A 144179-nucleotide genomic window follows, 5' to 3' on the forward strand; every position below is an offset into this window, starting at 1 on the left:
GCAAACACTAATAACAAAACATAACTAATAAGCCAAATGCAACAAGAAAAAAAAGAATTACAACAAATAATCATTCATCCCAAAAATAGGACAAAAAAGAGACCAATAAAAAACAATAAGAAAAATGAACTAAAATTAACCGTATCAATAATCACATTAAGTATAAAGGATCTAAACACACACAAAAAAGCACTTAAACTGTAAAGACAGACAGGTTAAAAGTAAAATGATACCAGTTTTCAAGAAGAAGAGTGTTTATGGACATGGTTGCACAACAATATAAAAGTACTCAAGACTCTGAACTGCACACTTTAAAATAATTACAACAATAGGGGCACCTGGGCGGCTTAGTCAGTTAAGCATCCAACTCTTGATTTTAGCTCAGGTCATGATCTCACGGTTCATGAATTCAAGCCCTACCTACATTGGGCTCTGCACTGTCGGCACAGAGGTTCTCTCTCTCTGCTTTCTCTCTCTGTCTCTATTCTGCTTGCTCTCTCTCAAATAAACTTAAGATAATTTTTTAAATAATAATAATTAAAAAATAAGTTACAATGATAAATTTTATGTTTTTTTACATCTTTTTGAAAAGGAAAAGGAAAAAAAGATTTACTATGCTATCATAAGCCAAAAGAAAGCTGGAGAAGTGTCTAGGTGAATTATAAGAAAAAGTAAAATTTTTCAACAAAAAATGCTGCTAAGGATAAAAGTCACTCTACAATAAGAAGATTCATTCATCAAGAGAACATAACCCTTGGGGCACCTGGATGGCTCAGTCAGTTAAGCGTCCAATTTCTGCTCAGGGCATGATCTCACGGTTCGTGGGTTCAAGCCCTGCACTGTGCTGACAGCTAGCTCAGAGCCTGCAGCCTGCTTCAGATTCTGTGTCTTCCTCTCTCTCTGACCCTCCCCTGCTCATGCTGTGTGTCTCTCTCTCAGAAATAAATAAAACATTAAAAAAAAAAAACCATAACCCTAAACATTTACACCTAGTAACAGAGCTTCAAAGTAGTCAGAGAACAAAAATCTGACAGAAATGCAAGAGAAAAGTAGACAAATCCACAGCCAAAGATTTCAATAATTCTATCTCAATAATGATACAAGTAAGACAGAAAATAAGGTATAGAAGACTTCACTGACACTACCTACAAAGTTGACCTTTCTGACCATTGCCAGACACTCCAAAATTAACAGGAGAATACACATTCTTTTCAAGTGCCTACAGAAAAGACCTTATTTGGGGCCAAAAACCAAGTTTTAATACTTATCAAAGAATTCAAAATCATATAAGTACAACCATACTTTGGAATAGATTGGAAATAAGTAACAAAGATCTCTAGAAACCCCAACCATTTGGAAACTAACTCACTTATAAACAAACCATGAGTCTAAGAAATCACAAGGGAGATGAGAAATTCTGAGCTGAATGAAAATGAAAACACAACATACCAAAATATGAGATGCCATTAAAGCAGTACTTACAGTGGAAGCTGAGGTTACTGATTTCCCTCTAAGAAACTATAAAAAATAGAGCATATTAAAACCAGAGTAACCAAAACAAAGTAAATCATAAAGAACAGAGCAGAAACTGAAGAATGAAAAAGGAAGGAAAAAAAAAACTAAAGAGGAAAATCCCAGTCTGGTTCTTTGAAAAGATCAATAAAATGAATCAATTTTGGCCAGACAATACGAAAACTAACAGAAACACACAATTGCTAATATCAAGGAATGAAAGAAGGGACATCACTACAGGTCCTAAACATCAGATAAGGACATTATGAACAACATTACGCCAATAAATTGGACAATGTAGATGAAATGGACAAATTCTTTCAAAGAAACATTCAAAGGGGAGAGAGAAAAAAGAGAGGACTAGAATAGACCTATTAACTATTAAACTGAAGATATAGTTGAAAATTTTATGTGAAATACGTAAAAATAAGTAAAACTATACTACAGATTACTTCACTAATAAATTTTCCCAAATGCAGGAAGAAATAATACTAATTCTAGGGACGCTTGGGTGGCTCAGTCAGTTAAGAAATAACTAATTCTAAACAAACTTTTCCAGAAAACTGAAGAAAAGGAAATACTTTGCAACTCATTCTGAGCTGGATTATCTTGATAGGAATTACCTTGATTAAGAAACAAGACAAAGACATCATAAGAAAACTACATGAACATAGGTACAAAATTTCTATATAAATTTTTAATAGTTCAATAATATATAAAAAGAATACATCATAGTCATGGTAAGCAACTATTGAAATGTTATTAACAATATCCACCTCTTGGGATTCACACCCATGTGTTATCCCCTTCCTATGTGTATGTGTGGGCTAAACCTTGCTTCTAACAATTAGAATGCTGTACAAATAACAGGGTGTCCCTCTCAAGATTTGACTACAAAAATTTTCTATCTTGCTTAACAGCTCTCCTGCACTCTTACTTGCTCACTCTGATGAAGCAAGACGTAATACTATGAAATGTTCCATGGAGAGACCAAATGTGGCAAAGAACCAAGAGAGTCCACTAGACTAACAACCTGTAAGGAACTAAATTCTGCCAACAACCACATGAGTGTGCTTGGAAGTATATCTTTCTATCAAGCCTATACATGAGAACACAATCCTGGTCAACACCTTAATTGCAACATTGTGAAAGGCCCTAAAGCAGAGTCATTCCAAGATTCCTGACCCACAAAAACTATAAGATAATAAATGTGTTTTGTGGGGCGCTTGGGTGGCTCAGTCAGTTAAACATCTGCCTCTTGGTTTCAGCTCAAGTCATGATCCCATGGTTCGTGGGTCAGAGCCCCACATCGGCTCCATGTTGACAGTGCAGGGCCTGCTTGGGATCTCTCTCTCTCCCTCCCCCTGCTCCCTGCTCACTCACTCTCATAATAAACTTTAAAAATAAATAAATAAATGTGTGCTGTTTAAGCCACTATGTTTCAGATTAATCTGTTATGCAGCAAGATAAGCAATAAAATAATGAAGTAGAAGGATGCCTGGGTGGCACAGTTGGTTAAGTGCCTGACTCTAGATCTCGGCTCAGGTAATGATCTCAGTTAGTGAGTTCAAGCCCCACCCCGGCTCTGTGCTGATGCTGCCACAGAGCCTGCTTGGGATTCTGTCTCTCCTCTCTGCCCCTCCTCCACTTGTTCTCCCTCTCAAAATACATAAACTTGAAAAAAAATTTTTTTAAATAATGAAGTAGGGTTTATCCATGAAAATGCAAACATCAAAACATTAATTTACCATATTAACAAAAAAGAAAAACTATATATCAATTCAATAGAATCAGAAAAAGCATGTGACAATAGCTAACATTTCTTTCTGATAAACTTTTGGCAAACTAGAAATAAAAAGATACTTCCTCAACCTGTTGAAGGGTATCTAACAAAAAAACCTAAGCAACGCTTAATGGTGAAAGACTGCTTTCCCCTAAGATGAGGAACAAAACAAGAATACCTAACCTCAATGCTTCTTCAACAGATTAGTGAGCAATTAGTGAGTCTAGCCAATGCAAAAGTATGTAGACAACATGATTATCTAGATAGAAAAACTAATGATAGCTATAAAAAAAGTTACAAGAACTAATCAATGAGTTTAACATGACTGCAGGAAACAAGATCCATACCCACAAATCAACTGTATTTCTATACTAGCAGTATACTAGCAGTATAGAAAATCATGAAACATTAAAATAAAGGTCTAAATATCTCTCCATTAATAGATGGGGAAATAAATATATCTTGTTCAAAAGTCAGAAGACTCAATATTTTTTAGATATCAATTTTCCCCAAACTGGTCTACAGATTTAATGCAGTCCCAATCAAATCCCAGTAAGCTTTTTTTTTTTTTTTGGTAGGAACCCAAAACTCATGTATAAATGCAAAGAACCTAAAAGAGCAAAAACATCCTTGAAACAGAAAAACAAAGTTGGAAAGCTAACACCATCTGATTTCAAAACTTATAAAGAAACAGTTTGTCACTGGCAAAAAGACAAACAGTACACAATGGGTCCAGAAACAAACCTACATAGGAACAACTAATTTTTTACAAAAGTGCAAACAATTCACTGGATACCACTAGTGCTGAAACTATTAGGACAACTGGCACAAAACCGAATTTTAATACCTATATCATAAAAAATAAATGAACTTTGAGCCATACTGTGTACTCCATACAAAAAATTAACTAAAGTAGATCACAGACTTAAATGTAAAACCTAGAGGCATCTGGGTGGCTCAGTCGGTTAAACTTCCGACTTCAGCTCAGGTCATGATCTCACAGTTCGTGAGTTCAAGCCCTGCATCAGGCTCTGTGCTGACAGCTCAGAGCCTGGAGCCTGCTTCAGATTCTGGGTCTCCCTCTCTCTCTCTGCCCCGCTCCCACTCCCTCACTCTCTCTGTCAAAAATAAGCATTAAAAAAAATAAAATAATGATAAATGAAAATAAATAAATGTTGGGGCGCCTGGGTGGCTTAGTCGGTTAAGCGTCCGACTTTCGCTTAGGTCATGATCTCACGGTTCGTGGGTTCGAGCCCCACGTCGGGCTCTGTGCTGACTGCCAGCTCAGAGCCTGGAGCCTGTTTCAGTCTGTGACTCCCTCTCTCTCTGACCCTCCCCTGCTCACTCTCTCTCTCTAGAAATAAATAAAAAAAAAAACTTAAAAAAAAAAAAAGAAAAGAAATAAATGAATGTAAAACCTAAAATTAAAAATTTATACAACAACAACAAAAATTGTACAAGAAAATACAAGATAGTCTTAGGTGACTTTGCTCAAAGATTTCTTAGATACAGCACCAAAAGACTATTTACAAAAGAATACACTGATAAATGAGCTGTCGTAAAAATTCAAACAAGCTGCTCTTCAAAAGGTAGCTAGAGAATGTAAAGACAGTCACAGACTGGTAAAAACACCTGCAAAGCCCATGTCTGAAAAAGGACTTCTATCCAGAACATACAACAAACTTTCAAAACCCAATAATAAGAAAACAATCCAATCCAGTAAAAAAATGGACAAAAGTTTGAACACCCTTCACCAAACATGATAAAAGATGGCAAATAAGCACACAAATAGATACTCATAATTTCATTAGTCATGAGATAAGATACCATCTCATATCTTTTAGCATGACTAAATTTAAAAAGCCTGACCACACCAAGTGTTAGCAAGGCTCTGAAGAAAAGTAAGACTCATATATTCATGGTAGAAATGTGAAATGGTACAATCACTCTGAACAGTTCGGTGATTTCCTAAAAAGAAAATTTATAACATTACATGATTCAATCATTCCTCCCCTAGGTATTTACTCAGTAAAACTGAAAACATATGTCCATTAAAAACTTGTACACAAATGATCATAGCTTTAGCTGTAATAGCCAAAAAACAGCAACATGTAAAATGTCCGTAAACAGTTGCCTAGGAAAACAAACTGTTATGCCTATCCACTGGAAAAGAATGAACTACTCAGCAATAAAAAAGAATGAACTATTGACACATCAGCAACATGATGAATCTCAAAATAATTATGCTAAATAAAAGAGGCCAGACCTCCAAAGGAGTATATACTTTATAACTCCATTTATATTTAACTCCATAAAAAACCAATCAGCAGATCACTGGTAGCCTGGAGAGGGAAGGATGCAGGGATAGGTAAAGTGTGGAATCATAAAGGTACAGAAAAAATGTATAGCAGTGATGTTACATTCATGATCTGGATTATGATGGTTTCACAGATGTATATGTATGTAAAAGCTTATCAACTCTTACACTTCAAATATGTGCAGCTTACTGTTAAGCCAATCATCCTCAATAAAGCGTTTAAAGATCCACATTGAACTTTTTCATTTGGATAGAACTTCCAAAGCATTATATTGTGCCAAGGAAAAACTATGAAGGGATTCTAATTATACTAAAAATCAGGGATCAACAAAATAATACCACAGGCCATATCTAGCCATGCTAATTCTTTTATGAATGAAAGCAATCACAGATTGCTTTCCCTACCACAAGTATTAAATAGTTACCAAAAAACTCCACATTACCTTCAAAGCCGAAAGTATTTAATTTGTGTCATGCACAAAAAAAGTTTGCTGACCTCTGCTATAAGTCAACAAAAGATCACAAAATAAATGAGTGGCTTGCTTATGGAGTAATTTTAAGAAGGAAAGATCAATATGGTAATAGAACCAAGAAGTCTTTCCAGAAAGCATCATTAGGTTTCAATCTCTCCTACCATAAAATAGGCCCACACATCTTTTAAACTTAGGACACAGAAACACATAATAAATGCAGTAAGTAAAGGTAAATGTAGATTGCATATTATCTCCTTTTCCATATACACTTACATAACACTTTCTACTAAAGAAAATCTTACCTAATCTGTTCAGTCTGTACAATCCCTTCTTTGTGACCCTCCAAACGAGCAGCCAATCTCTCTTTATCAAGGCGCACACACTCTTCATCCTGAAAATAATCACTGGTTAGTGAATATTTTAAATTTTTATTTAACTTTTATTTATTTTGAGAGAGACTGTGTACAAGTGGGGAGGGCAGAAAGAGAGAGGGACAGAGGATTTGAAGCAGGCTCTGTGCTGACAGTCTGACAGCAGTGTGCCCGATGTGGGGCTCAAAATCATGAACTGCAAGATCATGACCTGAGCCCGTTAGATTTTCAACTGACTGAACCACCCAGGTGCCCCTTTATTCAACTTTTAGAATAGCAACAAAAAATTACATGTAACTTTTCCTTACATAAGTTCCTGCCTAGAACTTTCCACTTATCACTGGCCTTGAATCAACTCAATTTTAAGATTACTTTTAGTTACATAAGGACAACAATAATAAGTAACAGTTGTGGGGTGCCTAGGTGGCTCAGTTGGTTGACTACTGGATTTTGGTTGAACAGGTCATGATCCCAAGGTCGTGGGATCAAGCCCTGCACCAGGCTCTGTGATGAGTGCGGAGCCTACTTAAGATACCCAGTCTCTCTCCCACTGCCCCCTCCCCTGTTCACAAACTCACTCTCACACTCTCTCTTTCTCAAATAAAATAAAAAATTAGTAAGTAAGTAAATGTTGGATCACACAAGAGTAGAAGAGATTAAAGGCTTACCAAAGAACTTCAGCAACTCTTTTCAATATTTATTTATTTTGAGGGAGAGATGGAGAGAAGGTGTAAAGGAGGGCAGAGAGACAAGAGAGAATCCAAGCAGACAGCACTATCAGCCTGTCAGATGGAGCCCAACATGGGGTGGGGATCAATATCACCAAGCCTGAGATCACGACCTGAGCCAAAACCAAGAGTCAGACGCTTAAAGGGCGTCTGTGTGGCTCAGTCAGTTAAGCATCGGACTTTTGCTTTCGGCTCAGGTCATGACTTCACAGTGCAGGAGTCTGAGCCCCAGTCAGGCTCCCGTGCTGTGGATGCGGGGCCTGCTTGGGATTCTGCCTCTCCTTCCCTCTCTACCCCTTCACCACTGTGTTCTCTCTTTCAAAATAAATAAACTTTAACGAGTCGGATGCTTAACTGATTGAGCCACCTGGGCATTCCACAGCAACTTTTTTCCATGATTAAATGTTCGTCTCATAATGTATCACAGCTACTTTTACTCACAAAGATACACCACAAATAAATTCCTTCTCTTCAGGAAAATTTATTAGTAAATTTTATGAAAAGCTTTCACTACAGTCAAAAATTTTGTTTTGGAGCTAGTTTTTTGCATCTGTTGCCTCAGGTCATGAGTCTATTAGCATTTCTGATTACCACAAGTGAAACTTTAATGGTTTTCAAAGTATGTTCCTTGGACCATTAGACATTTCCTACAGAGTGACCCATGGGCCACTTCTCTGAATTTAACCTTGGTAGCTTAGCTTTTTTCTAACCTGCATGTTAGAATTTCAGGTAAAATTTAATCTGAAATATGTTCATTTAAAAACAAAACTTGGGGCGCCTGGGTGGCTTAGTCGGTTAAGCGTCCGACTTTCGCTTAGGTCATGATCTCGCGGTTCGTGGGTTCGAGCCCCGCGTCGGGCACTGTGCTGACTGCCAGCTCAGAGCCTGGAGCCTGTTTCAGTCTGTGACTCCCTCTCTCTCTGACCTTCCCCTGCTCACGCTCTCTCTCTCTCTCTCCTAGAAATAAATAAAACATTAAAAAAACAACAACAACAACAAAAAACTTCATCAGGGCACCTGGGTGGCTCAGTCAGTTAAGAGTCCAACTTTGGCTCAGGTCATGATCTCACGGTTTATGACTTCGACCCCTGCATCCGGCCGGCTCTGTACTGACAGCTCAGAGCGAGGAGCCTGCATCAGATTCTGTGTCTCCTGTCTCTGCCCCCTCCCCCACTCAACCTTGCTCTCACACCAAGTGCTCTCTCTCTCAAAAATAAAAAAATTAGGGGCGCCTGGGTGGTTCAGTCGACTGAGTGTCCAACTTCAGCTCAGGTCATGATATCGCGGTTCATGGATTGGAGCTCCTCATCAGGCTCTGTGCTGACAGCTCAGATCCTAGAGCCTGTCTTTGGATTCTATATCTCCCTCTCTCTCTGACCCTCCCCTGCTCGCTCTGTCTCTACCTCTCTCTCAAAAATAAATAAAACATTGGAGCACCTGGGTGGCTCAGTTGGTTAAGCATCCAACTTTGGCTCAGGTCATGATCTCATGGTTCGCAGGTTTGAGCCCCGTGTCGGGCTCTGTGCTGACGGCTAGCTCAGAGTCTGGAGCCTGCTTCCGGTTCTGTGTCTCCCTTTCTCTCTCTGACCCTCCCCTGTTCATGCTGTCTCTCTCTCTCTCAGAAATAAATAAAACATTAAAAAAAATTTTTTAATAATAAATCATTAAAAACATTTTAATAAAAAAATAAAATAAAAATAAAAACATTAAAAACAAAACTTGATCTAGTTCAATGCCCACATTCAACAAATGAGACAAGTGAGGAAAAGAGCCAGTGTTTATGGCTAACAAAATATGATACTATATAAAAGGCATCAGCATACTCAAGAGATCTAAAAACATGTTCTGCTTCAATTCATGCTCTTATATTAACCTATCATTTAAAACAGACATATTACTAATATGAACACAAAGAGAGTATTTTAGCAAACTGCATTAATTTTAGACATCTGTAATGAAGGAATAGCACAAATTACTCAAGTTCCTTAGGAAACTATTGATTTTAAAGACAACTGTAGTCTAGATTTTAAACAGATCAGAATCTTTGCCCTCAAGGTTTCTCTCTAAGCATAGTGCCTTGCAGGTTCCCAATATTTTATGTGCTGAACTAAACACAATTAATGTAACATAACTATTTATGTAACTCTTTTAACTTGATAAATACTCTGGAAAGAATTTTATTACGCTATTTCTTGCTGATTTTTCAAGTTAACAGTATCCTAGCAAATCAGCATTTCTGGTATGTTCAATTGCTTTTCAAATAATTAAACTCTAAATTTCAGGTTTTTCCAAGTAATTAGTATGTCTAAATTCACTCGTTTTGTTCATAATGGATTACAACCTTCTTTCATAAAGAGAGAACAGGTAGAAATTTTCATTTTACTGCTGCAAAATTTGTAGTCAGTATATACAGTGTGATGGCTGGGAGCCAGGTTGTCTGGGCTCTATTCCTGGTTCTATGAACCTCAGGAAGTAACTTGTTCTGAGGTGTTTGCTCATTGATAACATGCACCATACTGACAACTTCAGGAGTTTTTGGTAGTGGATTACATGAGTTAATATACAGAAAGTGTACAAAACATTACCCAGAGCAGAGTAGGAAAAATGAGCTAATTAACATTACTATCATTAACTAAAACATCAAGTCCATGTCTCAGAGTTTGCTTAATTAAAATCACATTGTTTTAAAATTAATTGATTAAAATTACACTGTTTTAGCACGAAATTTCGTCAATGTTTATACAAAGCATACACATCAACAACCCTGTCCCTTTAACAGTCACATTTTTATTCTTACCTGTGGATGCTTTGCTGTTTATGTAGTAGGCAAAAGGTACAACTATTTGCTTTTTATGCAAGTGTGAAAAGGAGATTTACGGTTTTCTAGTAATGTTAAATTAGTGATGACTACAAGTATTATTTCCTATATTGTTAACTGATATTGTTACTCATTTCTCAGATTTTAAATGTATCTCTCGTACATAATCTTCCATTTGCATGGGGTTTTATATGTAACTGATCTGGGACTTGTTAAATAATGTAAATACAAGTCTCATACTTGTATACTTAAAATTTCTAAGGCTTAATTATCTTATACAGTATGGTAGCTGTTCAACTCTTCTTTCTAAAGATAACTGCATTTCTTATACAGTTTCTATTTCATGTGAACTATCTTTATTTACCAATATTAGCATTCTACTGCTGGCTGTAAAATACTACAAGGTGCCTGGGTGGCTCAGTCAGTTAGTTAGGCATCTGACTTCAGCTCAGGTCATGATCTCGAGGTTAATGAGTTCTGTGCTGACAGCTCAGAGTCTGGAGCCTGCTTTGGATTTCGTGTCTCCCTCTCTTTCTGCCCCTCTCCCACTCACACTGTCTCTCTAAAAATTAATCGTTTTTTAAAAAAGTGTTTTTAATACTACAAAAAATAAGCAACCTCATACATAGCTATTTTAAGAAGTAACTATAAGCACTTCTTGTTCATAGTTCTTAAAAAAAAAAAAAAGGCATCTTCTAGGGGAACCTGGTTGGCTCAGTTGGTTAAGAGTCCGACTTCGGCTCAGGCCATGATCTCACAGTTTGTGACTTCAAGCCCCACATCTGGATCTGTGCTGACAGCTCAGAGTCTGGAGCCTGCTTCGGATTCTGTGTCTCCCTCTTTGTGCCCTTCCCTGCTCACACCTGGTCTCTCTCCCACTCAAAAATAAACAAACATTAAAAAAAAAAAAAAAGAGTACAGCAAATTCTCACAATCATCTTATTTCAGGGATAGGCAAACTACAACCCAAAGGTAGACTCACCATCTGTTTTATAAAATTTTATTGGAATACAGCCCTGTCAGTTCATTTATGTATTGCTTATGCCTGCTTTCACACTATGATAGCAGGCTGGAATAGTTGGACAGAAACTAAATGGCCCAAAAAGCCTAAAATATTTACTATCTGGACTTTCACAGAAGAAATCTCCCAACTCCTGATGAAGCCGAATACTTGCGTCAATAAACAAAGAAAAATAAAGTGATCTGTCCATCACATAGTATGTAAAAGACCTTAAACTGTAACTCAAACTACTATTAATCAAACATTCATAATACTACAATAATTTTTCCAGATAAAAACTCTTAGGACTATTATGAAAAAGACTTTTTATTCAAATACAATGTATTTTGTACACTCCAATTCACATTTAAAATAAAGTTCCATTACCTCAATTCGTGGTTTCTTTGCTTCTGCTAAAACTTCGTCTGCAGCTCGTTTGACTTTAAGGGGGAAAAAAAAAAAGTAACTGTATAGTTTTGGAATAAGTTTTTTAAAGTTCAATATAAATACACAGCAAAACATACCTTGGGTAGATCGCTGAAGACCTATTTCTAGAGGGGCACTTCTGTCTATGCTTGCCGACGTTGCTGAAGATTTAAAAAGATTTAGATGAGAAGCTCAATATTTGAACACATATACTAGACACTACTACAAATAAAATGTTCAATATTTGTTATTTCTTACTTTACATACGGTAATTTCCTGAGGGGAAAAAAGTTTTAAAGCAGCTCTGTAAAACATTTTATTATAAAAGATCAATCTATGTTTAAAAGTCTTTAAAAGACAAATTATTTTTAACAACTCAGCTGACAAATTACTGTGATAATAACTGAAATTAACTGGTCACTTCAAAGAACATATACTCCAGTACTACACATGCACATAAAATGTATCTGAATGTAAATACATACACATATACGTAAAAGAAAAGGCTTTTAAGTTAGTATTCACTTTAAAAACGTAAATTTTAGTTATTCACAATTGGTAAAAAACAAAAAACTGCATATACCTTTTTTAAATTAATTTTTAAATTAACATTTGTTTATTTTTGAGAGACAGATAAAGTGTGAGCAAGGAAGTGGCAGAGAGAGAGGGAGACACAGAATCCAAAGCAGGCTCCAGGCTCCAAGCTGTCAGTACAGAGCCCAATGTGGGACTTGAACTCAGGAACTGTGAGATCTTGACCTGAGCTGAAGTCAGACGTTTAACCAAATGAGCCACCCAGGCGCCCCTACAATTACTTTTTAAATTAAGTCATTTAAATTGTGAATGGTTGGGGCGCCTGGGTGGCTTAGTCGGTTAAGCGTCCGACTTTCGCTTAGGTCGTGATCTCGCGGTTCGTGGGTTCGAGCCCCGTGTCGGGCTCTGTGCTGACTGCCAGCTCAGATCCTGGAGCCTGTTGCAGTCTGTGACTCCCTCTCTCTCTGACCCTCCCCTGCTCACGCTGTCTCTCTCTCTCTCCTAGAAATAAAAATAAAAAATATTAAAATAAATAAATAAATTGTAAATGGTTGAAAATAATGAAACTAACAAAAGGGTGTACCACTCCCATCCACTTAGTTCCCACCACCCTACATGACTATTTACTATCAAGATACTCTTGAGTATCTTTCTAGAAGTTCTTACTGTAGATTCAAGAAATACAATCTTAGACTTTTATTTGCCCCTCTTTTTAAAATTTTTAAATGTTTATTTATTTACTGGGCCGGGGCGGGGGGGATGCGGCAAGAGAGAAAGGAGAGAATCCCAAGCAGGTTCTGTGCTATCAGGGCAGAGCCCAATATGGGACTCAATCCCAGAAACTGTGAGATCACAATCTTAGCCAAAACCATGAGTTAGATGCTTAACTAACTGAGCCACCTATGTGTCCCCTTCCTCTGTTTTAACAGAAAGGATAGCATATTATATACACTATCCTGACCTTTTCCTTTTTATCCTAACAAAAGAGCTCTAACATACTGATACGTGGTGCATTCTTTCTTTTTAAAGCTACATAGCATTATCAACATAATAGGAACTGGTTCTTTCAAAGAATTAACAAAACTGAAAACCCCAACCAGATTTATCAAAAAAAAGAGGACTCAAATAAACAAAATCATGAATGAAAGAGGAGAGATCACAACCACCACTGCAGAAATACAAGCAATTATAAGAAAATATTATGAACAATTATATGCCAACAAATAGGACAATCTGGAAGAAATGGATAAATTCCTAGAAACATATAAACTACCAAGACTGAAAAAGAAATAGAAAATTTGAATAGACAAGGCGCCTGGGTGGCTCAGTTGGTGGAGTGTCTGACCTCGGCTCAGGTCATGATCTCCCTGTTCGTGAGTCCGAGACTTAGTTTGGGCTCTCCACTGTAAGCACAGAGCCCCCACTTCAGATCTTCTGTCTCCTCCTCTTTCTGTCTCTCCCCCCGCTGGCACTCTCTCAATAATAAAAAAAAATTTTTTAATTAAAAAAAAGGGGTGCCTGGATAGCTCAGTCGGTTAAGTGGCCGTCTTCGGCTCAGGTCATGATCTTGCAGTTCATGGGTTTGGGCCCTGCATTGGGCTCTGTGCTAACAACTCGGAGCTTGGAGCCTGCTTCAGACTGTTTCTCCCTCTCTCTCTGTCCCTCCCGTGCTCACACTCTGTGTATGTCTCTCTCAAAAATAAGTAAATTAAAAAAAAATTTTTTTAATAAAAATTAAGAAAAAATAAATTAAAACAAATTTTGAACAGACCCATAACCAGCAAAGAAACTGAATCTGTAATCAAAAATCTTCCAACAAACAAGAGTCCAGAATAGGATGGCCTCCCAGGGGAATTCTACCAAACATTTAAAGAGTTAATACCTATTCTTTCAAAAAATAGAAATGGAAGGAAAATCTCCAAACTCATTCTATGAGGCCACCATTATCTTGATTCTAAAACCAGACAAAGACCTCACTAAAAGAATGACAGACCAATATCCCTGATGAACATGGATGCAAAAATTCTCAACAAGATACCACCAAATCAAATCCAACAGTACATTAGAAAAAGTATTCACTGTGATTAAGTGGGATTTATTACTGGGCTGCAAGACTGGCTCAATATTCACAAATCAAACTACATGATACACCACATTAATGAAAGAAAGGATAAAAACCACATGATCCTCTCAATAGATGCAGAAAAAGCATTTGACAAAATACAGCATCCTTTCTTAATAAAAACCCTCAAGAAAGTAGGGACAGAAGGAACACACTTCAATATCATAAAGGCCATACACAAAAAAGACCCATAGCTAACATCATTCTCGATGAGAAAAACCTGAGAGCTTTTCCCCAAAGGTCAGGAACACGACAGAAATGTCCATTCTCACAACTGTTGTTGAACATAGTACTAGAAGTCCTACCCTAAGCAATCAGACAACCAAAAAAAAATTAAAGGCACCCAAACCAGCAAGGAAGAAGTCAAACTTCACAGTTCATAGAAGGACATGATACTTTATACAGAAAACCCGAAAGACTCCATCAAAAATTTGCTAGAACTGATAAATGAATTCAGCAAAGTAACGGGATATAAATTCAACATACAGCAATCTATTACATTTCTATGCACCAACAATGGATCAGCAGAAAGAGAAATCAAGGAATTGACCCCGTGTACGATTGCATCAAAAACCAGAAAATAACTAGGAATAAACCTAACCAAAGATGTAAAAGACTGGTACTCTGAAAACTACAAAACACTTATGAAAAACTGAAGAAAATACAGAGAAACGAAAAAAATATTCCATGCTCATGGATTGGAAAAACAGGTAAATGTTAAAATGTCTATACCACCCAAAGCAATCTACATATTCAATGCAATGCCTATCAAAATAGCACCAGAATTCTGAACTAGAACAAACAATCCTAAAATGTGTATGGAACCAGAAAACATCCCAAGTAGACAAACTAATGAGGAAGAAATATAAAAGCAAAGTGGAAAGTGTCACAATTCCAGACTTAAGCTGTATTACAAAGCTGTAATCATCAAGACAGTATGGTACTAGCACAAAAACACACAGATCGATGGAACAGAATAGAGAACCCAGAACTGTACCCACAACTCTATGGTCAACTAATCTTCAACAAAGCAGGAAAGAATAACCAATGGAAAAAAGTCTCAACAAATGGTGTTGGAAAACGAGATCATAATGAAACTGGACCACTTTCTTACACCGTACACAAAAATACACTCAAAATGGATGAAAGACCTAAATGTGAGACAGGAAAACATCAAAATCCTAGAGGAGAACACAGGCAGCAATTTCTTTGACCTTGGCCATAGCAACTTCTTACTAGACACATCTCAGGAGGCAAGGGAAACAAAAGCAAACATCAACTACTGGGACCTCATCAAGATAAAAAGCTTCTGCACAGCAAAGGAATCAAAAAAACTTTTTAAAAGGCAGCCTACAGAATGGGAGAAGATATTTGCAAATGAAATATTGTATAAAGTGCTAGTATCCCAAATCTATAAAAAGAACTTCTCAAACTCAACACCCAAAAACTAAATAATCCAGTTAAGAAATGGGCAGAAGACATGAACAAACTTTTCTCCAAAAAAGACATACAAATGGGTAACAGACATACGAAAAAGTTCAACATCACTTATCATCAGGAAAATGCAAACCTAAACCACAATGAGATACCACCTCACACCTGTCAGAATGGTGAAAATTAACAACTCAGGAAACAACAGATATTGGAGAGGACGCAGAGAAAGGGGAACCCTCTTGCACTGGTGGTGGAAATGCAAGCTGGTGCAACCACTCTGGAAAACTGCATAAGTTCCTCAAAAAGTTAAAAAGAGAACCACCCTATGACCCAGCAATTGCACTACTTTAAGAATAACCACTCAATAAGTGCTTACTGAATGTTCAGAGGACAGTACAGAAAGATAATACTCTTGCTCATGGTCTTCCCATTATGCAAGAGATTCTATGCAAATCAGTATTACTGTTAAAGTCATGGAATGCAGTAAGTGACAAGACAGGTGTTAATGACTTAAAGGTAGTAAACACCCCAAAGGAAGGTTAAAACCAAACAGTCTCCTGTTGATTTATTCATACTATCATGTGATTATATCAATTAATTCATACTCACCAATTTATATTCTACCAATTGTACCAACTTATACCAATTTGTTCATATTCTTTAAGACAGCAAATTAACGATTACTCATTTATACCGGTAACCACCTACTATTAACCACTGTTCTAAATGCTGGGTATTTAACAACTACCTGCCCCCTTAGAGTTTACCCTCTAATAGAGTAGACAAATATATTAATAAGCCAATATATAATTTCAAGTCAATGTAAGGGATTTGACAAATATAAATTAGGAAGATACTATACACATTAGATGTATGTGGAAAAACAATGCTATTTTCTTTTTTAGAGTGGTAAGTTCTTTCTGACAGAACGTTAAAGCACAGATTAAGGTGGTAAGAAGACCTGTGACAAGGTAGAGAAACAACTGAACACAGAGAAAATACCAAGTACAAAGGCTTGAAAAGTTGGGATAGTTAAAAGAATCAATAAGACTGGACTGTGAGCAAAGGAAGGCTGGAAGCAGATGAGGCCACAGACATTGAGGCAGAAGCAAAATCACACAGGTCAGGATGAGGAGTGTGAGCTTTATGCTAAATGTGACGGGAAGCCACAGGATGGCCTTGAGCAGGTAAGTAACACAATCAAGTTTGTATATATTTTCCAAAACAGGTCACTCTAGTGAGTAGGCGAAGACTATACTAGAAAATACAGAGTAGGCACCTGTAAAAAGGCTATTTAAGTCTAACGGGGAAGGATGGAACACAGTGAGGGTAGAATAGTTAAGAAACTCATGCTTTTAGGGGCGCCTGGGTGGCTTAGTCGGTTAAGCATCCGACTTTCGCTTAGGTCATGATCTCGCGGTTCGTGGGTTCAAGCCCCACGTCGGGCTCTGTGCTGACTGCCAGCTCAGAGCCTGGAGCCTATTTCAGAGTCTGTATCTCCCTCTCTCTCTGACCCTCCCCTGCTCATGCGGTCTCTCTCTCTCCCTCTCCTAGAAATAAATAAAAAAAATATTAAAACAAAAAAAAAGAAACTCATGCTTTTAAAGTTAAAGAAAAGGACTTGCTCACACAATGAGATGTGAGAAAAAAGTAATCAAAGATTTCCCCAGGGTTTCTGGCCTCAGCAACTACATGAATGGAACGCCATTTACTGAGATGGGAACACTGAGAAATCAGACCTATTTTGTTTGAGGGGAGGAGGGAAAAGAGGAAATCGGCATTCTATTTCAGATATGTTGAATTTCAGATGCCTATTAAATATCCAAGGAAAGATGATGTGGAGAGTGGATTTATAATTTGGAACTTAGGAACAGGATGAATATGAGGAAGCTAGCAAAAGAAAATGAGATGGACAATGAATAGAAAGAGACCAAAAGAATCTGCTGCCCCAAATGCCAAGTGAAGAAAGGTTTTCCAAAAGGAAGCATTCAACACTATCTAATTCTGTTGAGAGACCAAACAAGATATGGGTATGAGAGACCAAAGGAATAAGTAACCCTTAAGTTAGTGTTGACCTCACAACAGTGATTGTGGTGGGATATGAGCAGGATAGCCAAACTGGAGTGGATTTAAGAGGGAAGCAGTGACATCACACAACTGTCACAAAGAATTTTCCAATAAAAAGGAAAAAACAAATGGTATGGTAGATAGCAGGAATGGAGGGGGTCAAAAAACCATTTTTAAATGAGACGTCTCACAGTATGCACTTTAAAGGGAATGATGCAGAGGAAAAGAGAAAGATGATGATGCAAGACAGAAGCAATAATTTACAAAGGCAGAGACTTTGAGAGTGTGGAAGGAAATGGAAGTGGTGACGGGTCTTGGGGTGAAGACCATACCATATGGTGTTACTCACCATAACAGGAAAGAAAAGAGAGTACGTGCACATAGCTGCTAGCAGGTTAATTTTTTAGTGGAAATATAAACTCTCTTCCCATTGCTTCTTATTTCACAGGGGAGAGAGAAACGATGGCTATTTAAGAGTGGGAGCAATTTAAAAATTACTCACATGCTTCACCGTTGAGATATCCAAGTAGATCTTTTCGGTCAGGTCTTCTAACCACAGGAATATTTTCAGTCTGAAATCAAAATTTTAAATTAGTTATCAAATCAATAACAATTACAAGAAATGTAATAAAGACAAATATAATGTAATGTCTGAACTTTATTCCAACATATCTTGATAACATTTAGAATCTTACCTTTAAAGAATAACTAAGCTAAACAATCTAAGTCTTCAAAAAATTTAAGCATATTAACTTTTAGTAACTTCATTATTGAAATTCAAGTAAGATACCTAAAAGATAACCATTAGAAACAATGACCCAGCCTCTTCAAAATACCAATTCCAGTCTTTTTTGTTCCTTTGGCTTAAATATTGTATGTTACTCATGATACTTTGCATATTTGAGGCAATTATATTTTTAGCCCCATTGCTTGCTCATTATATGCAATGTTTCCAAAGTGCTTTCTTTTCTCAAACACAAAACAGACTTCCTCAAAATATTCTATTTGAACTCTAAAATACACTAACATAGCCATAAAAACTAAATTTTCATAACAATAGGTATGTTGTTTAAGCATGGGGAAAAATTTAGGAGATTATACAGCAAAACACTAATGGCAGTTGCTTACTTTCCATGCTACACATTTCTTTTTGATCTCTAAGTTCACAAATTCTGTATGGAAAGGGAAAAGTTTAAAAAATTAAATCTGGAAAATGTATCTATTTTGGTAAAATGGGTAATTTTCCTTTATTCTCCTACATTAGCAGTTTGTAAAGAGGTATGCAAATAAAGCTGTATACTTTAGTCACCAGGTCATCTTCAGGTCATGAATTCAATGAATCCTGTAATTACCACAATTTTCCATATCATTTTTATAATGTAAACAAACAACTAAGTACAAGAAAGACTGGTGGCTGCAAGATTATTTAATTAAAATCCCTCTGTCACTTTATATACGCAACAATGAAATAACCAGAATCCTTACTACCTTTGGCTAATTGTGTACTAATTACATTTCACTTCAAACATTCTGTACATACTCCATGATGACAGAGATGAACTATATTTAATCATTCAAAATTAACTTCTTTTTAAAAGGGTATACTAAATTTTAATTTCTGCTAGGAGTATAAACATTTAAGAGCCCAAAGGTTTTTGTGTGCTTGTTTTTAAAAACTAGTCTACATAGAGTATCATAAATAGTTAAAAGATTTAAATTAATTTCCTTTAAGTTACTGTTTTTAAATCTGATAACATACCTCATTATTTGGTTAATAATGAATTATCGACATAATACAGCCAACTGAAGAAGATATATAGGAGCTATGGGTCCAGAAAACTTATTTCATACATGGTGTGGTCACAAGAAAGAGCAAGTAACACAGAAGAGGCAAAAACAAAATTTGTAGAACCCTAGAAATTTACAATTCTGCCCTTTCAATCTGTCAAGTATTTTAGAAAAACAAAAGACTTAAATCTTATGTGAGCAAGAGTCCTAAGGTCCATAGTAACAATTATAACCATCAGTTACATGTTACAACCACTTCCACTTCCCAGGAACCTATCACTGTATCTAAACCAAGCATCTGGATCATCTTTATTACCACAAAAGGAATGGATACAGCCAACAAAACATTCTAATTACTGCCTAATTCAGTTTTTAAAGATTTAAGATGAAATAACATAACTTTATAGAATGCTGTTATTTTTATTCCACTATTTCCCAAATCCTAAGTAGTTTCATCCTATATGTTATTTTTTTCTGTATGTATTAGATGCTGAATATTTATTTCCTATTCAGAAAAACAGAGTTCAAATACTGAGACAATGAAGGCAGGAAAAACTGAAATCAAATGAATTTATCAATAAAGTATAAAAAAGGTTTATTAAACTGACTAAAAGGTAATTCTAACTTTTTTCCTTTTTTTTTTTTTTTTAACATTTATTTTTGAGAGACAGAGACAGACAAAGCACAAGAAGAAGGGCAGAGAGAGAATGAGACAAAAATCTGAAGCAGGCTCCAGGCTCTGAGCTGTCAGCACACAGCCCAACACAGGGCTCAATCCCACGAACTGTGAGATCATGACGTGAGCCAGATGCTTAACCAATTGAGCCACCCAGATGCCCCTGATTAAAAAATAATTTTAGGGTTGTCTGTTAGGAGGATGTAGGTGGCTCAATCAGTTAAATGTAGACACTTGATTTTGGCTCAGGTATCTCACGGTTATGAGACTGAGCCACACAATCTGCGTGAAGCCTACTTGGGATTCTCTGTCTGCCTGTCTGTCTGTCTGTCTCTCTCTCTGCTCCTCCCCTGCACATTCACATGCATTCTCTTCCTCTAATAATAACAGTAATTATAATAACAATATGTTAACCTTGATTCTGATACCCAAAAAAAGGTTGTTTTTTAAAGTTTACTTATTTATTTTGAAAGAGAGGGAGAACGAGAGGGAGAAGGGCAGAGAGACAGAGAATCTGATACAGGCCCTGAGCTGTCAGCACAGAACCCCACAGGGGGCTTTAACCCACAAATCATGAAATCATGACCTGAGGCCGAAATCAAGTCAGACCCTTAACCAACAGAGCCACCCAGGTGCTCCCCAAAAACGTATTTTTGAGATCAGAGTTCTGAATATCAGGGTCCTTCTACAGACTTATACTTTTTTTTAAATACTCCTATAAATGTCTTCAAAACTTTTCTTGTAAATAGTGCCCACATTTTACATGAAAGTCACAGATCTAAAAATATGCATAAAATCACAGTGATCTAATTTTGAACTTCCAGTAGGCTGTCATACAGACAAGCCTTTTATTCTTTTGATTTGAAACCCATGGGAAGTGATCCATGCCACATAATACCTACTATCTGAAAAAAAAAATCATTTTATAATGAATTTTACTTACGGCAGCACGTCGGACATAAACAGGATGAGAAAGGTGAACATTATTAAGTAGAAACAAGATAGAATCCAATGTGTAGTACTCTCTGGGTTGGCCTTCCTTTCCAGTCCTGAAATAATTAAAATTTTTACTCAATTTTAATATAACTCCTTAGACTTAATTATATGTACGAATTTATCTATATTCACTTTGCTACCCAAGAATGGATTTAACATGGTTAACAATAATATATATAAAGTATGAAATCTAGTAAGTGGAACTGTCATTAAAGCAAAATGACACAAAGGCAGACAATGAAAAAAAGCAAGAAAGCAAGCACACTATATCCATACTCTAAGATACTGTACACTTTTTAGAATTTGACCCAAATTTCATTCTGGTCTTTGTTAATAGAAAAACCTAGTCAGTTACAGAGTGGAAAGGATCCACAAGAGAAAAGCTGATTAGAAGAAGCACAACTTTTAACTTACAAGAAATTCATCCTTTGTCTCCTAAATAAGATACTGGTACACAACATCCTTAACAACATTCTTACAGCAAATACAATAATAAATTTCAGAGATATAATTCTTATGACATCCCTCAGATTAAACCAATGATGTAAAAAGAAATCATAACGAATTCTACCTGTGGTAAAGCAATGCTTTTTCAAGGCGCTTTTTTAATGTTTGTTTGAGAAAGAGGGGGAGGGAGAACACAAGAGGGGAAGGGGCAGAAAGAGAATCCCAAGGAGGCTCTGTGCTGTCAGCTCGGAGCCTGGTGTGGGGCCCAGATTCACGAACTGTAAATCATGACCTGAGCCAACTCAAGAGTCGGTCCCTTACCGACTGGACTACCCAGGCACCCTAATACAGTCTAGAGGTTCAAGCTTTTTAATGAAACCACATAATACTATTAGCTCAACAACAGTTGTGTCCAATTTCACCCTTCTTACTATATTTTCATCTAAAACATGTCAGTGTATTATTTGAACTCATCTGAATACAGCCCAATATATTCAGCCCTAACTGACATCTCTCTAAGCCTTCATTTCCACTTTTCCTATGAATTGACATTATTTCAAACCATACACCACTACCAATTATTGTACTATGAAATGTAACATACAAGTAACCAAGTTTTTTTTTTAACAATACATAAAAGCAAAGTAATAGAACATACTACATGCCATAAGGATAAGTATTCTTTAAAGTAATGAAGTTAGACATATGTACATGTGCATAAAGATGAATAAATGAAAATATATTTATTGGTGCAATTCACTATTGTTAAAAATTTGAAATCTATTCTAAACATCCCCTTTTCACTACTAGCTTCACTGAACCACTATCAAAACATTTCCTTTCCAGCTCTTCTGCCTTTAAGCATACAGTTCCCTGTCCTTTAAGACCTAACCCATCATGTCACCTTCAAAGCTCCTAACCTACTCTTCAAAGCTTCTCATTTGTTCATGAAAAACTGGTAGCATGTCTACGTGCCAAACATACTTCTATGAAACCTTTCCTAATATCCCAAGCTAGAAGCGATTACTCTCATAAGAGTCAGAATGCAATTCTTCCCAAGTTATGTTTTATTTCATCTACTCTGATGAAGTTAACCTCCTCTGAGTCAGGAACCAAGCTGCTAAAAATTTTCTATTTCCCAAATAGAACCACCCTGTGGCGCCTGGGTGGCTCAGTCGGTTAAGTGTCTGACTTCGGTTCAGGTCATGATCTCACAGTTTGTGGGTTCGAGCCCCACGTCGGGCTCTGTGCTGACAGCTAGCTCAGAGCCTGGAGCCTGTTTCAGATTCTGTGTCTTTCTCTCTCTCTGACCCTCCCCTGCTCATGCTGTCTCTCTCTCAGAAATAAATAAAATGTTAAAAAAAAAAGATTCATTATTTAAAAAAAAAAAAGAAGAAATAAATAGAACCACCCTACATCCTGAGTACTCCTTAACCATTTTTTAAAGAAAAAAATAAACCCGTTAAAATTCCAATCAAAGATAATTCTGTCTGTGCAAAATTTTTTGACAGGCCAAAACCAAGAAACTCAGAATGATGTCACTGCATCAACATTTCATAAAGCTAATCAAAACACAAGCCCTCAAGGCCAAAAAACTGAAACCAACAAACTAAATTTTCCCTAGCTTTTCATCAACTTTTCAGAGCTCAGTGCTTTCACTGGATCAAGCAAAATGAGTATGAACGTTCTAGCCCAAGGTTCTAATTATCCAAATGAAACACCAATGAGAGATCACCTGTAAAAAGGCCCCCAAACCATTATCAGACCTATCTCTAGATAGTTTCCTTAATGCCTTCAATTCAAAAAAAACCCCGCGTGGATCAAACGTTCCAAAATATTTACCTTTAAGCCCATTTCCTAAGATCACACAACACCATCAATACCTTGCTTAGCTCCTGAAAGCTCGCTCCATTTTACCAATAACTTTCTCCCTGCAGAAATGCCTGGCCTCGCCTCCACCACGGGTTTTGAGGACTCTTCCAAAGTGACCAAATCTTTTTTCCGTTCTCAACTTCAGAGAATTGGTTCCCTTCTCTCTTCCTTGGAGAATTATGAAAGGAAAAAGAAACAGACCAGGAGCTTGCAAGGGGCAGCAGGGATAGTTACAACACATGGTAGCCTCGAAGAGAAAGAACAAACTAAAGAACACAAAAAGACATCTGCAGGACCGGGCGGTCCGTCTGTTTCTGCACCTACACACGTTGCCAACACTCGACACACACCGGTAAAAATGAACTAGGAAAGTCACAAACTCCTGTGGTACCTCTCCCCCTTGGTGTCCCAAAGACTTAAAAGAAATGGACCACTCGGGATGCACCTCCTCCGGTTCTCTCCTCACCTAAAAGTGTAACTTCTTTTTCTTGAGAAAAACTTTTACCCAGAGACCCGTTTTTTTCTCCATCCATCCCCAAAGGGAATCGGGGGGAGGGGTTAGGAAAGAGGTCGCCTGGAGGCGCCCAACTCTGCCCGGCCACCCCCAGGCCACAGCCAGGCCAGACTTACCCCCAAACTACATAGTTGGTCTTCACATTCTTGGGCCAGGAGAACTCGCCGAAGATCACTTCGTCTCCCTTCACCACAATCTCCTTCTTCTGGATGTTGTACTGTCGCAGGACGCTGAGCACGTCCGCCATCTTCCCCCCCCCTCGCCGTCGCCGCCGCTGCCGGCCCCGGGCGAAGCCGCCGCCGCCGCGCCTGCCTCCTTCTTCCCCTGTCGCCTCGCCCTCTTCCTCCGCCGCCGCCGCCGCCGCCGCCGCCGCCGCCGCGAACCAACAGCAGCCGCACTAGCAGCCGTCCTCGCCTACGACAGCAGCAGGGGCAGTAGACACTAGGCCGCCGAGGACCCCGCGCTATGAGGCAAGGCCCCGCCGCCGGCTGCCCGCGGAGAACGCCTGACTGCGCGCCTCCAGCGCCGTAAGGCCGCCGCCAGGGGGAGCCGCGACCGCCCAGGAACACGGCCCTCCCAGACTCCCACTCGGCTCGGGGCCGAATCCCGGCCCGGAACTCGGAGCGCTGGGATACCGCGCCCACGTACGGCGCACGTACGGGGAATACTGCCGGGCGCACGCGCGGACACGGCCTTCGGCCCTCGGCCCTCGCAGCGCGCACGCGGCTAGCGACAGGTGCGCGCGCACCTGCAGACAAACCCGGTAATTCTGCCCCTAGAACGCGCGCTGGGGGATCGCCCACCCACCTTGACTGCGGCCAAAGGCTCTCCAGTCGTTCCTGTGGGAAGAGTGGAGCTTGGCGAAGGGTTTCCAGAACCCTGGGATTACCTTCCCAACTAAATGGGACCCATTAAATGGCCTCTAGGTTTTAGTGATCCGATTAAGCACCTTTAGAAGGGTGAGGTTTTGGAGGCGGGGTTTGGTTTGGGGATTGTTTTTTGTTTTTTCTGTATTCAGGTAGTGATAAAAACCTAGTCCGGAGGAGACCAATCCCGGGTACCTGTATTTGTTAGCTGCGTTTGACCTTGGACAAGATGCCAATGCCTTCTCACGGCATTATTTGGTTCTTGGAGAAAAGGACTTAGTATGAGAATAAGATGAAAGAAAGCGTCTAGCAAATCTTCAAAATATCATAAATGTTGATCTTCCACTTCAGTTTCTTAGATGATGACTGTTTCCATTCTGGCCCCTTCTCCCTGCCATCCCCAAAGCGGTACGCTTAAAATCCTCTGTTCGAAAATTCTAATGAAAACTCAGAGAACGCGAATCAAGCTGTCAGAACACTTTGGGATTACTTGATTTTTTATTGGTACTCAGAACGCTAAAGGTGTCCTTGCTGTGCTGGAAACAATGAAATAAATTCAATATACTGTGGCCTATATACCTTAAACTGAACATATTCCGTGGGAACCATAATTTTTTTTTATTCCTTCTACTACCTCAGGGAAGGGGAGGCAACTTCTTGATTGACATCCAAATATCTTGATCTGCCTCGAAAGGGATCCATTTTCATTACGTTCACTACAGAGGGATATAGAAGTGTATGGTTCATTTCCTATACTATCTATAGCCATTTTCCAAAGGAATTTGAGAAATTTTGTCAATTCTCCAAATGTTCCATCCCTGTGGTAGATTCCTGAATCTCACCATAAAAACAGGCACTATGAAGCACTTACTACTCTAATCTCCCATACTGCTTTATTCATACTTGTATGAGAGTACCCAGTATTACTTGACAGCCCACATTAGTTTCCTTGCCTGTCTCCTCCTACAAAACTGAAGGGCAATAGGCCTGTGTCATCATATCCTAGTGTCTAGCACATTATTTGGCACATTATTGGCTCCTAGAAAATGTTAATAAATGGATAGGTGAGTTCAACAAACTCTGTATTTGATGGGTAGAAGAGTCAATGATAGTCTCTCAGATGACTCTTAATTTTATTTCATACACGGAACAAATCTTAGTCCATTCAGACTCCTATAAGAGAATACCATAGGCTGGGTGGCTTATAAACAACAGAAATTTCTTTCTTGTAGTTCTAGAGGCTAGGATATCCAAGGTCAAGATGCCAGAAGATTAATTGTCTGGTCAAAGCCTGCTTTCTGGTTCATAGACTTCAGACTTCACATTGCATACTCACATAGTGTAAAGAAAAAAGGAGCTTTCTGGAATCTTTTTTTACAACGTCCTAATCACCTTCCAGAGGCCTCATTCCTAACACCATAACCTTGGGGTTAGGATTTCAACATATGAAGGGGGATGGGTGGGTGACCACAAACATTCAATCTATAAAAATGACCAGTCATTCTTTTAGGAAAAAATGTGGTTCTGAGGATAGTAATTCTTCAACTCAATGTAATGAGATATGGCATTAGTAATTTGTTGCTTGTAACAGTTCAAGAAATGGGTGGATCATTTTGTTTTTACTTAAATCCTGTGGGATTACCCCACTAATATTGTTTCGGTAATATTGGTGCCAAATTACAATCAGTAAAAGACAAGATTAGTACTAGAGCTGAAAACTTACAAAATTAACTAGAGAAAAGTTGGAAAATCAGTCTTGTTTCTTGTCTTGGGCGAAAGCTACCACTTCTCCAGCCATCAGCTTCTGAAAAATTCCTAACAATTCTCAGTTTGAATTCTCCTGATAGAATAAACAGCTAGCAATCAGGAGAAAGTGGTAAATCTTTTTAGTTAAAAACCATGGATGAGGGATGATTATCTTAGAGTTTTGCTGCTATGTCTATTCTTAACAATACCCCATGAGATCCTTTCCATCAATGTCCAAGAACGGTTGTATTATGATACCTTTTCCAGATGACTAAATCTCCAGGTTTTAAATTAGGAAGGGTTTGTTTGAGTATTTTGGAAATGCAGCTTGAACTCTCTAGTGATAATTCTGGAGGGATCATAAATCACTTGTATTTATTTATGTTAGTCTCTAATGGATAGAATCTAAGATTAGAAGTAAATGTTTCAAGGGCATCTGAGTGGCTCAGTTGGTTAAGCGTCAACTCTTGATTTTGGCTCAACTTATGATCTCATGGTTGGTGGGATCAAACCCTACATCAGTCTCTGTGCTGACAGCTCGAAGCCTACTTGGAATTCTCTATCTCCCTCTCTCTGCCCCTCCTCAGCTTGCTCAACTCACTTTCTCAAATAAATAAATAAATATTAAGGAAGGAAGGAAGGAAGGAAGGAAATGGGGCACCTGGGTGGCTCAGTGGGTTAAGCGTCTGACTCTTGATTTCTGCTCAGGTCATGACCTCATGGTTTGTGAGGTCAAGCCCCACACTGGGCTCTGTGCTAACAGTGTGGAGTCTGCTTGAGATTCTCTCTCTCTCTCTCTCTCTCTCTCTCTCTCTTTCTCCCCTCTATGCTTTCTCTTTCTCTCTCTCAAAATAAATAAACATTTTTAAAAAAGCAGATGTTTCAAATGCAAGGGACAGGGGTAAATTATTAGATAATCTATGGGTTTCAAAGAGGGTAAATCTTACTGCCACCAAGATCAATGGCAAATTTAAGGCTATCAAAGTTAAAAACTTTCTGAGAGCTTTGCTGATTTTAATTTTAGGATTCCATTAATTCTTTTTAGTTTTCCTAAGGTTTGTGGAAGATAAAGATATGGAGCCATACTTTCTCAGCAAGGAAAAACCTCTGCCCAATCCCTAAGAGTGACCAAATAACCTGAATATATTCATAGCTTATTAGTAGAGAAATTTGTGTAAAATCCACTTTGCAATGTTCAAAGAGGCCTCAAGGCTTTGGCTTCTGTCCATTTCCTTTGTTTACAGTCTTGCGTGGATTATGTCCTTAACTGATAAGAGGCACATTGGAAACATTCTCAGCAATCTCTTTAAAATTACTCTGCTAACTTTGGTTCCATATTGTTGTTAGTTTCTCTCTGCTATGTTGTTTAGTGTCATGGGGCATTCCGGTTAAAATCCACCTTTTAAATTACCTTGTCTTTAGGTAATAGTAAAGCATCTAAATGTTTTTAACTTGTCCGTTTTTAAGGGTTACTGTAGAGGTTAGGGATTCTCTTTGTTTTCAAAGCATTCCAAGGTCATGGGATAATTTATGTATTATCACACTTGATATACACACACACACACATACATTCATGCTTGAAGATTAGTATTTTATTATGAAGAAGAGCACATAGTATTTAAGCTTATCATTATTGAGATTTAGAAAACACACACAAAATATATACATGTATACATATACATATGTATGCACACACATATATATACTTTTACCTTTATAAGGCAACCCACAACTGGATTAGTTGTGAGAGTACTATGTGAGGGAAACCAAGTGCATTTTACAGGAGGTTAGCAAACTACGTGAGAAACGTCGGGTGGTTTTGTCAATGGAAAAGTCTAAGCGACTTACAGAACGATTAGGTTTAATAGAGACCCTAGAACAATTAATTGAAGCTTTCCCATGTTTTACCACCATTTCTTACAGCTCTCAGACAAGATGAGTGTACTTTGGCTACTGGATCTAATGGAAGTCTGAAATAAGTAATAAACTTACAGAGTCAGTGCCCCAGTGCTATTTCAGACTCTTCATGAACAAAAAGAAAAAAGGATTTTTGAATCTAAGATCCTAGAAACAAAATATTTTGATAGGCTTCTTTTAACTTTAAAAGTATACGGTCATAGAAAAATACTTTCATTAACACATTTTATTTATGTATAATTAACCGAAGAAGATGAATCTCATTTTGTGTTGTCAGTTTTTTCCTAACTTTTATAAACAACAGTTTCTCATAATAATTTTTTAAAACTTGAAGAATTCTAGAATACCTAATTATGTTTATTGTCCTTTCAGGTAAAGGAGCAATTATTTTTGTTTCCTAATGGCCATTTTGGGAGACCTGATGAGAGTTTAGGCATTATTCTGAATCTGGGGCCTAAACTAAGAAAAAGAAAAATTAAGAATAGTTATTAGAGTATACAAGAATTTTCTAAGTGTCTAAAGACAACAGGGGTACCTAGGTGGCTCAGTCAGTTGAGTGTTCGACTCTTGGTTTCTGCTCAGATCATGATCCCATGGTTCGTGAGATTGAGCCCCACATCAGGCTCTGTGCTGACAGAAGCAATGGGCTTCCGTCTCTCTCTTCCTCTCTCTGCCCCTACCCCATCTGTTCTCTCTCTCTCTTTCTCCCCGCCTCTCTCTCTTTCTCTCAAAACAAATAAATTAATAAACATTAAAACAATGTATAATTTAAAAAATTCTCTCTCCCTCTGCCCCTCTTCCCTCACTAGTGCACTCTCTCTCTAAAATAAAAAATAATAATGATAAAGACAAGAAATATTTATAGGCAATATTGTAAAAACATAGCATTAGACAATAATGCTATTAGGAACAGAATTTTTCAAAATTAAGAATGAGTCTTTTCAGGGCAACTGGCTGGCTCAGTTGGAAGAGCATGCAACTCTTGACCTCTGGGTCATGAGTTCAAGGCCCACATTACGTATTGAAATTAGTTAGTAAATAAAACTGTATTTTAAAAAATGGGGGCATCTTTTCAAAATGTTTTAAGAATATGTGCTAAAGCACCAAGAATTAACAATTATTTTGGTGACAAAAAGGAATCGCTACATATTTGGGCACCAAATAACTGAATAATTTTACAGAAAAAAAAAACACCGAAATTCTAGTCTTACTTTTTCTGTACGTTATTCACAATAACTTTGGCAATATAAGATTCATAAATACAACTTTACATACATGTGTGTTTAGGCACAAATGAATATATAAATATACAAATAATATATTTAAAGTTTTTAACAATAGCCTTAAATTATGTATATTAAATGAAACAACGTATATACCATATTAAATTTAACATTTTGATAAGCAGTACTACCTCTCCAGAAACAGTAATCATATCCTTTGTCTGCCATGGATTCTTGTATTTCTGTGTAATTATTGTCACCTAATGTACAACCAGTCATATTATCACACTTACTGGGGCACCTGGGTGGCTCAGTTGGTTAAGCCTCTGACTTCAGCTCAGGTCATGATCTCTGGCTTGTGAGTTGGAGCCCCATAATGGGCTGTGTGCTGACAGCTCAGAGCCTGGAACCTGCTTCAGATTCTGTGTCTCCTTCTGTCTTTGCCCCTCCCCTGCTTGCGCTTTCTCCCTCTCTTTCTCTCCCTCGCTCTCTCTCTCTCTCTCAAAAATAAATAATAAACATTAAAAAAAAGATCATACTTACCCAAGTAACTGTCTTCTTTTTTTTTTTTTAATTTTTAAAACCAGGCTTTAAATAATTTTAAAGTTAAATAAAAGTAAATAAATTTAAAGTTCTAAATTAAGTCCATAATAACCTGAGAAAGAAAACAGTGGCGCTAAAAAAAATCTATGACATTTTAAAAACCATTAGGCAGGCCTGGGTAGCTCAGTAGGTTAAGTGTCTGGCTCTCAGTTTCAGCTCAGGTCACGATCTCACGGTTTCATGAATTTGAGCCCTGCTCAGAGCCCTGGAACCTACTTTGGGTTCTGTGTCTCCCTCTCTCTCTGCCCCTCCCCCCCATGCTCTATTTCTGTCTCTCTTGCTCAAAAATAAACATTAAAAATTTAAAAAAAAACTTTCCATACTGTTAAGTAAATTTTTAGTCTCAAATATGACTACATTCACCAGTAAAGTTGAAAACATAGTTCCCCCACTCATTCTCTCTCCTTGAATTTATAAGAAAAGTAAGAATAAAAATACACGGTTAGCCTCCTTTTGACAAAAAGAAAATAAGACTGGGCAAAGCGATGTTGATCTCTCCAGAGAGATAGAAAAGACAAAACTTCAGAATGCAAAGGTTAGGAAACATCTGTCACATAATGCTATTTGTTCAACACCAGATGGCACTCTGAGTTAGTTATAAATTTGTCGAGCACAAGGCTTATAGAGATCTTTAAAAAAGTAATTTGCTCACACTTCAAAAGAAAACATATTTTCTGGTTTTATCATTCCAAGTCTATTGACCCAGAGACTTAAAAACACACATTTTATGGACATAGAAATGACATAGAAGGAAGGAAATAGTGCTTGGCAAAAAATAAAAAGCTTCTTAGATAAATATTTTTGTTACAGCGTACTAGATGCTAATTCTTCAAAGAATTGAAGTAGTGAAGTTTACCACATTCTTTAATAGAAGTCCCCCTAATACATGATGTATCTCTCATTTCCTTCATAAGTACACTTGGGACATACTTAGTTCAGGAACATCCTGTTGCCAACTCTTTGATATAATTCTATATAATAACTCATTATCTAGTTTTCCTTCTGTTCACTGGGCTCAGAGCATTTAAATATATTTCAATCTGACACTTAAAAATTCTGAATAAATCCTTAAATAATCCTTTCCATTCTTACCCTTCTGGTGGATATTCTACCTTTTTTTTCAAATTCATTTTATTCTTGAATTAGGAGCCTGAATTATGTGCTTTCTGAATATGAGAACTTCAAATAACATTTGACACTTCCATTTGTTATGGCTTTTTATCCCTGAGTTTCTATAAAAAGACAAGATAGATTTTTGTGGTGTAATAAAAATATACATACTTGTGTTTTTAAAACACTTTTAAGGTTTTAATTTTTTAAGTAATCTCTACACCCAACGTGGGGCTTGAATTCACAACCTTGAGATCAGGAGCTGTATGCTCCTCTGAATGAGTCAGCCCAGCGCCCCTGTAACTGGTTTTTGCCCTGAGTTTGGTCCTTGGCTTCTATAAAAACTTTGGAATTTCCTGAGGGATTGAAGTGTCTTTTGTTATTCATAACAAGGCTCTTTCCCTTATACCTGAGTTTTTGCTAATGAAGTGGTCGTTGGTGGACCCTTAGTTCTGAGGGAGGGGCTGGCTGTACTTAAGGGACTTTCAATTCTGCCTCCTCCCCCATCCCTTACCTTTCACTGGTCAGGGGAGGAGAGGGGGCTGGTGATTTAATTCAAGCACCTACGGCAAATGATTTAATCATTCATGCCTATCAATGACACTTTGATGAAAATTCCTGAATGACAAGGTTTTAGGGGAGCTTCTGAGTTGGTGGACACATTGATTTGCTGGGAGGCTGGTGCACCTGAAGAGAGTGTGGAAGGTCTGCACCCACCCCTGTCCGAACATCCCTTCCATTTGCCTGTTCTTGAGTTGTATCCTTCATAATAAAGCTGTAATTGTAAGTACAATATTTTCCCGAGTTTAATGAGTTTTTCTAGCAAGTTTTTGAATCTGAGGGAAGGTCATGATAACACCAAATTTTGTAGTTGGCAGGGCAGAAGTGTGGGTAGTCTGGACACCCCATTTGTGGCTGGTGTCTGCAGTGGAGGCAGTCTTGTGGGACTGAGCCCTTAATCTGTGGGTGTATACTAACTCCAAGTAGCTCTTGTCAAAATTGAATTGAATTGTAGAACAGCCAGTTGATAAGAGAGCATCCAAAAATCAGTTGTGGTTTGAAAAAGCAAACAGTCCTTCTTAAGCCTTCTTGTGAAATAACAATACATTGTAATTTTTGTACTTGTAGAATGAGAAACTCTATAATGCTAAAAAGGGTTATAACAAGTTTCAGTAATGGTTTTAAACTAATGTGGTTTTAAGTACAGCTATAGTGTATTTGGGGAAAAACATAAGGGGGAGACATTGTTTAGTCTAAAACAATGGATGGGCACACGTTTTCAAATGGGGCTCTTTACCAGTGATACCAAAGTAGAAATATGGCACATCTTTATAAACCATGAATTTTATACGATATTTAAAAAAAAACTGGAGAAAAGACAGAATTTTATCTCTTATGGGCAGGTACCTTCTCTGTATCCTGTACCTAGACCAGTGACTGATATAGTAAAGGATGAATGAATACAGTAAAACAAAAACAGAAAATGAGTAAAACATAAAATTCACAGAATTTTAACAAATTACATAAGACAATAATGAAATATCAGGCTTTATCCAGGCTGTTTGAGTATTGTCATTGTGATAAGCTAAAAAATGATCCTATATATCCAGGTCAAATCCCTGGAACTTGTGAATGTTACCTTATTTGGAAAACTGACTCCTTGCAGATACAATTAAGTTAAGGAGTTTGAGATTAGATCATCCTGGATTACCCATGTATGGCCTAAATCTAACCACAAGTGTCATTATCACAGACAGATGAGAAGGCAATGTGAATATATGGGCAAAGACTGAAGTGATGTATGGGGTGCCTGAGTGGCTCAGTTGGTTAAGTGTCCAGCTTTGGCTTGGATCATGATCTCATAGATCCTGAGTTCAAGCCCTGCCATCAGGATCTCTGCTGTCAGTACAAAGCCTGATATGGATCCTCTGTCCCCCTCTCTGCCTCTGCCCCTCCCCACTTCATAAAAAAATTAGAAAAAAAAAAAAAGATTGAGGTAATGTGGCTACAAGTCAAAGAAGCCAAGGAAACCTGGAGGTACTAGAAGGTAAAAGAGGAAGGAAATGAATTCTCCTTTATAGTAGCCTCTAGAATGAACACAGCCCTGCCCGACTTTGGATTTCTGGTTTCCAGAACTGTGAGAAAATACACTTTTGTTCTTTCAGATTTGTGATAGTTACAACAGCCTTAGGATACAAATACAATAACTGATCTTTGTGGGTTCATAATTATGGTTATTTCTAAAAAGTTTCTTTGGAGGCAGAATTTATGAAGATTTCCACGTGGCTAAGGGCCACAAGTTGGACCCAGTAGAGAGGACCTCCCGTAGGGGTCCTTTCATGTAGAAGAGCTCATAATTTACTAATCTTAGTGTAAAAAAAAGAAAATAACACGTCCCAATGGAGTCACTTGTACTAAGTCCTCATCACCAAATAGACTTAGTATCTAACCTACTTGTAGTTTCAGCCTTTCCCAGGAATATAATCTTAATAGGTCAATCAGGAATTTCCTGGTGAGCGCTTGTGACATAATCTGCCAGACCTCCTTCTTCCTCAAAGATAGGTTTATGACTTCCTTGTCCCACATCCTTTGTGCCTTTTAAAACCTTACATTTTGTACAGGATCTTAGAGTTCCTTAATATTTATTGGATGAGATGCTGCCCAATTTGTGAATTGTTGAATAAAGCCAGTTAAATCTTCAAATTTACTCAGCTGAATTTTGTTTTTCAATGGTAGCTTTCAATCCAAAGCAAGGGATAAACTTGTTTTGGGGTCACAAACAAAAGGCATGAGATTTACTTGACAATTTAAGCAATAAAAAACAAGTTTGGGGGTGCCTAGGTGACAGTTGAGTGTTCCAACTCTTGATTTTGGCTCAGGTCATGATCCCAGGTTTGTGGGATGGAGCACTGTGTCAGGCTCTATGATGAGTATGTAGCCTGCTTAAAATCTCTCTCTCTCTCTCCCCCTTTATCATTCCCCACTCTTTCTTTCTCTCCCACTGTCTCTCTCTCTCTCTCTCAAAAAAAAAATGTTTGAAAGAATATCTAAGGATATGTCAATGCTTTTAACTGATATCATATTGAGTCATGAAAACAAAGTATAGAACTCATAAGGGTGCATTTACCCATATATTCTTTTTTTAATTTTTAAAAATCTTTTATTTATTTTTGAGAGACAGAGCGCCAGTGGGGGAGGGACAAGGAGAGAGAGGGAAACACAGAATCCAAAGCAGGCTCTAGGCTCTGAACTTTCAGCACAGAGCCCAACTCAGGGCTAGAATGCACCATCACCAACGGGGACATCATGACCTGAGCTCAATTCAGATGTTTAACTGAGCCACCCAGGTGCCCCTTTACCCGTATATTCTTGATCTACCTATACTGGCCATCCCCCATTATGTTCACACCATACATTTCAGTGAACAGCCAACAGGCATACTTGTTAATGTACTATCATAGACATCACAATTATGACCAAAAACCATCACCCAGTGAAGCACAATGAAGTTGAAGATTATGAATATATTATGCTTAATTCAGACACAATACTTTTGTATTCAGACCTAAGTACTTGCATTTGAGGATCCCCTTTAAAAAAAGTCTGTCCTTTATATGGAAACCAACTTGACAATAAACTATATTAAAAAAAATATCTGTGAATTCTGTGCTTACCATAGGCTGTAATATATTAAAATTGAATTGTGACATAATTGTTTCACTTCATAATGGCCTTTATTTTGTAAAACAATTTGACACAATAAGGTAAAATTCTACTTCAAAACAAAAATAACAAAGTAAATTTCCTATACAGCTTTCTTTGATTCAAAATAAATCAAAACTCACAACACTATAGATACCATATCTTAAATTTTGGATTTATGAAGAGTGACTTCACACCTTTTGGAGTATTTGTTTTTGCAACTAACTTTCATCCTTTTATGAAGAAATGAAACAACTCACTAGAAAATAGGAAAAGCAGGTCAGAAACAGACGATCTAAATTTACAAATACCACACGAATCTTAAACTTAGCTAGTCGAATATGAAGGATCCAAAAAGGTCGGTGTTCCAATAACTGCTTAGAATTTTAAAAATACCGTATTTGCCTTTTGACCTTAAATAGACCTCAATGTCCTCAGTAAATAAATATAAAGGCCTAACCCTCTCAACTTGCATAGCAACGCGCCAAGCTCTATTATTACCACGAGTGGCACAATGTCGCCATTAACAGCACTTCCCTATTTTGAAAGCCATGGCAATACACCCCTGTAACCATGTCACGTTTTATTTTCTATTTTCATTTTTTTATAAACACAAGTTTTGTTTTCTTTGGAATGAGCGTTCTGCGTTGGGTTCCTTTTTTCTTTCAATTCTGGATGTAAACCTAAGAGTCCCACGATTTATACGGGTTCTTGATCAGTAGCCTAATTTAAAGATGACGTGGTCAGGCTCTCACTTCACGGACAGAGACACCTGTCCGACCGGAAGTTGCGAAGACGCTACCATCTTGATGTAAACATCCCGGGCATTTCGATTCTCTTTCAGTCCTTTTTCTTCTCCGTTTCGCCAGAATGTTGGCCACAGTCCCCGCGCGCTGTTTCCACCGGCCAGCGAGTCTCTTTGCGCGTCCCTAGCCCCATAGAGAAACCGGTGTGGGGCCGGGCCGAGCCCCGGCGGCCGGCAGGTGAGGCGTCGCGGCGGCCTGCGCAGCCGCTCAACTACACGTGCGCCGCACTGAGCCGGACTCCGCGCTGAGACCGGCGGCGGCGCGGGCAGCCCGGCGGGGCGGGGCGAGGCGCGCCCGGCGCACCCGGGGCCGGGCGTGCGGCGGGAGGACCCGCCGGCGGAGGCGAGCTCTCCCCGGCCGCGGTCGCCGCTCTCTCCGCTCGCCGCGGGCCGGCGCTCCGACCATGTCCTGGTGCCGCGCGGCGCTGCCGGGAACTCGGCTGATCGCGCGCGGGAGCGGCTCCGCGGGCCGGTTAGGTCGGGCACCCGGAGCTGCGGCCTCCGGGTACGGGGCGCGGCGGGCAGGAAGGGCTCGGCGTGGCGCGGAGGCCTCGCGGGGGTCTGGACCGGACGGTGGGCGCGGGCGCCTCTTCCCCTGGCGCCGGGGTGGGGGGCCCTCGAAAGTGGAGGGAGCCCAGGAAAGGTGGGGGGAGAATGGTGCCCTAAGCGGTTGTGTGGACTGTTGGATCCTGTGACCCTTAGGCTGGAAATACCCGAGTCGTGGTCACTTGGAACCCTCCCCCTCCGCCCTCATAATAAATAGGGATTTCAGATAAACAGCGAATATTTGTTTAGTCTTCGTGTATCCCACACACTGCACGGATCATACTTAGACTAAACAGTCACTTGCTTTTTACGTGAAGTGCTAAACTTAGAAGTTCTAAAATTCGAGCCTTCTGCATTTTTATTTGCTAAGCCTGACAGCGCTGCTGGAGGAAGCGAAGGAGCCCGCTTCCTGCTAAATGGCCAAGTCTTTGAGGATGGGGACTGTGACTTACGTTGATGTCGCCTCTGGCTAGACCGATGAGGATTGCGTTGCCTGTGCCTTCCCAGTGCCATGGAGTATCCACTGCCTGGGCTGATGCTGTGTCACCCTCAGGCCCCAGCAGCTGCCCCAAGGTGGTTCTGCAAGTTGGAAAATCAGTGTCTGCCACTTTGCAGCCAACCTTCTGTCTTGGAGTCTCTTCCTACTTACTTGGTTTGGTAACTCCGACCAGTTGTGCAAGACTCCACAAACTTTTTCCTTTTTTTAATGTTTGTTTATTTATTTATTTTGAGAGAGAGAGAGCTGGGGAGCGCCAGAGAAAGAGAAAGAGGGGGAGAGAGAATCCCAAGCAGGCTCCATGTGGTCAATGCAGAGCCTCAGGTGGGTCTCCATTCCATGAGCCCTGAGATCATGACTTGAGCCAAAATCAAGAGTCCCACGCTTAAGTGAGGGAGCCACACAGGCACTCCAAGACTTTCTTGGCTAAGCAGGTGACCCAGTTGGGAAGGTACTAATCACGTGGTGTTAATTATTTGACTGTCATATCCTTGAGTGTTTTTTCTAGTGATATCTATCTCTGGGGCATTTAGCATTTTGCATATTTAGTATGTAGTAGGTGCTCCATAAATGTGTTATGGCTACTGGGTACAAGAGTATTGAAGTGAAACATTGCTTGTGCACATCTCTGTTGATGTCTTTTCCTTATTGGGAAATAACTTTTTGCCAAGCTTAACCAGAATGGAAGGAGAACGTTGCTTTCCAGAAACTTATTCTTTTATTTGGGTGGGTAGAGGGTGATATTTTAGATGTACCTCCTACTTCCTCTCACTGCCCAGGGAAACATTCCTGTATAGGTTCTACTGGAATAGCTTCAGTAGTAAATATGGTAGTAGATGGTTTGGGAACAATGATTAGATGCTGGACTAGAGATGAAAGGAACTTGTCTTCTTGGTTGATAAACCAGATAGGTTGCTGATTTATTACTTTACAGCACCTTCTTAGGTCCAGGTTAGTGCTGCTTAGCCCCTTTTCCCCCTCTCTGGTTTAGGCTCCAGGAACTCAGCCTGCTTTTTTCTTAATTTGCACCCTTTGCGGTCTTCCTAAATTGGCTGCAGTCTCCCTAGCTTGCCACTCCTAACCCGTTCCCTGAGATAAGCACACAGGCCCTTTTTGTTTTAAAGATTTCCTTGTTAACCATTGGGAAGCAAGGATTAATAGATTGTGAACATTGGGGAGTTCTAATGTTACAATGTTCCTTGAATAGTTTGTCTCTGACTTTGTGATTACTGAAGGTGATGTTTGCTATAGCATCCTTATTCTAAGTGTCTAGGCATGGCTGTATAGATCAGCTGCTCTTCTTCCAAGGATAATATGTAAAAAATCTATTTTTTTTAAAGTAAGTTCTGTGCCTGATGTGGGGCTCAGACTCACAACCCCAAGATCAAGAGTTGCGTGCTCTACTGACGAAGCCAGCTAGGTGCCCCCGACATTTAAATTTTAAATACACTCCCAGTGAATGAATGAAAGGTTTGGAGGGAGAATTTTTTTCTATCAAAACTTGAGTTTTGAACATAGTCATAAGAATATTTTTTGAAATATTTGAAGCTTCAGTTCTTTATCTTATTCTCAATCTTTAGATAATTTGAGTAGTTCTCTTTTGAAATCTATTATTTTATGATTCTTTTGTAAGATTTGTAATTTTACTGTAATTAGTTTGCATCTGGATGCTGGATATGGTTTGCACAGTGCAGTAGGTGCTGGCTGATGAAGGATGGAGTGGATGGGGAAAGGTTTTAGGCATAGACAGAGATTTGGTGATACAAAACTAGTCAATTTTTAGTGGATATATTCCTATTATAATGAATGCCTCCTTTTATAAGCTCCTAACAGCTAGGTTTTAGATAATAAATATCTAGAGGGTCCCTGTAATCAGGGAATGATAGGAATAATGTTAAACATTACTGAACATATACTGTGATCAAGGCACTGTTCTACTTTTTATCAATTCATTTAATCTTCATAAAACCCTTTGAGGGAGGAGTGACTAATGTTCCCACTTTACGGATTAGGAACTTGGAGTTATGGATGGTATGGTTGAGATACGTTAGTTTCCTTAAAATCTTTGAATCTCTGTAGGTTCTCTGTTATTCATGGAGATTTGGCATGTTTTAATAAGAAAGTGGAAACCATTAAGCGAATGGTCAGGTCATAAGGTCAGTCTTTAGGACAGTCTATTTGAATTCTGTGTTCAGAAGTAAGAGTGTACCAGGCTTTAAACACAGTAAATGTGGTTTAACCAAGTAATTAAGGATATTAGGAGGCTAGTTAGAGAAACACATAGTCCTTTTTGGTTTTAGTAAACAAGTACTTGGTAAACTGCTATTTTCTAATAAGTAAAACTCTTTTTTTCTATTTCATAGATTTGGATATATATCTGCATATCAGGTTTTCATCAAATGGATCTCATCTGATATATTATCTTTAATGATACATTATCTTTAATGTTTAAAGCTGCACTGCCTTTTAAATTTCTTTTTAGGATGGGGAACAGCACATCATCATCTTTGGGGAAGTCAGCAACTGCTCCTGTGAATCAGATTCAAGTGAGTGATGTGGGAGATGTAGGAAAAAACTCTCCTCTGTGGAAAAAGAATTGTGTCTTACACATTTAAATGTACTTTTTCAGTATCCAAACTAACATAGCTCAACAAATGGATTACTAAATATATATTTTAAAATTTGCTATCAAAATGATCCATGTGGCAGGAAAGTTCTAGATCATTTTGGTAGTCAAAATTTATGAGATTTATTATTAATAGAATCTTTACTCCCTCTGAGTTCCGTCTGTGGGGTTAGCTCTTCCTTTCCATCAGACCTACTTCAGGTCTACTGTTTTTAGCCAGCAATTGTGTTTGATTTTGGCCTGAGAAGCTGTTTAACAGCTTTCTTCACTAACACAGAACTTTGTATGTTGTAGTTACTCAATGAATGGTCCCCTCAGGAACACCGTGTGCTCCTCTGTACTATTTTCCCTTCTTTCCATTGCAAAACCCAGTTAATTCTGCCTCAAAAAACTTCTCTTGTATGTATGTTTTTCTTCCCTTGCAGTCTACAACACGTACTCATGTTTTTCTTTCTCTGATCTTCACCACCAACTGCCACCACATATGTAACATTTCTGCCTTTAATTTATTTGGCTAAAGAAGTATTGACTCACAGCTGACGAATGTAACAGCAATGCTAGAAGCCTGTTGTAAGGGAATTACCTCTGAAAACAAGAATACAAAATCATGAATACTTAGCAAGGTTGAGCTTGAGAGAAGGTGAGAAGGATTGTTCGAGGAACTGTTACTGTCACCTTGAGTTTCAACTCACTTTGGAAGCTCTTCGTCACTGTTTTTACTACATATCAGCACCCAGGATGCTCAGCTCTGTGACTGACAGTTTCAGTGTGCCTACAGCCTGGTGGAGGAAAGAGCACCCTGGCTGTGGTGTTGGGACAGGTTGGGTAAAATCCTAGTATTGTTAACTTCTCAGCCTCAGTGTTTTCATCTGTAACATGGATTCATTAATACATTTCCAATGTGGCTGGCTTTCTCTGAGACAGACTTCTATACTGAATATTATGAATAAGGAGAAGAGAAAGCATAAAAGTAGACCTGCTTGCAGACAGCAAGCCTGTGCCTTAAAATCCTTCTGACATCCAAGGATGGATGTACCTTTAGAATTACTTTGCCTCAGTACTTTACCCTTTGATTTTTGGCTTTCATCTTGAAGGTGTTGCTTATGACCCACATGAGAACAACTTAGACAGATGCTTGGGTGCTAGACCTGTCTGTTCAGAATCTCTTGAAGGATCTGGACATTCAAATATTTAGAGACAAAAAAAGAAAACAAATTTCACAGGTGACGCAAATGCATAGCAAAGTCTCATGGTCTTTGTGATAAAGACCTGGAGAGTCGTTTCCAGACCAGGCTGATTGTAGAATCATCTGGGACGTTTTTTTAAATAGTTTCTTTTTTAAAATTTATTTTCTAAAGTTTATTTTGAAAGAGAGAGAGCGCACACATGCGTAAGCAGGGGATAGAATCCCAAGTAGGCTCCACACAGTCAGTGCAGAGACTGTGGGGCGTGAACTCACAAACCTTGAGATCATGACTTGAGCGGAAATCAAGAAGCTTAATCCACTGAGCCACCCAGGTGCCCCTTTTATAAGTATTTCTGACTTCTGCCTGGAACCCATTGAATCAGCATTTCTGGTAGTAGGTTTTCCAGGAAAAACAATATAAGAATGCCTTTTCAATACTGTAATACAAACACACACACACACACACAGTATCTATCTACTTATCTATCTATATTTTTACTATAAAGATACACAGGAAGGAGTAGAAGTTGAGGGGCAGGCTGTTTTTTTTTTTTAAGTTTATTTTTAAATTTATTTATTTATTTTAAGTTTATTTATTTAAGGGGCAGAGAAAGAAGGAAAGACAAAATCCCAAGCACTGTTGGTGCAGAGCCTGATGCTGGGCTTGAACTCATGAACTGTGAGGTCATCACCTGGGCCAAGATCAGGAGTTGGCTGCTTAACTGACTGAGCCACCCAGGTGCCCCAAAGCTTTACATCTTTTTTTTTTTTAATTTTTTAATGTTTTTTTATTTATTTCTGAGAGAGAGAGAGAGACAGCATGAGCAGGGGAGGGTCAGAGAGAGAGGGAGACACAGAATCTGAAACAGGCTCCAGGCTCTGAGCTAGCTGTCAGCTAGCAGGGCTCGAACCCATGAACTGTGAGATCATGACCTGAGCCGAAGTCAGACACCCAACTGACTGAGCTGCCCAGGCACGCCCCCCCCACCCCAAAGCCTTACATCTTAAAGAGAAATCATAAATCAGTCCTCATGATTAAAATTAAGGAAGGTAAGGCGTTAACTTCTGAATATCTGAGTATTTAAGAGACAGTGTAACAGAGTTTAAATGCCTGGACTGTAGAGTTATACTTGCCTAGGTTAAAATCCCATCTCTCCAGCTCTTACTAGATGAGAACCATGAGGAAGTCACTTAGCTTCCTCTGTGCCTCACTTTCCCCATCTGTAAAGCAGAGATAATAATTGGACCTTATCTCAGGATTATAGTATAGTGAGGTTTAAATGAGCTAGTAAAGGTTAGATGTTAAGAATTGTGTCTGGCACACAGAAATGTTTGCTGGATATAATGGTATGATTATTGTTACCACTTCATGTCAACTTTCCATCTGTTACATCTTTTTCCCTAAAAACATCCCTTTGAAATGAATAATATTCTCAATGTACAGATAAGAAAATAGATGATGGGACTGAATTTGAGCACTGTATCATGAGACTCCAAAATCCATACCCTTTCCATTATAATCATGATTTCTTTACAGAAGATAATGCCTAGAATTAAAATAATTATTTTCTTTGTTTGACTTCAGGAAACAATTTCTGATAATTGTGTGGTGATTTTCTCAAAAACATCTTGTTCTTACTGTACAATGGCAAAAAAACTTTTCCATGACATGAATGTTAACTATAAAGTGGTGGAACTGGACCTGCTTGAATATGGAAGTCAATTTCAAGATGCTCTGTACAAAATGACTGGTGAAAGAACTGTGAGTATCTCCTCTGTGGTGCTTTTCCCCCAAATAGGTGGTGACTTGGGTCACCTAGAGCCTAGACCCTCTTGTGAGGAAAAGTGAGCCAGGCGTTTACTCATCGTCTAAGAATTTTGTATTGATAAACAAATGGCAGACTTGGGAACAAGATTCAGAGACTGGGATACAGCAGAGTTCATTCATTTTATTTTTATTCTTGCCATGTGTGCATATGTGTGTGTTAGTGTGTGTGTGTTTTGACTGGGAGGGTGGGGTAATAGTGTTGTCATGAGTGTTTGTGAATCTTTAAGATCCTTCTGGAGCCCTTAAGGTGAAATCCCTCCCTTTACTTGAACACTACAGACCAGGGGTCAGTCTTCAAGTACAGTGCTAATAGGAGTGCTTTCGTTCTTCATGTTTTTAGATTCCTGAAATTTGTCTAATAATAAGCATTTTTTTCAGTGAAATGCATTGTCAGGAAAATATACAGTGTCGCTATTTCCCTTCTTGTTTCTGTTTCCATGGAAGATGTTTAATAGCATGATCTTCCCTTTTAGTAAACAAAGAACCACCTACGAAATAACCACCTAAACATATAAACAGTAATTACAGACTGTACTAGGTTACCTTTTATATGCCATAGCAATTAGTAGGATGGGCTTGAATGTCAGATTGCCCTTGATTTAAATCTTAGCTCTCTCATTTACTATCATTGTGACTTTGGGCAAGTTCCTGTGCTTCATTTCTTTCCAAAATAAGGCTAAAAATAGTACCTGCCTCAAGGGTTGTGAAGATTTAAGTATATACTTTGTGCAAGAGGGTAGTCTGACATCCGGCGTATAAAAGTGCCCAGAGTGTGAGCATCTATTACTATTATGTGAAATGGTCTTATACCTCTAACAATAGAGTGACACTTAATCTTTTCTTTATTCAACAGGTACCGAGAATATTTGTCAATGGAACTTTTATTGGAGGTGCAACTGACACTCACAGGCTTCACAAAGAAGGGAAATTACTTCCACTAGTTCATCAATGTTACTTAAAAAAAAAGTAAGAGGAAGGAATTTTAGTGATGTTGGTGCTCATAATGTTGCTAATAAAATGTCAGTGATTTAAAATTATCATGCCTGATAATGTCTTTTAAATGTTTGATGACATTTTAAAAATGTAAATTATCTTTATGAGAAAGTTCTAAAAGTGATGAGCAATAAATTGCTTTGGAAATCTCTTCCTACTTGCCAACTCTTGAGAAGAGGGGATGATATTTAAAACTAAATGGGTGGAGTTGTATCAAAAGATAAAGAGAGGCTGTGTTTTATTAGGAACTTAAATATGGGGGTACCTTGGTGGCTCAGTTGGTTTAGTGTCTGAGTCTTTATCTCAGCTCAGGTCTTTATCTCAGGGTCATGATTTCAAGCCCTGCATTAGGCTCCACTCCGGATGTGGAGCCTACTTAAAAAAAAAAAAGCCTTTAGGAATTTATATATGAATTTTACAACCAGAAGCCAGAAGCTAAGCATTTGGGATTCTTTATTCTGTGTAGTATTCAGAAGGAGTTAATTCCTTACCTTTCATGGCTTTCAGTGGTGAGGACTGCTTTGTAATTTCTCTTTAAAATGTAAGGTTTTCCCAGATATGGCTGTCAGCTCAGTAGGGATATCCTTGTACTATATTAAGACAAACCTTCACACTTTGTACTTCTAGGGTAAAAGAAATATATTAACTTTGTCAGATGGATGAAATTTATTTCAGAGAAACCAGATTACTCCTTTAATGACGTAGTAGTTCCAGGGAACAGAACTATACCTAAGGGGCAGAAATTATAAGGAGAAAGATTTCAACATTTTATGAAGATGAATTTTTGAAATAGTTCAGAAATGTACTTGAGATTTATTGTGAAGTGGAAAATTCTACTTTCCAAACTGTGTTGAAAGGGTGTTGGAAATGTTCCATAAGAGATCAAAGTATTGGATGGGGAGATTAAGCTGTCCCTTAAATAATTTCTGATGTAGATAGTCTTTGATTCTATGACTGATGTAATCTTATCTCAGATAAACGTAAGATTTGTCTTTTGGAAGTTTTATTTTAGAAGAATTAAAAATATTTTGAATACATTATTAATCACATCCCTATTTCAGGCTCCTCAATAAGTTAACTGAATTTTTAAAATATTTATTTATTTATTTATTTTTGAAAGAGAGCACGAGCAGGGAAGGGGCAGAGAGTGGGAGACACAGAATCTGAAGCAGAGTCCAGGCTCTGAGCTGTCAGCACAGAGCCTGGACACAGGGCTCTAACTCAGAACCTGAGCCAAAGCCAGATGCTTAAGTGACTGAGTCACCCAGGTGCCCCTCAACAAGAATTTTTTAAGTGCACTTCCTAGGAAGCATTTTCCTAGATGATCCCACAGAGTCACCACGGCAGATGCCAGATGCTGGGAAGAGAAAAATCCTTCTCAAAGGTGGGAGGACTGCATTGTAAGAGAAGAGAAGTGCTTTTGCATTCTGGTCTAGATGGACGAAGGAAGCTGGGATAGTTCTGCAGAAGGCATCTGGGAGCTTCTTTGGCTCTATGCCATCAATGGTGCTTCCTCCATGGACTTCTTAAACTGCCATTTAGGAGACCTTGAAGAATCTGGACTATTTCATTCTCATATGGTAAATTATAACACCGGAATGGAACGGAGAATGCAATGTCCTTTAGCCCTTTATTCTACATTATGTCATGAGAAGTTTTTTGTTTTTTTTTGTTTTTTGTTTTTTTTTATTTCTAGGAGAGAGAGAGACACAGCGTGAGCAGGGGAGGGTCAGAGAGAGAGGGAGTCACAGACTGAAACAAGCTCCAGGCTCCGAGCTGGCAGTCAGCACAGAGCCCGACGCGGGGCTTGAACCCACTAACCGCGAGATCATGACCTAAGCAAAAGTCAGACGCTTAACCGACTAAGCCACCCAGGCGCCCCTGTCACGAGAAGTTTTATATGTTTGCTGTGTTGTAAAATTTTTGTTAGAGAGTAGAGGAAATCTGCTACCTTGTGTTACTGTAATTTATAATAAGAAATACATATTTGGTCTTAATCCCATTCCTGGCATACAGCCTCTAAAACCCTTGGAAGTTCCTGTGATGAGAGTGATAAAGGTGTCTTTGATGAGAAGACTTTTGAGAACACCCAGAAGGATGGGAGCTGGTTGCCAGGAGAAGCAACCTTGTGACGACAGTGTAGGAACTTTCCTATACTGTAGGTGAGGAAGAGGGACTGGACATTGTTTGCCCTCATTGGCCAATGATTTAACCAATCATGACTATGCAATGAAGCCTCTATAAGAACCCAAAGGACAAGGTTTGCAGAACTTCTTTGCACACAGGGTTGGTGGACATGTGGACATTTAGGAATGAGAGTAACATTCCCAGAAAGAGGATGGAAGCTCCCACCCTTTCCTGATACCTTGCCTTATATCTCTTCCATCTGGCTATTCTTGCTATGTCCTCTTATTTATTTATTTTTCATTTTTTAAAAAATGTTTTTAAGAGCCTGTTGGGGGACTTGGACTCATGAACTATGAAATTATGATGTGAGCCGAAATTGGACTGAGACACCCAGGTGTCTCACCCCTTGCTATGTCCTTTTAAAATAAGCCAGTAAATGCGGCACCTGGGTGGCTCTGTTAGTTAAGAGTCCAGCTCTTGGTTTCAGCTCAGGTCATGATCTCACAGTTTCTGAGACTGAGCTTCAAGTTGGGCTCTGTGCTGCTGGTGCAGAGCCTGCTTGGGATTCTCTCTCCCCCTCTGTCTCCCCCTTCCCTGCTAGAACTCTCTCAGAATAAGTAGACTAACAACAGCAACCACACCAGTAATCTATTAACTAAAATGTTTCTCTGAGTTCTGTGAGCTTTCTAGCAAATCAGTGGATCCAGGGACTGGGTCCTTGGAACTCTCATCTATAGCTGGTCAGTCAGAATAACAGGTGATACCTAGTGTCGGGCAGATTGGTATCCGAAGGGGGGGTTTGAGGGACCGCCCTCTGGGACTGAACAGGTGCCCTGACATGCCAATCCTGTTTGGCCAAGACTTTGTTTTTTTTTTTAAGTTAACTTTTTCTCGAGGGAGTCAGAGACAGCACAAGTGGGAGAGGGGCAGAAAGAGTGGGGACAGAGAATCCCAAGCAGACTCTTGGCGTCAGTGCAGAGCCTGATGAGGGGATCAAACCCACAAAACTGCAAGATCACAACCTGAGGCGAAATTGAGTAGGATGCTTAACTGACAGGGCACCCCAGGTGCCCCTCGCAAGACTTTTAGTTTTAACTGAAATGGACTAGTTGCAAAGCCTAGGGTGGCGGGGGGAGGGATTCGTATAGGGGACTATAATAAACTATCAAATTCTCAGTGAAAAAAAAATCAATACTAGCAGTTAACAGTGATTATATCTATTAAAACAGATTAGTATTCACGTCACAAATCACACTTAACTGGGTGTGACCAGTAGGTAGGTGATAATTTCTTTGAACGATAAATTTTTTTTTTTTATAAAATATGGATAACATTGTCCTTAGTATTTAGAGAAATGGAAAGAACATAAATCACACAGCATGGTGCTTAGTATATAGACTTCTCAATATGTAAAATGGCTATGATTACAATGGCTCAGAGGGATGTATGGTTTTCTTGTAGACCCATCAGGGTTTTCTGAAGTCCTAGCTAAGATTTGGGGTGGAGGGGGTGGATTTCCATTTCTTCTCCCTTCTCATATGTTAGCTTGGGCTGCCATAGACTGGATGGTTTAGATAGTCCAAATATCTATTTCTCAGATTCTGGAAGCTCGGAAGTCCAAGATCTTGGTGATGGCCCCCTTCCTGGTCTCCAGATCAGAGAGAAAGCAAGCTCTCCTGTCTCTTCTTACAAAGGCACTAAGCCATCTTGAGGTCTCCACCCTCAAGACCTAATTACCTTCCTAGAGGGCCAATCATCATGTACCATCACACCAGGGATTATAGTTTCAACATACAAATTTTGTGGAGACTTCAGTCTGTAACATCGTACAGCTTGATGAAAATATAATATAAATCTCAGGCAAAACTAGGTAGAAGTTGTTTCTGCAGCTGTTTTTCCCAACCTATAGGCTAGAAAGGATGACGTTGGGTTTAAGCACAGAGCCCAACACAGGGCTTGAACCCACAAACTGTGAGATCATGACCTGAGCCAGTCGTACACTTAGCTGACTGAGCCACCCAGGCACCCCAGTCTATTTAGTTTTTAATGTTACAATTTGGAAGATAAACTATTTACTGTAGCCTACCAATATTTTAAAAATGGGCCATTTGTTTCTCATTTTATTACTAATCAATTTATTCTTGAATCAACAAAATAGCTACTAGGGAAGGTGAAAAGCTGTTAAGAAAAAAAAAGCTTTTTGTCTAAATATATCTGGATTGTTTATTAATATTATAAATATTACTACTTGAACAATATTTTTTAAAGTCACATCTTCTTGATAAGGTTTAATATTGTTAAATACTTTTTGTCTAGTTTTCGTCTGTTCAGACATGTATGTGTTCTTTCTCCATACAACTGCTGACCGTCATCTTGAAATGGAGAACTATAAAGTCAACAAAATGTTCAAATTTTTCGTAGGTACATTCTGATGTAACTTACTCTTTTGCAGAGCCTACAGCTTAGATCTGAGTTTTCAGAAGTTTTATGGGAATTCAGAGAAAAAATAAACGTCTGCATTGGCAGGCACTGAAACCAACTTTTTGCTGGCATAATTGACTTTTGGTGTTAACATCACTTTTCCCAAGTGTAACTTTGAGTAATTTTTTCACGAAAGAATACTGTTTTAAAACTCTCTTAGAATGTGCATTTTGGCTAAGTTCACAGATCCACTAGAAAAGAATCCTCAACCACATGTATTTTAAATATAGTTGTCTACAGTTAGAAGCATTTTTTTAAAGGCCAATGTTAATTTCATTTTATTCAAATATTCTAACACTTAAGTGCCTTAGATTTAATAAGACATATAACCTTAAAATTCTTAGTTTTTTAAAGAAAATAAAGACAATTATTTGATGTGCATAGTGTTTATTTGGTGTGTCTATCAATTTCTACAATAATACAGCTGACCAGAAACAGTTCCTAGTGTAAGTCTGAAACCCGATTCTAAAATGATGTATTCAGTATGGTATTTTGCAAGGCTAGAAAAGGAGAGAAAATCAAGATTTCACAGTATTGGTGAAAACTTTTATCATGAAATAAATTTAATTCTTTAGTATTTCATCCATTTTCTATCAGAAAACAGCACAATTACATTGTTAGGTATTATTTACAGTGAAAACTTGGAAGACTCAACAAAGCATCAGTAAGTTTATCAACAGAGCTAAGAAACACCACCCCACCCCCACCCCCCAGGGTCCCTTCCTTTGAAATGAAACTTGTATATATCCTTAAGCACCAGCTTGACAATTTAAAGTTTTCTTTCAGTTCTATAAAATATTCCTGCTTTGAAAGGCAAAGTGAATGTAAAAATGTGAATGTAGTTAAACAGATCACTGGCCTGGATACTCTTTATTGCAGCAATTGCAATGTTTTACAACTATATTCACTTCTTTGAATGAATTTGGTTATAGGCTTGAAACAAAGTATTTGCCTTTTGTTTTCAAAAATTCCCTCAAAAAATTAAATCATTTTTGAAACTGTACATCTGTAATTTTCATTCATTGTGTTTAAATATGCAGCTTGGTCCTGGAGATTATGTTACATAAAGTCCAGCTTCTTGGATAATTTGTTGTACCAAACAATAAAAAACCCTAAACTACCAAAAATATTACTGATGTTAACAGTCACGTATGTAGAACATATCGGTGTACCCAGATTGTCCTGTTAATAGGTGCTTACACTACTAATGTACAATCAGTTTATGAAACTTAACAGTTAAATTTCCATTCATTATGTAATGAAAGCTCTAAAAGACCCTCAGAGTTCCTGTACTTCAGAAACACTAACACTATTAAGGCATTACTTAATGAACAGACCCTACGGAATGTAACTAATATGCCTATAGGAGAGCTAGTCATATTTTAAGGCAGTCAGAAGATTCATTTTTTTTTCACTTTAAGGCTCTTGCACACTTAAATTTTATTCTATGCAGGCATTGTTCTGTGTAATTTAAATATTAAGTGTTCATTTATGGAAATCAAAGCCTTTATATAAAGCAAATAGATGGTTTAGAACTAGATTAAAACACCTCTCCCCCAACCAATTTTTTTTAAAAAAGAGGATTTCATATCCCTTTGGAGAATTTCTTCATTATCAGAAGCTGGCAATAGTGTTAGAAAATATAACTCAAGTGCATTACAAAAGCTTTGTCTAGTCATACCAAGCCACATTATATGTAGTCCATATTTAAAATAATAGAGCAACAAAAACATTTTTTTGATTACTGTTCATTCATTGTATACTTCAAACTTAATTTGGCTGAATAAAGATTCTACAGTTTACATTGCAAAAAAACCCCTAGTATTTTAAACAAAAGCTTCAATTTCTATCAGTTTTGTGGTAATAATACATAAAACAGCAAGGCTCTACCTCATTTACTACACTCAACAATCCAAGTGTTCATTAAGTGAAAACAGCAGAAATGTAGTTAATTTACTATTTGTTTTGTTCAGTTTTCTGATAACTTCTAAAAGTACAGAAATCTAAGTATATTTTAAAATTAAGTATCAATTGTGTTCATAAAATTAATATACATGGTGCTATATTAAATAGAACCAAAGGGAAAAATCTCTTTAGGCTCAGAAACAGCTTTTGTAGATTTTCATTGTATTTACAAAATTCATAATCGTTGAAAATAAACGCCTTAATTCAGTAATAGAATTTTGCAATGTAACTTCTCTAGTTTATTTCTCTATCAATTTCCAATATAATTTGCTACTTTCCGGGTTTAGGAAAATGTGTCACTTACTATAATTTTATTCAAACAGTATGCTTAATAACTATATTAGATTTCTACATGAAAAAATATTACCATGGAATTTTAAATTAACTTCCTAATGTTTCAAAAGCAAATAAACTTACCAATTAAAAAAATGTTAAGTGTGAATACAGGTTATTTACAGGATCTTTTATGCTACAAACAACGTATATACAAACGCAGTGAAGTACTTAGACAAAAGATTTGAAAGTGATCTTTATATGGAAATATGAGCCTAGAGATGTGCTATTTTCTGAAAGAGTATTCAGTTCATTATTTTTCTAAGAGCAAAGTAGATCTATAATTGCAACCAATGGCTAAATAATCTTACCCAAAGGCCACAAAATTTCTGCAAACATCTAACACAAAGGGTAACTTGATTTGGGGAGAAAATATACTAATCTAATTATTGTTCCAAGAGACCTGCCCATTATTAATTTGAAAAAATATGATCTTAAATCTATATGGAGCAAATGGAAATTTGCAAAAAGATGAATCCCAAACCCAACTATGGGTGATTTTTCTGTCATTCATTTTATTATCCAGGTAAGAGTAGGACAAGAAACAGAGGACAAAAATGTCAGAATAAAGTAATTTCAAAAGAAAAAATGAGATATAAAAGTAATCTTCCAACAAATAAGATTAGGGAGCAGATATCAGGAAAATACTAAATAAAATCTGTACAGTAAATGCAACTAAATTCATAGTGTTATCTTTTTTTTCTTCCTCATTCTTCCTTGTGCATGTTTACAATGAGCCTGTATGACATTTCTCTAGAGAGGACACTGCCTTCACCAATCACCCCAAACCTGTGGTATACACAAATAGAATTATTCACTTTTGATAGCTTACTGTAAGGGCATCACTTTTTAAGAAATTTTTATTTGTGGGTATGAAATATTTAGGTCAAATTAGGGTAGGTCCAATGAGTGATAACAATGATTTTCCTACAATTATGGTTTAGATATACTTTTTTTTTTAAAGTCAATCTTTTTTTTAACTTTTTTTATGTCTTTTTATTTTTTTGAGAGATGAGACAGAGAGCAAACGGAGGAGGGGCACAGAGAGAGGGAGACACAGAATCTGAAGCAGGCTCCAGGCTCTGAGCTAGCTGTCAGCACAGAGTCCGACGCGGGGCTTGAACCCACGGATTGTGAGATCGTGACCTGAGCTGAAGCCAGATGCTCAACCGACTGAGCCACCCAGACGCCCCTAGATGTACTTTTTAAAATGTTTTGCACTGAACTGTCAGGTCCTCCAATTCATTCAGGAATTTTGCCTTAAATTTCCAAAACAATTTTATATTATTTTGCAAAATCTCATAAAATGAGGGCAAAAGCCTGACAAAATTATATTCTATCATTTGTGGATTTACCTGTTATTTTAGAAGATTAATCAAACGGTTATTAATAGTGTTTCTTCACTTAGAGTATAAGTTTGTTTTTCTAGGTCTATCCAAGTGGATCTTAGACTTGGAATATGTTCCTTTCCTTGATCAGAGAATACTGACTTAGTCAACACTCACCTTCACTATAAACATTTTTCTTCCACATTTTCCCGTTCAGAACAGGAAGTTTGTTAAAACAACAAATTATTGAGCCTATTGAATGATATTTCTAAAAGTTTATTCAAAATACGTTAACTCCTATGAAGAATGTTTTCAATTAAAAAATTTCTAATTTGTATTGCAAGCCCTCCTAATTTAAACTTCTATATAAATATTAAATAATTGATTCTTCTAAGATCCAATCATCATCTAGGTTACATTTTAAAGATAACAAAATTGGTATGTTAAATTGGTTGACTATAGTCACACAGTAAGTTAGATAAAACAAGAGGTTCCAAAGAGGTACACTAAATTCCACTCACTAGCATCTTCCTCACTTATGTTCCCATAAAACTAAACTAAATAATATATAATGGTGTTAATGGAATTTTCAGGAGGTTTCAATTAATAAGGAAGGTTAGGATTATAAGATTAATTTTAGTTTCACTAATTACAACTATATCCTGAAAATATTTGCATATTTTCTAGGAAATAACGTTTAGTTATTTTAACTAGGATTGATTTTTAACAGCAACATTTCCCTAAATATTAATGTAGCAATAACCCTAAAAGTAATTCAGAAAATAAAACTTTTTTATCACTTGAGTACATTTTACTCATGAGGTAAAGTTTTAAAATTTTTTCTATAGGACTATGTTATATATAGCAACACAGGTCATTAAGACATTGTGCTTGAGAACTACTATGAACTATAAAAGTATACATGTTCACAATTTCTGTTTTTCTACTCCTAAATCAATCATGTATATACATTATTTCCTAAAACCTAAAAAGATAAAAGTCTTGAATAATTTTATTTCACCCATTTTGTGGGGAGATGAATTCTGGAATGGGAATGAAGAGCCCAAGATTGCTAGATTTAGTGCTCCAGAGCCATACTCTTAGACCTTGGATCCTTAAGCTACCCATAAAAATTAACTTTTAAAAATTTCTAAGGTTTCTTCCAGCTCTAAAATTTCATGATTTGAAAACAGAGTTCCCTTCAATAGTGGCCCCCTTTAGATTTTTTTTTTCTTTCCTAAATCTTACCCTAATCCATTTAATTAGATGTACCTAAAGATTTCAAAAAGGTGACATCTAATCTTACTCCTCTGATGGACTGAATATTACTATTTGTGAACACCTAAAAGCACTACAGGACCAGTACATAACTGAAGGAAATAAACTTTTATGCTATATTCCAGTTAACATTTCTATTAGGAATAAAAAGTTAGACCATGTTGTAATTTTTACAAATCTTGGTTTACTTTGAAACTTCAAGTACTATTATATACTAGGCTCCTTAAATTTTACGGTCAATCTGGACATAATATTTTAATGTATCAAATGTGGCTAACACCTTACATCCAATGCTTGACAGAGAGTTAAAAACAGAATGACATCTGAAGCAATGTGTGGAGGAGGTAGTGGTGGTGGTGGTGGTGGTGGTGGTGGTGGTGGTGGTGGTGGGTGAGCATTACTTTGCTGACAAAAAAAAAAAACCCAAAAAAACAGATAAATCACATTTATAAATTGCTACCAGCTGCCTTGAAGGAATGGCTACATAACAGAGCCAGCATTAATATGTCAAATAAGTTTGAAAGGGACATTTTCTTGTCACTTCCAGAGCCCAAATTTCTTATAAAACAGAAGGTATCTTCACAAATTCTAACACTACTAGTTTCCCCTTTGCACTCAAAATCTCTAATTCCCAAGTACACAAAAGGCCATAATTCAAATCGACTATTTTGACTTTTCACATGACAGTGAGAAGAGCTTTATAAATCCTCAATAAATCATTAATTATTATGAAAAGTACATAAAAATTGAAGTTTTATGTTATTTTAAACAACCATGATATAATTATGAGCAGAGATATTGGCATTTCAATAGGTTAAACCACCCAAGAAGGGACATTTGCTTAAGAAAATAATGCACTTTAGTGTAGTGAAAAGGAGGTTTATACACAAATAAAATAGAAAAAAAATTTTCTTACAGACTAGTTAGTGGTAATATGTTACTCAAAAGTTGACTTTCAAACCTGAAAGACCTAGCTTGCTTTATTATTTGTCTTACACTATCAAAAAAGAATGTTTTGTCATAAATGAATGGATAAAATGATATGTCACTGACATGTTTACAATTAGGAAATAACCTAAAACCAGTTTACAATTGGCTAAAAAAAATAAAGGCAATTAGAATGATATTTATTTTAAAGGAAAAAGCTAATCTGGTTATAGTTGAGAGTTTAATGGTCATACTTTCAGATTTATGAATGGGGGAGTTAAATGCTTAAAACAGTGTATGTTGTTTTCATTTAAGAGTGTGTGAGAAAAGTGTATTTACCTGTGGATATGGTGTTATATTTTAGCACAAATTGTGAAGTCATGCTCTACTCACAGCAATAAAATGCACCAAAACAAACAAAACACAAACCAAATAGACCCTCAGCTGACACAAACTTTAAAGAGTTTCTTCTCAGGGGTCTCCACCATGTTTCTGGTTAATGTTAACAATCCTACAAGTGTAAATAAAATATCAGATTCAAAGTATCTTTTTCATTGAGTATGAAAGCTATTTATGTGATCTTAGAAAACTCCAAGGAATTTTAAAACTCATTCATAATTTAATCAAATGTCTTTTTTTTTAAACCCCTTGGTATAAAAATTTACAGATGAATTTCATATTCCATCACAGTTACATGGTCCAGTGCATTTCAAAGTATTTGGACATTACCAAAGCTGTCCTTTCCCAATGCAAACATTTAAGAAAATTTTAAGCACTTCTTAAACAAGTGGCATGATATGGAACTACTTACACTTTTGGCTCTTACTTCTTTTAAGTATAAATGTGATTATTCACCACAGCAAAACTGCTTGACTATTTTACAGTATCTATCAATAAGAAGTTCTCTATTAAATAGAGGGAGCTACAGTGTATTCTGAAGCTATTTCCCAAGAGCTAGTTTAGTAGACAGAAAGAACTTTGGGCTCATCTTATTTTTCCTTCCTTTTTGTTTGTTTTCATTTTTGTTTTTTGGTAAGGTAAAATTTCCATTATGCACCTACTGCACATATACATTATGCACCTATCATCTTATCATCTTTCACTGGATTACGATTAGCTGGGAAGTAGCTACATATTTTTAGCGAGATCACTGATGGCAATGGACCTCTTAGATCATGCTGGTGCTTATGGTTAAATCACATCTAATGTGAAATTTCGAATTACATCCAGAGCTCCAGTATCAAAGCCACACATATCCAACATGCCTCTGTCATCTGGGTCTGCAATGGTAAAACCATTTGATGTCATTCCACAAACAATCAATTTAGCTGGAATGTCCATTTTCTGTAGGAAGATCAAAATACACATTTAAAAAAATGTAAGCAAAAGCAAATAACCTCCAAAATTAAAACACTTCAAATTCTATGATAACTTTTCATTACAAAGTAGATTTTTTTCCCTCTCCATAAAATCTGTTCATCTTTTAGAGTTAGTTTTTCTGTGATTTCAGAAAAACAAAAACAAAAACAAAAAAAATGTGTAAACCATCTGCCTGAAACTCCTGCTTCGGTTCTGTCGGCCAGAGTACATTCCTGAGCAGCCTAGAGAGTTTCTACTTATGAAACCTGTCAGGATATTTGGGGGCATCAGATATTTTTACCAATATATCAAACACTGGGGCCAATGTGCGTGGGTATATATAAAGAAATATTTCCCTGTGATTAATGATTTTAGGCCTATGACTTTGTTATATGTATAATATATGTATGTCACGTGTAAGAACCTGCTCTCTATAACTTATGGTTAAAATAATTGATTTTTGGAGAAAAACCAACAATCACTGAGTATGCATTATGTCAGAAACCATAATGAGCTCTTTAAGTAATTTATCTAATGTAATTGTTATAACAACTCAAAGAAGGTAAGTAGTACTATTTTTTTAAGTTTATTTATTTTGTGGGGGGAGAGGCAGAGAGAAAGATAGGGAGAGAGAGAATCCCAAGCAGGCTCTACGCTGTCAGCACAGAGCCTGATGCTGGCCTCAAACCCACGAACTGTGAGATCATGACCTGAGCTGTAGTCAAGGGTCAGATGCTTAACCAACTGAGCCACCCAGGCACTCCAGTGAGTAGTACTATTAATTACTGTGACCTATACTATAGTAGTAATATACTACTATGACATATATCAGTTAAACAATTTGTTTAGGTTTACAGTGAGTAAAAGAGACTCAAGACTGAACCCAGGCTGCCTTGACTCTAAATTCTCTTCTCTCACTTGACCTCAAACTTAAACATACATCAGCATCTCTAGCAGAGTTTAGTTAAAACACAGTCTGACTCCAGTTTCTGATACAGCAGGTCTCCTATAGGGTCCAGGAATCTGCATTTCTAACAAGAACCCAGGCTAAGCTGCTGGTAGGAAAACCACATTTTGAGAACCAGAGCTGTTCAGCAAGTTGTTTCTCTTTCCCGTCCCACTAGCCATAATTCAAGGGCTCGATAGCCGTACATGACTAGTGGCTACCACAATGGATACCGTAGATAACGCTTCCATGATTTCAGAGCTCAAATGAAGAGCACTTATTAGAACACAGAAATAGCCATAAATCTTAAAACACAGATTATAGCTTCGCTTTAATTTTATGTAATCCTTTAACAAAACTCACTAATGATATTTTATTTTGACTATTACCAAAAACAGTTTGCAGACTATATTTTTAGAATGTACAGAATTGGAATTAGTTGAAATAAATCATGTATGTATAGCCAATACTTTTTATTTCAAGTACTGCTGCATCCAGAACTGGTGCTGTATTCCTATACAAACCTACAGAACTATCTTTGGTATCACTGGAAAAACAAACATAGTGAGTATTTCAGAACTGTGTCTTATTTGGGGTGAGAAAGAATATTTAAAATTTTACCTTTCTATACTCCCTCAGAGCAACAGCAGGATGGACACTTCCAGCAAAGGTCTCATTATCGGTGAAGACAATGAAGACATCAGCAGCTGTGTTTGTTATCTGAGCCCAGATCATTGGAAGAGAGCAATCAGTTCCACCTGCTGGGATCTAATGCAAAACAAAAACATGGATTAGAATAAAAGTGCCCTAATTTCCATACTGAGATGTCTGACATAATTTAAATATTTAAAAATATTATTTTTTACATTATCACTTTGCTTAGAGCCAATACACAGACCTTCTCAAAGCATATGTGTGTATTTTTATTTTGTACTCATGAGAAAATTGAGATGAAATAATTTGTTCTCATGAATTTACTAGTACCAGTCATGACATCAATATAAGATTATTATATAACATATGTTAAGTAAACTTAATAAAACTGTTCTTTACCTGACTCATAGCCATTAAAACCTGCTGTAATGTCATATCTGTAGTCACTGGACATGGTACCATTTCATCTGAAAAAGCAACTATATGAGAATCTTTTTCTGTTCGCGTGACAACCTGAAAAATTCAAAGACGGTGATTTTTAGCAGATTAGAGTGAAATAAATACAGTATCTCAAAAGTTCTTAAAATTCATCTTTTTAAAAATATTTATTAATTATTGAGACAGAGAGAAACAGAGCATGAGTGGGGAAGGGGCAGAGAGAGGGAGACACAGGTTCCGAAGCAGGCTCCAGGCTCAGAGCTGTCAGCACAGAGCCCGATGCAGAGCTCGAACCTACGAACTGTGAGATCATGACCATGTCGGACACTTAACCAACTGAGTCACTCAGGCACCCCTTAAAATTCATCTTTAAAAGTTTTATAAATATACCTACATTACCATTTGCATACAAAATACTTAAAACCTTAGATACAAAATATATAATGAAATGAAAATGTGCCAAATAAAGTGAAATGACATAACAAATGAAAAGATAATCCTTGATGATATCTAACTTTGTAGTTTTGCCCCACATTTAACATTTTTTAGGGTGATAAAAATTCTGAAATGGTCTTAGGCGTTCTCACCATGCACATTGCTGCTGCAACTGTGCTAGCGCTGAGCACACTACCCAAAACTCTTTGGTTCATAGAAGCACTGACATCAACAGCCAGCAAGAAACGCTTTCCAGTTGGCTCCACTGTCTAAAAAAAAAAAAAACACCAAACCAAACAAAAAAAGTCATTAAAAACAATCATAGAAATTACAATTAAATTTCTTCTTTTTTAAAATGTTTTTATTTATTTCTGAGAGAGAGAGAGAGAGACAGCGTGAGCAGGGGAGGGTCAGAGAGAGAGGGAGACACAGAATCTGAAGCAGGCTCCAGGCTCTGAGCTAGCTGTCAGCACAGAGCCCAACGTGGGGCTGGAACCCATGAATTGGGAGATCATGACCTGAGCCAAAATCGGACGCTTAACCGACTGAGCCACGCAGGCGTCCCTACAATTAAATTTCTAAGACTCGCATTTACTTATCTTTCATTCAAAAGACTTCTAAGATAAAAGGGCTTATTTTTGATTTACCAGTTGACAAATATTTGAAAATGTTTAGCCTTTTTTCTTGTTTTTATTTTTGAAAGACAGCAAGAGGGAGACACAATCTGAAGCAGGATGCAGGCTCCACACTGTCAGGACAGAGCCCGCTGTAGGACTTGAACCCACAAACCATGAGATGACCTGAGCTGAGATCAAGAGTCAGATACTTAACCTACTGAGCCACCCAGGTACCCCTAGTTGCTATTATTTTGCTGAATGGCCAGAGTATTTTACAACCAAATATTTTAACTTACGGCTCTAATGTAGGATTTTCAGTCCTTAAAACAAAAAAAAATCACTTCCCATAAAGACAGAAGAGATGCCCCAATGATTAACAATGACAGAGGACCAAGTCAAAGGGAATAAAAAACTTTATATTCAGTATTTCAAAACTTACCAAAATGATCTTATAAGATAATTGGGTATTATCCAAAGATAAGGAGAAATTCTTTACTTAAGCTTACAATGTTAATTATATATCCATATTTACATGAACTACGGAAAAACAAAGGAATATCTAATAAAAATGGTTAAGCTATTAGTATCATCTTTAAAATGTGTTTTTACAAAATATATGAAGTCCAAATTGGGTCATTTGTTATGAAATAAAAAATTGAACCATTACCTTAAATGTTTTGTAAAAAGCGGTATCCAAAGCTTTCAAAATTTCTTCATCAGGGCGCCACTTCAGTTTTCCTCTGAGCCCATGACCTGTTTTATAAGTTTCTGATGCAATTAAAACGTGAAATGGATGTATACGAGCCTAGAAACAAGACAGAGACAAAAAGAAAATCAAAATTCAAATAAAAAATACTCATTATGTGTCTTTAGATTTTGTTATTGTAGCTAATAAATGTTTCATAAAGAAAAAATGAGGACATAAAAATCTTAGATTTCAAAGTCAAAACATAATTTGGTGTAAGTCTCAGAACACCTAAAAAGGCACCGACTACACTTCCAAAACTTAGGTGCTGACTTTTTCAATTAGTAGTAGTCAACAAAGGTCATTGACACTTACCTTTTTTAACAGCTTTTCGTTACATAGTTTTTCACATACTAAAGATACTTCTGAATTTCCTGGTTCAAGCACTGAGTTAGCAGTCATCTTTCCTAGATTCCTCAGTAACGCAGTGAGAGGCATCTCTTGTAACAAAGCCTTCCATACCTATTGCAGTAACACAGATTGAAATGTAAGGAAGAGGAAATGAATCAGTATAGTAACTGTATCAATAATAATAATATGTTCCTTAAGGCTTTCTTTTGGGGTTCAAGTATTTCCTAAATAAAAATTTGTCCACATTGGTCAAAGACTTACCAAATTAACTTGCTCTTTACTAGAATAAAAACATGAAGTATATTTTACGAAGGAACTGCATAGACGAATTTTATTTATTTTTAATTAACAAGGCAAATTAATCAGCCTTTCTGAAGCAGAAATAACACTTAACTGAATGCTAACTCCTTCTAGGCATTGTATTAAGTGTTTTAAATAAATATTAATTTCAAGATATATTTTATATTTTTGTTAAAAAGAACTAAATGTATAGTTATCCATATAAATCACATGGCATAAATTACTTTTATACATATTATAAATTTTAATATCTGATACATATCATAAATTACTCATGTTTAATCACATGCTATAATATACTATAATTTACTTACCTCTTTAGACTTTAAGTGATTTGTTAGAAGATGTTCCCTAACTAATCTATGCTCTTCTATCAGATGAATGACTTCCAGTTCATCTTTTGTGCGTTTCACTTTCTCTACAGCCTCCAGATACTTTAATAATTTTTCAGTCTCCACAGAAAGTGCTTTTTCTTTATACAACTCATGGACTTCTTTCCAGCCCTTTGTAATATATTTGGTCACAATAGCAAGTCCTTTAAGAAAATAAAGAATTCAAGCAGCATGAGAATACAGAATGTGATCGGCATAACTAGATACAGGAGCTTAAATTTTTAAGCTATGAGGCTGCTTTCTGTGATATATACAAACACATTTAAGCCAATGGAGTCAAATGACTTTGGTTATTCCATCATAATTATTTTAATATGAGCCTCTGGAGAAAAATCTCCTATACCATAAATCATTTTATCATAAACCTTTTTTTCGAGACACTGGCATTAGAAATTTGGGTAGACCATACCTATCTCAGGTCCACAATCTCAGAACAATTCACAAAAGGATAGCTCTGTCTCAGCTAATCTCCTTTCACTTGTCCCTTTCTGCCGCTAAATAAATAAGCATTTATAAATAGCAGAGGTAAGTGAAAGTGGACAGGTATGTAATCTGTAATTTTTTCTTTTTTTTTTTTTAAATGTTTTATTTATTTCTAGGAGAGAGAGAGACAGCGTGAGCACGGGAGGGTCAGAGAGAGAGGGAGACACAGACTCTGAAACAGGCTCCAGGCTCTGAGCTGGCTGTCAGCACTGAGCCCGACGCGGGGCTCGAACCCACGAACCGCGAGATCATGACCCAAGCGAAAGTCGGACGCTCAACCGACCAAGCCACCCAGGCGCCCCAATCTGTAATTTTTTTTAATAGATGACAAAGTATTATAGTCCAAATTAAAAAAAGGAAAACAATGTCTTCATTTCTTCTATAATTTCTTTAAAAATTTTTAAATGTTTATTTTTGAGGGGGGAGTGGCGGTGGGACGGGCAAGGACAGAGTCTGGAGACTTAGAATCTGAAGCAAACTCCAGGCTCTGAGCTGTCAGCACAGAAACTGATGCAGGGCTTGAATCCATGAGCTGTAAGATCATGACCTGAGCAGAAGTCCAACGCTTAACTGACTGAGTTACCCAGGTGCCCCATCTTCTAACTTATTTTAATAGTTGAAAGAGTTCTGGAATTGCAGTGTGAGGAAATTTGGGTTCTAGCCTATATTCTGCCAATAGATGGCCATGTGATCATTCTAGGTCTTAGTTTTTACTTCTGTAGAATGTGGAAGGAGAGATTGGAGTTTATCAGACTTAAAAAGATCTGTGGGGTAAATGTAGGCAAAATAAACAAATGGAACAGGTCAGGGAATAAAGAGTGGTTAAGACTGCAACTAGAGGGGCATCTGGGTGGCTTAGTCAGTTAAGCGTCTAACTGTTGGTTTCCACTTGGGTCACGATCTCATGGTTTTTGAGTTCGAGCCCCACACTGGGATGATAGCACGGAGCCTGCTTGGGATTTTCTCTCCCTCTTTCTCTACCCTTCCCCTGCTCATGCATGCTCTCTCTCTTAAAATTAATAAATAAACTTAAAAATAAAAATGGGACTAGAGAGTATGCCCTGCAAATGTTTTAGTAAAGTTTTGGCTTAGTGCTGCCAAAAAGGGTATTTTCAAAAGTATCTGGAATATGTGTTTTTATGTGATGTCTTCTGAGTTTTTTAAAATGATATTAGCAAATAATTCATTTTTTTCTAAAATACTGTGCAGGCCAAATAAAATCCATCTCTAAGGCAGATTGAGCCTATGTGTTATCCCTGGTCTCTAATTTATATAATTTTATCAAAAGTCAATATTAACATGTAGAAACTTCTAAAAGTACTGTGACTTGTTATTTTCCAGATTTTAGTGCAAAATCTTATATTGTCTTAAATTACTAAATGTTTCATATGTAAGCACGTCTTCTATTTTGTCTTTACAACTAAAATAAAACTTTCTTAAAGTCAGTCTTATTATTTTTATCCTACCCAAGTTCTATGATGGCAAGACACTAAGTACTCAATAAAACCTGATTAATTAAATCACATTCTGGCTTGTTTTATCTGTTTTAAATACATATTTCAGTTAAGGTATTAAAATATTACTTAATTGGGGGAGGGGCACCTGGGTGGCTCAGTTCGTTAAGTGTCCAACTCTTCTTTTCAGCTCAGGTCACAATCTTGCATTTCCTGAGTTTGAGTCCTGCATCAGGCTCTGTGCTGACAGTGAGGAACTGGCTTGGGACTCTTCTCACCCTCTCTCTCTCTGCCCTTCCCCTGTTCACTCTCTCTGTCTCTCTCAAATTGAATAAATAAACTCAAAAATATTAAAAAATAAATAAAATATTAAATACTTGGTGGCTTAGAGTTTGATTCTAAATTCTTTTCACTCTAAGAAATCTAGGGATCTCTTATGCCTGAACATCCTGCTATTATTCCAAGGTTTTAAGTATGAGTTCTGTTCTCAAGAAATTTACAATTAAAGGAGCGCCTGGGTGGCTCAGTCGGTTAAGCGTCTGACTTCGGCTCAGGTCATGATCTCACACTTCGTGGGTTCAAGCCCCGCGTCGGGCTGTGTGCTGACAACTAGCTCAGAGCCTGGAGCTGCTTCACGTTCTGTATCTTGCGTGCTCTCTCTCTGACCCTCCCCTGCTCTCTCTCTCTCAGAAAGAAATAAAAACATTAAACAAAAAAAAAGAAATTTAGAATTAAAGAACACTGTTTGTGGGAACAAGTTTAGGGAACATTTACTAATTCCTCATTTTATCGACCAGGAATTCAAAACCCAGAATAACTATTTGCACAAATTCAGAAACCAATTTTTCCAATTAGAACTAGCACTTAGGTCCACACCACCATCTAGTGTCTCAACAGACAAATAAAGGTGGATCCCTACATTCTTCTCATACTGAATCAAAAATTTAAAAGTATAAAAATAAAGCATGAGTATTTGAAGGAAAAAAAACACAGGTAAATATTTTTATGACTTTAGATTGGAAAGGGCTGTTCTAAATCTAACAAAAACCAAAAATCTATGAATAAAAACACGTAAGTTTCATTACATTAAAATTCCAAACTTCAGTGCGCCAGAAACCCCAATTGAAAAAATTGAAAGACAAAGAAAAAAGAGGGAGGAAAGTGCATGACAATAAGTTATTAATTTCCATGTATCCCAAGTTCTTAGAACAGTGCTCATCCATAGTAGGTGCTCAATAAACATTTGTTGAATGAATAGTGACAATCAATATTAAGAATAGCAACTCGGTGGATAAAAGGGCAAAGATACAATATGCTCCACAACAATGTACAAATAATCAGCAGCACATGAAAAGATGAACTTTTGCCCACAAACACAAATTCAAGGAAGGTATAATTTTTCACCTATTCTATTGGCAAAGATTAAAAAACACTGGTAATAGCCACTGTTCAAATGTCTGGAAACTGGCCACTTCTATATACTCTTTGTGGGTTTAGTCTTTATAAAAATATTTACGTTATGCAAATTTTTTCACTGTGGTATTTTTGTAATAGTTTGAAAAACCAGAAGTTACTTCACTGTCATCAATGAGACTACCTAAATAAATTATCATATATTCATTCAATGGTATACTTGCAATGATTTCCACCGACTTGAAGAAATACCAATCTGCTTTTAACTGAAACAAAGAAGGTCTAGGGGCACCTGGGTGACTCAGTCGGTTAAGTGTCCAATTCCTGATCAGCTTAGGTCATGATCTCATGGTTTGTGGGTTCAAGCCCTGCGCTGGGCTCTGTGCTGACAGTGTGGAGTCTGCTTGGAATTCTGTCTCCCTTTCTGGCCCTCCCCTCCAACTCAAAATAAATAAACATTAAAAACAAAACAAACCAAACAAACAAAAAAACCAAAAAAGGTCTATAAAAAATTTTCAATACAGCAATGTATTTTTAGGAAAAATCTGGAGTAATATAAAATATATACAGTGATTTCTTTTGAGGGGCAGATTCTACTTTCTGTATTATATTTTTATGTATTACCCAGCTATTTTAAAACAAGCATGTAATTTCTAATAAAAAACCAAAACATCCATGTGTTTGTATATATAAGTATTTGCAACAATTTACTGCTAATATTTCATTTTAAAAAGTCCACTCATAATAAAAAATGACAAATTAGGAATTCATGAGGAGCTGTCTTTTCAAGTTTCATTTCTGGTATTAAAAAAAAAGCAACTTTTGGACACGTTGATTTTTATGGATGTTCATACGTTACATTATTCATGCCCAAAAGTTTTTATTTTCCTTCCAAGAAGGACTAAGTAATTATTGCACATCCAACTAACTTCTCAAAAGTCTCTTCCCATAGACACAGAAAAACTGCCCCAAGTTACCATGTCCCCTGGCTGACTGCTTGGAGACAATTAACATCCTGAATTGTTAAGTTCAGCACTATTTCAGGTAGCCTTTAGGTTCCATGGAACATATGTCCTAGGAAGACAGGGAGGGAAAGAAAAATCATAAGGGGCTAGAGCAGGGCAGCCTGGCTATCTGCCATCTACTGGCTAGGAGCTGCTTTGCTCCCTATAGCTTTAATCATGTCCATGTTGCTGTCATTGTCCATACTCACTTGGGCAAGCATTCTAGCTAACATGGTGACAATCTGAGATCTAGAATATTAAATTAACCTGTAAATTTGTCATTTGATTCTTGATTAGTAATGTCTGGATTGCCTGTGGTAGGTGTTTAATTCCAGGGTGGCATTCAACATTTGAATTAGTTAACCAATGTGTTTTGAGAATGAAAGGCTATTTCAAATAAAATTTTTCTATTTTTCGGATATCTGCAACCTCCCCCAACCCAAAGACCTTATGCTTACCTTCACTGGAGGGTTTAAGATGTGACAATCTTAATAGATCTTTGTGAGACCAGCCATTTCTTTGTTTATACTTTGTCACAGCCAGAGCAAGGGCCATGCCCCCCTTTTCATTGTACCAGTCTGCTATAGCCTTCCGGAGGGCACGACCCCACATGCCACATTTCATGCTTTCCTTCAGATCTTTCTTAAACTGGATAAAAGTAAACAGATGCGTAGGAATGCGGCAAACTTCAGAAACAGCTTTGAATGCTGCTTGTTTTGTGCTCACGTCGGAACACTGGGAACAGATGGCAAGTGCGAAGAGCATAGGCTCTTGCTTTGCTGTTCTGCCTTCTTGACTAAATGACTTTATTTCCTGTATCACTTCACATCCTCTGCCATCTTCAATCAATCTAATTAAAGCTTCAGCATTCTCAAGGCCCAACTTTTGTTCTTTGATATAATAAGTCCCACCTTCAGAACCAAAACATAAGAACCGCTGTAGTCGATTCATATCAGTGACTTGCCATACATATCCATCTTCGGAGTTGGTTATCTGCGTCTCAGTCAGCGGCTGCATTTGGTTTACTGATTCCTCCATTGTTCTGTCTTTCAGGAAACCTATCAAAAAGCAAAATGTTATTATAGTAAGCAAGAAACAATAAAATTGTAAGAAGGGATACATTTATTTTTATTTATTATGTTTTGAAAACAGTATTTATCAATGTATGCTTTTTGAAATCTGTTACAAAGTCTTTTAACTTAAAAGCAGTTTTTAGGCTTATTAATGTGTTTTTTAAAAAATTTATTTCTGAGAGAGAGAGACAGAGAGAGACAGCGTGAGCAGGGGAGGGTTAGAGAGAGAGGGAGATACAGAATCTGAAGCAGGCGCCAGGCTCCAAGCTGGCTGTCAGTACAGAGCCTGACGCAGGGCTCAAACCCAGGAACCGTGAGATCATGACCTGAGCCGAAATCAGACGCTTAACCGACTGAGCCACCCAGGTGCTCCAGCAGTTTTTAGGCTCATTAAGTGGTAGTATGATAACCAGGAACAACAATAAAGAGGTTATATTTTGGAGGTGTAAGTCTGTTGCTTCAGGTGTAAGCATGCAGTCTGGAGGCCCAGATAGGGAATTAAAAGGGGGTAAAGAGAGCAGCTGTGGTAGCTGAGGCTAAGAAAGGTCTTACTCCCTAACTGTGTACACAGTTTTGGTTGCATATCCAACATCCATTCCTTCCCTCCCCTTTCTTCCTAGTAGTAATGTCCTTTAGGGGAGGCCAGATCTTTTTCCATCCCTACGGGATGAGTCTTGATTGCTCTAAGCCAGTGGCTCTCAAACTCTGTGCACATCCAAAGTAACTAAATTGCTAGTTAAGACGCAGAATTGTGGGTTCCACCCACCACCCCTAAAGTTTCTTCCTTAATTTACTATGTCTGGGGTGAGGCCTACACATTTGTACTTATCACAAGTTCCCAGGTGATGCACTCATTTCTTTTCCCATGTGATAAGTATAGGTAATGGGCATGTAACTGGCCAATGTGCAGTAAGTCCGCAGAGAATACTTCTCAGGTTGTCTTCACTCTGAAAAGTGGGTTTGGGCTCTTACTAAGAATGCTCCCTTTCTACCGAGACATTCATTTAAAGTGATGCTTGTGTGGCATCTATCTTCAGCCACAGGGAAGCCAGTTGAGGAAGATACATTCATTTATATGGACGGCAGAACAGAAAAAAAATTAGAAGGAATCTGGGTCCGTGATATCATCAAACAACCTGGAAATGCCTCTCTTAGAAATTTCCTAATATATCATAAATGTATCCTTATTGCTTAAGCCATTTGTAAGTTTCCTGTTACCTGTAGTTGAGAACACACTGATTAACATCCTACTAACTGTGCTCAGTTGTAATTTATGTGATCTCCAACTACCTATACTCTCTTCCTTCCCTTATCTCTAAAGCTACTAGCTGTACTGCAACAATATCATTTCGTATCCTCCTAATGGAGCAACCACAACTGTCCACTACTTTATCAGTCCACTGCTACTCTTACTATAGTACAGCTGCCTATCTAGATGCCCCAAGTCTCCGGTCTATAGCATTATAGTGCACTGGGTTTCTCCCCATGGCAAACAAAACACAACACAACCAGAAAAAGAAAGCTCAACCAGCGTTTATTGCATATTAGGTATAAGACACAAAAAAGATTCCTGTCCCACTAAAAATATTTTTTAACAATGTTTAAGAAAGTGCACATGTGTGTGTGTGCATGTGCGGGAAGGACAGAGAGAGAGAGAGAGAGAAAGAGAAAGAGAGAGGGAGGAAGAGAGGGAGAGAGAATCTCAAGCAGGCTCCATGCTCAGTGCAGAGCCCAATGAAGGGCTCAATCCCACAACCCTGAGATCAGGATCTAGGCCGATATCAAGAGTCAGAGAGCTGGGGTCTCCTGAGTGGCTCAGTCGGTTAAATGTCTGACTTTGGCTCAGGTCATGATCTCATGGTTTGTGAGTTTGAGCTCTGTGGCTGGCTCTGTGCTGACCTCAGAGCCTGAAGCCTGCTTCAGATTCTGTCTCCCTCTCTCTCTGACCTTCCCCGGTTGCACTCTTGTCTCTTGCTCTGTCTCAAAAATAAACAAACATTAGAAAGGAAAAAAAAAAGCTGGCGAGTCGGATACCACAGAGCCTGCTTGGAATTCTCTGTTTCTCTCTGCCCCTACCCTGCTCACACTGTCTCTGTCTCTCTCAAAATAATAAATGTAAGGGACAAAGGTGTCTACACCTAACTGACACCTAATGAACACCTAACTGACAAAGCCATCCAGGTGTCCCTAAAAAAGATTTTTTTAAATGTTTTTTTCCCCTGCTTTCAAAAAAGCCCACATTCTGGTAAGGTAGAAATATATATATAATACAAATAAAATGTAATTAAGTGCTCTAATAGAAATGTACCGTGGGTCAGCTGAGAATAAAATAATGCTGTCTCCATAATTTAGGAAGACTTGTGCAGAAAAGGCAAACTGAAAAACTGGTACATACAATTTGGGGGAATGTAATCCAGAAAGGGACTTCTGAAATCTTGCTGTCTTTAGACTTAAAATTTTTTTTTAATGTTTTATTTATTTCTGAGAGACAGCATGAGCAGGGGAGGGTCAGAGAGAGAGGGAGACACAGAATCCAAAGCAGGCTCCAGGCTCTGAGCTGGCTGTCAGCACAGAGTCTGGTGTGGGGCTCAAACCCACTAACTGTGAGATCATGACCTGAGCCGAAGTCGGACGCCCAACCGACTGAGCCACCCAGGCACGCCTGTCTTCAAATTTTAGAAAAAGAACTAAGTATATTGGCATAGCTATAAAGAAATGTTAACAGATATGATAGTAGGTTAAAGGGCAATACAAGGTAAAAGACATTTTGTATTGAAGAGGATACAAGCTTCAGCATGTTTATATATTGTAGTCTTCCGACTTACAAGATGGAATCTTCGTGAATATTAACAATTAAAAGCTAGTGAGAAAAGGGACCTTTAAAGGAGTAAGAGAAGGGGGGTTACATAGACTTAAAGTAAACCAGGAGCAGTGGTATCATGGACCACATGGAAGAGAATTTCAAGGAGTCAATAGCTGTGATGTCAAATGCTCAGAGATGAAGTAAAGTAAGTCTGGAAAATGACTACTGGATTTATCAAACAGGATTGTGATAACAAAGGGCAACTGTAGCAGAGTCCTGCAAGAAAGAGCCTGAGCAAAGTGAGATTAGGAGAGGCGCCTGGGTGGCTAGGAAGGTTAAGCATCTGAGTCTTGACTTTGGCTCAGGTCGTGATCTCACAGTTGTGAGATAAAGCAGAGCAATGAGCCCAGTGTTGGGCTCTGCACTGGGCAGGGAGGCTGCTCGAGATTCTCTCTCTCCCTCTACCTCTTCCCCATTCATGCTCTCTCTAAAAGAGAGATGAGAAAGAAGACTTTGAGGCTGAAGTTGAATGATTCAGTTTGGAGTGGAAGACAGTGGAGAAAGGATGTAACTGAGGGGATGAGATCACTAAAAGTGAAACAATGAGCTTTATAGCATCCAGGTTGATAGTGGCCTACTGATAGCAAGAGAGGCATCTCTTTACTGAGCGTGAAGATGATTTTGAGAAAAGAGAGGAATTAGGAGATTGAGGGAAGTCTGGCAGGTAAGGGAGCAATGAGGTTGGGTCTCAGAGAGGAGAACACATCACACTGTGGGGATAAATGCATGGAAGAATGGAGAGCCTCACATTTTGAAGGTGACTGGGGGCAGGGGACAGTAACTTGATTTGTGTTGGAAATAATCAGTGTCATTAAGAGGCCTACGCCTCAGGTGGTATCACAGTGTAATGATCATATTATATTAATCACTAGGGCCTGATTTATAGTTACTGAGTGCAGCATAGGCTAAAACTGCTGCTGCAGTAATGATGCTTCTGCATCCCTTTTCAATATGGCTTTTTAGCTGCCTTTTAATCCAAAAAACTTTGAGAAGGATATGAAGCCTCTCAAAGACTGACATCTTAACTACTAATTCCAGTAGAAAAATTTCTTATTATTTTGACCTTTACACTGCATTTAACATTGCTAGACTCACCTTTAGCTTTTACAAAAATACCCTTGGGTAGTATTTTAACCTGGATATTCCTGCTAATTAGCTATATTTTTTAAATGAATCATATTGAAATGATATTTAATACCAGATTATGCTAATACAACAGCTTTCCTGAACCAAAGCCCAAGAAGTGGGACTTAAAGGTACCAATCCAGATCTCAAAGTTCCCTCCCTTCTTATTATTTTTTGTGAGCATGTCTGGCTAATATCTTTAGTTCCACTAAGAGCAGGGACTGGGTATCCCTTCTCTGTGTATCCATTCTCCGAACGTAGGACATCACTTTTAAGTAATTAGTAATATATACCTAAGGATAACTGAGCAACATTAATCTTCTGAACCATCTAAGAATTATGTATGATTGCCTTTTTTCCCCTCTAGCACTTTTAAAAGTCTCGACATGTAATTCAAGCCTTTAAGATAAATTCTGTAGTCACACACAAAAAATGTACTGTATGCAACAAATGGATATGCAATAAAAAAAATACATGAAATAGTGATGAAAAGGAAGTAATGAACACTGAGTAAAAACGTCTTCTGAGAATAGTATTTCTTTGTAAGTCTTTCTAATGCATTTAGTATTAGGTAGAAGTATCTTGTTGAACAAGCAGCAAAATGAACTTTTAAATTTATGTAAGACGCCTAAGAAAAATCCCTAAATGTAACCCCTGTAATCCCTACTATAAGAAATGTAGTTACGCACAGCTGTGTCAATGGAATCTTGCCCTTGCAAGAACATGAATGACAACGATGAAGACAAACCCTCTCAACATTTCTACAGGAAAAAATGCTCAACTTTTCACATGGTTCTGACTGTTCTTTCCAGGATGCAACATAAAACAGTGGGACAGATAGCATGAATGGCCCCACTCTACTTGCTTGTGTAAATTTATCAGAATCATATTTTTAAAGTTAAATATGAAAAGCAGAATGGCAGTACTTCTAAGCTACTCACCCTGCACCTGAGTGCCAATATAGAAATTACTTCAAAATTGTTTAGGTGGTAACACTGGTATAACAAGGGATATCTAGTTTTTGTTCACGTTTCTTGGCAGAGCTTCAAAAATCCTTGGAATTTCCAGATTGATAAGAGCCTTTTTGTTATGCTAATGTGGTGATTCATTCTGGGCTTCCGGATGGGGGCTGGTCACCAGACAGACTAATCATTTGATTTGAGGGTTGGAATTTTGGGTCACATCAAACTCCTAGGAGGATTATAGGGCCCAATATTGGCATCAACCACAGAGTCAACCAATTATAATCAATCATGCCTAGTAATAAAATCCCATATAGAAACTCTGAATATCAAAGTTCAGTGGTGCTTCTTAACTGGTGAACAAATTGATGTGCTAGGAGGGTGAACAGCCAGGGTTCCACACAGAGGGTATTCCCCTCCTGCCTCCAGACTTTGACCTTATATGTGTCTTCCATTTGGCTGGTCCTGAGTCATATCCTTTATATTAAAACTGTAATCATTAGGATAGTGTTTTTAGTGAGTTATGTGAGTCATTCTAGTGATTTACTGACTCTGAGGGGTTTTGAGAAGCCCTGAATTCGTAGTTGGCTGGGAAGACTAGGGACCCTTCTTATAACAGGTGTCTCAAGAAAGGGCAGTCTTGCTGGGAATCTTGCCCTTTAACATGTGGTGATGCGGGAAACAAAGGCAGAAGAAAAAAATTAAATTTCCTTACAACTTACAGGCCATTGACAAGTCCTCAAGACAGGCAGATTGTCATTCCTCTGGGAGCTCAGCTGCCTCGAAGTTGACTTTGCTAAGGGCAAAAGGCAATCTTATTAGCCTGACCCCTCAGGATCCTAGAAGTCTACCTAACATAAAAATTCCTTTGGAAACTTCCTTTATCTCTGCTACCTGCTCCCCTATGATAAATATTGGCAATTATTCTCCAAGCTTATGGCCCCCTGATAGATGTCTGAAGGGTCTCATTACTGAGTTTTTACTAAACAGTAATAAATGACCTCTCCCTAACAGCAGCTGGCCTCTCAAGGTCCTGAAATCCTTGTTTCCAAAATACCTTCAAGACTAAGCCTCTCCTCCCAACCTGAAAGTATATAATCAGTTATCCTCACAACCCCAGTGCAGCTCTTTCTGCCCCCGGGGTCCAGTCCTCATGTTTTAATAAAACCACCTTTTTGCACTGAAAACATCCCAATAATTCTTTCTTGGTTGTTGGCTCTGAACCTCAAAACTTCAAACCACATCAGTGGGATCTTAAGCTAACTTTGGAACTAAACTGAATTGCAGGACACTGAGTCTGTGTCAGAGAACTGGTCTCAAAATAGACACCAAAGGCACAGGGATAGAAGAAAAAAAAAGATAAACTGGACTTCATCAAATTTAAATTTTTCACTAAGAAAATGAAGAGATCCCAGAGAATTGGAGAAAATATTTGCAAATAATACTATGAAGAACTTGTATCTACAATATATAAAAAACTCGTAAGTCATTAATAAAATAATAACCTAATTAAAAAATAGGCAAAGCATCTGAGTAGGCACTTCTTCAAAGATGTACAAATGGCTAATAAATACATAGAAAGATGCTAAATATCATTACACATCAAGAAAATGCACATGAAAACTGAAATGAGATCCCACTTTACATTCACTAGGATGGCTACAATCAGAATGACAGTAAATAGGGGTGCCTGGGTGGCTCAGTAGGTTAAGCATCTGACCTTGGCTCAGGTCATGATCTCATGGGTTCAGTGGTTCAGTTCTTGAGTTCAAGTCCCAGGTCAGGCTCCGTGCTGACAGCTCAGAGCCTGAAGCTTGCTTCAGATTTTGTGTCTCTCTCTCTGCCCCTCCCCTGCTTGTGTTCTGTCTCTCTCTCAAAAAAATAAACAAAAATAAATTTAAAAAACGACAATAATAATAAGCGTTGGTGAGGAGCTGGAGAAATTAAGACCCTTAAAGACTGTAAAATGATGGATCATATGGTAACTCTATATTTAACCTTTTGAAGAAATGCCAGACTGTTCTCCAAAGTGGTAAAGGGCTTCTTTTTGGGGTGATGAAGATGTCTGAAATTAGATAGTGGTGAACGCTCACAATGAGATAGAGTAACTAAAGCGACTCTATGAAGAACTGCATTTTTGCTCCTTTTCCTGCTTACACTTGCTTGGACCCAGCCCCCACCTTACACATAACTTTACACTTCTAGTACGAATAATGTATACCCTTTCTGTAAGGGTCAGGGAGCTAATGATTTCTTTGGAGTCTGCCAGCACCACAGATAGAAGTAAAGGGCAAGGCTGTCATATATGTTTTGCAGAACATGGACTCCAGACATTCTGCTGCCAAGAACCCTGGCTCCGGGGCACAAGTGACTTATGCAGGACTCATCCTTGTTCTGACCAGTTTCTGGATGCCTGAGAAGACACGTAGTCCAGACCACAATCCTTAATGAAAACACCAGAGCCCAAGCAAAACTGAGACTACTCTCCTTTCCTTTCCCAGTCTCTCAGATACCCTGTATCTGTCCCCTCTCCGCATCTTCAATAAACTCTGCTCTTACTTCCTCTCAGCTAGTCTATCCTTCCTAAAGCCAAGGATCTTCTTGGCTGGTCCTGCAGGACTCGCTGTGGGTCCACAGACCCAGTCTGCCTATGTCAACACAATTCTCTGAATATACTAAAATTCACTGTACTGCATACTTTAAAATAGTGAATTTCATGGGGTGTCCCACTTCAGGTCATAATCTCACAGTCCGTGGGTTTGAGCCCCAGGTTGGGTTCTGTGCTGGTGGCTCAGAGCCTGGAGCCTGCTTTGGATTCTGTGTCTCCCTATCTTTCTGCCCCTCCCCTGCTTGTGCTGTCTCTCTCTGCCTCTCAAAAATAAATAAACATTAAAAAACAATAGTGAATTTCATGACATGTGAATTCTGTCTCAAAAATCTGTCATTAAATGAAAACTAAAAATTGGCTATTTAAAAAGATATTTGGGAAGTTATTTAAATAGGCATTCAAATGATATTTAACTCTGTATTTCCTATATTTGTCTTCAGAAAGCAATTTGAGATACACACAGATGTATAAAGTATCTTAATTTCCCCTCTCCCCAACTCCCATCAGAGCTTAAGCTCCACTGTCAGTGATTTAGAAGGCAGTTGGGCAGTGAGTGAGGTCACAGCCTGGTCATCAATTAATCCACTCCTGAATAATCAAGTGTTGTAAATCCAGATTAACAGAAAAAAAAAAAAAAAAAAGTTAATTCTTTGGGTTGGCGTGTCCTATCCAGAGCTCTTAAAACACACCATTTCAAAGACTCCAACATAGCTAAAGTTCTAAACTTCCGTAAATTAAAATTTGGGGAAGAATTAACCAGATCACAGTATTTTTAAAGTTCACAGCCACAATCTGAAATTGGTTGTGGATATTTTATACATTGCCCACTCCTTTATTTCTTAATACTGACTGCAGAATCAGAGAATGCCAGCAACTATCATTCAGATTGCTGGTGTACCTGAGTTGATCACATCACATGTGACACAAGAAAACATGGTGAAGACTGTGGCAAACATGACAGCATGCCATCCTGAAGGCATGCATCTTCAGCCAACTGGTTGCCATGTAGTGTGGACTTTGTATTACCAAATCTTCTCATTTTTCTCAAAGACTCAGAAATCTGGATTTTTTTAATGCAAATTTAGGATTAAATGTGAAAATAACTGAAGTAATTTTAAACTCTCTGGTTACTTCTAGGTTGTGTAAAGGGCTAATTTTTCAGTTTGGTCTTTCTACCACAGCCACATATTCATAAATAAATGTTAGTTATGATGTATTCAGCACAGAAACCACTTTCAAGTTCATGGCAATATTATAGATTAAAAAATACCACACATTATCACAAACAGCTTTGGGCTCTAATGATACTCATTCTAGGTATAGTTTATTAAGGAAATACAGTTAGACTCCTATGCCTCACACACTTTTCCTTGGGGGTAGAGTCCCCTGGGACAAACGTCCAAAGTTTCAAATTTAAAAAAAAAAGAAAGCCAAACACTTGATACAAATTTTGATTTCTACTCCACAATATAGCCATGCTATATCTCTATGCCCGACTTGGGGCTCTAATTTAACAACCAGGAGATCTAGAGTCCGATGCTCCACCGACTGAACCACCCAGGCCCCTCATAGCCGTGCTTGCTTTAATATAAAAACTTCTGCTGATTCCCTCAGTAATATTTTGTCATGTTTATTTTGTGGCTTCACCTAATCCATAACACAATGCTCGCTAACTCCGATGCATAGGACACCTGTTTGACAAGCAAGGATTCAGTTTTGCCTACTAAAATATTTTTTTTCTGGAAGCCAAAGGTTATTCTTGGAGCTCAGAGCTTTAAGGAGCGATGCATAAACACACATACTCTTAAAGATTTATAATCTTAACACAGGTCTGCTGAATGGGGGCATTTTTGGTTTCTGGTTTCACTCATCATTTAATCTTAGAAAAATTACAAATGATTTTCGATTAATACATGACGTTTCCTCAACCTAATTTTCCGAGACATCGCATCCCCTTACACTGGTCTATCATCCCCACGGATTACAGAACAGATTTTACTCTTCTCGTCATTCCCTGGAGGATAAGTTCGCCTTCTGTCTCTCCACCAAGGTCCCTCTTCCCAAACCCCAGAGCCGGGGCAACGCCTCCCCGCGCTGGAGCCGCGGGAGGAGGAGGAGGAGGAGGAAGAGGAGGAGTAAAGCGGGCCCTCGGAACGCTGGCCTGTGGACAGCCATGGAAGCACAGCCGGAGCGGTCCGGGATTTGGGATGGGCCCACCCTCGGGAGGGTCCCAGCCCCGCCAAGCGAGGTTACGGACACAGCGATGCTGGTTCCGCTACCCAGCAAGGGCAGGACGCGGAGGCAGGGCTGTGGAGAACGATGGTTTGGCGAAGTGTTTGCTCCGGCCTCGGTCGCTGGGATGCGGGATGAGGGACATGGAGGATCAGCCAAACCCTGCGCGTCCACGGGGCCGCTCAGACCGCACAAAGGGCCCCAGCCGGCCTCCCGCAGTTTCCTCACCTGTGCTTGCCGGCCGACCCTCCGAACCCGCCCCGCCACCGAGAGAAGCCCTGCGAGGCGCGGGAAGACGACTAGAAGCGGCTTCAGCCCTTGGGGCGGCAAGTGCTCCAACTCCACCACCTCGGGGGCCTGCAGGTTGGGCTCCCGGGAACGAGCCCCGCCCCTCCTCTTTTGCCCCGCCCCCGCTCCGGACTGGCGAGGATCCCGGATGTTACCTCCTCCGGCGCACTGAAGCCCCGCCCTTTCTTCTTAGGCCCCGGCCCCTTCCGAATCCGCTACGGGTCCTGCACGGCCTAGGAAGAGTTTCACTGTCTCCTGGGTGGCTAGAGCGTCCTCCCGCGCTTAGTCGCGCTGCAGGTGACGGCGCCCGGAGGCTGTCGGGAAGTAGGCGGGGTGACGTGGGGTTGACGAGCTCAGCGGCGGGTTTGCTGAGATCAGTGGCCCGGCGGCAGCTGGCGCGGGGGGCGGCCAGAGCCTGAGGTGGAGCGGGGCGGTGTGTGGCCGGGGCCATGACGGGCAATGCCGGGGAGTGGTGCCTCATGGAAAGCGACCCCGGGGTCTTCACCGAGCTCATTAAAGGATTCGGTGAGAGCCAAGGGGACCGTCCTGGGACGGGGGTCACGGGAGGAGGCCCAAGCTGGGCATAGAGTGGTTCTCTGCGGCCACCGCCGGCCTCGCGTCTGCAGGGAGGCGACTCCAGAAACCTGGATGGCAGAGGGCTTCCGTCCCCCTCCACAGCCCTGGGCAGTCGCGTTTCCGCAGTGATTCCACATCACGAGGGCGGGGATCGTAACTGTCTTGTGCAGTGTCGTATCCTCAGGACTCGGCACTCAGCTACTTGCTTCATTGGCTTGAGCGCCCACCACCCCGCGCCCCCTCCGCCCTTACGTTCCTATCTTTCCCTTTCCACCGTCGCTGTTGTGCCTAGCGCTCCGCATGCCCGGCAGGTGTGCCCAGGTACACGTCTCGGGCCATCACTTCTGCTAGAAAACCTCGGGTGTGTCTCCTCGACGGTGGGGTGTATGGCCCACGCCGCGCAGGAAGGACCCCGAGACACTAGTTACTCAAAGCAGAACACCTTGAGTGTGTGGTTAGCTCTGCGGACGTTCCCACGCGCTCGCTGCGTGGGACTGACGAGCCACTTCGCTGCTTATTCTCCCTGGTCGTTTTTTGGCTTCCGGTAAAGTGTGGTTTCTTGAGCTAGTGCTCCAGACTAGAGGCCACATGCTTTCCGCAGCCTTTTTTCTGGCTGCGATCCTTGTCTTACATCCTAAATAGCGGATTTGACTTTTTATCCTTTCCTGCCCTTCTTGTTCCCATCCTTTTCTTTGAGCAGTAAGTTTATTTTTATGGCTACATTTTTTCAAGTATTATTAATTCTAGCTATTATGTTAAAACTTGTTTCGAGATACAAATTAAACGTTGATATAGATACTGTGTATTGTACATAGCTGAATATTTGGAATATAATTTATCAAGCGTATATTGTTTACCTACTGTATCTCAGGCACGCTGGTAGGATTTGGGAGTTTTCATTGTGAATAAACCACGAGTGCTCTTCTAAAGGTCTGACACTCCAGCAAATATGGTGTATTAATTTCTGTGTTAGAGTGTGTACAAAATGTAACGGGAACATAGGTCATGGAGGAGCACAGGCAGAAGGAAAAACAAACAGTAATAATGTTAAAGTGTAAGGCATGGGAAACAGCTAGCAAAGTGACTAAAAACACATTATGTGACAGACCAGAGGAATATTTGACTCCGACGCTGAAAAATAAACAGGCTAGATTGTTTGCTGAGTTGTATAGTTTGGATTGCCCTGTAGTTACTGGGGACTTAACTGTCAAAGATATTTGAATGCTGAAATGACGTTTTTGTAATTAAAAAAGGTTTACTATGTGTAGTGTGCAGAGTCGAGTGGAATGAAGTGAAAGAAGCTAGAAGTCTCTTAAAATGGTTGGAGTCAGGTGATTAGCTTGATATAAAGTAATGTGTTAGAGAGGAGGAGGTAAGTGCAATAATTTTGCTCTATTTAAATCAGTAGGACTGCTGACTGACTGGATGTAGGGGAAAAGGGGAAAATGACTCCATGGTTTCTAGCTTGAGTGGCTGATGAAGTGTAAGAGAACAAGCTTGAAGGACGAGAAAATGTCTGCAGGTTTAGCCATAAAATTTACCTTTAAAACCTTAACTATTATGACATGTTAAATATAACTTTAAGAAATATTATACTAGACAACTTTGTTTTTAAATTAATCCACTCTATTAACAGTTACTGCTTCAGTGCCTTATGTATAGAAAACTTAGACTTGAAAATGATTATGAAAGTCATGCATAAAAGAATGATATGTAAATGTATCTTCTTACACGAGGATATATGAAAAGTGAATTGCTATTAATAATTGGCTCCAATAGCAGAAAAGTGTTGCGAAAAGTTAAATGATGGTGGTGGTCTATCATCATCAGACAGTTTCAAAGAGAAAACAAGTGTATTCCACTCATTTCCATTTTTTTCTTATTCAATTCATGGCTTTTAAAAAGCTTTTTGAAGTTCATTTTTTCAAAAGTGGAAAATCTTACTGTGTTCTGAATGCTACTGTAAATTTATTTTAAAAGGTTCTTAATTGGAGGAGAAATTATTTGTGGAGTCAGTGAATATATAAATACAAATTTTAGTGGACTATAGCATCATGATAAAACAAAATCCTAATTAAGTAACTGATGGAGCAGAACATACACTTTTCATTGGTGTGGCACATAGGTAATTCATGAATGCAGCAAAACAAACTGATGGTCTACCAATTAAAAACAGAAGCTTTAAACTTGTTTCCAGCCATGATGGAATAACAGGGACCTCATTTACGTTTCCTACAATAAATCAATGACCTTAGCTTTCATTTCAAAAAACTAGAAAAGGAGTAAGTAAAACCGGAAGTAAGCAGATGAAAAAATAAAGATCAGAGTTGAAATTAGTGAAACAGAAAAAAAAAATAGTGGAGAAAATCAATGAAACTAAAAGCTGGTTTGTCAAAGATCAGTAAAATGGACAAACCTCTAGTCAATCTGGTTAGAAAAAAGACAGGAGAAGGACACTGGCTGGCACAGTTGATAGAACATGCACCTCTTTAATTAAAAAAAAAATTTTTTTTTTCCTGTGAGAGAGAGAGAGAGACAGGGACAGTGTGAGCAGGGTGGGTGGGGGGCGGTCAGAGAGAGAGGGAGACACAGACTCTGAAGCAGGCTCTAGGCTCTGAGCTAGCTGTCAGCACAGAGCCCGACACGGGGCTCTAGCCCATGAACCGTGAGATCATGACCTGACCTGAAATAGGACGCTTAACCGACTGAGCCACCCAGGCGCACCATGCAACTCTTTTAAATATTTATTTTGGGGAGAGCACAAGTAGGGAAAGGGCAGAGAGAGGGGGACAGAGGATCTGAAGCAGATGCTGCACTTACAGGGTGCCAGCAGCAAGCCCAATGTGGGACTTGAACTCACCAACCACGAGATCATGACCTGAGCTGAAGTCAGATACCAACCCACTGAGCCACCCAGGTGCCCCAGTAGAGCATTTAACTCTTGATCTCAGGGTTGTCAGTTCAAGCCTCATGTTGGGTATGGAAATTTCTTAAAAATCTTAAAAAAAAAAAAAGAAAAAGTAGAGGAGAAAATAATGACCAATATTAGGAGTAAGATGATACCACTATGGATTCTATAGATTAAAAAGGTAGTAAGGGAATATTCTAAACATTATGCCAATTAATTTGACAACTTGAGTGAAATGTATAAATATCTTGAAGGACTTAAATTACCAAAGCTCATACAAGAAGAAATGGAAAACCAGTATAGTCTTACTTTATTAAATACATTGAAATTGTAACTTAAAATCCCCCCACAAAGAAAACTGTAGACAAAATTCCTTCACTGGTACATTATTTCATCTATTTAAGGATTAAGTAATACCAATTCTGTACAAACTTTTCTCAGAAAAATGGAGAGGAAGGAATATTTCCCAATATTCTGAGGGCCATCATTATCCTAACACCCAATACAGACAAAGACATTGCAAGAAAAGGAAACTACAGACCTAACTCCATCATCAACATAAATGCAAAAATTCTTTTTTAAAAAATTTTTTTAAAATTTTTTTAATGTTTTTTATTTATTTCTAGGAGAGAGAGAGAGAGAGAGAGAGAGACAGCGTGAGTAGGGGAGGGTCAGAGAGAGAGGGAGTCACAGACTGAAACAGGCTCCAGGCTCTGAGCTGGCAGTCAGCACAGAGCCTGACGTGGGGCTCGAACCCACGAACCGCGAGATCATGACCTAAGCGAAAGTCGGACGCTTAACCTACTAAGCCACCCAGGCACCCCTTTTTAATGTTTATTTTGAGAGAGAGAGAGAGAGAGAGAAGGAGACAGCATGAGCAGGGGAGAGGAAGAGGGAGAGGGAAACCGAATTGGAGCAGGCTTCTTGCTCTGAGCTGTCAGCACAGAACTCAATGTGGGGCAAACCCATGAGCCATGAGTTCATGACCTGAGCTGAAGTCAGACACTTAACTGACTGAGCCACTCAGGTGCTCCACAAATGCAAAAATTCTAAACAGAATTTTAGTAAATCAAATCTAATAATCTTTTAAATGGACAATATGTCATGACTGAGTGGAGTTTATCCTAGGAATTCATTGTTGGTTTAATATTTGGGATTCAATGTGATTCACCAGATTAATACTCTAAAACAAAAACAAAAACAACAAAAAACTATATGATTATCTCAATAGACACAAAAAGCATTAGACAAAACCCAGCATATGTTAAGAAATATGTCCTATTATACTTTACCCTGTTTATATTATAAAGGATTGTATTATTGATATATTGATCAAGAGATAAAGGACTGTATTAGCGTTGGCACTGTAGGCAGCAGAAGATTCACATTTGCCTTGGTCCCCTTGTCCTACAAGTCCGTGGGCGTCCAGGTGGTTGTTGCCCACATGGGTCTCTGTCGTAGCTAAGGAACCCTGAGCTTAGGGAACTCCCAGTTCTATCAAAGGTTGCTAGCAAACGAACTCAGCCTTTGGCTTTAGGAAGATACTATGGACAGCAAGTAAGTCTTGTCTCTCCATCAGAGGGAGATATTATCTCTATATTTCAAGTCTGTTTATTAAAATAACATCCTTGAAAAGATAGTCCCGAACTCCTCCCAGAAGACGAGCAGAAACAGGAGAAACTATTTGAGAGTTGTCTCCCAAGGAAATCCATTCTTCTTTCTACACCAAACATGCCATGCCTTCAGCTTCTCTGATTAATCTGACCTGACACACAGAGCTGGGACCACATCTGTTTAATTTATTTCTTGTAGTGTTCACATTAGAAAGCAGGTGGCTTTCTCAAGTTTTTGTTTTGACCTTTCAACTTGGCTCAAGGTCTTAACTCAGGTATAGCAGAATATGTTAGTAATTTCAGATTCCTCCTGGGCTTGCCAGGAGGGAGTATTGCAGAATCCAGGAGTTGAGACAAATCTGAATGATGTTGAGGGAGCAACATAGTGTTTCCTTGACATGGAGGTTTGTTAAGAGTTCTCCTGAGGTACATGTTTCCTTGTTTGGGGGAGAGAGGCACGTTAATGCTTGGCTTTCATACAAATAGTCAAAGTATACAAATGAGAGTGCACTTAGTATCCCTAGAAACATGTATTGCTTCTAATTGTTTAGGACTCCAAAATGGAACCTTCTCATTAGGGATACAGATTAACAGCTCTCCAGTTTGGGATTCCCAAATAGTTGAGGCTAGCCCTTGTTTTGGGGGTGATTGCCCACAATGCAGTTTTTCCTACTTGGTGACATCACTAACTAAATGACATTTGTTCCTACCATGGAATGACGTGGTTAGGGAAGATACCTGGGACTATTTTTTGTAGGCGGTATAGAAGCTGAGGGCCATGTTTTTACTTCTCATAGACTTGGTGAGGTTAGGGGAATAAGGAGTTGTCAAAACGATTGGAAGATAACATTACATTTAAATTTAAAGCACTAGCAACAGTTAGGAGGGTCCTACCAGGGTTATTTTTCTTGAGAAAAGCTCCAGGTATATTTTTAAGAAAATTATTTTTGAAATTAGTTTTTGAGTAGAACTATTTTATGGAGCCACCAGTATCATAATACAAATGTGTTAGGCAATACAAAAATATTTCAAACATTTTAATTTTAGTACTTCCTTTCATTTTGGAGCAGTGACCTGACTTGGATGACAAATTCTGTGGTCATCCTATTTAAGACCCAGTTCAACTATCCGTGAAAGTTTCTCTGATCAGCAAGGAGAGTAATGATCTCTCTTACTTCATAACTTCCAGAATGCTCTCTGGTGGACTTCTCATAGGCATATTATGCATGCTGCACTTTGAGTTGTATATACTTGTTTTGTACTAGTTTTGAAGTTTTGTTTTGTTTATTTTGAAGCAAATAAAATGTGTAGTAGAAAACATATGTGGAGCTGGAACTCAGGACCCTGAGATCAAGAGTCACATGCTCTACTGACTGAGCCTGCCAGGCTCCCCTTAGTTGTGAAGTTCTTGAGTATTGCGACTGTTGTTTATTATTTTCTGTCCATGCCAGGATGTAGTATCATGCTTGGCACATAAAAGGTATCTGTAAAATACCCAGCATTTCATTAACTTTTTAAAGCCTTCTCCCCACCCCCAGCTTTTTACTTAATATATGTTAGGGAGTCTGCATTAAGAGATTCTTTGTATTTAGTGTTTGATAATGTATACCTCACAAGAATTACGTGGATTGGATGAAGCAGGAAGTATTCTTGTTTTATAGATGAGGAAAGTGAGGCTCAAGGACATTATGTTCTTGCTCAAGTTTAAGAACTTTAAAGCAGTGCTGGGATTGGAATCCAGGCCTCTTGAATCATTGCTTCTCTTTCCTATACCATGCATTATTTGAAATTGAATGTACATAAGGGAATTATTAGATACTGAATGTATATAAGGAGATAGATATTAAGAGTTGAGTGTTTTCTGTATACAAAGAACTGACTGTGAGTTTGTTTAGCTTATAGTTGTTTAAACAGGTGTCACCACTGGAAATTCTACCTGTGCCAAAGATTTGGGGACACTTTTATTCAGTGGACTTTTGTTGTTTTAGTATGATATGTACAATGTTTTAATGTTTGGCCTTTTTATAATTGATTTCCAAGAGCAGTAACTAGTGTTAACAATGGCATTAGTGTCATTTTCTGCCCTTTTCAGTGCTCATAAATATAGGTTTACATTTTGAATGTCTATGAACATGTTTTCTACTACAGCCTCGTAACTCTCCTTGCATATATATCTTTAATAGAAGAATGAGTTCTTAATAGATACTTGCTGAATACAGCAAATTGAGTCCTGAGATGGTTTGAATGCCCAAGGTCATATTGTTGATTGACTCAACTTTTTTTTTAACTTTTTTTTTTTTTTCTAGATAGGCCAAAGGCTTCTCTAGCTTTTACTTAATGGTAATCTGGAATATTAAAAACTGTCCAGACTTTGGAACCAGATGTGGATTTTAATTAGTTGGGGTTTTTTTGTTTTTTTTTCTTTTTTTTGTGTTTTTTTTTTGGCATATACTAGCTGTAGTGAATTTAGGCAAGCCACTTAACATCCCTAAACCTCTTCTGTATATTTGCCTTGCAATGATTAGAGAAAATGCATTTAAAGTACTTTATACAAAGAAGCCACTGGTAAATATGGCTAGGTTTTGTTTGTTGTTTTTTTTTGTATTTTGATAATACTAGCTAATATTTAGTAAACTCTTAGAGTGTGCCAGGCACTGTATTAAATGTATCTCATGCATACAAAATTATCTCATTTATTCCTCACAACAGTTCCATGAATATGAGGAACAGAGAGGTTGGTTATATCGCTAGTAAATGGAGGAGCCAGGATGTAAACCATGGCATTTTTGAGGCCAACCTCTTAACCAGTGTGTTGTTACTATCATCCGTACTACTAGGGCAGGTTTCTCAGTCTTGGCAGTGTTGACATTTTGGGCCAGATAATTCTTTGCTGTTTCAGCTGTCCTGTGCAGTGTAGGATGTTTAGCATTTCTGTCCTCTGTCCACTAGATGCAAGCCCTTCCCACAGGTGATGATTGTGATGGTAAAATGTCTCCAGACATTGTAAAACCTTTCCTAGGGAGGCAAGGGACAAAAAAAGGTCACCTGAATGGGAACCACTGTCCTAAGGAAGGGTATATTTGGAGGACTCTGAGGTAGTTGAAAATAAAATTAAATAAATTAAAAAAAAAAAAGACTATAAAGAATTGGAATTTAGGAAAAGGGTCAGAATTAAATATGTGATATGAAAGTTACTGGTAAGTGGTAGTTCTTTATCACCACTTAAAAAAAAGTGTACAGTAAAAGAAGAAGAGAGCCAAGGTCAGAGCGGGGAAAACAGCAACTGAGTAGAAAGAGTGGGTTGTAAAAGAGACAGAGATTGAGAGGGACTGGGAAGTTGGGGTGGTATTTCAGTGAAAATAAACTCATGAAACATCTTTCAATTGTAAAAGTAATATACTTCCATTATAATTAGGAAGTAGTAAAGGAATTAAAAGAATTTGGCTGTGAGCTTTATCAGTTTTACCATTTTAATTTGTCATGTCTCATTGCCCCTAAATGTGCATTCCTTTCAGTTAGTATTTTATTTAATGGTGATGAAAAAAATGAGTTATTTTGTTTTCTGAAGAAATGGTTTCTTATTTCAGGTTGCCGAGGAGCCCAAGTAGAAGAAATATGGAGTCTAGAGCCTGAGAATTTTGAAAAATTAAAGTAAGTATAATCTTAGTTGTCTTAAAAAAAGTTGTCTGTACTGTAAGCAGATTGTTGTCTATTTTACTTGGATTACAGTAGGCTGAATATGTCATCTCCTTAAGTCTTTTTCAGTCTTGTGAGATAGATATTATTACACTCATACTATAATCAAGACCTGAGACTCATATAAGTAACTTGCAAAAGATTAAAAATGAAGTCTCTGTAATTCCATGTCAGGATGGTTGGTTAATTTATTACAATATTCACTTATAGATTAATGGGACTAGAAGATAGAACATGTTTTCACATTAAAAACATGAATACATCAATATTAGCTTAGTCTACAAAAGCATATTTAGTACATAACATATGTTAATAGTAATTCAGAACTTGCCTATACATTATCACATTGCTTCTTGGTGAGATTACAGTTCAGATTCCAAATGTAGATGCTAGGAAGTTCGTTCCTTTCCCTCATGCTTCTGACTGGAATCACGTCTCTGAACCTCTTCTTCCCTCCAGTGTTGTGCCCACAAGAATGGACCCTTTTTTGCAAATCGAGGGCTAGAGGAATTTTCTTTGGAGGGAGAGTTCTTGGATTCTTGGAATGTGACAAGGAGTAGGGTTTATTCATATATACTGGAATTCAGTATAAGGTTAACTGCTTCTTTTAGTTCTACTATGTTCTTATTTTCAGTTTTTAAGTGAGGTGATACAAAGTAGAAGTGACTAATCCAGATTTGAGAATAAACCTTTCATTATAATTCTGTTTTACCTGATGTAATTTAAAGGCTTATTAGCATTGTCTTAGGCAACATTTTAGTGCAATGAATAGGAATAGAAATCTTTAAAAAATTTTCTCAAACTTCATTAGCAATGTCTGTTAAGTAACTGAAATGTATTATATTGACCGTGTGTTAAGAAACAAGCAAGGTTTGGTGTCGCTAATTTGTATCTTCTTTTGTAGGCCAGTTCATGGATTAATTTTTCTTTTCAAGTGGCAGCCAGGAGAAGAACCAGCAGGCTCTGTAGTTCAAGACTCCAGACTGGACACGATATTTTTTGCCAAGCAGGTAAGGTCCTTGGATGCTCTGAAGTCTTGAGAGCAGTCCTTTTTATAAACAAAACTCTGTTTCACTTTGGTGTCTTTGGTGTAGTAGTCCTCAAACTTTTTTGTCGTAGGATCCCTTTACATTCTTAAAAATTATTAAGGTCTCCAAGAGCTTCTCTGTTTATATGGATTATATTTGTCAGTATTTATTATATTAGATATTAAGCCTGAGGCATTTGAGTGTTACTTATTAGTTGATTTAAAAGATGACAAATGCATTACATGTTAACATAAATAACACACTTTGTAATGGAATATAAACACATTTACCAAAATAAATTAGTAAGAAGTTTTACGTCTACATTTTATATTGTTTTACAATCTAATATTGTAAGTATTGATTTTGCAAATCCAGTGTCTGGCTTAATAGTACATAGCTGGATTCTCCTATCTGCTTCTTTATACTCCTGTTTGCAGTACTTTTGTTTTGTTGTTTTTGGTTGAAGTAAATCAAGAAAATTCAGTCTCATACATATGTGTAGTTGGAAAGGGAGGAGTATTTTAATAATCTTTTTCAGAGAATTCTGTTCTTTGATACTATATCAAAACTAAAAATGTTTCTTCCTTTTTAAAAATTTTTTAATGTTTTGATTTATTTGGGGGAGAGAGAGAGAGACAGAGCATGAGCAGGGGAGGGGCAGAGAGAGAGGAAGATACAGAATCTGAAACAGGCTTCAGGCTCTGAGCTGTCAGTACAGAGCATGACGTGGGGCTCGAACCCACAAACTGTGAGATCATGACCTGAGCAGAAGTTGGTTGCTTAACCAACTAAGCCACCTAGGTGCCCCAAAATGTTTCTTTCTTAAATGTGTAATCTAAAACAGTATCAGTGAACTTTGTTCTTTGTTATATTAAAATTTTTTGGTTTACCTTGCTCTGCAAATGGATCTTTTACTTATTCAGCATTCAATAACATTGTGCATTGGTCATTTTGAATATTCACCAACTTCTACAGACCTTCTAAATGTTCCCACATTTGTTTGCATACATTATCAACAAGTCACATGTGTTAATATAGCCATCTGTAGAATCAGAAAAGTTATTAAGCATCTGGAAACTTTTAAACTCACAATGGAGGATTTAAGTAGTACCAAATTCTAGTTTTCACTTGTCAGTTAAAATTTTATCAAAACAGTAAATACTGTCAGGTATTTTACTTGAAGTAACAGACTCATTTTACTTAATTCCAAGAAAAATATCTGCCACATGCCTTGTCTGAAAAACTGTATTTGTCTGCTATTTGTGCTCTCAAGTGAAAATGATGTTCTAAGAAATAAGCAGCCAACTTAACTCACAACTCAAACAATCGTACTGCTGCCCTTCCTTGAAATGATTAGCATGTTTTGGTTTGCAGCAGAAACTGCTTTATTTGTGCTACCAATTTCATTTGATAGAATATTAAAGACTTATACTCCAAGGTCAGAATTTAATAAAAATAACTTTTACTGCTTCATTGAAAACTGTCTTCAGTAAAACTTGCTTTTTTTTTTTCTTTAACTGTGTATCTGTGTCAGTGAAACAGTTTAATGCCACTGCCTAGACTAGTGCTAAAATACCAGCAATATTATCTATATCTATGTATCATTGATTGCTATTTTACTATCAGTGCAAATGTAAAAGCAGGGAAGTAGGCAAGGACTGTCTTTGAGTTATGATAGAAATGATTTTGAGCTCATGAACATCTTGAGAAGGGTCTTAGGAATTCCCAGGAGTCCACAGACCACACTTGACAACTGCTGTTCCAGTACATTCAGTGAAGCGTTAATATTATTAGGTGCCGCCATATATCCGGTCCATTGTTTGGAAAAGCTGAAAAAGAGAATGAATCAGAGAGGTTTGATATTTAAAACTAAGCTAAATATAATTACATTTGTTTGAAAATTGCACTTATTTCTGAGACTCAAAAGATTGATTAGGATAATCTGTTTAACCTTTAGAAAGTTCAAAAAATAAAAGTGCTAATTCTCATTACTATTTTAGATCAAGGCTTTGCTATTCCACTTAGTAACTTGCTTTCCCTTTTTCTTTTACTACTTCTTTCCATTTCTCCCCACCTTTTTAAAATTGAGTGTTTTTAGAGAAGTTAACACTGTCCTGCTTTTACTTTAAAGTTAAGAAAACATTATTATTGTGTTTTTTTTTCTGATAGCAGAACTACAGAAATACATAGTGATAAAAGTGAATTTCTTTGTAACCCCACATCCATTTCTACCAACCAGTTTTAATGGTTTCACTCATTCATTTAATCAACAAGTGGTTTTTGAGCACCCACTTTGTGCTAGGCATTGTTTTAAGTATAGGGGTATATAGAATGATCAATAAGACAAGGTGTGTCTCTTCATAATAAGAGTTATAATGATGATAATACCAACAGTAGCCAACATTTACCATTCTTATTGGGTAGCAGATATCGTGCTTTATTTGTTAAATTTTTTTAATTTTTAAATTTTTTAATGTTTTTAAATTTATTTCTGAGAGAGAGACAGCGTGAGCAGGGGAGGGTCAGAGAGAGAAGGAGACACAGAATCTGAAGCAGTCTCCAGGCTCCGAGGTAGCTGTCAGCACAGAGCTCCACGCGGGGCTCGAACCCACGAATCGGGAGATCATGACCTGAGCTAAAGTCGGATGCTCAACCGACTGAGCCACCAGGTGCCCCTTTTCTCCTTTTAAAGATAGTTTTTATTTTTTAAGGTATATAAACCTATGCACTCATTTTATAAAATTGAAGCATTATAAAATATGATATAGAAAATAAAAGTCCCTTTTATAATCCCTGCTTCAGAGATAGCCATTGAAAATGATTTATATTCTAAATTTGTATGTGTGTATGTGTGTGTTTAATTTCTTCCATACTAAATTGTGAACCTAGGAGTCTGGGATTTTATTTTTATGTACAGTTCCTGGCACATAGTAGATATCTATTAAATGTAGACTGAATTCTTCATCTCTAAGAATATTAAAATTAACAATAGTATTCACTAACAGTAAGACATTAATGATGTTTGATTTATAGAGGTCTAGGTGTCTTTAAGGTAAAAGAAAATACTCTATAAAGAAAAAAAAACCTACTGAAGTTTCAATTCATAATTTCTGGAGTTCCTTGATATTTTTCTAGTTCTGTATTTCTGTCTTAACTATAATTTAATGTTTTATTTTTATTATATTATTCTTGCCACGTTTATTAATGTGTAGGATTAGTGATTTTCTAATAACACTGGCTGTTTTTTGTGGCATATTATGTCAACAGTTCTTATTGAGCTGACATATCAATAATTCCCCAGTAATATCTTCTGGTCTTTTTAGTGTATGCCTTCTATGAGTCTATGCCAGAAACTTTATTTATTTATTTTTTTAAGTGTTTATTTTTGAGAGAGACAGACAGAGTGCGAGCAGGGGAGGGTCAGAGAGAGGGAGACACAGAATCTGAAGCAGGCTGCAGGCTCCAGGCTCTGAGCTGTCAGCACAGAGCCCGACACGGGGCTTGAACCCACAAATCGTGAGACCATGACCTGAGCTGAAGTCGGGCGCCTAACCGACTGAGCTACCTAGGCGTCCCAGTGCCAGAAACTCTATATTACATAGATAATATAATCCTTAATTCTAGGCTTCAAGAGCTAATAATGATTTTATCCAGGAGTCTCCTATTTTCAGAAATTTAGAAAATTTAAATAAAATTATATTTATTTATGATAAGGTCATACATAATAACTAAATGTATATTTTTGTATTTATGGATGGAATTGCATAAATTTAGAAAGGTAATACTAATACTGGCTGTCTTAAGCTAATCATTCATGTGTTCTAATTATAGGTTTGCGTATATGTTGTTCACTGAGGAAAGAATCTAGTAATTACAATTACTAGTAATTATAATTGTATTTAAGGATCCAGGAATGACATTTTGGTAATACTTCTCCGCAGAACATCATTGTCTTGTTACCATTTCGCTGATTTAATGGCTAAGATTGTGCTGCAGTGGTACTGGGTTTGTCTGACCCCCATCTATTCAGTGTTTCAGGAAAGGATGACTGCCTGCAGTGTACCAGATACTGTGCTAGGTGCTTGGAGAATGATAATCCCTGCCCACAAAATGCTTAGAGTTTAGTTGAAGAGATTGGTTTTAATCAATGAAATGCAAAATTATGGTGGTGATAAGTGCTTCCTAGAGTGAAATGAGGACCATATCATATTGCAAAATTTGAGAACAATCTGTGAGACTACGCCCACTCCCAATACCAGCTACAGAGTTCAGAGTCCCCAAACCACCTTCACTTCTGACAATTGCAAGTTTAGTTAGGGAGACCTCAACACCACCCTCAGTTTCTGTAATTTGCTAGAAAAACCCATGGACCTTATTGAAATATGTTATGGTTTATCATAGTAAAAAATACAGGTTAAATTTAGCCAAGAGAGGAGATAAATGGGGCAGAATCTGGGGAAGTCCCTTGCTAAGAGCTTCCAGTTGTCTTTTCCCAATAGAGTCACAGATGGCACTAACTTTCCTGGCAATGATATGTGACAATATGTACAGAGTATAGTCATCCAGGGAATCTCAACCAATTCTTGGTATCTAGAGTTTTTATTTGGCCTTAGTCACATAGACCTGGCTGACCACCTACATGGCTGACCTCAGTCTCCTGTCACTCTGAAGGTTGAGCTGATACTGTTGACCCCAAATTCCACTCTGAGTCACAGTGTTAGACTACCTTTGTGGACCAAATCCCTTGGGTAAACAAAGATGTTCTTATGGGGTCTGGCTTCTCAAGAACTAAGTATACCTCTCAGGAGCCACAGGCAAAAGCAAGGCCTCTCTTTGGGTAAGATTAAATTTTTTATTATGTATATATATAATAAACAATGGGACTTGACCTTTTCAAGGAGATCTGAGAAAGCTCTGCATAAGTGACAATTCAGCTGAAGTCTAAAGGTCAAGTAGGTATTAACTGGCAGAAAGAGGTTGAGGATTATCCTAGATTAATAACAGCTTTTATAGCAAAAGGAAGTAATACTAGTAAAATGTACTAGAAGGAGGTCAGTATAACTGGTGTATAGATAGCTTGGGGGAGATGGCATGTGATATGGAGCTGAGCAGGGCATATGTTAATCAGAATTTGGTAGTTAGGTGTAGAGAAACAGTGGCTTATAGGAAATAGAAATTTTTCACTTCCAAGAACTGCCAAGATTACAGGCTCATTTTTTGTTGTTCCTTTGTGTGTGGATTCTATTCCAAAGATTACTTTGTGGCCCAAGATGGTTATTGGGGCTATCACCATTCTACCTCAATTCCATATTCCAGACAGCAGGAAGGGGAAAGCACATTTCTCCTTTAATGGACGTTTTATAGAATTTGCCTATGTCACATGCTTACTTCCCTGGCCAGAACTTGATCACATTGCTGTACTTAGCAGCAGAAGAGAGTGGGAAAGTTGTCTTCATTCTAGGTGGCCATGGACCCAGATAAAAATTGGGTACTTTATGCATATGGAAGAAGGAAAAGATGGTTGTTAGAGAATAACTATCAGTCTTCTGCCACATGCTGGTAGGGTATTTTAAACCATGATTGAGACTTTTGTCTGTAACCCAAGAGTAAAATAAGGTTATTAAAGTGTTTAAAAAAGGGTGACATGATCAGGTTATCATTTAGAAGAGATCTCTTTAGCTATAGTGTGGAGAATGCATATAAGGAGGAGGTAGTAGTATAGAATTTAAGACTAGTTATCAGGAGACTTTTGCAGAAGTATATGCAAGAGTAGATAAGACTGGTTGTAGCGATGGATGTAAACAGACTGAATAATACTTAGTGGATAAAGTAGCTCCCTTAATGTGTAATGGGTTGGATATGGAGATGAAGGAGGAAGACATAGCAATCAATGATGATGCCTATTTTTCTTTTTTCCTAAAAAAATTTGATCATCAGGTACATGGAAGGGGATTATGATAATCCTTGATTGATGACACACACTCATGACTCCTGTTTTTTATTTGGTTATTGTAAGTCTGGTAGTGAGCACCAAAGAGCTCACTACCCAAATAAATTTCATCTAATTATTTCTTTCTCTCTCACTCATTGTTCAACATAACTTTCATCCTCCCTCCCTCCATCCAGTGTAATCCTCATGTTGAATTTGGTATATCATTTCTTTGCTTTCCCTTTTATGTATTTTTTGTAATACTAAAAAGGGTGTGTGTATATAAAATTTTTAATAGATAAAAAATATCATACCAAATGAGAAAAGAGACAGTACTGAAATAAAAGCATTTATTTGGAGTCTCACTTGTAATTCAGGGAGAACAGATTTGGGTAGCAACCCAAATCGTGTCTCCTAAGGAAGGAAAGTCAAGGGTTTTAAAAAACAAAAGTAATGTGTTGTTTACAAAGAATTTTGATTGGTATTGGCTCACAGAAAATTAATCTTGGCTGAATATAATTGGTTGCTAAGACCATTACCAAGCAAAGTCTTAACTGTAGCAAGTTGCAGGTAATTGGGCAGAGTCCTTGAAATTTATGCCCTTTGGCCCAATTCAAAATTTCCTGGTTTTATCCTGTGAGGATACCTAAGGCCCATTTCCTTGATGGCCTCCTGGCTCCATTTTAAAACCCTCTGACAGAAGTGATTCATTTCATTTCATCTCTCACATCTTCTATATAATTTTGGGGGACTTACTCTTTTGACTTGATATTTAATCATTAAGTTTCTCCTATAAGTTGTTAATCATAGTGGTTCCTTTATTTTGCATATTGTATAATATCAATTACATGAAAATGGTGGGTTTATTTACTTTCTCTTCCTAGATGGGCATTTGAGTTTTACATTTGAGTTACTGTCAGTTGTGTGGCTGTAAACATTTTTGTAAATGTCTCCTGTTGTAAATGTGCAAATTTCTCTTGTATATACCTAGAAATAGAGTTGACTACTTGATCTGATATATAAATGTATCAAAGTTCCAATGACACTTCCACTAGCCATATCTGAATTACTATGTAGCCACATACTCCAACGTGTGGTGTTGTCAGGCCTTTTTAATTTTTGCCAGCCGTCTTGTTCTAAAATGGTACTTAATTATGGTCTTGGTTTATATCTCCCTGGTCACTAATCATGTTGAAAGGGTCTTCATATCCTTAGTGTCCTTAAGTGTTTCTTTTGTGAAATTTACATTGGAAGTTATTTTTAGTTTTCTATGGGGTTAGTTGTGCTTTTCTTTTTGATTTGTATGAGTTGTTTATGTATTCTTGATATTACTTTTTTTTTAATGTTTTTTATTTATTTCTAGGAGAGAGAGAGAGAGACAGAGTGAGCAGGGGAGGGTCAGAGAGAGAGGGAGTCACAGACTGAAACAGGCTCCAGGCTCTGAGCTGGCAGTCAGAGGGGCTCGAACCCACGAACCGCGAGATCATGACCTAAGCGAAAGTCGGACGCTTAACCGACTAAGCCACCCAGGCGCCCCGATATTACTTCTTTAAGTTGGCATCTTATTGTTTTATTTTTTCCAGGTGAATAGAATTTTTCTTTCGGTGAATAGAATTTTCTATTTTAGAGCCAGTGCTTTTTGTACCTTGTTTAAGACATTGTTATCTATCTGAGGTTATAAGATATTTACCTGTGTATTTAAATTTTAATTTTTGACATCTATGCCCATAATTCACCAGGAATTGGGTTTTGGTATATCGTGAAGTAGGAGTTCAATTTTATATTTTCCATATGGATCATCATTTTTTTCTATCCTCAATTTATTAAGCATCCGTTGTTTTCCCTATTAATCTGACATGCCACCTCTCTTGTATATCAGTTCCATACGTGTGTGTGTGTGTGTGTGTGTGTGTGTGTATGTGTGTGTGTGTTTTCTGGACTGTACTCTATTTCACTGATCACTTTGTCTGTCTCTGCCAATATCACTGTCTTAATTCTTTTCACTTCTTCATACGGTCCGAAATCTAATGGGTCATGTCTCCCTTCCTTGCTCTTTTTCAGAAATACCCTTCTATTCTTGGCTTTATGCTCTTCGTATAAATTTCAGAGTCATCTTATCAAGTTGTATGAAACATTCTGTTGGAATTTTGACTGGAATAGCATTGAATATATATAACAATTTGGGGAGAATTTATATCTTCATATTAAGTCATGAACATAGTATGTATCTATTTAGATCTTTATTATCTTTAACCTGTTACATTTTTACTTTTTCTGTAGAGGTCTTTTACATCTTTTGTTAGATTTATTCTAATTCCTTGATATTTCTGTTAGAATTATAAAGTGTCTTCTCTACAGTTACATTTTCCAGGTGTTCAATGCTTGTGAAATGAAAAGGCAATTCACTTGTATGTTTTCATACTATATTTAGCTGTCTTGCTAAACTCTTCTGTTATCTCTAATAATTTGTTGGGATTCTTTTGAGGGGGTTCTATCTTAAATTACTATATCACATAATAACAGTTTTATTTCCCCTTTCAAATCCTTATGCCTCTAATTTATTTCTTATTGCATGGCTAAGACCTCCAGTAAAATCATCATGATTTTAAAGAGAATACTTTCACCATTTTCTTGTTATGGATGATGTTTACTCTGGTTTTTATTTTTATTTTTTAAATGTTCTTTTTCAGGTAAGGATGTTCTGTTATTAATTTATTATGAAATTTTTTCAAATGCTTTTTCTGTACTTAGTGAAATAATCATGTTTATTTTTTTCTATAGGTTAAATGCAGTCAGTTATGTTAATGATGTTTTAAAATATTAAATCATCCTTCCATATCTGAGATAAACCCAGTTAGTCATGATGTATTCTCTTTTTATGCACTGTCAGATTTAATTCAGTAGTATTTGTTTAGCATTTTTGCACTTGTATTTATGAATGAAAAGGGCCTTAATTTTCTTTTCTTGTAATGGCTTTGATTAATTTTAGTATTAGGAGTTTGCTGGCTTCGTGGCACAAGTTGAAATGTCTTCTTTTTTCATTGTCTAAAAGAATTTGTATAAAATTTAGATGGGCTGTTTCTTCAAATTTTGATAGAACTAGGCTGTACAGCCACATGGGCCGGATATTTTCTTTGTGGGTATATATTTTAACTACTGGTTCAATTTAATAGTTAAAAGACTATTTAGGCTACTTATTTCTTCTTAACTTGGTTCTGATAAGATTTTGTTTGCCTTTTGAAATTTCTCCATTTTAACTTAATTTTACAAAAATGTTTCATATGGTTGTTATTAGTATTCCCTTGTTCTTTTTAATCTTATTTTTAGTTGTTTTCCTGACTCCCAGAATTCTGACTTGCATACTTGTGTAATAGAGGTTTTATATACTCCCTTAATCTATCCCCTCATATTGTTTCCTATCTGTATTAGGGGAGCAGTCCAGCAGATCTTGTTTCTGTTTTTAGCCATCTTAAGTCCTTGCTATAAATCATCAGGCTGAATCTTTCATATAAAAAAATCTATTTTGATTATGTTATTTCACCATTAAAAATCTCTTATTCCTAGGGCAAACTACTAATTGCCCAAGGTCACTGATTTTCTAGGTAACAAATAACCTCATGCCCTGACTACAGCCATACTAATACAAACTAATACGAGCATACGAGAGAGTATGCTCACTGTCCCTTAAATATGCCGTGTTAATTTGTTTCTTTGCTCACACCCTTCGTGCTTCCCTGAATGAATTCCCTTCCCTGTTCCCTAGGTTCTATCAAGCTTTCAAAGCTCTATTAAAATTTTACATTCAGGGGCGCCTGGGTGGCTTAGTCGGTTAAGCGTCCGACTTTCGCTTAGGTCACTATCTCGCGGTTCGTGGGTTCGAGCCTCGCGTCAGGGTCTGTGCTGACTGCCAGCCCAGAGCCTGGAGCCTATTTCAGAGTCTGTATCTCCCTCTCTCTCTGACCCTTCCCTGCTCACGCTGTCTCTCTCTCTCTCTACTAGAAATAAATAAAAATATTAAAAAAAATAAAAAAAATAAAATTTTAATTCATAGAGACACCTCTGATACTTCAGTTAAAGATGATTTCTTCCTTCATTATTTTCATTTTCTACTCATCCCTTTTTCATATATGGATTTTTTCCCCTAAATTCTTCATAGACAAGACATTTATTCTATGCTTTTTTTGTTTTGTCTTTTTTCTAGAGTCATCTTCCCTTTAGGAACTAACTCACAGTTTATTCTCAACCTTATTTTTTCTTGAGTATAAATATTGAAAATTTATTAATTTATTTTATAGCTATACTTCTGAAGATTGATGACAATTTATAATGTGCTATTTTAAGAGCATTTCTCTGTGCATCTACTATATTATTTTGTATAAACTCTGAAAATAAGTTATTCTCAGGTTCAGGGGTTGCAGGTCAAATGGCTGCAGTATCAGGGTGGCAACATGCATTTGTGAACGGGGTCATATGTAAGAAATAGGGAGTGGAAGAGCCTGGATGAACTAAAGAATATATGGTCTCTCGAAGGAATTCAAACCAAATTCTTCAGGTTCCAGGGGAGTCCTACTTGTGACCTCTTTCTCTAGCCTCCTTTTATGTTGAACTCTACTTCTGTGTTTGAAAATGTGTTATAAGCCAGAGCCATGATGGCTAGTAGTGTAGGTATGACAATTATCTCATTTTTTGTAAGTTCTTGGATGGTTTTTTTTTTTTTTTATAGAATACTCAGCATAAAGATTTAAAACTTAAAGATTTAAGAAGTTGGGGACTATATAAATAATTTATGCTGCAATGAGTTTTTTTGATATGAACTAAAGTTGTCACTAATAGATGTATATAAAGTAATTTTTATGTGTGTTTCATGAGGCAGAAAAAAACCTCTCTAAAATTTCTTGTTCACTGTGCATTCCACACTTATCACAATGTCTGGCACACTATAGGTATTTAGTAAATATTTGAATGGCATCTTTTTTAAGTTTTTTTTTTTTCTTTTGGCAATTTTGTACTATATGTAGTATAGCCACTTGGTGGCGCTAAACTCATTTTAAACCTGGAAAGGTATTTTTATACTTATGCACACCATGATTACTATTCTTCATATACACACAGAATAAATTGTAATAAATGATGGACAGTGTGACTCATTATTAACATTGAAAGAGAAATATCATTAACTGCAGGATTTTTTTTCCTTTAAAAAAACTTGAAATTTGATTATACAAAAATCCACGTTTAATGTATACAATTTGGTGAGTTTTTGGAAGGAGTTTTTTTTTTCTAATTCTTTAAAAACTGTTTCTAAAGTGATGGATTACAGATTTCAAGTCCTTAGGTCATAGTAATGTTTGAGCCTCTCTGTTAGAGCCTCAGCATCTAGCACTGGATACATGGTATATCTTTAATGTGTGAATTTGAAAGAATGTACGAATGAGTATAAATTTTAACTTCTTCTGACTTCACTTCTACCAGTCCACTCCCAGATAAGTTTGCCCCAGATAATTTTGGTCCAAGATAAGGGGGCATTGAATCTTACAAAGTTTTAGTTAACCACCTTTATGAAATTTCTTTTAATCATGAAAATTTTTTAATCTCAATTTATGAAAGAACTGTGATTCAGAACAAAATACATATTGAAAGAAATCAGCAATATTAATTGGATTTTAGATTTCCTGTTACTTTTTTTTCTAACTTGTCAATTATGGGATAGTTTTGAGTACAAGATATTATCAGAGAGGAATAACAGAACTATGGTGGCATCATTATATTTGTTTGAGAACTGTGTGTAAGATAATGTTCACCAGTGGAGAAAGCAGTCTTACCAAAGAGTTTTCCAAACATACAGGAGGAAAAAATATAAGACTTGGTAGATTTCACAAGACCTCAAAAGCCACTGGCAACACGAAAAGTAGAGGAATATAAGAATTTATTATTTTTTTATACTTAAAAAGAAATTTTTTTTAAAATTTCTGAGAGAGAGAGAGACAGCATGAGCAGGGGAGGGTCAGAGAGAGAGGGAGACACAGAATCTGAAACAGGCTATAGACTCTGAGCTGTCAGCACAGAGCCCAACATGGGGCTCAAACCCACGAACCGTGAGATCATGACCTGAGTCGAAGTCGGACGCTTAACTGACTGAGCCACCCAGGCACCCCATAAGAGTATAAGAATTTAAAAGAGAAGATAATTGAAAAGTTTTTCTTCTGAAATCAAGCAGTATATAGTTTACTAACTTGTAAAATTATAAGTGAATTAGCATTTTGGAAAGACTCCAATTCCAAAATAGCATTTAATTATAGGGGCACATGGATGGCTCAGTCAGTTAAGCATCCAACTCTATCCGACTCTTGAGTTTGGCTCAGGTCATGATCTCACGGTCATGAGATTGAGCCCCACATCAGGCTCTAAGAAGAGTGTGGGACTTGCTTGGATTCTCTTTCTTCTTCTGCACCTCCTCATCCCGTTTACACTCCTTTGAGCATGCATGCATGCTCTTTCGCAAAATAAATAAACATTAAAAAATAGTATTTAATAATAACATAGTAATAAATATAGAAATAGGACTAAGTTGTATTTTTAAAAATCATATATCAGATTTAGTTCAACTTTACAGTTAATATTGCTGGTATTCACAATAATCATCTAAGGTTCTTTCCAGCTCTATAACCTCAACACTGTGTAGGGGCTATAAGGAATATGGAAGAAGCCTTTGTCCATAGTAGGTTATAATCTTGTTAGAGAGACCACATATATGTACAGAGACAGCCTAAAATAGTGGCTAAGTGTACAAATTCTAGAATAAGACTATCTGCCTCTTGCTTAGCTCTGTGCCCTTTGGGCAAGTTACTTAATTTCTTTGTGTCTTAGCTTCCACAAATGTAAAATGAGGATAATAATATTACTCCTTCATAGGTTGTTGAGAGAATGGAAAGAATTAATACATATAAAGTGCTTAGAAAAGTACCTGGCACATAGTAAAGTGCTATTGGAATGTTTTTTCTCTCTGATTAGAATGTAAGGTCCACTAATTTTTTAAATAGTTAACAGCTAGATGACAGCACTGTAAAGACTATATATGACTAAGATGAAAAAATGTGTGGACAATATATATCCTTTTAAGAAATTCAAAGGAGGATAGAAATAGCAGTTGTCAGATAATTTCTCTTAAAGCCACATAGGTGAGTTGGAGCTTGTGCTGGGTACTGAAATATGGGTTAAATTTGGATAGGTAGAAATGAATTTAGGAAGAAGTAAATGGGGGGGGGAGACAAATTCTGTTGGTTTAATCAGCTGTGTTTAAATCAGGAAAAATTGGCCTTATTATCCTACCTGGATTGGTTTCACTGATGTTATGAGTTTATTTAATTTATTTGGTTTCCTAGAATTCTCAACTGCAGAATTGCAGTTAATTCCTAAAAAATATATTAGAATGGAATTAAACATGTTTATTTTTTAAAAAAGATTTTAAGTATTTTTGAGAGAGAGAGAGAGAGAGAGAGCAAGCATGAGCAGGGGAGAGGCAGAGAGAGGGAAACACTGAACCTGAAGCAGGCTTCAGGCTCTGAGCTGTCAGCACAGAGCCCAACACGGGGCTCAAACTCATGAACTGTGAGATCATGGCCTGACCTGAGCCGAAGCTGGATGCTTAGCTGACTGAGCCACCCAGGTGCCCCGAGTTAAACATGTTTATTATGCTTACGTTAAGACCATATGAAATAAGTTGGAAAACTATTAGCTTTATTTATATTTTGGAGGGCATTGCCGTCATTTAAAAGCTGCTTTTTAAAAAATAAATTTATAATATTTTGCTTTTATATTTTGTAGGTAATTAACAATGCTTGTGCTACCCAAGCTATCGTCAGTGTGTTATTGAACTGTACCCATCAAGATGTCCATTTAGGAGAGACATTGTCAGAGTTTAAAGAATTTTCACAAAGTTTTGATGCAGCTGTGAGTATAATCTTATTATTCCTAAAATGCCCTATTTGTGATAGTTCTTTTCTTAATAGCCTACTTTAAAAATTATTTTAGATGAAAGGTTTGGCCTTGAGCAACTCAGACGTGATTCGACAAGTACACAACAGTTTAGCCAGGTAAAGAGACTTTTTGATAAATAATCATTTTCTCTTTTGCTTGTCTGTGTCTCACTATTTTTTTTCTTTACTGTAGACAGCAAATGTTTGAATTTGATGCAAAGACATCCGCAAAAGAAGAAGATGCTTTTCACTTTGTCAGTTATGTTCCTGTAAACGGAAGATTGTATGAATTAGATGGATTAAGAGAAGGACCGATCGATTTAGGTAACCTGGTTCCTATTCCTGGTATTTCACCTTTGACAAGACAAAAAGATTGGGTATTCTCCTTCATTTTAGTCACAGTCCTGCTTAGATTTTGAAGGGGAAGGTGATTATGAGGTGGTATACTGTCGCAAATGTCTTAAGCTTTTCATTACTTTATGAACTTAAATTACACAGGAAGGACACGTCGGTTTCTATCTGGTCACTCATTCTGTATTCCTTAGAACCTATCAAATAGAAGGGAAGTGACAGATCAAAAAGAACAGCCAGTTTTGCTATACAACTGGTGGCTGTGCTAAAACTTAAGATGAAAAAGAGGATTAAAACAACTTGGTTTTGCGTTATGTGTGAATTTCAGTTTTTTATTTTACAATTATTCTGGTAGGGAGTCAGGGTTATTTTGCTACTAACTTGTGCAATAATGGTTTTTCTTTGCTCTCAGTTTTATCACTGTAAAATGAAGGTAGTATTTCTTATTTCACAGTGTTGTGAATTTTAATGGGATAACTTCCTAATTCATGACTTCTTTGAACATTTGTTCAGCACTTACTAAGTGACACAATAATGTGGTAATGAAAATTATATTAATGTTTTTCACCCTTACCATTACTAAGAAAATAAGAATTGAAGCTTAATATAATTGTGCCAAAGGGATTTTTATCATCCTGAATTTGCCAAAGTATTTATAAAAAGATATTTTAGACTAACTTTTGAAATAATTTTATATTGATTTTATTTGATTTAATTGCTTTCAAATTTCTTTCTAGGTGCATGCAATCAAGATGACTGGATAAGCGCAGTGAGGCCAGTCATAGAAAAAAGGATACAAAAGTAAGTGCTCAGCTAATCTTACTAACATAACTTAGCATTTTGGTTTTTAAACTTAATTTTTCAACTTTTATTTTATTATTATCTTAGCGGTGTTTGTTGAACATCAACTTTTGATTGGATTAATGTGTTCAGGAAGAAATCCCTAAATTCTGCATCATAATATCTCATCTTTATAAAAGTTAAACATGCAGATCTCCATTTAGGTATTTTGTATAGCTGTTTTGTAGAGTTTTGTTTTTAGGTATCTTTTTAAAATTAAATTAAAACTTTTATCTTGAGATAATTGTATTTTTTGTTTTCAGTTATGAATATAATACAGAGAGAGCCCATGCACCCTTAATCATCTGGCAAACTAGTGGCAACAAGTGGCAACATCTGGCAAACATCTGGCAAAACTAGTACAGTGTCAACAGCTAGAATATTGACATTGATACAGTTAAGATACAGGATGATTTAATGACCACAAGGATTCCCTCTGTTGCCCTTTTAAAGCCACTGATGCCTTCCCCTGCTGCCACTCCTCCTGCCTCCTTAATCCCTAGTTTTATAATTTTTGGTCAGTTAAAGAATGTTATATAATTGGAGTCATATGATATGTAACCTTTTTGGACTGGCTTCTTTCACACAGCACAATTTTCTGGAGATTTGTCCAGATTGTTAAAAGTAGTTCAGTCTTTTTTCTTGGTGGGTAGTTATGGTATGAATACACCTTTTTTTTTTTTTTTTTTTTTTGGTCCATTTACCCACGGAAGGATATGTGGATTGTTTTCTGTGTTTGTCTATTATGAATAAAACTTCTGTAAATATTGTTGTAAAATATTTTTGTTTATATATATTGTCATTTATGTTGGTTAAATAGCAATAAATNGAAGGATATGTGGATTGTTTTCTGTGTTTGTCTATTATGAATAAAGCTGCAATAAACCTTTGTACAGATTTTTGTGTGAACATAAGTTTTCAGTTATCTGGGATCAATGCCCAGGAGTGCCATTGCTGAGTTATAAATGCATGTTTAATTTTTTAAGAAACTGCCAAACTCTTTCCCAGAGTGGCTGTACCATTTTACATTCCCACCAGCAGTGTATGAGTGATCCAATTTCTCTACATCCTTAGTAGCATTTGGTTTTGTCAAAAGTTTTTTTATTTTAGCCATTCTAGTAGGTGATTAGTGATGTGATTTTAATCTGCATTTCTCTAATGACTAATGATGTTGAAAATCTTTCCATGCCTTTTGCCTATTTTGTAGTTGGATTGTTTGGGTTTTTTTGACTGTTGAGCCTTGAGGTTCTTTACATACTTTGGATAGATAGTACTAGTCCTTCATTAGACACTTTGCCTGCAAATATTCTCTCCCAGTATGTAGCCTGTCCCCTAATTCTCCCAATATAGTCTGTCACAGAGCGAAAGCTCTTAATCTCAGTGAAGTCTAATTTATCAGTCTTTTTGACTATGAATTGTATTTTTGTTGTCAAATCTAAGAATCCTTTGTCTGGCCCTAGATCCTAAAGATTTTCTCTTGGTCTTTTTTTCTAAAAAGTTTTTATTTTAACATTTTACATTTAAGTCTGTGATCTATTTTGAGTTAATTTTTGTATACGTTGTGAAGTAAGTCTAAGTTCATTTTGTTGCTATGCATGTCCAGTTGCTCTAGTACCATTTGTTGAAAAGGCTGTGCTTCCTCTAGAAATTTGGTAGAATTGTAAAAAACCAGTTGGGTATATTTGTATGAGCGTATTTCTGGGTTTACTACTCTGTTCTACTATCTGTCTGCTCTCTGCCAGTACTACACAATCTTTTTTCTTTTCAATTGTTTTGTATGTTTATTTAGTTTGATGGGGGGGTGGGGTGGGAGAGAATAATTAGGGTAAGGGGAGAGAGAGGAGGAGAGAGAGAATCCCAAGCAGGCTCTATGCAGAGCCTGTCGGTGCACAGCCCAACTTGGAACTTGATTCCATGAACTGCAAGATCATGGCCTGAGCCAAAATTAAGATTTGGATGCTTAACTGACTGAGCCACCCACATGCCCCTGTACTACACAGTGTTGATCACTCTAACGATAAGCCTCAAAATTAGATAAACTGATACCTCCAACTTTATTCTTTTTCTTCAAAATTGTTTTAGTTATTATAGTTCCTCTGTCTTCCCATATAAATTTTAGTATAATCTTGTCCTTATCTACAAAAATCTTGCTGGGATTTGGAGAGGAATTGTGTCACATATTTATATCCATTTGGGAAGAACTGGCATCTTTACTATGATGAGTCTTCCTGTCTATGAACATGGTGTGTCTTTCTATTTACTTTGATCTTCTCTAATTTCTTTCTTCAGCATTTTGTAGTTTTCAGCATACAAGTCCTGTACATGTTTTGTCAGATTTATATCCAAGCATTTCTTGGGTTTTTTTGTCAGATTTATACCCAAGCATTTTGAGTGATTACAAATAATATGATTTCTTTGATCATTGTTAATATGTAGAAATACAATTGATTATTTTCTTTTTCTTGTATCCTTTGACCTTGCTGATTTTACCCACCAACTGTAGAAGTTTTTTATCAGTTCCTTGGCATTTTCTACATAGATAATCATGCCATTTGCAAGTAAGGGCAGTTATAGATTTGTCTACTTTTTAAAAAGTTTTTTTTTTAATGTTTGTTTAGAGAAAATCGCAAGCAGGCTCCATGCTCAGTGCACAGCCTGACACATGGGCACATGTGTCACAATCATGTGCCCATGATCTTACAATCATGAGATCATGACCTGAGCCAAAATCAAGAGTCAGATCTTAACTGACTGAGGCACCCAGACACTCCGAGGATTTTATCAGCATTATCAGTTTTATCAGCTTTTACATTACATATTTTGCAGGTTTGTTGTTTGGAGTTATAAACATTTGTCACCATTTCTTCTTGGTGGATTTATCTTTTTATGATTACATATCATCCCTCTGTAGTAATTTTCTTTGTTTTGAAATTTACTTTATCTCATAGTAATATAGCCAGTCCAGCTTTTTTTTTTTTTTTTTGATTAGTGTTTTCAGTCAAGTTGAGATTTTCATCATTTTTAATGTGACAAATGATTACAAATTGAAACCTGGACGTATGGGGTTTTATATAAGACGACTCTGGATTCTGTATAATAAAACTTTTGTTAAGCTGGTTTATATGGGCACTGTTCAGGGAGGGTATATCAGGAGTGCTACCTCATTACTGCAGGTGGGAGTAGAAATTCAGGTTCCTCACTATCCCTCCATTGACACCTAAGATGGAAGAGTTCCTTGTTACTTCTAGGCAGGGATGGGAGTTCTGGCCCCCAAAAGAGTATCTACTGATACTACCCTGGCTGGGTATGCCTTGTTACTGCTTGCTACATGGCTTCACTGTCGCTGAAGTGGAGGAGGCTTCTTTACCACTGTATGGTAGTGACTTCCCACTTGGCTTCCCATTTGTCTCCTCTAGACACTGCACATAGGTGTCATTACTGCCCTTAGAGATGAAAGTCCCATCTTCCTGATCAGCCTTTGCTGGTGGGTAGGGTTGGGGCCACATTTCTTTCTTTTGTGTTTAGCTATGGTAGAGTGGTTATGGTTATGGTTGGTGGCTTCTTCTCCAAGTCTAGGATATATGAAGGCAAACTAGGTAACTCAAGGAGTTCATCACTGTGTCATTTTTGGGACCTGGTTCCCTAGCTTGTCTGCCTTCTCTCCTTTTTTTTAAATATATGTTATGGCTAGTGTTTTTAGTTTGGGAATTTCTTCCTCTTCTTCTTTGGCATCTTCTTCCTTGGGAAGAGTAGGGAAATGGAAGTTCCATAGCAGTTTTATGAACAACATTTTTATGTAGTTTAAAGCACTATGGTTATATTGGGCCATGTGCTTTCCAGTGGATAGAATTATGTATGGGAAAATGTTACAGGTGAATAATGCAAAGATAGGCTTACTTTGTCTATATATTTTCATCTTGAATAAGCACCATTTACATAATGTTGCCAATAATTTTTCTAATGTCAGTCCCTATCATAAACAAGCTTGTATTGTGAGGTGTTTCATTGTGATACTCTGGTATCAGAGTAGTGAAAATAGTATTCAGAAGTTTTACAACAGGATATAATCACATTAATAAAACATATAAATATTTCATAACTTATCTATAATAAAATATAAAGTATAAAGTGAAATATAAAATTATATTCAAAATAGCAACTGTAAAGACATAGCAACTATATCATGAGTTAGAAAAAAGTATATAATTAGGAATATAGTTAATTACATAAAAATCTCAGTATAATTAATCAAATAAATGTGAGGTCTTAGTTATTTTTTTATAAGGTCAGAACATTTAAAAGTTTGTGATTAAATTTAGCTAGGGTTTTTTTGTTTTGTTTTTACTGTAGTTTTACCCTTTTATATATGAAAGCCTTTTTTAAATGTCAATTTTCATTGTTAGCCATTAATAGATTTGTGTTTATCCTAGAGAACCATGGGGTAATCACAATAGATTATTTTAATTGTAATAGCGTTATAATTCTTTATTATGTTATAAACTTTAACTTTTTTGTAGGTACAGTGAAGGTGAAATTCGATTTAACTTAATGGCCATTGTGTCTGACAGAAAAATGATATATGAACAGAAGATAGCAGAATTACAAAGACAACTTGCTGAGGTTTGTGGCCATGTTTTAAAATTTTTTGTTAAACATTGATTTCTTTTTGAGAGACAGAGCACGAGCGGGGGAGGGGCAGAGAGAGGGAGACACAGAATCAGAAGCAGGCTCCGCAGAGAGCCCAAAGCAGGACTTGAACTCACAAGCAATGCGATCATGACCTGAGCTGAAGTTGGAGGCTTAACCGTCTGAGCCACCCAGGTGCCCCTTGTGGCCATGTTTTTAAGTGCAAAGTTCTAGTTTAGTTATTTCAGGGAAAGTATTCTTTATCTTGGTTTCTTGCTTTTTTGCTCCACTTTCTTTGTTCTCTCTTTCTTTCTCTCTCTCTCTCACCCTCCCTCCCTCCCTACCTCCTTCTCTTTTTTCCTTCCTTCCTGATTTTTTTTTTTTTTTAATGTTTTTTATTTATTTCTAGGAGAGAGAAAGAGACAGCGTGAGCAGGGGAGGGTCAGAGAGAGAGGGAATCATAGACTCCGAAATAGGCTCCAGGCTCTGAGCTGGCAGTCAGCACAGAGCCCGACGCGGGGCTCGAACCCACGAACCGCGAGATCATGACCTAAGCNTTTTTTTTTTTTTTTTTTTTTTTTTCCTTCCTTCCTGATTTAATCAAGCATTCTGGGTAGTGATTAAGAAAATGCAGTCTGGAGTCAGATTGCCTAGATTCAGCTCCTGGCTTTGCCACTTAATGGATATATGAATTGGAATATTTATTTGTGGTTCAGTTTCTTAAGGTAAAATGAAAATAGTATTTGCATTATAAGGCCATTGTAAGGAACTGAGATGATATTCATAAGCCACTAAAAAACAGACTGACAAATATTAAATGGTATATAAGTATTAGCAATTAACTATTTAATTTCATTATATAATTAAGCAAGTTAGAATCGATTTCTCACAGAATTAATTGGGTACATTTAGATACATGTAATCTTTACTATTCTATATGATTGGTTATCTTTCTGTAGTAAATATGATTGGAGAAGATAATTAGTAATAGTGCCTTTTTTACATTCTTTGATCCTATTATCTTAAGAGCATATTTAAGCATATTTATTTTATAGCTGAACAAAAGATTATAGCAACACAGTATATTGCAGTAATAGATTGTTTTTAGTTAAAAATGCATATGTGTTATTGTAGAGCATAGAAATATGGAAGGTGCTACTTAGGGCTTTTGTCCCTTAATATTGCAGTTAGTAGGCTGATATTTTGTCATCAATATTAAGAGTAAAATTTGGAAATAATTATACTATGTTTATAATTTTAAAATATTTTGGATCCAAGCCTCAATCATTAGGGTATGCTGTTTCTTTTTCTTTACCCTAAGGAGGAACCCATGGATACAGATCAGGGTAATAATATGTTAAGTGCTATTCAGTCAGAGGTTGCCAAAAATCAGATGCTTATTGAAGAAGAAGTACAGAAACTAAAAAGATATAAGGTATGTTTTCTTTTTATTTGTTCCTTTATTGTTTTAATATAGAGTAGTATATTTTGTCATGAAAGTACAGTGAATACTTGATTGTTTTTCCTCATCATCACTAGTTTTCAGAATAATGCATTGGTTCCTGAGCATCCTGCAAAGGTAACTAGTAAGATTTCTTTCTTTTTAATTTTTTGAAGTGTTATTATGAACACATTTTTAACTGATTTGATGCTTCAGTTCACCGAAATTATTAATGATCAGATTATTTCATCTTTGGCCATTAGTATCCACTTCAAGCTGTCTCCTAAGTTCTTTTGATGGGATTTTCTTCATCTCTGATAGTTTCCTTGCTTTCTAGTATGACAGGATGTTTCAGACTCAACCTGTAGATCTCCTGCTTCAGATTTGGATTAGCCATTTTTTCAAGAAGCTCTGTGTCCTATCGTTGGGAAATGGTATTTAGAAACCACTCTTCGGGTGCACAGTGATACCAATTGATCATTATGTCTAGTCCTTTTCAGAGCTAAGAAATACACTTTTGTTTGCTTGTTGTTTTAGTTTGAAGAGAAAATACAATGTGAATTCAGTATTAAAATTTAGAATTAAAGGACTTGGGGTGCCTGGTTTGCTCAGCATACCTGCGAGCATGTGACTCTTGATCTCAGGGTCATGAGTTCAGGCCCCATGTTGCATGTGGAGCCTACTTAAAAAAAAAATAGAATTAAATGGCTTTACACTTGAAAGTAACCATTTGCGTCTTCTCTCTCTCTCTTTTTTTAAATGTTTATTTTGAGAGAGAGAGAGAGAGAGAGAGAGAAAGCATGTGAGTATACACACGAGTAAGGGAGGGGCAGAGAGAGAATCCCAAGTAGGCTCTGCACTATCAGCTCAGAGCCCCATGTGGGGCTCAATCTTATGAACCCTGAGATCATGACCTGAGCTGAAATTAAGAGTCAGATACTCAACTGACTGAGTCACCCAGGCACCCCACATCTCTTCTCTTAAGCTGAAAATCTTGATTCCTAGTAATATTAACAAAATTACTTATTTCCTTTATGCTTTATAACATATGTATGTATAAACAAATAATTATTTGATTTATACTATATATATAAAATGTGTATATATAAGTATATATATGTATAAAGGTTCAGAAACAGCAATAGTAGTAACAGTAATAACAACTGAAAAGTTTTTTCTTTCTTAAGTTAATTTTTTTCTTAGAATATATCTCATTTTGGATATACAATCAAATTACTATGCTTTTAAAATTATTTGAAAAAATTTTCTGTTGTATGGTTCTGTCACCAATTTGAAACACAGTTGGGTTCATTTGTTTTATTTTTCTTTTTAGTTTCTTAGGGTGTTAAAATTTTTTGATTTAAATTTATGGCAAACATATAGTTGAAAGTCAAATATAAAGCAAGGTGATCTTTAATAATGTCATTCACAATCTGATAAGTTTTTTCAGAGAGGGTAAAAAGTGTGAAGGGAGCTTTGAATTTTGTGTGAATTTGGAAATGGTAGTTATATTATTTCGCATGTGTATCACAGTAGGAAATGCATTGTTTTTCATTTGAATCTCACTTTGACGGCAAGGATTATCTTTTTTTTAAATTGATTACCACAGTGTTAGCATAGTGCTCTTCACCATACTTAACAGCCTACAAGTGACTGATAAATAAAATCAATGGACCTTGAACTAATAGGATTTCTTTAGTTGGAAGTAGGGGCTGGTTCCAGAGTGTTCCAGGCAGGAAAAAGGTGGGGCCAAGTTCATGGAGACAGGGAAGTAAGGAATGAAAACTTGAATGTTTACCTTCCATTTTATGTGGTATGCAAAAATAACTACCCACCACTTATGCATTCCTATGCAGGGTTATTCCGTAATTAACTAAGTTTTAATATTTACCTAAAATAAAACACAAACTTGGTTTTCAAAATCTCTCCCTGCTACATTGTTTGAGAATGCTTTGTTCAAAAAAGGTAAAAGGATTCTCCTACTGATACAAAATGAGCATGTGTTAAGATTTTATTTAATTATTAATCAGTTTGAGGAATTGTAAGTTGTCACAACTAGTTCAAATGAGAAATCAAAGAAGCTCAAGTTTATGTGTAGGAATGTTGAAATGAATTTACCAAAGATGGGACCTTTTTTTCTATGGGAGAAGGGAAGTAAATTGAACCTCTACCAGACAGAATATTTAATAGCTTAGGGACAATGAAAAAGTAAAATTGGGTAACTTGGGAGGGATGTCCTAGACAATGAATAGTTTTTCTTTGAAGTACAGGTCTTTCCCTATATTACACCCTATTTTGAATAAAGTAATTCAGAGAAAAATTATTCTTGATCACAGAATAAAGCTGGTTTTTTTAGGCTTTCCTGTTTATTTGCATAGTTATAGTAGCAAGTAGCAATTTAATGTATCATGTGGGCTTTCTTAAGTTTGCTTTCATAAGTTTTCATAAATAATTTTAGACTTCTAAAAGCTCCTTATTTGCTAAGCCAAGGGTAGGAAGCCACAACCCAAGAAACTCCTCATATTTTTTATTGTATTAGTGTTTATTCTCAGTGGGGATATAATCTCATTATTTCTAATATTTTTTCTTGTGAGAATGGAAGATTTTTTCCCATTCTATTGAGTAAGATGCAAAAATTACACTATTATGAACTTAGTGGAAATGTAAAGTTAGTATGGTTTGATATTTGTTTTATTTTCAGATTGAAAATATCAGAAGGAAGCATAATTATCTGCCATTCATTATGGAATTATTAAAGACTTTAGCAGAACACCAGCAGTTAATACCACTAGTAGAAAAGGTAAGTTACTGGCGAATAGTTATTAGATTTAGATTCCCCCAAAACAATGTTTGGGGTTTTTTTTGGCGTGAGTAGAAGTGAAATTTGTTGAAGCATTTTGATTTTAATTTTTTTTGCTTTCTCCTATTTTATATTCTAGATGAGCATTAATTCAACCTGATATTGTAAAATAAAAATAAAGAATTGCCCCAGAATCCTTAGTATTAAGAACTCAGAATGTGCCATATTAGAATAAAATTTAAAACATTTTCCTTTCTTTAAGCTGAAGGCAAACTTTTAAAAACTTTTTAAAAAAAAATATGTATTTTATTTTTATTTATTTTTTTAAATATTTTTATTTATTTCTAGGAGAGAGAGAGACAGCGTGAGCAGGGGAGGGTCAGAGAGAGAGGGAGTCACAGACTGAAACAGGCTCCAGGCTCTGAGCTGGCAGTCAGCACAGAGCCCGACGCGGGGCTCGAACCCACGAACCACGAGATCATGACCTAAGCGAAAGTCGGACGCTTAACCGACTAAGCCACCCAGGCGCCCCATAAAAAAAAATATGTATTTTAATGTTTATTTATTTTGAGAGAGAGGCCGAATGTGATGGGCGAGGGGCAAAGAGAGAGGGAGATCCAGACTCTAACAGTCTCCTGGCTCTGAGCTGTCAGCAGAGCCCCACTCAGGGCTTGAACTCATGAACTGCACTATCATGACCTGAGTCACCCAGGCGCCCCTGAAAGCAAATTTTTAATGTTAATAACTGAAATAATAGATTCTTTGTTCTTTAAGAAAAATTTGAATTATCATAGAATTTAAAACTAGAGTGGACATTGAAGGGGGAAAAGCAACCATAACCTAGACTAAGAAATAGGTTTTTTTATTCATTCCTAAGCTAGTATTCTTTCCACTGAAGAAATTTTTAAGTTTATACTGTAAATCAGTGTTCCCGAAAGTGACCATCACTGGATACTCTACCTGGCCCCTCTCCAGATATTCTGATATAGGGGAAGGAATCTTTCATAAGTCACCCCAAGTGACTAATGCAGCTGCTTTGTGAACCATGTTTTGAGAAACACTTTGAGAAGACAGTACTAGGCAAATAGAATTATGGATCATTAACTTAAGAGCAGAGCACATGGTAGGTATGTGTTTCTTATTAATTTTAAAGTATGAAACAAAGATACCTTTCAACCTAGCTTTTTTATATCAACATAAATTTTAAATAATTGGAGATGAAAGTTAAGGTTTTTGTGTATACCTTATTACCCAGATCCTGAAACATGTGCTTCTGCTTTTAGCACTAAGTTTACAAATTATTGCAGAAAATTGCTAAATCATCTCTCTCTCTTTTTTAAAATGTTTATTTATTTATTTTGAGAGAGGGAGAGAGAATCCCAAGCAGGCTCTACACTGTCAGCATAGAGCCCAATGCGGGGCTCGATCTCAGGAACCATGAGTTCATGATCTGAGCCAAAATCAAGGGTTGGATACATAATCAACTGAGCCACCACCCAGGGCTCCCCTCAATCTTCTCTTTTTAATATAGGTTTTCTATTCATGTATCCCAGGGTATTAAAGTTATAAAATTGTAAGATGGGAAACTGATTTTTAGATTTTCAGATTAATAATTAGGATTCTGTGATTCTCGAAAGTACCTACATACTGTGTTCTTTGTATGAAATACTATGAAATATTTCTCTATTAAAAATATTAAAATATTAATATAGACTGTTATGTTAAATCATGTTACATCAGATTCTAAGTATAGATAAATATTACTAAAAGTCAGACAAATGTTATTAGAGAAATTTAAAATGTATGTATTTGTAATTGATTCGTGAATAAACTTTCGGTGCAAATTAGGAAAATGACCATTCTTGTTTGATTTTAATGACCATATATCCCCAGATTTTTTTGAAAGTGTAGTTGGAACAGCTTTTCAGCTCTTGGAACTGTAATTTCTTAGTTCACATTAGTTTGGACACAGGGTGGCGGTATATGAGTATCTGGTGTTGGTGGAACACCAGCTCCGTGTGTTCTTATGTTTGCATCTGCTTTTTTTGAGGGGGTAGTTATTGATCTTCTACCTCTTGCCTCTTTCTTCCAACCGTTTTTTGATTAATAATATTGCATAAGCGATATTGAGGTTGCATTTTTCCTCATGTATATGCAATATCTGTTATCCCCTAAGGGATTTCCCTAAAGGAATCTGTTATCCTCTAAGGAATATCCTTTAAAGGAATTAAGATGCATTGTTTGATTAAAGTTTTCAAAATTTTAAAATTATTCATCAAACATTTATCTAGCTGCAACTTTATTCCAGGACCTCTCTTAAAGTCTATAGATGTCTTCTCTCTTAAGCAGTCCATGATACAGTTGGAGAAAGGAAGAAAGAATTATAATATCGTGCTGAATAGAATTGTTCTGATAAGTGCCAGAATAAATTCATGCTGAAGATCTGGGAGGAGCACAGCATGACTCCTAAATAGCTATGCCCCTTTAAGTTTCACATCCACAAAATTTTAAACCTGTAGTTAGAATCAGTTGCTTATTCTCTACCAATAAATCAGCTTCCTCAGGCACAGATATATTTTGTTCATGTTATTTTGAAAAAAGGAATCAATGTATCATATTGAATATAACTTTCTGCTAGTAAATGCGAATGTCACAAATGAAAAACAAAATAAAGATGAGATTTTATAATTATATACAATATAAAGGCTTTAATAGTGATAAATCCTTAATAGTAATACTTCTAAGAAAAATTACATATAGAATTCAGAAATGAATAAGTTGAAGTTACTAAGATATTAGTAAGCTGAAATGCTCCTCCCCTTACCCCCACACTCCCATGCCAAAAGAATGTAAAATAAAGGAACAAAGCATAAAGGGGTAGAAGGAGTCAAACAGGGAAGATGAGGCTACTCTTGGCAGTGATGCTGAATGCCAAACCTGTCCAGGATCGGATCTCTGAGTAACTGAGACAGTTGCTTATAATCTGTGATGGCATGAAAATATTTGAGTTTGAAAATCTTTTGTTTTTTAATAAAGAAAAGAACAAGACTTTGTTCCAAGAGCATATGGCTATAATGAATCAGGTTAAGATCTTGCCTTAAAAGTATTTTTGTTATATGAGGCTTCTCCTCCTACCTGAGGAATTGAATATACATTACATAAAAACTGCTCAGGAAGTAATCTAAAAATAGGTAGTTAAAAACTTATTTAACTTATTCTTAATTTTGTCTGAGTTAATATATTTTAATATATTATGCATTATGCATCTGCATTATGTCTTTCCTCAATTATGTTATAAAGTTATGTCATAAACCAATAAATTTATTTTTGTTAATCCAACTAAACATTCTGTATATTCAGAGTATATTCACAGGTCAATAAGGAAAAAGTATGTGTTTTCATTTCAAATTCTATCTGAAATTGAATTGTGTTTTCATTATTTGAAAACAGAACTTCTTTCCTAAACATTGTCTACATATCAAATTACAAGTTGTGCTTGTTAACAAAATGTTCATGCAAGCAGTTTTATTTTATTTTATTTATTTTTTTTTTTTAAATGTTTTATTTATTTCTAGGAGAGAGAGAGAGACAGCGTGAGCAGGGGAGGGTCAGAGAGAGAGGGAGATACAGACTCTGAAACAGGCTCCAGGCTCCGAGCTGGCAGTCAGCACAGAGCCCAACGCGGGGCTCGAACCCACAAACCGCGAGATCATGACCCAAGCGAAAGTCGGATGCTTAACCGACTAAGCCACCCAGGCGCCCCACAAGCAGTTTTATTTTATATGATACATATTTTTCCTCTTAATATTCTAAATCATAGCACTCTTATATAGTTATATAATAATTATACTACCTAATGCATTATAAATTTTTTTAAATGATGATATATTTTTGAGAGAGCTAGAGAGAAAGGAAGGCATAGAATCTGAAGCAGGCTCCAGACTCTGAGCTGTCAGCACAGAGCCCATTGGGGGCTCAGACTCATAAACTGCACGAAATCATGACCTGAGCCCAAGTCGGACACTTAACTGACTGAACCACGAGGACGCCCCTACCTAATGCATTATAAAAAAATATTGTACTTGTCCTAATTACCCTATTTTTTAATCTAAGGAAGCTTTTTTTCTTAGTTGTGTAATAGCAAAACTCTAATTTATTTGTTCCTCTCATTCAAGTGACATAGTGGGAAGAACATTATATTCTAGTACTCCGAATTATTTCTCAAAGTGTCATTTGGGGACCAGATAATTGGTATCACCTGAGAATTTGTTAGAAATTTAGAACCTCAGTTATTTTTTTTTAATCATTCTGTATTGTAACAGGGATGCCAGGTTATAGGTATGTACATTGAAAAGCACTGCTATAGAAACAGGTGTCTGACCTCTTGAAGTTTTAGTTTCTACTAGTTGTGTGACTTTGGTCAAGTTTGTTATCTGTAAGATCTGTCTTCATCTGCTGAAAATAAAATAGAATTACTGGGTTCAAGCTATATAATTGTTAGGAAGATAAATGAAATAAAGTGTGAGAGCATTTTTTAGGTCGTATAAATAAAGTTTATCAATACTACAGGTACATAATCCTTTAGTGATATGTTAAACTCATTTGTTCAAATATGCAGAAACTAATTAAGAATTTTTATACTCAATTTCAATGAGAAATAGATACATATGTAAATATATTGTTTTGAAATATTTAAGAATGAGTATGATTTTATGGAATGAGTAATTATGTATTTTTAAATCATTATCGTAATACATTTTAACTTCAGATAAGAAAGAACACAAACCAAACATAATCCTTTTTTACTGAGGGTAAAGCATAACTATAATTTCCAGCAGTAGTTTGTTGCAAATCTCAAGTTAATGAAAGATAATGCTCTAGAAATCTTAAAAACAATGCATTTCAAGCCTGTTAGCTTAAGAATACCTTCTTACACAAATTTTATATGATCTAAAATGGACTTTTCAGATTTAATAGAATACTATCTTTAACTTCTAGGCAAAAGAAAAACAGAATGCAAAGAAAGCACAGGAAACCAAATGAAGAAGATGCTTTGGGATGTGTCCACATTTCTGCTTCTGCACTTATTTTCATGGAAACCATTAAGTATAAAGAACTTTGAGCAACATCCTAATTGACTCAGTGCACGTTTGGCAATAGTATCAGTCTGTCTTGTCTTTAATGCATGGATTCGTTCCCTTCCTGCATCATGTGCATGTGGTGCGTATTAAATAAAAGCGATGTTGAGAGTGCTTGCCCAAATCCCATTATTTGACATTGGATCTGAGAACTTCTGTTGGTTCTCTGGATATATATATCTCTCTGGGTATATACCATAATGAACCTATAATTGCACAAATGATATTCTCTACCTGTAATTGTTAAAATTGATCTTAGCTCAGTTACAAGCTTAAAATTTATGAATGTCAGATGTTGATTAAGCTGGGTCTCTTGTTTCTCTTCATCATTAATGAAAAGAAAATTGGTATATGTCTTTGATATCTAAACATTTTGAGGATTTTAAAACTGAATTTTATCTTGAGAAAGTATGGTTTTAATGCAGATCATTTGAAAAAGACAAAAGTGTAGTTTTTAGTGATTTTCATTGCTGCCAGTAGAAAAAGTAATAAACATCCAAATTATTTTAGCAGACTTTCTTTAAGTGTTTGGGGTTGTTTATTTATTATAGAATTATTTTAAGAAGGTGTGAGTATTCTTCTAAGCAGAATTTCAGGTTAAGAACAAATGATAAATCTTCAAGATTTTTGGTGTTACTTTCAGTTTGGCAACATTTTTCAAACTGCTAAGCTGTATGTATCTTTATTAAAAAATCAGAGGTTTGACAATTCAGGCTATCTGCTTTTTAAAAAAATACGGTGTCGTGGTGGAAGATCCTTCTATGCCAATATGAATGAAAGTGGGATAGCCAGTCGTTTCCAAGAACCATGTATAGTTAGCTGACAATGGATTTTTTAAAATTGCTTTTGGGATTTGCTTTGTTTTTGATTCTATGAAATAATTGTATTCTTGCTCCTAATCTTTTCCAAGTTAAACTTTAAAGGAGATTTTATAAAACTTCTTTTTATAAAGGAAATTATCTTTTTTTTTTCTAGATGCATTTCTGAAATTGATACATGACTTATTAACATTTTATTATGGAGAAGTTTAAACATACGTAAGGGGACTGTGTATTCATCTTCTAGCTTCCAACACATGAGTTTTTAAAGGATTGTTTTAAAAGTTACTACATTGTGGTATTATTAAAAACTAATTTGAGAAAATCTGGTGGGAAATTGAGTAGAAAATTAATGAAATATTTTTCATACATCATTTCAGTTGAAGGTAATAAAGAAGAATTTGTAGTTTCTCATTTGTTTGTGGGTAAATATATTTTGCTTGGATACAAGCGTAATTATAGAGTATTTTCAAAGCCATGATACAATTTTAAAAAATGATTTCATAAGGATTATTTTAGGCTTATCTTGATCCTGTTCAATTATTTCAACTTAATTTAATTTTGTAATGTTTTATTTAGTTTTGAGACGGAGAGAGAGACAGAGAGGTAGAGAGAGAGGGGGGAGACACAGAATCCGAAGCAAGCTCCAGGCTCTGAGCTGTCAGCACAAAGCCCAACACAAGGCTCAAACTCATGAGCAGTGAGATCATGAGCTGAGCTGAAGTCAGCCGCCCAACCGACTGAGCCACCCAGGTGCCCACAACTCAATTTACATATCCTGTTGAGTTTTTTTTTTAAGATTTTTAAAATTTTTACTTAACCTCTACACCCAGTGTGGGGCTTGAACTCATAACCCTGAGATCAAAAGTCACATGCTCTCCTGACGGAGCCAACCAGGTGCCCCTATATATCCTGTTTTATAGAGGCCCAAATTTTGTAAAGCAACACAAGAAATATTCTAGTCAGTAGTATCCATTAATCAAGGCAGTGTGATTCTAGCATAGGGATTAACAAATAAATCAGTGAAATACAGGAGAGAGCCTATAAACAAACCCACATTTATATGGTTACTTGATTTTTGACAAAGGTAGCAAAGCAATCTAATAGATAAGGAAAGTCTTTTCAACAAATGAGGCCAAAACAGCTAGACATCCATGTGGAAAAAAATGAACCAAGACCTCCTCTTCTTCACAAAAATTATTTGTGATGTTTCATAGGCCTTCATGTACGAGTTAAAAATACAAAGGTTTTTAGGGGAAAACATGGGTGAATATATCTTTGTGACTTGAGGATAGCCAAAGGTTTCTTAGGTTACAGAAAGCAATAACCATAAAAGATCCCAAATCAGTGTTTATAAGAATTAAAAACTTGTCATTGAAAGATGCTTTTAACAAGAGTGACTAGTATCAAATGATATTTAAAAATAGCTTTGTAAAGCTGTGTTAATAGGTATAAGGATATTTTCTTATTAATCTAATTCTAATAAAATTCTTTGATAGGAGTTTCCATAGCTTAAGAACGATTTATTTTATCTGCTTCTTTGATGACTGTTAATTTTGTGATCCTTCATGGTAATGTCTGAATAAAGAGATATGACTTGCCTTTGTCTGGGTCTTAAATCATGAAGCTGTTGAGTAGAGAAAATGGACAAATAAAGAGCAATCCAGAAATATATAAATGTGACTTAATGTGGAAAATTCTTAAAAAGTCTCCTTAGTTCATTTCACTTTTGACCTTTCTTTTCTAAAATCTCATTTAATGCTTCGGTAGGTGAAAGCACTTCCATTCTGTTGTGTGCCTTTTAAAATAGCTAGCCAACCGTAGGCAATATACTTTTGCTATTATAAACAAAAGAAAGCTTGCCAACAGCTGTGGCACTGGGTAGTCTCACCTCATATGTTTAGTTCCCAAGACAGCTGCCCTTTTTCTAGCAAGAGCAGTCAGCTTGACTGTGCCACTAGAATAGACAAATATTTGTTCTGAGACTGTGCACCATGGGGACTTGCTGCCCTCTTTAGACCATGATACATACTGCTGTGTGTATATGGTGTTATATGCAGATTAATAACTTTGGCTAATCTAATTGCCTAAAACATTTCAAGATGCATTCAGAAATTACTCCTTCTTTTTGAGGGGGGGGCCTGTAAGAAGATGTTGTGTCTTTTGTGGAAAAAAATGGCTTTTAAGGTTTTTCCGTTAAAAATTTTTAAAGAAAGATAAGCAAAAATAGAATTTAAATTACCCATAGTTCTACCATCAGGGATGACTACACTGACATTTTAGTGTGATATTTTTTTCCCCATATGTGTGCATGTTTTTGTGTGTCCTCCCCGTATTCCAAAATAGATTGACGTAGTATAAATTATTTTTATTTTTTTAATTTAAATTTTAGCTAGCCAACATACAGTACAATATTGGTTTCAGGAGTAGAATTCAGTATAAATTATTTTTAGAGCAGATGATATGCAGTGTATCATTTTTGTATCACAACTTATTTGCAGGGAACAAGCCACTCAGGATGTTTGAAGAGGAATGGAGGGTATATTGGCAATTTTGAAACTACTTAGTTTCTTATAAAGTCATTGGAAGGGATGGAGGAGTAGGCTCATGTTTGGGTCTCCAGAAAGGACTCCCAGCAAAACACCTATTCCTGGCCCATCAGGGGAATTGCTAGGCCTGCAGCAGTCCCGGGGTTCACCACTGGAGTCGCTGATGTTAGGACAGGCTGAGGGAGCTATGGTCCGGGAATGAGGAATGTGGTGCGGCTATGTGTTGTGCCTATATAGACAACTATGTGTTGTCTGGTGACTATACACTGGCACTGGAGAAAAATTCAACCTCTCCACGGCTAAGCATGCCACTCAGACTAGCTAAAGCACCAGGCCAGATGGCCTCTGCCTTACTTCTAACTTTCAAATCTTATGTTCCGTTTTCTGCAGGGGAATGTAGGAAATTAGTTTTTAGCTCTCCAGACTCTGCAGAGTAGGAAGGCAGTCTGAGAGGAGGCTGGTAAATCCACTAGATCACACATTATTACATTTTTCTACAGTAAAAATTTCTTCCTATTTACTGAAGTAAGATGTTTATTTTAGAGAAATGAGAAAATACTAAGAAGAAAAAAATATGAAAAACAAGTCTAATCCTATTACCCAGAGATAATCAGTTAGTATTATTATACTCACACATGTAATAGATATTTTATTTTTATGAAAGGGGGATTACAGTTAAATATTTTGTTGCGTGCTTCCCCACACTCCCCAAACTTCCTTTCATGTTAATAAGTAATGCTGTATTACTTATTTTTTTATTTTTTAAATAGCTGCTTAGTATTCCATTATGTAGGTATGCTGTCTTTAACAGGCTCCCAGTAATGTATAAAGCATAGAAATAAAATGGGCAAACTGGACAGTTTGATTTTGGGGGGAGCAATTTATTTTTTAAACCGCTATGAATTCCTAGATCAGTCCAACATGCATGGCCTTCTGTTTGTTCTTTTCCTTAGCTTGAGGTTAATTGGCCTAAATCCAATGACTGACAGGTTAAATATTCAACACTTCTGGCATCCCTAGTACTTCTTTTTATTTTTGACTTGGTTATATTAGTGTCTTGAGAACTTTCTTTGGTAATTTATTCAGCATATATCTGAATTGTTCTAGATGCTGAAGATGTCTTGGTGAACAAGATCAAGGCCCTGCCCTCGTGGTGACATAGGTAGTAGGGAAGCCTGTATAATTTTTCAAGTAGTAGTAAGAACTGTAAACAAATAGAGCAGGTCAGAAGGATGGAGGGAGCTGAGGATTAATGGGATGGCCATGGAAAATGCCTTTAAAGAGATTATATTTAAGCAGAGATCTAAATGAAGATAATTTTCCCTGTGGTAGTGACTCAGCACTATGAAAGAGGATTGCATACAGGCAGAACCAACATGCAATAATTTTGAATATTAATTTTTAATAATGTATGATAGTTAACTGCTTTATAAAAGTTGATATGTGATGATTGGCTTGATTTTCAATATGAAAATAGGTTGAATAAAAATTGCATATAGAAAAGACTAGGACCACTGGCCTATGTACTTTGTAGGCTATCCAGATATTCTACATAATAAACTTATGTAACACTTTTCTTGTAGCAATTAGTATAGTATTACATAATAAAACCTGTGAGAAAAGTCTCATGAAAGTGTATTTTAAAAACAATTTGATATATACCATGGTTAAAGAAGTAAACATGAAAACTAAAGCAATGAGGTTATTAGAAAAAATATGGGAGAGTATTATTATTTGGGGATAGGGAAAAGCTTCCTAAGCAAGAAATAAAACATAAAAAAAAATCCAGAAGAGAAATACTTTCTATACGACAAACATCACAAAAACTTAAAAACAAGACAATAAAATTTCCTCATACATAACAGGTTGTAATATGTATGTTAGAAATATAATTAATATCTAATATACAGAGAGCTTTCAACAAAAAAAAGGGGGGTGGGAAAGAAAGGGAAGGTAACTTAGGAGAAAAATTGGCGGGTGATATGAACAGGCAATTCACAGAAAACATTAAAATGGCTAGAGGCATTATAAAAGATGGTCAATCTACCAGTGATCAATAAAATGGAAATCAAAATATTAAAGACATGCCTTTTTCGGTCAGATTATTAAGAAGTTAAGATGATTGTAAACATCCACTTTACAGGATGGGCATAAATGGGCAGGCTCATGAACCAGTTGGTAGAAGTCTTTTTGAAAAGCAGTTTAGCTGGGCGCTTGGGTAGCTCAGTCAACTAAGCGTTCAACTCTTGATTTTGGCTTAGGTCATGATTTTGCAGTTTCATGAGTTCAAGCCCCTCATCAGGCTTTGTGTAAGCCATATGGAGCCTGCTTGGGATTTTTACTCTCCCTCTCTGTCCCTTCCCCACTCACACTGTCTCTATCTCAAAATAAATTAAAACTTAAAAATATTTTTTTAAAAAAGCAATTCAGCAATTCTCAAACTTTAGATGGTACATATCCTTACAATAATTTCACTTCAAAGAGCCATATTACATGTGTATTCACAAAACTGTATAAATTATATAAAGACATATTTATGAACTATATAAAGACATGTATAAGAAAATTCATCATAGCATTATTCATGATAGTAAATAATTGGAGGCCACCTAAAAGCATAGCAAAAGGAAATGGGAAAATAAGTTATAGTATGTTGGAACAGTACAAATCACTGAAGAAAATGAGATAAATTTCTATGCATTAACATGGAAGGACATCTGTGCTATATTTTTGAGGAAAATGGGCTTTGTACTATAGTGATGTAGTATAAATCCATTTTCATTTTCTGAAGAAAAATCTTATATGTATATATGTAAGAACAGAAAAATGTTTGAAAGTATCATACCAGATTCTTAACAGTTATTAGCCAAGAGAAGTGGAAGGTTGAAGTGGGGAGCTTTCCATTTTAAATTTGTAGGTTTCTGAGATGATTGAAATGTTTCCTACCAACATATATTACTTTGGTGTTTTAAACAAAAAGTAAATAAACCCTATTAGTAAGTTAGTCAAGTATTCTTGTGACGAAAGTATTGTCAGAATTTCTTTCAATAAGATGCTCCCTAAAATGCAGTTAAATATGAACAAAACATAAATAAAAGTTTAATATATATATATTTATATAAACATATATATGTAATACACATACATTTGAGTAATACATATATTATACAATCTGAGGCATACCTATAATGTCTTTCTAGCAATAATAATACTGGTGATTATGGGGTACTCCCCACTGTTAGCCATCCTCCTAGCATTTTATTTTTTTAATTAATTTTTTTTGTAGTTTCAAGCTTTTATTTAAATTCCAGTTATTAACATATAGTGTAATATTAGTTTCAGGAGCAGAATTTAGTGATTCATCACTTACATATAACACTCAGTGCTCATCACAAGTGCCCTCCTTAATCCCCATCATCCATTTAACCCATCCTCTGTCCACCTCTCTTCCATCAACCCTCAGTTTCTATAGTCCAGTCTCTTATGGTTTGCCTCCCTCTCTCTTTTTTCTCCTATTTTCATTTGTTTTTCCCCTCTTAAATTCCACATATGAATGAAATCATATGGTGTTTGTCTTTCCCTAGTTGATTATTTCACTTAGCATAATACTCTCTAGCTCCATCCCTAGCATTTTATTTTATTTATTTTTTATTTAAATCCAAGTTAGTCAACATATAAAGTAGTGATGATTTCAGGAGTAGAATTTAGTGATTAATCATTTACATATAACATCCATTGCCTATCATTTAAAAATTTTTATTTTACTTTGTTCATTTTGTTTATTATTTATTTGTTTATAATTAAACCGTCCATAACTGGGCTACTTAAAGTGTAGTCCTCAGACCATGAGCATCAGCATCACCTGGGAACTTGTTGGAAATGCAGAATTCCAAGAGAATGGAATTAGAATCTGCATTTTAACAAGATGCCCAGTTAATGTCTGTATGCATTCACATTTAATAAGCACAGCCTCATTGGTTACTTTTATAGTTATGGAAATGTAGTTTTCATAATCAGTGGGCAGTGTGCTATGTTTTCTGCACTTAAGAAATTGATTTTATTGATTTTAGGACATTTGCAGTTTCAGTAGCAAAATTCAGAAGTGTAATGGATTAGAAAACCGATTAGAAATAAAATGCAAGGGTGCCTGGCTGTCTCAGTGAGTGGATCATGTGATTCTTGATCTCAAGGTTGTAAATTTGAGCTCCACAATGAGTACAGACGTTACTTAAAAATAAAATCTTAAAAACAAAAAGGGTGGAGGCGCCTGCCTGTCTCATTTGGTAGACCAGTGACTCTCTAGAATTTTTTTTGGTAATGTTTATTTTTGACAGTGAGAGAGACAGAGTGCAAGCAGGGCAGGGGGAGACACAGAATCCAAAGCAGGCTCTAGGCTCTGAGCTGTTTGCACAGAGCCTGCCATGGGGCTTCAACCCATGAACTGTGAGATCTTGACCTGAGCCAAAGTCAGATGCTCAGCTGGCAAAGCCACCGAGGTGCCTTGATCATGTGACTTTTAATCAGGGTAATGAGTTCAAGCCCCACATTGGGCATGGAGCCTACATAAATTAAAAAAAAATAGAAATCATTTAAAGAAAATTTTTAAAAAATAGAAAAAAAAGAAATAAAATGCAAAACCATTCACAATGTGCCAGGTATTGTTCTATTTTTACATATTAACTCTTAATTCTCATGAGATATGAAGTAGATCTTGTTGTCCCGTTTTTGTATGAGGACACTAAAACACTAAACAGTAACTAATTTACTCAAGTTCACATAGCTTGTAAGCAGTAGACCTAGGGTTCAAACTCAACTAACTGGCTCCTGAGCCCTTCCTCCCTCCTTCCCTTTCTTCCATCCTACATTCCTTCTTCGTCTCCTTCCTTTCTCTCCCTCCCTTTCACCCCCCTTTCCCTACCTTGACTCCCTCCCTCACTTCTTCCCCTCCTCCTTGCCTCCCTCCCTTCCTCCACTCCCCTCCCCCCACTCCCTGCATTCTTAGGGGTGGAAGTTACATTATGGACAGAATCATACAATGGAAATTTATTAGAAGCTTTATAGGAGACATTAATTACCTTTGCTGAATTATTTTTTTTTTTAAATATTTTTATTTATTTCTAGGAGAGAGAGAGAGAGACAGCGTGAGCAGGGGAGGGTCAGAGAGGGAGGGAGATACAGACTCTGAAACAGGCTCCAGGCTCTGAGCTGGCAGTCAGCACAGAGCCTGACGCGGGGCTCGAACCCACAAACCGCGAGATCATGACCTAAGCGAAAGTCGGACGCCTAACCGACTAAGCCACCCAGGCGCCCCAGCCTTTGCTGAATTATTAAGGAATACATAGAGTAAGTGGTAATCGTGAGCTCTGGGATCCAGTGGTTCTGTGTGGGCTGGTAATTATGATTTTGATTAGAGACTAACAAGCTCCAGGTTGGGCCTCCTAGGGTGTGTCTCCTAGTGAAGTTACCAAAGTCCAAGATCTGCCCTTTCAGCTTATGATTTGAGGCATTGAGTGTACACTCATTGAAGGTGATAAGGACATTGGATAGTTGAGACAACTTAATAAAACTTGTAGACTAATGTACACCTGAAAGAGACTTTATCAATTTACTTTACAATTATAACTGCCAAGCTGACCAGACACTCCTATCCGCCTATCAATACATTCTCTCCCTGGTAGATAAACTTACCAAGGAAACCAAAGTAAGACCAGAAGGTTGGTTAACTATAGAATTGGTCCAAAGGAAATTATTTGTTTTTTAGAGACACTGGCTGTGACAACCTATAAGATGTTTTGCCATACTACACACCATCCAAATGTGCCTGGTACACTACACAAATCCTTGGTCAAAATGTTACTGCATCCTTTTATATGTTGCTATAGGCACAACGACAAAATTTTAATGATCACTTTTCTGGTTGATATTTTCCTACTCTCCTCATATCAACAAACGTTTTCAAAAATGCTATAATTTAAGTTTATATTCATTTAATTTCAGTTTTATTCTAATATAGCTTCTTCATGATATTTGGAGAGTTCCTTAATTTAATTTTTTAAACTGTTTCTAAATAAAGGGCTGATTTTCTATAACCCATGTAACACCTATATGTGAGGAATCAGTGTTTCTCGCCAATACCACCTTTTTAAATATTGCATGCCTGAACTAGTTTACAATTAACTTACATATTTGGAATGGCCCACACACTTACAATGATGTGGAAGGTGTTTCATTTAGAGCACACAGGATTGTTTTTGGGGTAGTTGTGTTGCTAATATACTGAATGCCTTGGATGATGTAGTTACTCTTTCAGATATTGGGCAAAATCTACTTGAATTGACATTTGCAATAAAAAACAATGGTGTGTTGGTGCAACTGGGTGACTCAGTCATTTGAGTGTCCAAGTCTTGATTTTGATTTAGGCCATGATCTCACAGCTTGTGTATCCAGCCCCATGTAGGGCTCCGTGCTGACAGTGCTGAGCCCGCTTGGGATTCTCTATCTCCCTCTCTCTGCCCTTCCTCTCACACTTGCTCTCTCTCTCCCTCTCACACTCAAAATAAATAAAAACTCAAGACAATGGTGTGTCAACTTAAGTAGCTTTATTATATGTCCCATGAGTAACTTGGTCACTAGCCTGTGTTACCATTATAAGAACTGTATGTATGTTCATTCTTGCCAACTTCCTTGAAGTTGGCAAACACAGTGTCGCAGGTAAAACTCTGAGCTTTCTGCATACCAATTTATTCTCAAATTGTAACCCAATGGTGCAGTATGTTGGAGGGCAGACTACCAGACTTGGATTTTGGAGACCTGGGTCTAGTCCTGCTATGCTGTTAACCATTGTATGATCCTGGCCTGTGTTCTATTATCTGCTGAAACGTACTTTATCCTTTCTTATAATTTTCAAGTAACACTTAAAGAGCAAACAAAATTCACATATGTTTATATGACTAACCCCTAAAACAAATATTGCTCTATTAAAACTTTGTTATATTAGACACAAACACTTCTGGCCCTCTCTTGCTCTCTCTCATGGTTGAGTGTAAACATAAGAAATCATGTTTATGTTACTTTCTTTTAAAACACAGATGATGTTCAGAAAAAGTTTCCTAAGTTTTTATCCCTATGTTTTGGGGATCTCTCTGCCTCCCGCCTTGACAACCTTAAAAACCTATACATCTAATTTGTATTGTTACCTTGAAGCAGTTCTTTTGCTAATTTTAATCTCTAAGATGGTGTGAAGAGTGTAAGTTAGTACAGATCTTATCAGCTGACAATGGGGCTAAGTTCTGATAATCATATTATTGTAAGTCTAAAATGCATTTAATACACCTAAACTACTAAATATTATAGCTTAGCCTACCTTGAATGTGCTCAGAACACTCCTATTAGCCTACAGTTGGGCGAGCCCTCGTGATTGTATAGCTGACTCGAAGCAGCCCGGTGTCATAGATCATTCTACTGCATATTAACCAGCCCAAGAAAAGCTCAAAATTCAAAATTTGGAGTATGGTTTCTACTAAATGTATATCGCTTTTGCGCCATGAAGAGTTGAAAAATTGTAAGTTGAACCATTGATTAGTTGGGGAACATCTGTATAAACTATGTATTCTCACACAGCATCTCCAGTTTGAAATCTAATCATTTGTATACACAGTCTTCATTCACAGGAAGAAAAATCAACTCCTTTCTGGAAACATATTTAAATAAAGTAGACAATTCTGAGGCCTTGTGATAAATTACCATTTAAGGACTCTTGAATGATATATTTTTACATCAGTGAATGTCAGGACAGAAGCCCTACTATAAAGTCCACATGAGGGTATTATACTAGAAGAGGCAAGATTGAAGATAGGCTTGAGCGTCTGCTTGTTCATTCATTAGTGAATCAGGTTTAATGCTGGGTTGGAGATACATGTGTGAAATGACATAGTCTTGCTCTGTAGGCTTAGGCTGGGTTTTAGCCTTGTAGGGTTATAAATTTTACTGGTGATAACTTCCTCCAAGAACAGGGACAACATTATGATAAATAACTGTTACCATTGCAGTAGATAAAACGATCTTAAGCCTATTTTGCCCATATACAGTAATAATGTTTATGTAGTTTGGACAAATATTTATGAGGATCAACATACACTTGACATACCAACTTATGAGTATATTTTGTGGTCACAGTATGAATATTTCTGTCAACTTTTTTCTTTTTAAGATGAAACAACAGCTTATTTTTGGAGGAGGAAATGAAGAGAAGAGAATAGGGGTAGCCAGATTTCAGTTAAAGTTCAAGGTAAATAATAAGTAGCAATTGCAACTTTTAAGTCCTGTTAACATTTGGGGGTTACTGGGGTGCTTCTCATAAGCTTGGGAATTAGAGAAGTAAGATTGTATTCTGAAAGTTAAATAATAAAGTCATCACATAAATTTGGAGTAGTTCCTCCAAAGAGAGTATAAATTTGGAAAGTTCCTAGAAGGAGACAGACTACTCCCAAGCCACTTGGATGTAATTGAGAGGCCACTAACTTAACACCTCTCTGGCTAGGCGAGTAATACGAAGGAGTGAAGCTGTCCAGATACTGGCATACTAACCAGGAAGTGATCCTCTCCATTTCCACCAGTCTATGTACTTTCCTCCATTTTTCTTAACACATAGACCACTCTCTGTCCAATTTTCTATTTTCTCTCATCTGATAGGTAGAACAAGTATTTTAGTTTTCTCTCAAGTTTAAGAAGGAGAAAAAAAGAACACAGACAGATTGATGGCAAGTGACACTTGGCCAGGGTGGCAGAGACTCTAGAAAACAAGAGAATATACCCTATCTAGATGGAACAGCTGTTTCTCAGCTGTAGCTGATTATTTCCAGGTAAAAATAGGGCTAGTATTGCCAAATATTTCTGGTTTTTTGAGAGAGCCAAAAATCCAGATCTATTGAAGCTTCTCTGTAAATGTTTGCTTCAGTTTCTTTAAAATAGCTCAGGCTAAATAAAACAATATGTGGGCTGAACTCGACCTAAAGCCTTCACTTTGTAACCTCTGCTATAACATAATTAAGTACTTTAATATTTTATGAACATATGCAAAGCAAGAAGGAGTTAATCAAAAAGGAATGGCCAACTATAGAAGCACAGATGAGAGTCAGAATTTATTGGAGAACATCCAGAGGAAGAGTCTTATCCATTAAATGTCTGGGTATTTCTGATCTCAACACTTAGATATTTCCACTGCTAAACCCACCTTGCATTCCTCAGATAAACCTAATTTGGTCCTGCTACAGCCTGTATTTTTGTGTATTACTGTATTCTGTTGTTAATTGAATTTGTGCCTCCATCTCTGTGAGTAATAGCAGTCTTTGTTTTGTCTTTCTCATACTACTTTGCTTGGATTTTGAAAATAAGGTTATGCTATCACATAATGAGTCTGATAATTTTAATATCTGAATTAGTAAATCTGTTTTTTAATTTTGTGTTTTCTGTTCTTGCTCAAGTTGTGTGTGTGTGTTTGTGTATGCACATGCATGCATCTTCCTTACCTTATCATTCTTGAAAAGTTATTTGTAAGAATATCGTAAGGCCTAGGATGTGGCTTTCTTCTAGAGAAGGTTTACATTGCTTATGACAGTACCTAAAGGCTCAGCAAGTATGGAAGATCCTTATTCTATGTTGAAGATCCACGATTTCCTAAACTACCCCAGTCAGTCAAACCTGGATTACAAAACAGCACAAAGGTTGATCTAAGTATGATTCTCTCTTATCATGGTGTGTAATCCTTTGGAGTTTTTTTCATAGGAAGGGTCGCCGGTTGAACTACTATTTTATGGGAGAGGCTTGATTTTTATTCCTGCTGACTTGGGAGGCCATAAAAATGAAATGGCTCAGTCATTCAGTGTCATTTAACTCTCGATTTCGGCTCAGGTCATGATCTCATGGCTTGTGGGTTTGAGCCCCACATGGAGCCCCACAATGGGCTCCACATTGGCTGTGGAGCCTGCTTGATTCTCTCCCTATCCATCTGTCCCTCCCTTACCCCGCTTTCTCTCTCTCAAAAAAAAATTTTTTTTTTCAGAGTTCGGCAAAAATTTTTCCATGTGTTTTTTCCTCTCTTAAGCTGTTCTTTCCTTTCTTCTTTCGGTCTGGTAATTCCTTGCTATTTTGTTGGTACTTTGTTCATTTCACCCATTTTTTAAAAATCAGTTAATTAACTTTAAAGTTACTGTGAGCAGATCTAGGCCACTCCTAGGACAGCATGAGTAGACAATGAAGTTCCCTCTCTTTTTACTTCTGTATGTAAAAACTATCAAGCTTTACAAGTAGTTCTTAATTATCCAGAAAAATTGACAGTAATTTCAATAAAAATATAAAAATAACGTGTAGTTTTATCTCTGCAGTAATGGCATACTTTGTGATTCCATGTTCCTTAATTATTAGTGGAGCTAATCTTTTGTATGTTTAATGGCGATTTGTATTTCTTTGCTTATGAAGTACCTGTTGTGTATTTAGCCCATTTTTATATTGCTGTGTTGCTATTTAATTGGTTTTTAGATATTAAGAAATTTTGTTTTCTAAGGAAAACTGAAACGTTATTTCTAATGCTTCTCTACCATCAGATTCCTCCATCAATAAGAAGGAGGAACATTGGCATGGATGGGTTAAGGCTAATGATATTTGTGTCATTGTAGTGCTGAAGACAATATCTTTTTAAAAAATTTTTGATGTTTATTTATTTTTGAGAGAGACACATACAGAATGTGAGTGGGAGAGGGGTTAGAAAGAGAGGGAGACACAGAATCCTAAGCAGGCTCCAGGCTCCGTGCTGTCAGCACGGAGTCCAATGCAAGGCTCAAGCCCATGAACTGTGAGATCATGACCTGAGCCAAAGTCAGCGCTTAACCGACTAGCCACTGAGGTGCCCCAGAGACAATGTCTTCTAGATCAAGTCATTTAATAAATATTCATTGAACATATACTCAGCATCAGGTTAATGAAGTTCTGGGCTTGTAATGGTAAAAACAACAGGTATTATCTTTGTCCTTATGGGATTTATCTATGAGGTTGACAGACATGAACCAGATAATCATGAATACATAATTGCAAACCATTATAAGTGCTGTGAAAGAAAAGAGTTCTATGAGATCATCAAATAGGGAAGCCTGACCCACCTGGGTGACAGTTCGAGCTGAAATCTGAAGGACAAGTGGGAGTTAAGTGGAGAAAACCTGGGGGTTGTGCGTGAAGGGAAGTATTCTAGGCAGAGGAAGTACAAAGTCTGTGGGATAGGAAAGAGTTTAGAGTGTTTTAGGATGTTAAAAGGCAGTGTCGTGACTGGAGTGCACACAGCAAATGCATGTGTTGAGTCTGGAGAGCTAACTGTGGTGCTTGTGCATATTTTTGTGAATTACAGTAAGGAGTTTAGTCTTTATACTATGATTAGTAGATACGATTAAGGAGATTTAAGAGCAACGATATGGTCGAATTTACAGTTTTATAAGATCGCACTTGCTGTGATACAGAGAACTGATAAAGCGCAAGCAAACGTGGATGTGGAAAGGAATGGGCAAATAAAGCATCGTGCTCCTCATGCTCTTTATACCTATTTATGTACCATAAAACTCCACATACTCAGGGGGCTTCCCTGTCCCCCTCGCTCTAATCATCTTTAAGCTCTAGGTGTCCTTTTGCCACCCTCCCCAGTTTCAGAAACCTGTACTGCGCACAGTGTAATTTATATCATTTATGTCCTCAATCTAGATTTTAAACATCTCTTGCACCTTCTTTCTCTAATGAAAATGTGACTTTCCCCACTGCTATATAGTGACGGCTATTTCTTCCTTCCGTTTATTCTTGAGATTGGGTAGGTCTTGTCTTCCTTTTCATTCTCCCTCTTTCCTCCTTAAAACTCGATCTTTTTGAATTTCATGTCATCAAATTATATGACTCATTGTTACTGTTAACACCCTTTATTTTTTTGTAGTTTTAACTCCTGAATCATGTTATTTACTCCTACATAATTCTTGTCTCAATTCCTGATGATTTCAATGTACAGCAGCCTAGTGGCTCAGTGCCTTGAAGTCTTCCCCTTCAGTGGTGTTCTCTATTCTTGCCTTCAAGCCTCTCAATGCCGCAATCATACCTTGATTTTTGTTTTTATCATCAATAATTGCATGTCCGTACCCTGAATTTAATGCTCCTCAGTGTCTGTTCACCACCTCCTATCTTCCCCGCCTTGCTCCTGCCAGCATTTTAATTCCAGCAATCTTTTGACTCCACTGGAGCCCTCATTTCCATCAATTCTGTAACATTTCCAAATTTCCTTTTTTAAAAAATATCCTTCTTCTCTCCTTTCCCAGCCTAAGTTCCATGGTCAGTTATTACAAGCCCTCTCTTGCATATACCCTTCATTCTTTTGCCCTTCTCTTTGTGCTATTCTTTTGGCAAAACTATATTCTGGTTAAGTCCAAATCACTATTTTTCTAAACCTGCATCTGATCTGCTGAAAAAAAAAACAACAAAAAAAACCCCACTAAACCAAGCTACCTTGACTCCCTTGAAATTATGATCATGAAACTCAAGTGGGCCCTTAATTCTATCAGATTAACATTCTATACATTCTTAGGCTACTTCATCTCTCTTTTCTAGGTGATTCTATGGGGGCTTTCTTCATTTTACTTTAACCTCATCATCTCTCCTATGCTCAGCTGCTGGCCATACTTCCTTCTTTATTGAGAAATGGAACCAATCAGAAGAAAATTTTAATAGACTTCCACCACCATATCTACTTACTTAACAGCATTAGCACTTCTGTCGGCTCTTTACATGTTCCTCCAGATGAACTCCCCATATTCCTATCTAAAGCTGGTTTCTTCACTTGCCTTTACAAGCTATTCTATCTTGTCCACTCAAGGACAGCATTCTAGAAATTTTCTCCTCTTTCTCCTACATCATCATTTTCTTTCCATTTTTTACCAGATCATTCCAATTAGGTTATTTAAAAAACTATCTTGACTCCACTTCCCTCAACAACTAACATTCAGCTTCTTTTCTCCCTTCTGCAGGAAACCTCCTTAAAAGCACTGCCTGTACTGTCATCAATTTCTCTCTTTTCCTTTTCTCTTAAAACCATGGCAACAGATATTTGCCATTACTGCATGGAAACTGTTCTCTTCAAGTTAACTGGTGACCTAACCTCAGTGGTTAATATTAAAATGTATAAAGAACTCACATAACTCAATGGCAGCAGGCAAAGCAAGCAACAAACAAACCAAATAATTCAATAAAAAAAATAGGCAGAGGAGCCGAATAGACATTTTCCCAAAGAACACAGTTGGCCAATAGTCACATGGTAAGATGCTCAGCATCACTCATCATAAGGGAAATGCAGATTAAAACCATAATGAGATATCACCTCACACCTGTTAGAATGGCTATAATCATAAAGACTAGAAATCAGTATTGGTGAGGATGTGGAGAAAAGAGGACAATGGCCTATTGTTGGTGGGAATGTAAAATGGTACAGCCACTATGGAACAATGTATGAAGGCTCCTCAAAACATTAAAAATAGAGCTATCATATGATCCAGCAATTCCACTTCTGGGTATTTATCCAAAGAAAATGAAAACACTAATTTGGAAAGATATATGTACCCTTATGTTAATCACAGCATTATTTATAATAGCCAAGATATGGAAATAACCTAACTGTCCATTGACGGATAAATGGATAAAGAAGATGTGGGAATACTATTCAGCAGAGAAAATAATGAAATCTTGCTATCTGTGACAACAGGGATGGACTTTGAAGGTATTATGATAAGCAAAATTAGTCAGACAGAGAAAGACATATACTGTATGATTTCACTTATATGTAGAATCTAGAAAACAAAAAAAATGAACAAAAACAAAACTCATAGATGTAGAGAACAGAATGGCAAATGCTAAAGGGTAGGGCATGGGTGAAATGGTGAAGGGGATCAAGAGGTATAAGCTTCTGGTTAGAGAATAAATAAGTCATGGGACATAATGTACAGTACTGTAACCATAATGTACATGAACCATGTGATCATGACCTGAGACGAAATCAAGAGTTAGACACTTAACCAACTGAGCCCCCAGGCACCCCAAGAGAGTAAATCCTAAAGGTTAGATTTGTATGAGGATGGATAGGAACTAGATTTATTGCAGTGATCACTTTGCCATATATACAAGTATCAAATCATTATTTTGTACACCTGAAATCAATATAATGTTATGTGTGAATTATACCTTTAAAAAATAAAATAAAAAACCCAAAGAGATAAAAATCCTTTCTTTAATTTGGACTGCTCTTTAAACTCCTTTCTCTAAACTCCCATTTATCTAGTTGATATCATAAGAAGGCCTTGGGATGGGTCGAGCCTCTGACTTGGAAGGGCTCCTTTAGCTCTCTATCAGGGTCAATATGGAATCGAGTGGGAATGGAGTCATGGGATGGACTATTAGGTTGCACATGCTCAAGACTTTAAGAAAAAAACTCTTTGAGTTGGTCATTCTTCTATGGAGGTGGAAGACTTTGATGGCTAAAGGTGGGATGTATAGGCTTAAAGAAAGGAGCTAAGGGGCCAACTTTTAGTCTAGGACTTAGAAAAATAGGCAAAGGGACTCCTTATGGCATATACCTGGCTCAGCCCCCTACAAGGTGTATTAATTTCCTAGGGCTATTGTAACCAAAGTACAACAAACTGGGTGACTTAAAACAACGGGAATATATTTTCTCATAGTTTTGGAGGCCAGAGGTTTGAAATCAAGGGGTTATCAAGGTTGATGTCTTCTGGAGGCTCTGAGGGAAAATCTGTTCCATGCATCTGTCCCAGCTACTGGTGGTTGCTGGTAATCCTTGGTGTTCTTTGACATATAGCTACATCACTCAATATCTGCCTCTGTTGTCACATGGACTTCTTCCTCATGTCTCACTCTTTTCTTTTCTTTTGCTCATGTGTCTGTTCTTTTCTTACAAGACCACAGTGATTGGTTATAGGGCCCCAATACCATGCTTCAGTATGACCTCACCCTAACTAATTACAACTGCAAAGACTTTATTTCCAAATAGAATGATCTTCCAAGGTTCTGAGCAGACATGAAATTTTTGGGGACACTATTCAATCCATTACATTAAGAGTGAGAATCTCATAGGAGTTTTTAGTCAAAGCCCAATAGAATAAAGTATATATTTGTGGAATATCTATTCTGCAAATGTCTCTCACAAATTTACTATGGCAGGAAGTTGTGGGTCTAGAATTCAAATTCCCCCTTATTTTTGAGGGGGAGGGCAGAGAGAGAGGGAGACACACAATCCACAGAGCCCCAGGCAGGACTCAAACTCATGAACTGTGAGATCACAACCTGAGCTGAAGTCAGATGCTTAGCTGAATGAGCCATCCAGGCGCCACTGGCTTGTTAAATTTCTTAGAGATACTCATATATATTTGACTTATCTGGTAATGTTCCATTTAAATGTTTTCAACTGACCAAAGTGAATAGTTACATAAGAAAATACCAACCAAACAAAGGATTGGAGCAGGTGCATTGAGGTCTCATTAAATATCAGTAATGATTATTGAGTCAGGAAAATCAGCCAGGTAACATAAGAGGAGACTTAGTGCTTTATTCTGGAAGTTCAAAACTCACATTTTTCCCATTTCGCCCTCAGATATTTTATTAACCTAACCCAAACTCTTTTTCTCTGTAGACCATAATTAAAGAAATATCAAGCACTTACAGTAGTGATTTAAAAAAAAAAACTCGGAATATCAGAATTGCTGGTTTTGTGGCAGTATTTCTTAAAAGGAGCTGGAGAAGGAGGTGTCACAACCTGAGTTTTAGCAGGAGACCTTACCGTAAGCTGCATCACGAGTGTCATGTCATCTGCAGTGATTTGAAACCATAGAAACAAATCAAAGCTACTGCCAGCATTTGCATTGAGCTGAGATTGCAGGCGCGTGACTGTTCACACCGCCAAAAATGGTTAGAGTTTTCACCAGCCAAAAATAGATTCAGGTACATTTGCCCTGTCTCAGTGCATTTATGAACACTGACTTATTTTGACATTTATGCAGTCATCTCCCTGGGCTCCTGACATGGTTGAGAAAGTGACTTCAGATGTCTTTTATGGTAATTCAATTTGGGGTGAAGAATAGGGTGAGAAGAAATAAGATTGTAAAGCTGAGCTGCAGGGTGACTGTTAGCACTATGGTGTTAAACAAAACTCTCTATAAAATCATGTAGGAAACATTCACGCTCTTTGAATACATTTGGCTTATAGAGCGAAACGTGCTTAAAAGAGAGGTAGAAAGCAGCCATCTTTGATTCACTGGATAGAACAAAATCACGTTAAGTTCCTGCTAGATCCAGTGCCACTTGAGTACGAATGGCTAGGACGATCGCATTGCCTGGTGTTAAGAATCTTACTGCTGAGGAATATGAGCTATTTTACTTATATTGAAAATCAGTCTTCAAAACATAAAGTTGTTTGGGATAACAATTTAGAGAAACTCTTTACAGTTGATATGATATGTGAAACCCATACAAATGAAATAGAACCAAATAGAATTGGTTTTTAGAAAAGAATTGGATATATGGAAATTTTAAATTAAAAAAATAAAGGACAGAAGTGTTTCGGGAAAAAATCTTTAGGCTTCTGCAAATGTTTCTACAGTTGAATATTAGAAATTAGATATCTTCAAATGATTCTTCTCAAACTCTTGACCAGTAGTCAAACTGGTAGCCCAAGAGCCAGATCTGGCTCTCCTGTGGGTTTTTTGTTTGTTTGTTTGTTGTTGTTGTTTTTTTGGTTTTTTTGCCTTTACAATTTTCTTTCTTCTTTTTTTTAAAAATATTATTATTATTATTATTATTTTATTTATTTCTAGGAGAGAGAGAAAGAGAGCGTGAGCAGGGGAGGGTCAGAGAGAGAGGGAGTCACAGACTGAAACTCTGAGCTGGTAATCAGCACAGAGCCCGACGCGGGGCTCGAACCCATGAACCGCGAGATCATGACCTAAGCGAAAGTCGGACGTTTAACCGACTAAGCCACCCAGGCGCCCCATCTTTCTTCTTTTTTGAAGTTCTTATTTTTATTTTTTTTTATTTTCAGAGAGAGCACAAGTGGGGGAGGGGCAGAGAGTGAGGAGGAGAGAGAATCCCAAGCAGGCTCCACACTGCCAACACAGAGCCCAACTCCGGGCTCTAATTCATGAGCCTCAAGATCATGACCTAAGCTGAAATCTAGAATCTGACCCCCAGGCACCCCTCAAGTTTGTTTTGAATGTGAATGTCTTTCTCCATTTGGACTGTCCTGCCAACCTTGCTCTTTGATTTTTCACTTTTTGCTTGACCTTCCTCATGTGTTCAATCACATTTCCTATGTCGTTCTTGGATCCCTCTGATGCCATTTTGTGTACCTCAGATAATAATTTTCCACAATCTTCCAAACTGATGCTGCTCTTCTTTCTAGGTTTCTGAAAATCTGTTTTCTCCATTAAACTTATCATAATTATTTACACCTTGCTTTTCTGTTTTCCAGCATGGCTCTCATCCTAACACCACACAACAAGGTATTACATACAACAGAGAAACAGAATACTGACAAAACTCAGGCTGATTTCATTTCTAGGTACTCCCCACTGTTTAATAACTGACAAGCTAGAGACTGAACTGGTATCAGTAAGCAGTCAGTTTACCCAGTGCCGCTACCAGGGCCACCACCTCTATTGATAAGTGCTGCCCAGGAGGCATGACTCATGACAATGAGGACAATATGGCACCGGAATCTTACATCTCTCCTTCCTAATTTTGCTTACATATCCAACTCTTTACCATATAACCTAAGCTCAAGGAAACTGTGGCTCCATCTGCCACTCAAGCAAATGTATTCTAATTATCCTAAGCCATTCATAGTAGTTCTATGGTGCCCATTCAGGCTAAAGAGATATGGGGAGAGGTCTCTTGGGGGCTTCTGGAAAAGCTTCTTTGCTTTTAAGTTGGAGACACTAAAGACGTAGACCTTTTCAACAACTTTATCCTGTTGGGATGTGATCCTTGGCCATCTTGCTACCGGCTGAGGAAAAAGCAATATATGAAGAAGGACAGAGCCAAGAGAATTGCTAAGAAGCTGAACTGAGGCCGTAACAAACTGTAACTGAAGTTGTCCTACTGTTATTTTTTTAGACACTGTGAGTCAAGGCTTCCTTGTCCTCACAGCCAAAGGCATCCTAAGTGACAGTCTCCCAGATTCATTATATCTTTAATTAATAGGCAAAATACTCTGACTTACATAACCCAAAGAACATAAACCCATTTGCTTCTTTGTCATTCTTTGGAATATAAACTACTTGTACATAGGGATTCACCCTCTGTGAAATTCCCTTGTGGCAAAAATTAGCTCAATGCTATGCCAGGAACGGTGGCTGAACAGTTATTGGTGATTACTATGATTGGCTTTCTTTCTTTTAACAATGGTTGCAATTTGTTTATAGATATCATACCTTGTATTTGCAAAGTGATTTATAGTTCACCCAAGTGCTTTATGTGTCACTATATTTAATTCTAATGACAGCCCTGTAAGATAGAGGAAAAGATGAACATGTAGAGAATGGAGCTCAGTAAGGTTATGTGATTTGAGCAAGATCATAAATCTAGAATGTCAAGGTCAAGACTTACATCTAGGCTCTCTCACCTGAGGTCCAATGCTTTTGCCACCAATCACAGCTAGAGGCTGGAGCAAACCAATGATTTATGGTGAAGAAACAGCTTACTGAAGAGAGGTAGTAAGGTGGCTCCAGACAAATTATAAGGAAATGGATCTGCTCGCTCCTGGCTGTGTCACTCACTAGCTGTGAAATCTTAGGTGAATCATTATACCTCCCTGAGTGTCAATTTCAAGGAATTATACTAGATGATCTGTTATGTGCTTCCTGATTCTAACATCCTGTGATTCTGTAATCGAGAATTGCTATGCAAATAGGGTACAAATCATGCTGTATATAAGCTATAAAGCTTCCCCTGTGACTACCAAAGAGATACGTACTCTGTGTGTTCTACTTGTGCTTCTGTTTGAGCCTCCGTATTCATGCTTCTTGAGCACCTGTGAAAATGTCAGTAGTTAGCAGCTGTGTTGAACATCAACTTAAACTCGCTTTATAACCCAAGTCATGGGCTTTTCATTTGTGGAATGATTTTACTCTAGAGCTGCAAAATTCACTTGTTTGATGAGCTAATCTTGTCACTGTGATTCTTGGAACAGAGTTAAAATGGCTTAAAAAGCCAGCACCACAGTCTTTGGGATGCTTGTTTATCAGGCACTTGAGTGGCAGGTTTCCATAATTAATTGTCCTATGACTGACTTCCCTTCACTATTCTAATGAAGCATGTGATATTTGCTGCCTCAACAGATTGAGGTTTGCAAATTTAGCACCACAGAGGCTATTTTTTCCCAAGCAATATGTCAGCAGTTGGAGAAAACTGCCATCAGGGAAACCACGGTGCTTTGGTTGCATTTTCACACTCTGAAAGCTCATTTGCACACAGACAAATTATTAAATCAAAGAAAATACAGCACACCAAGACTTAAGTCTCTTGAATAGAAACTGGTCTGTGCTCGAAAATGGGAAATGATATTTGATGCAAAATGGTGAAGTAGTGTTTTATGAATAAATGTAAGCATCGGCTGACTAAAAATATCAGGTGTAATGGCTATATAAGGAAAAGACCCAGAAGAGGGTGGGGAAAAGATTGGGAAGGTCTAGGTGAGTGTGGAATGTAGTTGCCCTTGCCTTTGTTCATAGAAAAAAGATATTGGAAATTGAGTCTTCCAAGGGATGATTGTGAGTGTAAAGCTGGTGATGTATGGGGCACCTGGGTGGCTCAGTTAGTTGTGTCTGACTTTGGCTCAGGTCACGATCTCACGGTTTGTGGGTTTAAGCCCCATGAACTTGCTTTGGATTCTGTGTCTCTCCTTTTCTGTCCCTCCCCCACTTGTCCTCTCTCTCTCTCTCAAAAGAAAATAAACATTAAAAAAACTTAAAAAAAAAAAACCCCAACTTTGTGTTAGGTGGCTTTTGAAGTGACAAAAACCCAACTCACACAAGTCAAGTAAAATAGAATTTATTGGCTTATATAATTGGGAAGTCCAAAAGACAGGCTGGATCCCTCCCCCTCTCCTATAAGTAGGGGCTTGAATGATATCATCTTTCAGCTTTGCTTCTCCCTGGGTATCGGCTTCATTTTGTTGGCGAGATCCTGTCACACAGAGGAAAAGGTGGCTCTGGAAGGTCCATGGATACATCCCTTTTTTTTTCCATCATGCATCTATCAATCCCAGGGAAGATTCTCTTTTGCCCTGTGTAGTTCACAGAGTCACTCTGCTAAGGAGATAGAGTACTACTGTGCAGCATGGATCACTGCTCATGCCTTGGGCTGGCGCATTATCATGACTGACACCCCATCAGGATCATAAGTTGTAGGGATGGGGAATTTCTCCATAGGAAGGGATGCTGGGCGGACAAAATCAGTGGTATACTTGAAGTGTCTCTTGAGATTTTTTTTAAAAAATTCTTCATATTTAACAGTGAAGCTAAAGTTTTGAAACTAAAAGGTTCGTTATGCACAAGCTTTTTCAAATTATCTAGAAATACTTGGCACTAAAATTAAGACAAATGAAATACTCAGAACTGAATATTCCGAACTTGAGTCAGTGTAATTTTCTCACCTAATTCATATTTTCCCTATAAACTCATTATTAAAAGAGCTAAACATCAATAAATACAAATTACTAAATGCAAAATGACCAGTAATTTGAAAAAATATGTAAATAATCATGAATTAGGTATTTCTTTCATAATGGCAGAATCTGTCCTCAATTATTAATTTGTTTCCACATTTCAATAGGTTTAATGAATTTCAGGAGATCTATCTAACCCATGAGATATTGAAAACGAAGTGATCTTTAAACCTTAGTAGTATTAATCATTAGATTGGATTCCCTGGAACAACTCAGAGATGAATGGTTGCATGTAGAAGTTTTATAAGAAAAGAAGGAAGAAAGAGAAAGAAGTTAATCTGCCCAAGTGATTGCCATGATCTTAGCCCATTCTGCAGGAGTTCTGGAACTGGGGTGGCCTTCAAAATTGTCCCAATTAAGGCAAGGTGGCCAAGCCTTTTTATCTATTTTGAAACAGGTTGATCCAGGGTGGAGAAATGAACATAGTCAAGGTAGCCCCCTTAGCTGAGACCAGTTCCGTGGGAGGTTCTTAACTGTGAGAAGACAGCACTGCCAGGGGTTAAGGGAGTAAATGCTTAAGTCTTGGAGTGTCTGAGTGGTCACTACAGCTTCCACTACTAAAGGACATTTAATGGCACTATCCAAGTGTTAGATGAATTTTCATTTTGGACTCCAGGCAGGAATAGTCTCTTTTAGCCAGAGAGCCTTTGAAATGTCTTTCATTGTCATAACAAACAAGAGAACAAAGGGGTCAGATCAAAGAATGCTAATTCTGCTTAGAGAAGGCAGTTACTCAAGAGAGCACATGTGATAATGAATCAGATCACTCCATTGGGAGGAAAACAGAGTATTACACAGTCACTTACAGGGCTAATAAGCAATGACCCATTTCCAAAAGGTCTCAAAGAAAGATTAAAATATCTCAGAAAAATCTTAACACAACAGCTTGAGGGAAACCAAAGATCATCCAAGCCCAGTTCCTTTAACTCAAACCACTTAATTGTGACCACCAGTACCTGGGTCAGTAAGAACTGGGAGAATGCCATGTTCTAGATCATTCAATATAACTGCTGTAACTCAGGTGCCAGTTTTTGCTTCTCCTTAAATGTCCTCTTATGCTGGTATATGAGGGTCAAAAAGGAGTGTGTTTTATATCTATTCTCAGGTTTCAGTCCAGCAAATATTCTCCAAATCATGTTCTCCTTGTTGCCATCTCCACTTCTATTACAAGCCAAATTTCACCTCCTACCCCAGTTTTCTGAAGCAGTAGCAGCTCTGTTCCTATGAGTACCAAAAGGTACTCATGAGATGTGTGGCAAATCATATGTCCCTTTGCTGCCCTGCCCCTTTGTTCTCCACATTAGCCACACAGAAGACTCTGTAGGCATATTAGATTTTACTCATGAGTCTGGGTGATGAATGGAAATTATAGCATAGGAGGAGAGAAAAAAACTATTTCTAAATGTGACTTTTCCTCATGTTCAAAGGAAAAGCATGTACAAAATTGAATCTGCCATGGACTAGTTACCTTATAGTTTGTCATCAACTCTTTTCCTCTCTGTTGTCACATATGGACCTCTTTGCAGGAGCATTAGCTTCTAAATCTGCCCATGGTGTTCCATGTACATTTCTGGGTGTGTGATTTGTGATGTACTTGGATTCATTTCTATGAATATAAAGGTATGCATATTTAATGTATACAACTCTAAGAGTTTGGGGATAAGTATACACTCGTGAAACCACTCTGCATGTAGTTTTTAGGTAATTCTGTCTTTAATCGTGAGGGTTGACATTCCCCTCAAGATTCACACTTTCCTTCTCAGCAAAATTATTGGTCAAATCTGAATGGATCCGTTTAGAATGAAATCTGGTGGATGTTGGTGCTCTAGGTCCCTAAGGGACTTTGGGAGTGGGGATGGCTACATCAGAGACCTTAGCACCCCAGGGCCTTGAAGAACTGATCAGACACTCAAGACTGGTCCTCTTTAAGGTTTCCACCAGTGTGAGTTGTAGTCTTCTCTTTATTCTTTCACTTGTCTCACAAATAACTGTTGAATCCCCCTCCGCCCTCCCAAAAATCAACCCTTCCAAGACAGACTAAACCTTTAAGAAAGGAGAAAAATGCTTTATTGTCAAATTTGTGAAGTCAAGTTATTGTCCAAAGGTATAATTGACATTATACATAGAGTATTTTATTTAATCTCACTCTGTTCCCTGATTTTGAATTGTGCAGATTTGGGTCTGTTAGAAGTATAGGCAGATGATGATTTATTATTTCTTTTTCAGCATACCTCTAGCAATCTAATGACAAAATAGAAGTTGGGAAACTACCTTTTTGTAAGGGTTTGATTAAATTATTTGTTAGGAGTCTGTCTTGGGTTAATTAGAGGTCAAAAGTAAGAAATAAAGGACATAGAGACCTACCTTCACAGATACGTGGTACAAATTTTATATAATTCTTATTTTATTTATTTGTTTACTTTTTATTTATTTTTTTTAATTTTAATTTTAATTTTTTTATTTTTATTTTTTTTTATTTATTTCTAGGAGAGAAAGAGAGAGAGACAGCGTGAGCAGGGGAGGGTCAGAGAGAGAGGAAGTCACAGACTGAAACAGGCTCCAGGCTCTGAGCTGGCAGTCAGCACAGAGCCCGACGCGGGGCTCGAACCCACGAACCGCGAGATCATGACCTAAGCGAAAGTCGGACGCTTAACCGACTAAGCCACCCAGGCACCCCTATTTGTTTACTTTTTAAAGTGTTTTTATTTATTAGAGAATGAGAGACCAGGGGAGCAGCAGAGAGGGAGGGAGAGAATCTTAAGCAGACTCTGAGCTGTCAGTGCAGGGCCCAATGCGAGGCTCAAACTCACGAACCAGGAGATCATGATCTGAACTGAAACCAGGGGTTTCAGGACATTTAACTGACTGAGCCACCCAGGCACTCCTATAATTCTCATTTTATTTTATTTATTTTTTCTCCACAGGATTACTCTTATTTTTCATTTTTTTAAATTTACATCCAAGTTAGGTAGCATATAGTGCAATAATGATTTCAGGAGTAGAACCCAGTGATTCATTGCCTACATATAACACCCAGTGCTCATCCCAACAAGTGTCCTCCTTAATGCCTCTTGCACACTTAGCCCATCCCTCTATCCACTATCCCTCCAACAACCCTCATTTTGTTCTCTGTATTTAAGAGTCGCTTATTGTTTGTCCTCCTCCTTGTTTTTATATTCTTTTTGCTTTCCTTCCCTTATGTTCATCTGTTTTGTATCCTAAATTCTACATATGAATGAAGTCATGATATTTGTCTTTCTCTCACTGACTAATTTCTCTTAGCATAATACACTCTAGTTCCATCCATGTTGCTGCAAATGGCAAGATTTCATTCTTTTTTATTGCTGAGTAATACTCCATTGTACATATATATATATATATATATATATATATATATACCACATCTTCTGTATCCATTCATCCACTGATGGACATTTGGGCTCTTTCCATACTTTGGCTAGTGTTGATAGCTCTACTATAAACACTGAGGTGCATGTGCCCCTTTGAAACAGCAGGCCTGTATCCTTTGGATAAATACATGTAAGTGCAATTGCTGGGTCGTAGGGTAGTTCTATTTTTATTTTCTTGAGGAACCTCCATCTTGTTTTCCAGAGTGACTGCACCAGTTTGCATTCCCACCAGCAATGTAAAAGCATCCCTCTTTCTCTGCATCCTCGCCAGCATCTGTCTTTACCTGAGTTGTTAATTTTAGCCATTCTGACAGGTGTGAGGTGATATCTCATTGTGATTTTGATCTGTATTTCCATGACAATGAGTGATGAGTCTTTTTTCTTGTGCCATCTGGATGTCTTCTTTGGAGAAGTGTCTATTCATGTCTTTTGCCCATTTCTACACTAGATTATTTGTTTGTTGGGTGTTGAGTTTGATAAGTTCTTTATAGACTTTGAATGCTAACCCTTTATCTGATATGTCATTTGCAAATATCTTCTCTCATTCCATTGGTTGCCTTTTTGTTTTGCTGATTGTTTCCTTCTCTGTGCAGAAGCTTTTTATTTTGATGAGGTCTCAATAGTTCATTTTTGTTTTTGTTTCCCTTGCCTCCAGAGATGTGTTGAGTAAGAAGTTGCTGTGGCTGAGGTCAAAGAGGTTTTCTCCTCTAGGATTTTGATGGTTTCTTGTCTTACGTTTTGGTCTTTCATCAATTTTGAGTTTATTTTTGTGTATGGTGTAAGACAATGGTCCAGGTTAATTTTTCCAGCATGCCATTGTTCAGTTTTCCCAGCACCATTTGCAGAAGAGACAGTCTTTATTCCATTGGATACTCTTTCCTGCTGTGTCAAAGATTAGTTGGCCATATGTTTGAAATAATTTTTAGAGTGAAAATAGAAGAAACTTAGTGCAGAATCTTGAAAAATATTAACACTTAAAAAATAAACAGAGAAAGAGGAATTCATGGGGAATACTAAGAAGAACTAATAAAGAAATTGAGGAAGAAACTTGGATTTTGTGGTTTGTGGAAGATGGGACACATTGGTGTCAAGTGCGAGAGAGGTCAAATATGATAATGGAAAGTAGATATTAGATTGATAACAAAGATGTCAGTTGATGAAGACAGTTTCCATGGATGACAGTGAGGGTAGGATTGCAGTAGCTGAGGAGTCACTGGAAAATCAGGAGGTGAAGAAACAAATGTAGACAATTAGGTCAATATTCTCGGCTTTTCAGAGAGGAATGAGGTTGTCATGAAAAAGTGTAATAGGGTTTAGTACTGTTTTATTAATTTTTTTCTTTTCTTTTTTAAGCTGATAGAGCTGTGAGCATGTGCCATGGTAAAAGCCGATGAGAGAGGGAACAATGAGAAGAGATATGGGAGAGAAGAGATATGTTGTGGCAAGACTGAAGTCCCACAGAGAGAGACAGGGTGGGACCCCAAGCACCTGTGGAAATAGAGATCAGACTTCTGGTTGAAGCCAGCATTTATCACTTCTCCTCTTGACTTTGTAATAAAATGATCACAAAAGAATAGGTTTATGCAAATGTACAGGAGGGGATGTAAGAGGTGCCATTAGAAGAAGATAGAGTTCAACAAATTCTAAAAGGACCGTGAATGGAGTGTTCATAGATGTAGCAGGGAGGCTGCACCCTAGAAAGTCTCAGAAAAAAAGGAGGAAGAAGAAAGCAGATTTACTTGGCAGAATGCAGAGAGGCCTCAGAGATTCTGGGTTCATAACAAGGGATGGAAGTTGACATATGAAATAGTCAACTGCTACAATGTGCATAATGTTGGCACAATTTCTTTTCGTCTTCAATGAGAAGATCAGAAGTTTCTTCTCTAAATGAACAGCTTTCCCTCACAATTGATCTCTAAATGGTATCATTTAGGGACCCTGGTATAATGGCTTACTCACTGAGTTACAATT

General features: G+C 37.2%; 4 protein-coding genes across 10 annotated transcripts in view; 2 read left to right on the forward strand and 2 right to left on the reverse strand.

The window, feature by feature from the left end:
• Positions 1-24441, reverse strand: part of CDC73 (cell division cycle 73) — a 119597-nt gene extending 95156 nt beyond the window's left edge. The window contains exons 1-6 of the mRNA XM_039257486.1: positions 23995-24441; positions 20993-21098; positions 18088-18157; positions 11527-11589; positions 11390-11442; positions 6388-6476 (exon numbers count right to left, since the gene is read on the reverse strand). Of these exons, the coding sequence (XP_039113417.1) occupies positions 6388-6476; positions 11390-11442; positions 11527-11589; positions 18088-18157; positions 20993-21098; positions 23995-24125 (512 nt within the window). The 5' untranslated portion in view covers positions 24126-24441. The remainder of the gene's footprint in view (positions 1-6387; positions 6477-11389; positions 11443-11526; positions 11590-18087; positions 18158-20992; positions 21099-23994) is intronic.
• Positions 24442-36151: 11710 nt separating this feature from the next.
• Positions 36152-43569, forward strand: GLRX2 (glutaredoxin 2). The gene is made up of 4 exons (XM_039257495.1): positions 36152-36355; positions 39375-39438; positions 42290-42466; positions 43386-43569. The coding sequence occupies exons 1-4, from the start codon at positions 36255-36257 to the stop codon at positions 43500-43502; spliced, it is 459 nt and encodes a 152-aa protein (XP_039113426.1). The 5' UTR covers positions 36152-36254; the 3' UTR covers positions 43503-43569.
• Positions 43570-54563: 10994 nt separating this feature from the next.
• On the reverse strand, positions 54564-75802 carry RO60 (Ro60, Y RNA binding protein). 3 transcript variants are annotated; one of them, XM_039257479.1, is made up of 9 exons: positions 75647-75802; positions 65014-65613; positions 60124-60344; positions 59474-59620; positions 59081-59218; positions 57949-58065; positions 57323-57436; positions 56891-57037; positions 54564-55308 (listed from the first exon to the last, which is right to left on the reverse strand). In XM_039257479.1, the coding sequence occupies exons 2-9, from the start codon at positions 65591-65593 to the stop codon at positions 55156-55158; spliced, it is 1617 nt and encodes a 538-aa protein (XP_039113410.1). In that variant the 5' UTR covers positions 65594-65613; positions 75647-75802; the 3' UTR covers positions 54564-55155. The 3 variants fall into 3 exon arrangements, with proteins under 3 accessions (XP_039113410.1, XP_039113411.1, XP_039113409.1); XM_039257480.1 differs by lacking the exon at positions 75647-75802 and adding an exon at positions 71301-71376 and having other exon boundaries at positions 65467-65613; XM_039257478.1 differs by lacking the exon at positions 75647-75802 and adding an exon at positions 71301-71376.
• UCHL5 (ubiquitin C-terminal hydrolase L5) lies at positions 75110-114742 on the forward strand. Of its 5 annotated transcripts, none has more exons than XM_039257481.1 (12): positions 75345-75781; positions 75900-76003; positions 84391-84454; positions 85404-85509; positions 99281-99406; positions 99488-99549; positions 99626-99756; positions 100521-100584; positions 105141-105243; positions 106571-106684; positions 109392-109490; positions 114489-114742. In XM_039257481.1, the coding sequence occupies exons 1-12, from the start codon at positions 75360-75362 to the stop codon at positions 114531-114533; spliced, it is 1440 nt and encodes a 479-aa protein (XP_039113412.1). In that variant the 5' UTR covers positions 75345-75359; the 3' UTR covers positions 114534-114742. The 5 variants fall into 5 exon arrangements, with proteins under 5 accessions (XP_039113414.1, XP_039113412.1, XP_039113413.1 ...); XM_039257482.1 differs by having other exon boundaries at positions 106574-106684; XM_039257483.1 differs by lacking the exon at positions 75900-76003 and having other exon boundaries at positions 75110-75781.
• The last annotated feature ends 29437 nt before the right edge of the window (positions 114743-144179 follow it).

The sequence above is a fragment of the Hyaena hyaena genome, unplaced genomic scaffold (assembly GCF_003009895.1).
Source record: "Hyaena hyaena isolate Hyena2069 unplaced genomic scaffold, ASM300989v1 scaffold_622, whole genome shotgun sequence".
NCBI classification, from domain to species: Eukaryota; Metazoa; Chordata; class Mammalia; order Carnivora; family Hyaenidae; genus Hyaena; species Hyaena hyaena.

Coding starts and splice junctions, on each gene's coding strand:
- RO60 (XM_039257478.1), bottom strand. Junction 57,437..57,948: donor TTGCAGCAGCAATGTGCATG/GTGAGAACGCCT, acceptor TGAATTTTTCAG/GTTGTCACGCGAACAGAAAA. Junction 57,038..57,322: donor TTTTAATGGCTATGAGTCAG/GTAAAGAACAGT, acceptor GTTTTGCATTAG/ATCCCAGCAGGTGGAACTGA.
- UCHL5 (XM_039257481.1), top strand. CDS start 75,360: ATGGAAGCACAGCCGGAGCGGTCCGGGATTTGGGATGGGCCCACCCTC. Junction 75,782..75,899: donor ACCACCTCGGGGGCCTGCAG/GTTGGGCTCCCG, acceptor CTTTCTTCTTAG/GCCCCGGCCCCTTCCGAATC. Junction 106,685..109,391: donor AGAAACTAAAAAGATATAAG/GTATGTTTTCTT, acceptor TTTTATTTTCAG/ATTGAAAATATCAGAAGGAA.
- GLRX2 (XM_039257495.1), top strand. CDS start 36,255: ATGTCCTGGTGCCGCGCGGCGCTGCCGGGAACTCGGCTGATCGCGCGC. Junction 36,356..39,374: donor CCCGGAGCTGCGGCCTCCGG/GTACGGGGCGCG, acceptor ATTTCTTTTTAG/GATGGGGAACAGCACATCAT. Junction 42,467..43,385: donor AAATGACTGGTGAAAGAACT/GTGAGTATCTCC, acceptor TTTATTCAACAG/GTACCGAGAATATTTGTCAA.